The following is a 137,259-nucleotide window of genomic DNA, read 5'->3' as shown; positions in this document are numbered from 1 at the left end:
CCAGGAGCTGCCTCTAGAGGCTTTAGCAGTCCAGGGAAGGATGCTCTGCTAGGAGGAAGGGCAGCAGGAACACCACCAGATTAGTATTCTGTTTTGAAATTAGTTGGTTACAGATACAAAATCTGTGCCCCAAACAAATACTGGCAGCAGAAGAATAAGCTTTTAGCAAAAAGCACTGGGTGGCAAACGTTAGTAGGACTTTGTTGTCCCATGATACTCTGGGGATCATACAGTTAGAGCAAGCAGCTAGATGTGTTCTGTGCCACTGAAAAATGAAGTAAGAATTTTTTCTGACTTGTTGCTTTATGTGGGATACAATTTCTAGTTTGGGGAAATAAACAGAATAGACAGCTCTAGAAACTAAGGATACAGTAGCACATAATAGCTGTTTCTGTGACTACCAGTATAGTAACCTGACCTATTGTAATCTGAGTTTGCAATTACTTCCAGTATTTCAACACCACCTAATTAATGTGATCAAGCTTATATTTTTCTTTATTACAATTATTCTTTTCACTGTGCACCAGTGAAAAGCATTTAGGACTTCATATTTTCTCCATAAAACAAAGTTCCTATTGCACAGGCTGGCTGTGAAAGAGCCTACTCTCACTTTTGCTTTGCTTTCAGAGTCCTTAGGCTACAGGTCCTCTCCTTCCCATAGTTTTGAATACCTGCTAGCCAGCAAGAGTGGAAAAGGTTGGTTCAGCCCAGGGGTGTAAACTCAATCAATCATCCCAAATCTGCTCTGAATTTGCAGTGTGAGGCAAGGTCAAGCAACTTGCCCTATGCTTTTTCATTAGCAGCTTCACCTGGGAAGACATGTTTGTGACTGATTCCTGCTCAGAGCATTAGGAAAGCACACTAAGACAAGAGGTTTGATTTAAGCCACTCTTTTTGAAAACAGCACATAAACAAATGCCAGGCTTAACTGTTTTCTTAGGGAGTAAATGAAAACTGTTACAGTGCCCAAAGAATGGGACTTCAACTACCCTGTTAACTGCTGTCAGGAAAACATAATAATTATAATTAATAATAAAAGTAGATCCACATCTCAGATAAGTGCTAAGTGCTTTAAGTCTCTGCTATAATGGTGGGCATTCCTGAGACAAAGCCAGTGTGTCTACTGAGACAGCCCCTGAGAAGCCTGATGCTTCCATGCAGACAGAACTGGTGAGGCAGGTGTCAGTACAGGTGGTTTCCATGGATACTCCAGATACTTCTGAAAAAAAGGCTGGTACCTGTACAAAGTGTGCACAGGTGGATGACCAGCTGCAGCAGGTGGCTGAATGACAAGAGACAGTGAGTTGGCTGTGCAGTATATAGAGGGGCTGAAGCAGAGATAGGTAGGTGGGTTCAGAGCCACACACCTGCAATGGATACCAGTGAGCCTGAGGCACCCTGCACCCTGGGGACCCACAAAAGCAGGGCTCCAATTCAATCTCCAGCCTTCAACTTGCAGATCAAAAATACAGATCTGATGCATTAAAGGCTTTAGATATCCATGAGCAAGGCCAACAAAGAGAACCTCACCAGCAGTGCATTGTGATTACTGTAAAAATAAAATCAAGTGGTTGTAGTGGGCACTGAGATGTCCATTTGCCAGCCTAAAAGACAGTCACAAGGGGCATCCTGCCCTCCAGGAGCTGGGATCCATGGTGTTGCCAAGAGGGTATCCTGACCTGTCATACGCCACTACGCCCATCACTTTTTCATATGGGTACAAGTGATGCCACAAGCCAAAAAATAGGTGGGATCAAAGAAGACTATAAAGCCCTGGCAAGGCAGGTGGAAAATATCACAAGGCATCCCCGTGCCCAAGTGATCTCCTTATCTGCCCTGCCTGTTAGAGAAAGCAGGACAACCAGAGACAGACACATTGTGCAAATCAGTGTCTGGGTTTGTGGCCAAAAGCATCAAGAAGGTTTTTGCTTCTGTAACAGTGGGTTGTGTTTTTATGATTTTTAGCCTGTTATGGGAGAAGGGGATCCCCCTGGCTAAAATGGGCAAGAGAATCATTGGCAGCACTCTGGCCAGTCTGGTGAGATGGGCTTTAAACTGAAGGACCTGGGAGGCAGGGTGCAAATGGCAACGATTGTGCCATCGCTTCCTCCTGGGAAGCAGGTTATAGCAACCACTGCAGAGTCAGATGTACCTTGGCTGCCCCTGGAGTTGAGGATCAAAGCATAAAATATATCATAGGTGCTTATGGCTATGGTGAATCCTCTCACATCCCTTCTAGGAGACCCCATTCCTTGATTATCCATGAAGTGTCAGTATACAAAAAGATGCAGCTTGAGGAATGAACAAGAACTATATATATATATATATGCATTCACAGGGCCATGATCTCACTGAAGTGCTGAGACCTAGTGGGATAGCTCACATGATTGGAATATTGTCATGGATGGGTATGTCCTTTTTAGAAACAACAGAGACATGTCAGAAAAGCAAGGTGGTGGAGTTTCTATTTACATGAGAGAGGAACTGGAATGTATCAAGCTCTACCCAGGGACAAATTAACAAGCTGAGAGATTGTGGGTGAGAATTTTCCAGTGTGCCCGGGCAGCCAGGAGGATCAATCCTGTCCTGGGGTGCATCAGGCACAGCATCACCAGCCGGGCAAGGGAGACGCTTGCCCTGCTCTGCACTGGGGTCGCCCCACATCAAGCCCCATGTGCAGTTTTGGGTGCCACAGTGTAAGAAAGGCATTAGGCCAATACAGAACATCCAAAGGAAGGAAACTAAGATGGTGAAAGGCCTTGAGGGGAAGTCATATGAGGAGTGACTGAGGTCACCTCAACATGAGGAAGAACTTCTTTTGAGGGTGGCAGAGCACTGGAACAGGACATGGACTCCCCCTCTCTGGAGATACTCAAAAGCCACCTGATCTAAGTGACCCTGCCTTGGGAGAGGCTTGTATTAGATCTCCAGCAGCTCCTTCCATCTCTAACAATTCTGTGATAATCAGTCCAGGAGGCTCATGGAGTGCATCAATGAGAATTTCCTGACCCAATTGATAGCGGAAGCAACTAGGAGAGGTGCTCTGCTGGATCTTGTACTCAAAACCAAAGAGCTTGTTGAGACTGTTGGGATTGTAGGGACTGTCAAGGTCAAAGGCAGCCTCGGCTGCAGTGGCCATGAGATGGTGAAGTTCAGGAGACTGAGAGGAAGAACTAGGATGAAAAGCCAGTTCTCAGCTCTGGACTTTAGAAAAGCAGACTAGTCTCTTCAAAGATCTGCTTAGAAACTCTGCTTAGAGCCTAAGAAGGTTAGTTAATATTCAAGGCTCACCTCCCCCAGGCTTGAGAGCAGTCCATTCCAGTGAACAGCAAGCCAGGCAAAAATGTCCAGGAGGTCTGTGGGGATACACAAGAACTCCTGGTGTCCTGGATTGCCAAGCTAACTGTATTTTATCTGCCATCTGTATGGCAGTGGTCTTCTGTTACGTGGGCAGTTTTCCTCATCTCTTCCACAACCACTCCTCCCTCTGGGGAGCCATCTGCTGATAACAGGCTATTGAATGTCACTGCATGACTGATAAGAACCACAGCATCCCACTGTGAGATGCTCTGCCCAGAGGGAGGAGCCAAGCATTCCTACCCAGATATAATCTTGAGATTCTGCAACACCTGCATGGCTTCTCCACTGCATTACTCCGAGGAAGAGCTGCTTCTTCCACTGAATCTTCAGAGGAAGACTACACCCTTTCTACAGGATCCCTGCTCCAACAGAATCACACCTGATGCTCCAGGACTGCAGCCACAATTTCCATTGGACTGCTACTAAGACCCTGACCAACAGGGTGTCAGGTTGTGTTCTGACTCTGTCGGTGTTGTTTTAGTTTACTTCATTGTTTATTTTCTTCCCTAATAAAGGAACTGTTGTTCCTGCTCCCATATTTTTTGCCTGAGAGGCCCTTAATTTAAAATTCATACCAATTCAGAGGGGCGGGGTTTACATTTTCTATTTCAGGGGAGGCTCCTGCCTTCCTTAGCTAACACCTGGCTTTCCAGCCCAAGACACCTGGCTAAACTAGAACACAAGAAGGAATTATCTGGAGGGTATAACCAAGGCTGGGTATATTGGGGGGAACACAGATCTGATGTGCTACACAGATGTGGCATCCAGAGATGAAGTTATGGAAGCTAAAGCTTAGCTGAATAACAAGGGCCTCTAAAGTACAAAAGTGGGAAAAGGCAGGGGAAATGTGGGGCCATTACAGAATTAGATGGAGCATCTGGTCACACATGACATGAAAAATGTTGAGGTGCTGAGTACCTTCTATGCCTCAGTCTTATTTAGTGACAACATAAGCTCTCAGAATTCCAGAGATCAAGGAGAAAGTCTGGAGCAAGGAGGATGTTCCCTTGATGTAGGGATGATGAGGTCAGAGAAAACTGAACATACACAGAACCATGGGCCCTAGCAGGACGCACCCACACATGCTCTGGGAGCTGGCAGATGTCATTGCAAGGCCCCTCTTGACAGTCTTTGATTGATCATGGTGACTGGGAAAAGTGCTCAAAAACTGGTGGAAAGTAAATGTCACATCTGTCTTTGAGAAGGACAAGATTGGGAGATCCTCAGAAAACAGTCTGTCAACCTCACCTCAATCCCTTGGAAGGTAATGGTGCAGCTCAACAGAAACCATTTGCAGGCACATCAAGAGCAGGAAAACCATCTGAAGGGGCATTTTGTCAAGAAGGATTCACCAAAGGGAAGTCATGATTAACCAACCTGATACATTTTACAGTGGAGTGACTGACCTGGTGCATGACAGGAGTGAAGTGGGTATGATGTCCCTGAACTTCTGTAAGGCACTGTTTTCCATACAATCCACACAGAGAAGGTGCTGAGGTATGGGATGGATGAAAAGTGAAGTAGGTTGAAAACTAGCTGAACACCAGGCCCAGAGGGTGGTGATGAGTGCAACAAAGCCCACAGGGAGGGCAATGTCCCAGGGTCAGTACTGCCTCAGCAAGAAGAGGGAGAAGTAGCTGATAAAATAGAGTCGCCAGGCAGAGGGATGAGCTGGCAATAACATCATGAAATTCAAGGGGAAGTGCAAAGTGCTGCACCTGGGGAAGAGCACCCCAATGGAACAGCACACACTGGGGGCACTGGGCTGGAAAACAGCCAAGAAGGAAGATGAGGGTCCTGGTGGACACCAAGTTCAACTTGAGCCATCTTCTTGTAAAGAAGGCAAATGGTGTCCTGGCTGACAGCAGTGGAGGGAGGCCACCCTTCCCAGCTACTCAGCAAAAGTGAGGACAAGCTTGGAATGCTACATCTGGTTTTGGGTCTTCCCATAAAAAAGGGAGAGAGTTGTACTGGAGAGAGACCAGTCAAGGGTCACAAAGATGCTTAAGCTCTTCTATAAGGGAGGTACTATTAAGGACATTTTGTCAAGATCTTCCCCCTTAACAGAAGCCCAAAAAAAACCAGATATTTCTGTTTTTTCGGTCAGGAAAAATAATCACTTTTTAGTATCTAAAACCTCCCTCTGTTAACCTATCTACAGAAGTAAAAAACAACCTGGGAATTCAGACAGCATAGCTCAACAGAACTGAACACCACATTTGTAGCAAAGGTGCTGTGTGAGAATTCCAGCTGAGCTTTCTCTACATTTCCCCACCCCACTAAAGACACAGACAAAATACTTAAAGTGGAACTAATTTATTAAGTTGAAGACAAGTTATTACTGTCTGAAAGATTACTGCAGTAGGAAAGCATTCTACAAGAGATGAGGACAGAACACAATATAGCAGATTCAAATCCACATGCATTTGATTCATCATTACAGGAAAAAACTCATTTTTCTGCATCCTAGAAAAGACACAGTCAGACTTTAAAAGACTCTGGTGTACATTCAGAACAGTGTACATTAGTCATAATCTCTCAACAAAAAATCATGTGCTTCAAATTGAAGAGCCTGCAAGTATCTTTTTATCATCTTGTGGGACCCCTAAGCATAATCTCAGCTAGGTCCACAGGCATATGAAATTTAAAAAAAAATCTTTTAAATACTTATTTAAAGCATTATCACATCACTAGGAACGCAGCCTATGTAGAAATGCAACTTTTGCATGTTATAAAATATTGATCCCCTGGAGCCTGTTTCAGTTATAGCTGGTCTGAAAACACCTTGCACTTACAGAAAGGGGGCCCCGGTAATAACTCCTTTTAGTCTGGAAGTGAAGTAAAACAAAACAACAAACAAAACAAAACAAAAATCCCCAAACAAAATCAACTGTATCTCACTGCCACATTAGGCAGGTTTACAGTTTATAGTAGGAAGTGCTGGCAGATGGGAAAGGATAGTTTCATCCTGAGGCAGCTGTGTGACACTATTTTCCAATATAATTGGAAAAATGATAGTGTAAATTGAACACAGCAAAGCCCAATGGCATAGAAATAACCCCATCATCAAGCTGATGATGCTGTATCCTCATCTGCATTCCAGGAAACTATTCCTGTTTCAGCAGTGGGGAAGAGACAGCTTTCCATTCCACATTCTACTCAAAAAAAAAAAAAAAAAAAAAAGCATTTTACTGTATTCTAAGAAGTCAGCAATCACTCATAAGCATGTACAGCTGCTGACTCAATGAACTTTTACAAACATTGTAGGAAGGGTACAGACTTCAGGAGGCAGAAAAAGCATTCTCACTGAAGTTGCTTCTACTACTCTAGTAAAAATAAAAGTATATGAAATCAACTGATGCTATATTTATGCATCAATCTACTCTAGGTAGGTAAAAATGTAATTCTCTGGAAACCTGAACTGAAAATTGAGCAAGTGTCACACTGCATATTTAGACCTTGTTAAAGCACAAACACTAGTAACCTGCAACTAACAGGCATGCTTCAGAGCTTGCTGCAAAATCAATCTATGGCTTCCAGAGCTTGAGGAGGCCGTCTTCACTGTAAGTGGCAATCAGGTTCTGATGGGGGTGATGAGCAATGCCAATGACATCTTTTTCATGGACCTAGAGAGTAAGCAGAAAGAGGCATTAAGAGAGTCTTCCTTCAGCAGATTCAAGACAAATATTCTCTTCAAAAAACAAGTGAAGGAAAGCTAGACTGAGGGTGCTTTGTGCACAGAGCAAAGGCAGGGGCACACACATCACCGTTCAACTCCAGTTGCAACAATTTCTGACATGGCAGTTACTTTTTGTTGGGCAAGGGCAGGTTCAGTGAAGGTTTACATCCACTGAAATCCACAACATCAATGTGTTCCCTGTTAAATTTAGACATTCAAGCTGGTATTCCTCTAAGCTCAATCTAAAGCAAATTTAAACCCGGTACCTTTAAATCTGATGGCTTTTTCAGATTCTCCACCAACTAGAGCCCACGTCAAAATATGCCCTCATTCAAGGAAGTCTGAACCAATTGAGTCTTTGCTTGATGGGTAAATACTTCCCTAATTTCTACAATTATATGATTCTAAAAACCCCAGACACATTCTATGGCCAAATTCCTGAAATTTATTTGTTACCAATCATGTTTGCTAGAGATGAAAGACTGCTTGGTCTGAGAATGGACTTCATAATGAATATTTACATCATCCCTGTGTTTAAAACTCTGGAAAAGCTCAGAGCTGAAAACTTACAGTCAGAGTTCTCTCCAGCTTGCCCGTCACTGTGCTGAAGCAGTACAGCACAAAATCTTCACCAACACAGTAGATCCATTCACCACGAGGTGAAAGTGCACAGCAGACAAAGTCACCACCTTCTCTCTTACCAGAGCTAAAACTTCTTACAATCTGTAAAGAAAACAGAAGGATTAATCAGCAGCATATCAATGGCATGTTTAGGGCAAAAATATTTAAGAAGTACTATGTCTGTTCAGAACACAGATCTGTCCATAGCTTCAAGAGCTTTCTGTGTTCTATAAACTTGAGTTCAGAATAGCTTGCCATGCAAGCAAACCAGAGAAATCAGGTTTAACCCTGCTAGGTTATTAACTAGGTCTTCTGCATTCTTGAAATGACAGAGTGACCTGAAGGGATACCAGTAAGACCACATACCTGTCCTTGCATATTCATGATGACGACAGTATTCGATCTGTTGCAAACAACAAAGTGTTCTGGGTTTTTAGGCAGCAGAATGACACTGTTCACAGTAATGTCTGTCCCCGCAGTGCTACCAAGGGACTTGAAGGTGTTGGAGCACTCTGTTGTCTTCACATTCCAAACCTAGTGTAAAAAAACCAAAATAAAACAAATCAGCTTCAAAAATGAAAAAGAAAGAGCTGATATGCAATTATTTCAGATAAGGGAATCCCCACATCATAGGACAAGAGCTGTCAGTTCAGAGTCTAGAACAAAGTAGAACAGGCAGTGAGCACTACACGTGTGTCTCCGTTTCATAAATGCAGAGACACGCTCTGCAAGAGACTGTGATAACAAATCTCATCAGTTCTCAAACAAATCTACAGCAGAGTCACAAGCATACTCATTACTGCAGATAAGACCACCCCCCCCCCCCCCCCCCCCCGCCGAGTCCTTCTGCAGTGACCGCAACAATTGTAACAAAGCAGGGATAAGACAACAAGAGTCCGAAGGTGTCCTTTACAAAGGGTAAATGCCATCTTACCTTCACTGTGCCATCAGAGGATGCACTGATAATATAGTGGCCATCCTGCGTAAAAGTAGCTTCATTGACAAAGGAAGAATGACCACGGAATTCCTTAAGGGTTTTCCCAGATTTTAAACCATGAATCCTGTCAGACAAAAGAGGTGGAAATGAGTAAGCAAATTCCACTCAGTAACCAAATAGGATCAGAATTTTGCACTACACAAACAGTAATCAACATTTTCCAGATGCTAAGAACTGTAGGAAAAGGGGTTTGAGAATCTTTTCCTATTAAGATTAGAGCAGTGTTTGAGTATTTTTCTGAGTATATTTATTCTCACTTCCTCTAACCTATCCTGCAGTAATCCTTAGGGGAAAAAAAAAAAAAAAAAAGAACAAGAAAGAGGAAAAAGAAAATAAAATGAGAGGGGAAAGAGGAAAGGAGAAAGGAAGGCATATCCACCTAAATAATTTTAATATCTTAACACCTAAAAAATTGTAACTATTGGGTTAACATCACTACCCAACACGTCTTTAAAATAAATGGAGTTAGACCCCTCAAAAGGTGCACAGCTGAAGTACAAAAGGCAAGAACTAGAAAAAAAATCCCACCCCACCAAAAACTCCAACCAAACAAAAACCAAACAAACATAATCAAACCAACCCAAAACATCCTTCCCTACACCCAAACAGGAGTTTCCCAAGAGAGGCAGTGGGATCTTGAACCCTGGAGATTTTGAATACAGAGCTGTTCAAGGCCCTGAACAGGCTATGCTAACTGAAAGGCTAGCTGTGCTTTGAGAAGCATAGTGGACTAGAGACCCCTACAGGCACCTTCTGGATTATACAATCTCATAGTTAAACTGCTTAATTAAAAAAAAACTGTTTTCTGTTCTCCCACATTCTCAGTTTATTTACCTGATTGTCTGATCAAAAGAAGCACTAAGAATCTGACTGCTGTCTTTAGAGAAACTGAGGCACGTAACACCTTTACTGTGAGCTCGTTCAAATCTTCTCAGACACTGACCACTCTGAATTTTCCACACCTGAAATGGAAACAGCAAATAAATGATTACTTTGTTATGAGAACACATAAGCTTCAACATCAGAGCCGATACATATGTTAAATACATGTTAAATTTCCTTTGAGTTTATGCAGAATGAGAACATTACTGCTATTGCAAACTGATCTTTTTGGCGACCACCTCTCCCAACATACTGTACAAAAAGATTTGTACCTTGATCTTTCCATCCTGGGCTCCAGTTGCTAGCATTTCTGTATCTCTACTGAAGCACATGCACAGCACTGCATCATCCATCATCATGAAGTTATCTTGTGCCTGGTACTTCAGATCCTAAACAAAAGCAGAAGATTCATGGGTCACTGTAGTGAAATCAATGAAGTCTATTTTAAGGCAAAGTGCAAAAGCATTAACAGTTTTAACTTCAGTTATACTTTATAACTTATTCTAAATCAGACTTCATAGCTTTGTAATACAGGCTACTACCACTGTCACCATTTTAATGGCAACAAAAACAGTGCAGGAAGGCAAAGAAGTTATCACAGAGACAAATCTATGACAAACCAGACAACTACACCCACATAACTATTCCAGACTGATATTTGCATCACCTAAACAGAATCTTCTCAGGTTCACAGGCCCTAAGAAATTAAAACAATTTCAAAGAATAGATCCAGGTGCTCTGGCAAGCCAAAGTCACTCTGGGTGAAATAAGGAGTAACTTACCTTCCTAATCTTTCCAGTAGTGAAGTTCCATACTTCAATGAAGCCATCAACTGAGCCAGTAACCAGGTACTGTCCATCCGGAGAAAACCGAGCACACTCCACATGTGACTTCTGCCCAAACTGTTTAAAAAAGAACATAAAAAAAGCTTAAGAAGCAAATTAAAAGGCTCAACTCATTAAAACAAAACCACAGTGTCATTCTGATGCTAAAAATACAGCACGTTCTAGAGGTATGTGTATGTATATTTAATGCTGAAGTACAAAAAAAAATCTGCCAATACATAGAGAGCTGCATTTAAAAAAATGGTAAAACAAAACCAAAAAACCGTCCTTTTGGTCTGGTAACATCCAATGTTACAACAGAATCTGCATGGTTACATCAGGAGCTGAGTTGGTTCCTTTGTATTTTTGTTTTTGCAGTGAATTCTCTGTTAACAAACACCTTTTAAATCCCTGAAATTTATCGTCGTCAAGACTTCAGAACTTAATAAATTTCTGAAGTTCATTTGGACTAATGTTTCTCCAGCATAATTTTTACAGGGAATGTTTGGTTTTTTTTCACTGTCCAATTTTTTGATTTCTAAATTTTTAAATCCAAGTGGCCGTGACAACAGGAAAAAAAAGCTTCACTAGCCCAAACAAAAATACAAGATTAGCAATGACAAACAAAAAAAATTTCTAATAAAGCGTTTTTAGCAAGTTGTTACTGAACTGATTTCACGAGTTGAAGCTCTTGGCTTCTGAAAAACAGTTTAAGACACAGGTACTTCCTCACACAAATGAAGAAGGGGACTACGCCAATTCCTGCAAAATTATTGGTTCTGAACCGTGAAGTCAAAGATGCCGTTATCTTAATCACAAACACCATAAGCACCTAATCTTGTTAAAAGACCTGATCTCAGACTCCCAGAAAGAAAAGTCTTCTGATAAGATAATAGAGGGAAAAAGGGAGGAAAATACACAGTTGGGGGGTGGGAGGGGGAGGGGAACGACTTACAACAGGGAAAAATAAGCATTCAGAAGATTTCCTCTTATCTCTCAACATCAAACACTAGAAGGAAAGATCAGCAGAAACAAAGCAAGCATTACCTTAATGTGCCTGCTCAGCTGCGTGGGGAACTTTTCTTCTTCTACGTCTTTCACAGCTGCTTTGCCTCGGAACAAGTCAATTGTCATTCCGGGAGGAAGCAGGCCCTGGTGCTGCTGCCATTTCAGCGCCTTTAGGAGATGAAAGCCGCACCAATTAGCTACCAATTAACACAAATCTACCACACAGAAACATCGTCTGCACCGAGTATTCTGACAATCAGAAAAGGCTGAAAACACACCAGAAAATGTGTGTCACAGAATGTTATTCTCAAAGTGCACACTTTGCTGCATATTTACTCTGCTGCAAGAAATCTACTGCTAGAGCGATGACTTCTTCTACAACTACTAAACCCTTCCTAAACGGGAAAACTTTTTTAAACTATACCGCGTTTAAGCTTTTCTTTTATACAGCTAGAGACTCAACTACATCATAACTAGTTTTATACAGCAACAACCTAAAGACACAGCCATTAAAGCATCTTTCAAGACTCACCTGCCCCAAGAGTGCCATCAGACGAGATGGAGGCACCACGCTGACCTCTCCAGCAAGAGCTTGTGCAATAGCAGCTCTCCGCTTCTCCTTGCTACTCCCATCGGGGTATGCCTGCAGAAAAGTTATTTTCATGAGGTTATTGTGATAAGTAATTTTTCTTTTCTAAAAAACCCTCTGTTCTTCTGAAATTAAAACTCCTTTCATATAAATTTTCTGTTAGGAGTTCAAAAGAGGAGCTCCACCCCCCCCTTCTCTTTAATACCCACCTTAAAAGCAAAGAATCAGGGTTGGAAAAGATCTCCAAAATCAGACCCCTAACTAAGTTAGCCACTAACCCAACATGCTCTCACAAAAACTTTCACACTGACGTTAGCAGTCAGAAAACATGCCTAGTTTTTACTGTCATTACACAGCACTCCTTCTGTTCACACAGCCTGCATTTTCTTCTGCATAACACTGAAAGGGCAAGCTGCAGATACCATCTTGTGGACGGACACAGGGCCAGATCCCCAAACTCCCAACAGCAGCACAGGTTTGCTTCCTCGTGATAAAGTGTCATGCACTACTTCCCAAAAACTTCACAGAAGGTGCAAAACTATCAAACGGTGAAACTGCACATTCTCGCTCCCCAAGCCAAGAAAAAAAAAACAAAGCCGTGAGCCATCAGTAGCATGCAATGATGCTGAGGAAAGGTCTGTAAAGAAAGGCTTAACCAACGTACCTCACGGGGATCAAAGTAAGATCTGGCCAAAAGGTTTTCCAAGTGGATGTAGCGCTCCGGCTGAGTTTGTTTCAGCATGATCATGGGATCCGTTTGCCTCAGCAAAGACCGGGCAGCACCGAGTTCTCGGAGCTCGATCAACTCCAGCACAACCTGCACCCAGAGACAAATGTCTGCATCAGCAAATGGTTAGCGGAAAGCACCACACGGAGGTTTCCACACGGACCACAAGAGCCCGCAGGAACCCCGCACTTGCCCACCTGCTCATAGAGATCAATGAGAGTCTTGTCGGGCAGCTTCAGAGACTGTATGGCCTGCAGCACCGTGTCCCAGTGCCCGCTGTTGATGTCCGCCACAAAGCTCTCGATGCTGTCCACGGTATTGAGGGACACGGTGGTTTCCTCCTGCAGGGTGGCGAGCGCCCGGTGGAGGCTGTTTTCCTTCAGGTACTGCATGATGAGCCGGATCACGCTGCGGCCGAGACAACAGTGCACGGTCAGCCGGGGCACCAGACATACGGGCCGCGCTCCCCGGCCGCAACCCTCGGCCCCCTCACGGCTCCGGGGCCGCCGCGTCTCGCCTCCCTTCCCCTGCGCCGCTAGGGCCTGACTCAGGCCCGGGGCCGCCAAACTGCTCCCTCCCCGCTCCCCCAGCCGCAGGGTCCTTCGTCACCGGCATACTTACTCGGAGGATTCGATCTCGATGGACATCTTGAAGCGCCGCTGGTGCTGGAGACGCCGCTAGCGGTAGCAGTAGTAGCAGTGGTGGTGCCGACGTCGCCACCAGGCCTTCCGCCCGTCCTTCCGCCGCCGCTCCGCACGCCACTTCCTCTTCCCGTCCCGTGCCTCTGAATAAATAACACGCGTGCCCGCCCCCGCCCCGCCCCTGGCGCCGTGACGTCACCCGGCCAGGACGGCCCCTCCCGGCAGCAGCGGCGGGGCTGGCGCGCCCCCCGGCGGCGGAACGGCGGCAGCGCAGGGCCGACCGGGCGGGCGGCGTGCCGAGCGCGGGTGTGCCCTGCTTCCCACAGGGGTTCCTGCTTCCCGCAGGTATTCTCTGCTTTCCACAGAGGTTCCTGCTTCCCGCAGATGTGCCCTGCTTCCCACAGGGGTTCCTGCTTCCCGTAAATGTGCCCTGTTTCCACAGGGATTCCTGATTCCCGCAGGGATTCTCTGCTTTCCACAGAGGTTCCTGCTTCCCGCAGATGTGCCCTGCTTCCCGCAGGGATTCCTGCTTCCCACAGGGGTTCCTGCTTCCCGCAGATGTGCCCTGCTTCCCACAGGGGTTCCTGCTTCCCGTAAATGTGCCCTGCTTCCACAGGGATTCCTGATTCCCGCAGGGATTCTCTGCTTTCCACAGAGGTTCCTGCTTCCCGCAGATGTGCCCTGCTTCCCGCAGGGATTCCTGCTTCCCACAGGGGTTCCTGCTTCCCGCAGGTATTCTCTGCTTTCCACAGGGGTTCCTGCTTCCCGCAGGGATTCCTGCTTCCCGCAGAGGTTCCTGCTTCCCGCAGGGATTCCTGCTTCCCGCAGAGGTTCCTGCTTCCCACAGGGTTCCTGCTTCTCGCAGGGGTTTCTGCTTCCCGCAGAGCCGCAGCACCGCTCCAGTCAGCCCGCGGTATCCTGGCGTTTATCAGCAGTAGTGTGACCGGCAGGACCTGGGCTGAGTGTGCCCCTGGTGAGGCCACATGGCGAGTGCTGTGCCAGCTCTGGGCCTCCCACGGCAGGAAGGACACTGAGATGCCAGAAAGCCCTGGAGCTGCTGAAGGGTGTGGAGCACAGGCCCTAGGAGGAGCGGCTGAGAGAGCTGGGACTGTTGGGCCTGGAGAAAAGGAGGCTCAGGAGTGACCTTGTCACTCTGCTTGTCCCTGGAAGGAGGGTACAGCCTGGTGGGGATTGGCCTCTTCTCCCAGGCAGCCAGTGACAGAACAAGAGGACATGGTGCCTCAAGCTACGCCAGGGAACCTTCAGGTCAGACATCAGAAGAATTTCTTCACAGAAAGGGTGATTAGGCATTGGAATGGGCTTCCCAGGGAGGTGGTGGAGTCACTGTCCCTGGAGGTGGTTAAGGAAAGACTGGACATGGCATTTAGTGCTGTGGTCTGGTTGACAAGGTGGTGTTTGGTCATGGGTTGGACTCAAAGATCTCAGAGTTTTTTCGCAACCGAATTGATTCTGTGATTCCACCCACTGTCATTCATAGGGATCTCAGAAGATTCCCTGTGGTGACACAAGCATGGCAGGCTGCAGGTCAGACATTCTGGCAAAGACACACAGCAGTTCCTTGGCCACATGTTTCTTGGCACGCGCAAGTTTGCAGGTGCAAGTCCAGGGTGTTACTTGCAGTTTGCAAGCCTTAAAAAGCCATTGTGAGCTCTGCATCTCAAGAGTGCGGTCATGTATGAAAGAATGACAGTGCACCAAGCAATATGAGTAGGGAAATAATTAGCATGTCTTGGCTGCTCTAATTATGGACCAAGAATTGGAAAAATTATGGTCTACTGGGCAGAGCCCTTCAGTGATGCCTGGATGAGAAGACAACTCACCTTGCAACACACTGAAAGTAGCTCTGGCGGTCCATCTGTCCTGCTTGGACTCTGGACTGAGGTAGCCTTGGTTAGTGCTACAAGATGAGTAAAGCTCCCTGTGACTCTCCTGGCTGCACACAAGCTTTTTTGTCAGGAAGAGAGGCTCTTTGTTCCCTGGGCAGCACCAGGATCATGCAGCTCATGGCTTTCTGGGCACAGCACCTCCCACTTGCACCCAGTGATCCAGTGATACCACTCAGCCTGATACCAGAGCTAGGCTGCCAGTACATGGGGGTGTGGAATCCACAGTATTGGCCCCTTCTTGGATGGACTTTATCTTGCTGTTTTTTCAGGCGTGTGCATTTTGCTAGATGAGCCATGGAAAATACAGCGGTGTGTGAGAAACTTCCTCCCTCTGCCAAGGAAAGCTGTTCTTTGCTGTCTCTGTCTCCAGAGTACTCAAGAAAGTAATCCAATAGCACGAAGTTGAAAAAATGGTGAGCGAAATACATGGCTAACATTCTGCATTCTGTTGTTTCCTCTCTGTGATCCCGACTAATTTTTTTAACTGCTTTTACAGAGGCACAGGGATTACTTCAGGGAAGTGTTGTTTAATCATTCCAGGTTTGTTGGTTTTCAATGACAGGTATATTTATGTTGTTTGAAGGTTGTTTTGAAAACAAGTCTGATCCAGACTCTAACAAAGAAAAGCCATAAAACCTAAAGATGGCAGCTATTTTTGTGCTGCCAGCACATAGGAATCTGGCTCAATTCCTCAATAAATTCAGCTGGTGCACTCTTGCTGTTCTCCCCCCTAGTGTTAACAGCCTCTAGCAGGAAAAACCAACAGGTTTTGGTCGGTTTTTCCTGGTCCTGAGCTGTCCCAGTCCTCAGGATGGCATTTTTCTGAGAGGTGAATTCAGCACAGGAACCTGCTAACAGACTGGACTGCATGCTGGTTTACCTAGCCCTTCTGGCCCTCCTTCCCTGATAGATGCAGAGGGCGGTGGACACCCCAGGTAAACCTTCTTGTGCTCTCCATCTGAGAAAAGGGTCCCAGTGCTCCAAGTGCTATGCAAGCACACAAGAATCAGACTTGGACTTTGAGGCTAGACACAGCTACAGCCAATCTCATCTGGTGCTGGCAGCACTCCAGTGTCTGGAACCATCCAGAGATCCTTCCAACTAACACTCACAGGATGCCAGCTCTGGCAGAGCATTACATAAGGGAAGGAGAGGTTTCTATTATATATTTTGGTTCCACTGGGAAGTGAATGCAAAGGGATATATATGGTCTTGATGCAGTTAGGCAACACAGTTATCTCTAGTACACTGGAGCTGACCCCAGTCTTCATTGGTCCCAGGCCCATTCTTTAAATGGAAGGTGAGCAAGCATCTTGGAATCAAAAATTTTAAGGCAATATGTTTACCTTTCTTTCTGGCAGAAAATTTAATAAAATATTTTTTAATACCTCTTGATTCAAAAGTAGTCAGTTTCCAGCTTTCTGCTCCTTCGTGCATCCTGCTCTTTTGCTTCTCTGGGAGAGCAGCTTGAGTACCAGGAGTGAGGTGTGCCTTTTTCCAGCCAGGCCACCAGCCTGCACGGCTGTGAGGCAGGATCCATGAAGCGGATGGGATGCAGAATCACAGCCCACCCCACATCCACGAGGACATCACATTGCCCACCAGTCAGACGTCTGACTTCATGTGCAGCTGTCTGCTGCCCCACAAGCTACAAGGCTTGTTTTCTATGCACCAGAGCTGTGCTATGACGCCAGGATGCCACATAAGCTTACATTGACAATGATGTCCTTTCCCTGCTCTCTGAATTACTCCGGTGATCTACAGTGAAGTTTGGCTTTTCTCAGCTTTCAGGTCACAAGGCCAGAAATTATTCCTTCTGTCAAAGTGCATTTACTGTAGTCTCAAAATAAGATGCACACCTCTGGGGCCAGCCTCTTGAGAGAGGCTGTACAGGGGAAGCAGCCTGTGGTTTCTGTTTCTCAGTTCTTGAGAATACTTTTTGTGGATCCCTCAAGAAAAACCCCACCCCAGGACCAGTGTGTCTCACAGAGAGAGACCTGGGAACTGAGATTAATTTGTGGTTCCAGAGAGTTGTTAAACCTGTGTGCAAAACCAAGTTTTACTTGTCATTGCTGGTAAGGCAGACCACATGCTGGGCCAAGTGAGAAATTAGGAGACACAGATAAAAGGACATTGTCATCCCTTCTTCTGGGTACCCAGTAGGAAAGGATGTGGAGAAGCTGGAGGGGGACCAGCAAAACATCTGCAAGGCAGGAAAGGGCATGGACCACATGGTCTGCTGGCAGGAGCTGGGCTTGCTTGCCTGGATGAGGAGAGGGAGGTTTAATATCAGCCTATAATTACTGGAAGGGTAATTCCAAATGGCTGAAGGCTCTTTGATAGCCTCAGCTGACACAAGGAGAGGCAGCAGCCACCTAGCTCTGGGGCTGTTATCAGCAGCTCTGGGGCAAGCACCAGGGAGGCAGGGACCTTGGAGACAGGGGGTTTAGGCGTGGAGGCATTCTCTGTCCTGAAGAGAGGATTTTTCTTGTGGCCACAGAAAGCCTGGAGGGGGCTGGGAGGGTCTCGTGTCTGTGGGGCTTGGACTGAAACATTTCCCCCTCCCCCCAAGAGCTCTGGTGATGCTGGAGCCCTGCAAACTGTGGACCACACTCTGGCTTCATCTGGCCCTCAGCAGCACAGCAGGGAAGATTGGTAATTTAGGCCAGTCTCTGAAAGATACCCAGTGAAATGTATCTTGGACTAATTAGGCCTTAGGGCTCAGGAATTCAGTTCCAGTTGCCTGGCCTCTGTTTTGACCCCTCCTTCCTTTGAAGTTCATAGAGGAGAGGGGAAAGGAAATGAGAGGAGAGGCCCTGCTTTTCCTGTAAAATGCCTCATTCCTTATAAAATCGTTTGGCAAAAATCTCTTTCAGCTGGATAAGCTGAATACTTTAATACATGCCTGCAGTCATTTTCCACCCTTGTCTCAATTCCCCTGGCTGCTTCGTCACTGTTCTGCATCAGTAAAACTGTAGATGCACAGACATAAATGCTTCTCAAAGAGGTAACAGAGAAGATCTGCAAAGGCATGCTAGAGGGCTCTGAGTTGCAGCATTGTTATTTCCTGGGCCACCTCGAAGTGCACAGCACTATGGAGTACAGAGGCTCCTGCTCCAGCTCAGCTCTGGGTTTTGAGACCTTTCTTCCAGGACAGCCTGCTGGGACACAGCTTCCAGCCTTTCCCAGGCTGTGAAGAAACCACATTGAAAATCCTCACTTCCATGTTAGTAGGAGGGAAGCAGCCCAGGGATGGTGAGGGAGAGGCACATAGTGTCTCAGATATGTCCTAGGCACCTGGGGTTTTTCAGAGCAGTGGGGAACCCAAAGCTCCAAAGGAAGGCAGCTGTATTCTATCTAATAGGAAATTTCCAGGAGGTTTTGGTAGGAAAGTGTCTCTGGAGGTCTGCAGTTCAACTCCCTAGTCCAAAGCTAGATCACGTTGTGTTTGACCATGTTGAGTTCTGCATACCTCCGAAGACAGAGACCTGGTCTCTGAGTTGTACCACCCTCAGTGGAGGAACTGTTCCATGCCCAGTTGGAATGTCCCATCCTGCAGCATGTTATGTTTCCCCATGTCCCATCCTTGTCTCCTTCTGGAAGAGTCTGTCTCTGCTTTTTCCATGATCACCATTCAGGAAGTGGATGACCCCTGTGAGAACTCCCCAGCTGTCCCTTCTCCAGTCTGGAGAAGCCCAGGTCCCTCAATGTCTCTTCATGCACCCTGTGCTGCAACCTCATAACCACCCCAGTGGTCACTGCTGGATTCTTTCCAGTTTGTCAGTGTTTTCCTTGTAGGCCCAAACTGAAGGATGCAATAGTGAGATAAGCCTTCAGCAGCACAAAGTGGTGAGCAAGAATCACCTCTTCTGTGCAGAAACTGATGACTCTGCTTCTGGCCCATTCCTCCAGCTGCTGAGATCCCATCAGGTGACAAGCCTTCCTCCTGAAATACAGCAACCAGTTGATATTAGTTATGGGCTTTTTCTTATCTCTCCTTGTGATGGGTTGAAATCCACCAGATGCCTGTGCAGTGGGTTGTCACGGGTCCTGATAACTGCCCAGAGTTTCTGTCTCTCTTGGCCAGGGATCCAGAGAGAGCAGTAGGAACTACTGTTTCCCTAGAAAGTAGCCTTGCTGCAAAATGTGACTGGGAGAGAGTGTATTTAGAGCTGGAGTCATTCTTATTTCTCCTTTTGAGAGGTGAAAGGATGGCCCAAGTGTGGTCAGAGATTTCCTAGACCTACATTTAGTGCCCACCTGCAGTCCTCAGGCTGGGAGTTTTCATATCCTGTTTCATACCAAACCTCCTGCACAGCTGCAGGGAGGAGGACTGAATCTGGCCGCAGTGGCAGGGGCTGAGATCTAGTCTGGGTAAACAGCTGGGAACAGAGAAGGAGTCTCTAGCTTGCCTCATGCTCTTCACCTTTGCCTGCATGGGGGTCTGCAGCAGCATGTAAAGGGCCCATGCTCAGAGTGCCCACTGGCTTCATCTGAGTTCATCTGCCCAGCTGATTCCTGCCTTGGGCATCTTGGAGGCACTGCCACCTTCCCCAGGCTGCAAGGGGCAGCTAGCTGACCTGAGGCTGGTTGGGCACTGCTCTGTGTGGGTTGGTTTCCTGCTCTGTGCAGTGAGGGGCCCAGGGAGGCCCAGCACTGCTCACAGATGGTAGGCAGTCACTGGGGTTGCAGAGAGGACAGCTTTCAGGTAGTGTTTCCACATGCAATTAACAGAAAATGTCTCAAAAGCCATGTATACAGCTGTGCACCGGTGCAGGGGCATTGGATGCATTAAACCAATAGGGCCTCAGCCACCCCAGCACAGTTTTCACACAGGTGGCTGCTATGTTTCTAATCTGTGTAGTTTTGAAGTGCTAAACCAGCTTGTGATGCGAGGACAGGCTGGCATAGATTTGGGTACACGCAGAGCACAGAAGGCCTCATGAAAATAAAATGTGGTATGGTGTACTTCGCAGTATTGTCTTGGAGGGGGAGACCATGCTACAGATTTATGTTAGGAGCTGGATTTTCAAACTCATTTGAGTGATGTTATTGGGTAGTCATGTCAAAACTGCTTTAAGGTTAGAAATGAAATTAAAAATTAGGCTGAAAAGCTGTTTTTCACAGGCAAAAACTGATCCAAGACATTTATCTTTCATTTTTATGGACTGTAGACAAGGGAGAACTGTGAGAAGACTAGTTTCTATGTAACTGTATGAGTAACGACACTCCCTAGTGACGTTTAATAGGAGTGAGTATATTTAACTTGCAGGCTGTGTTACACTTCCAAGCTGTAATCTTGGGCAAGGCCCTTGGATGCTTATAAAAATGAGGCAAGAGGCAAAAAAATGAGCAATAAAAATAAGGAAGGGACAGGAAATCATGTTTGTGGCTTGGCAGGCAACAACTGTTCTTCAGGGCTAGCCCCAGCCCCAGTTCTTGCCTTGAGGTCATCAGCACCAGCAAGACACTCAGTCTGCTCTCCAGGAGCAGTGGTCACTGCTCTGTCACCAGTGTAAAATGCTTTTTGCCATGATGGGACTTGGCTTTGAAGAAAACCAAACTGTCTGACAGTACGTTGAGGCCAAATCTGTACCCAGTTTGGAGACTTGGAGGGCTGGGCTTTGATAGCACACACTGGCCACCACTCTGCCCTGTGCACCATGGCAAGAAAGCATCCAGGTAGCTGGAATTTCTTGTTCTTGGAAGAGCTCTCCCTTCAGGCTGTTCCTCCCTGGTACTCCAAACAAAAGCAGTCTCGGTGCCTCAAAATGTCCAAGCAGCTTGCCCTTCATTTGGCCATGTCTCCACCTCTGGTATTTCTTGCGGGGTTCAGTGCAGGAAACTAGCTGCCGTCCCTTAGGACGGACAGTGTCCAGCTGGAGAAGGATACTTTCTCCCAGATTGAGGGAGTCCACAACAACCACTGCACCTCTCACCCATTTGTCTAGAAGCCTGGCAAGGGAAGAAATTTATCAAGTTTTTTTTTCCCAGATGGCAAGAGAGGGATGGGCTGACAGGAGGGACTGGCGCCGGGACAGAGACACTCCAGCAGCCTGTACTGCTGCTTGGCTGTGGAGGCAGCATGGAATCTGGTGTCCTTCTTGTTGCTTTGTGTGTAGCCTGGCCATAACAAACCAGAGTGGACAAGGCACAATTGCTTGATTAGCATAACCCTTCAATTACAAGTGGTTTATTTGGTTTTTAATCAATACCTGTAATATCATCATGTGGCAGGGTGGCTGGATGAGATTCTTGAGTATTCTGTCCCTGTCACTGGAAAGCACACACACACACACACACACACACACACACACACCTCACAAGGGGCTGAAGTCAAAAAGTCAAAACTTTGAGTCTTGGAAATATCTGCTGGCACTCTCCTCTTACTGTTTTCATAGTCAGAACCCCAAGCTGAGTGATGGAAGCCGAGCTCGTCCTGGAAAAAGGAGGAAAGCCAGATATTTGACTGCAGAAAAAACCCCAAAACCCAGTTGCCTGCAGAATCCCTTCTAAGCCAAGGTGGGAAAACACAGCTGCCAGGGTAGGTCAGTTTGCACTCATCTGAGAACAAAGACAAACTTTGCAGGCATTTGCACCTAGGTAGGATTTTCTTTTATCTGTGCAACTTGAGAAGCTGAAGGCAGTACCTAGTCATTTAATCTCAATTGTCTGCCACAGACCGCGTTTTACGCTTCATTGAGTAACTTGGTATAGCACCTTCACCACTGCTTTTCTGACCAATTTGTCTCACCTGACTGATTTCAGACCCCCAGCAGTGCTCATGGTGGTGGAGCCTCTGGAGTTCTCCAGCTCACACCCCTCCATTCAAACCAGAGATGACTAACCTGAAGCAGCTCAGCTCGGAGGTGACCGGGACTGGGAATATCCCTGGGGCAGTAGAGGTGAAGACCCGCGGCAGCCCCTGGTGCACCTCTGTGTGCACACAGCTCCTCCTGCTCTCACCTGCCCAGAATGGCCAGGGGCTGCAGCTGAGCCCAGGGTGACATGTAAGGTCGCATGAGACCCAGCAGCACAAAAAGCCAGCAGGGCCTTCTGAAGGTCTCCTGCTCTGGGATATGACAGGTCTCTTCCCAGAATGATGTCAGGATAGCTGTGGCTTTGTGCGGCCATGTCCAGGAACCACTCCCCAGGGATGAAGACCTTCTCCCTCCCTGGTGCACTCTATCTTTGCCTATCCAAGTTGTGGCAGCTGTAGTGGTGGATTCCTGTGCTTGCAGCAATGGCAATAAGCACACCCACAATGCCTGCCTATGCTGAGGGTGTCTGAGGAGGCACACCATGCAATGGCTGTTGGCTGTGAGTCTGATGTTTGCACTACAAGGAAAGGAGACCTACTGGAGACCTTTGAGACTTCCCAGCTTGGCTGTGCAAGCCTCTTGAAGCTGTCCTTGCTCTGAGTGCAGCTTTGGAGCTGGGCATCTCCAAAGGTTCCCTTCCAACCTAAATTTTCACAGGATTCTGCTGTAATGGCAGGTTTATTTATTTTCCTCTACACAGGAACTTACTGAGAACAAATTAATCATAGCTGGCCTAGTGTTGGGGTGAGAAGGTTGTACAGAGCGTTTTTTTAAATTGCCACCCCAGAAGAGCTTTACCAAAATGGCAAGTTGCCACCCAGTACGAGTCAATTGATCACCTGGGGCTTTTTATGCTTGTTGGCCAAGTCACAGCACTACTCCAGCAGAGACAGACCATGGTTTTGGCAGAGGATCCAGTAAAGGTCCCAAGTGATTACCGGCATCTACAGGTATGAACCTCAATAAAACTTTGCGTGCTGTTTTGTACTCATTTTGTTCCTTGAGTATTTTTACATTTATTACTTTTAGTGGAAGTTTTTCTGTGCCAGGGAACATAAAACTCAGAAGAGCAACAGCACCAGTCTGCAGAAAACAGAAATGTTATATGTCTCTCTCCTACCACACATATATATGCAGATATATACTTACATATTCTTTTTCTGTTTTTTATAGTGCTGGAAATAATCATTATGAGGGAGAGGCTGACATGGTGAAAGACAGAGCCTTGGTCCAGAGGGGTATCTCTAAATGGGAGGACTGGACCACCAGAGTTTTACACAGCTTAGGCAGCAGAAGTGTCAGTGGCACATCTGATACACAGGGGTGAGGGAGGAATAACCCTCAGGATTGGTTCAGACTGAGAAGTGACTGGTGGATAGAACTTGGAGGGACCTCTGAAAAGAGCTTGAATGTGAAAAATGCATGTATTTTATGATTGGCTTTTCACAAATATTAAAATGAATATTATATATGTTGTGTTAGAAAGTAATGCTGTATTAATTCTCTTAAATACTGTGTTAAATATAGTTTTAGGTAATAAAAATTGTTAAAACAGAAACGATAGGATACTCTTTTTAAAAAAAAAGGACTCGCAGCGAGATAGCAGCCACAGGACACCTAAATCTTTCAGAGAAGAAGAATTTATGGCCCTCTTATCAGAAGAAACTGAACTTCTTCCTGCCTTGAAGGCGCTGTTAGGATTTGGAGGAAGAAGTTGATGATGACCAGACAGAATACTGTATTTGAATGGAATGTATGCATCATGTATGAAGTGTATGAATATGCAACAGGCTATTGTTTTTAAGGGTTAATCCTCTGTTAACGGGTGTCCTTTTTCAGGCTCGTGCTGCCCAGAAAAAGGTACCCTGACGTCCGTAACTCTTTGTCTCTATTGTCTCATATTGTCCTAATTCAGTTTGTCCAAATTATTATTACTCTAATTATATTACTATTTTTATAACCATTTTATTACTATTAAACTTTTAAAATTTTGAAAACAAGTGATTGGCGGTTTTAACATTGAACATGGGCCAAAAGTAATTCTCATTGCGTATAATGCAAACTGCTTACTGAGCTGTACAAGGAGGACCACAGCCAGCCCAGTAGAGGGATGTTGGAGACTCCTGTGTAGCTGCGACTCCAGAAAGCTTTTCAAGAGGATTCATTACAGTGAGGAGATATGGATAATGATGCTGGCCAAGTTCAAAATTCTTCCACAGGCCTCTGCAAAGCTGCTGAGGTTACAGGTAGTCAGACCAGTGGAAACCAAAGTGTTTAAGCGGGGAGACTGAAGCATGTAGGCATGCTGGCAGAAGACAGCAGGCAAAATGTCTTGCTGTACATTAGGCACTGGAATGAACAGTACACAGCCTGCTGGCATGGCCTAAATAACTCATTGCCTGGATGGGGCAGCCATGTGAGCTCTGCCAGCATGCAGGGTATCAGCCACACTGTCCTTTTTGCTTCCTCTCAGGGCCATCACTTCCAGTATGCTGGTGAGGTAAAGGTTAGGGTGTCTTGCAACACGGCCTGTTCTCAGTCAAAAAGGCAGTTTTTTGGCACTGTCTACTGTCCCTCAGCTTATTCTCATGTCTGTCTGCTGCTAGGTGGCATTTTTTCTGAAGGCCTGGGGTCCTTGGCTACAATATATTTCCAGTGTTGTTCTTTCTGATACCACTGTGGTTCCTGCTGGGTGGGTTTCTTGCTATCATACCATCTCATATTGCATGAAGCTGAAATGGCTGGAACAGTCTCTGCCCTAAGCTGTTGGTGCAGCAGCAGCCATGGTGTTAAACACGAGCAGAAGTTGCTTATTTCCCCTGAAGGGGGATCTTTATAGCTCTGCCCTGATTTTCTGTTGTAGTCCCAGAAATACTGTAACTCTGACGGCAGGGGTTAGAAATTTGATTTGTTAAGACATTGCAATGGCATTATGTCTTGGGTTTTTTCAGAATTTCCTGGATGTTACTGAAACAGGATAATCACTTACTCATGTGCAACCAATGACCAAATGGAAGCTGCTCACAAAAGAAGCAGCAGTCTCTTTGCTAACAAAGGAACTCCTTACTGCTTTATTTTTCCAACAAAAAATTTCCAAATGTAGTAATTAAATTTATCCGTTTGTTCCATTTTTGTGTTTATTCTCACAAGAGAGCCCAGTGAGGGGATGGAAGACAGGGTTCCTTGGTATTGTAATAAGAGCTCTGGTCTGAAGTTTTTTTTTCTGTTGGTAATTACTCTTAGCTCAAAAATGCCAGAATGGTGAAGATTTTTCTTGTTTGGACTCTTTTGTCTAGTGTGTTCACATTACCATAGATGGAATACTTTGGAGAAGCTATAAGATTTCAGTTTAATCAGGTCCAGGCACAAATTTTGGACCAAGCGCTAATACAGCAGAGCATCAGGAACATCTGTCTCCCCTCTGCACACAGATAGAAGGGGACTCAAGAGCTAACCAGGCATGACAGAAAGATTTGCTTATACAAGAACCATCTTCCCTTTTCTCCTCTTCAGTCTTCCTCTTGTTCTCCCAAATGCAAATCGGTAACGCTGATTATTAACGCTAGGTCTGAAAAACGTTTCTATGTTTAAATGTGAGGACAGATGGGTGTTTGGTTTGAGGGATATTAGCCAACCAGGAATGCATAATCAGCACGGTAATTAACTACAGTCAACACATCCAATGGCTTGCGTATCCCGGGGCGGGATTCCTAGGACTGAGACCTAAGTAGTAGACTGGAGGAGGAGTCAGCTTCCCGAGGGGAATGGGACTCTGGTGAGCTGGGGTAGAGCGGTTTGCCCAGGGGCATGGCTGGAACTAAGGAGATGTGGTAGGAAGAAATACTCGTGGTAGCTAAGCAGGTCAGGAGGACGGCGAGGAGGGGCTGGGTTGGCTCTCTGTCCCCGCGTGTGTCTGGTGCATGAGCTGGACCTATGGTGGGATACAGGGGTGGAGAGTGCTGCCCGGGGATGGCCCAGCTTGGTCACACCAACAGGAGACACCCCAAAGGGAAGGGCCAGACTGCTCTCCTCCGGTCATCATTCTGGAAATGAAGAAGAAAAAAATGCGTTTGGGGCTCCACCCAGAGTGGCCCCTGCGCATCTCCCGTGCTTTGAAGCCAACGGGAAGCGGCGGCAGGTGCGGGATGCGTTCAGTCTTCTCTAAAGGCTGCACCTGAGCTTAATTGTATTTGGGAAGTGCCCAGGTTACTTTTTCACAGCCTCAACCCTTGGAGTGATGTTTATGTTTCCTTTTCTCTCTCCCTGCACCCTCACATTTGCAGATGATTCACCGGCTCCTGTCCAGAGGCAGTTAAGACTAAATCAATCAGGTGTTAATGATCCACCTGCAGGCTGGACTTTCGCAGCCGCTGTGAACTAATTCTCTTTCTTGGCCACATCCCCAAACGGTGACACTTTATGTCATCTGACATCAGCTGTTGTCCCTCGTTTGTCTCTCTGGGGAAGGCACCAGGCTAAATCATGAGATCCTCTCTCCTGGTAAGTTCGCTGTGGCTGGTACCTTCAGCATCCATCAGAGAACAATCACTCTGTAGGACTGTTAACCCTGCATCTTCGTAGTGTTAAAGTAGCATGAGTGATTTATGCTGGGACATCACAGTATCATAGAATGGTTTGAAAGATAAGTCCTGCCATGGCTCTCCCCATCCTGGCCCAACCAAGGCAGGAACATCTCCCTCTAGACCTCACTGGTCAGAGCTCCATGCAGTCTGACACTGAACACTTCCAGAGCTGGGGCATCCAGAGACTCCTCTGAGCAACCTGTTCCAATGCCTCACCACTCTCACAGTAAATAAATTATTCCTGATATAGTCTGAATCTGCCTTCTTTCAGTTTAAAGCCATTTCCCCTTGTCTTATCACTATGTGCTCTTGTAAAAAGAGCAGCTCTCTCCAGCTCTCTTGTAGCCCCTTTAGGTACTGGAAGGCCGCTACAAGGTCACCTCAGAGCCTTCTCCTCTTCAGGCAGAACACCCTAACTTGCTTGGACTGTCCTCATAGCAGAGATTCTCCATCCCTCTGATCATCTTGGTGGTCTGCTCTGGAGTCAGTTCAACAGGTCCATGTCCTCCCTGTGCTGGGACCCCAGAGCTGGATGCAGGGTTCCAGGTGGGCTCTCCCCAGAGCAGAGCAGAGGGGCAGAATCCCCTCCCTCCCCTGCTGCCCACGCTGCTCTGGATGCAGCCCAGGACACGTTTGGCTCTCTGGGCTGGGAGTGCCCATGGCTGGGTCGTGTCCAGCGTCTTGCCAAACAGAACCCCTAAGTCTTTTTCCTTCACTTCAGTCATGACAAAGGGAGGAAGGGTGCTGGGTCTTGTGCAAGTTACAGTTCTGAATTTAGGGAATCTTCCATGGAACATGTCCTCCAGAAACTTAGACAACCAGCCAGCTCATACTAGCAGGCAGTCAGAAGAATAAACCAGAAGGGAGGACTGAAATTCTTTTAATATATCCTCTACTCAAAGCAGGCAAACCACAATGTCAGGTCCAGTTGTTCTGAGTCTTTTCAATTTATGCTTGTGGTATCTCCAAGACCAGAGACCCTACCAGCCCTCTGGTACTAGTCTGCATCTCTTCTGCAGGGAAGCAACTTTTTCTTGCACCCAAACAGCAGTTTCTCTGTGCCAAGTCTTTGCCCAAAGGATGGTAAAGTAAACACGTGCCTTTGCCACACACATGCTCTTCCTTGGGCACACAGGGACAGCAGTGAGAAGCGAGGCCACAAGCACTCTCTGCCCATTGGGAAGGAGTCTTAGGGCAGGGAGGCATCTGTGACTCAGAATGCATGGGGAAGTAGCAAGGAATCCCAGTACGGTAGTCTGTAGTGGGGCTGGAGCTGAAACAGAAAAGGCACTTCCTGAAGTTGAGACCAGCCTCGTTTGCCCTCCTGCTGTGCCTCTCCACACAGGGCTGGTGGGAGAGATGGTGCCAAGGACAGGGCTTTCTCACTGTCTCCCACAGGCAGCAGTGCCACAGTGAGTCTCTCCCTGCAGTTTCAGCTGCTGCCAGTGGGTTGGAGCTGTGCCTTCCAGGCAGGGGTTTGGCCCACAGCTGACTTTTACACTGGGTTTTAAGGGGCTGGTTTGCAGAAGGGAGTGTGATGGCATTTCAGGCATGATGACTATGGTTTCCATAGCAGCCCAAAGGCCTGAGTCAGCATCTCCCTGCTGCTGTGACTGGAAAGATTTGTTCCAGGCGTGGCACATGAAAACACAACACTGGATCAGACAAGGGTAGTGTGTATAAGGTTTGAGCTACCTTGAGGGCAGGAAATACATCAAAGAGAGGACCAAATCAGTTTTTCTCACAGCTAAATGTGGGGATCTCTTTTGAAGAGTGGGGGTTGCTTGTGCCCACCTGAAGGGTGAGTGCTCTCTTTAGCATGAAACCTCTTTCAGCCTCTTCCAAGCATATCTGCCTGTGCTCTTGCCCTGTGCTGGCTGGGGCTGTGCAAGTGTGTGAAGTGCTGTGTCCAGATATGCACTGGCTCAAACTTCTTGGATGGCAGGAGAGCTGAAGCATGGTTCTCTCTTATCCCTCTTATCTCAAACACAGAGATAACTGTGTTTGTCTTTGCAGTTGCAATTTGAGAGCAGGAGTCACCAGTGTGAAGGAATAGCAAGAACCGCTCTGAGCTCTTTGTAGCCCATTGCAACTCAGGACATGCACTGAGCAGGGAGCTGCGAATTATCATTACCACCAGCAGTGCAAAACTCTGCCTTCTGCATCCACGGGAGTCAGAGGGCATAAAACTCTCAGGCAGTTCACAACAAGTCCTGGCCTCTGATCATCTGCTTTTAATGAGAATGTCAAGAGAAAGTCTGTCTGGAAAGGCAAGACTTCATCTGTCATGCACCCATCCATGTTGGGCCCCTGGCCAGGGTATGCACCCTGGTGAATATCCTCCGCACTCACTGTGCAGGGTTTGGGTATAAGAAAAGATTCGGTGGCTCTGCTCAGGATGGCCAAAAGCAAGCCAATTAGAAATAGAGAGATAATTCCCCCTCCCTGGACTGGGAAAATACATAAATAGTCATTTGAGTACTGTCAACCTTTTCTGGCATTCAAGATAAGGTTCAATCTTACATGAGCAGCAAAATATTTTTTCTTCTGATGGGGCATTCTTCTAATGAATATGTGAACAGATTCAAATTACCAGCTCACTGCGTCCCCCTGTACAACAGACCAGTGACAAATGGCACTGTAAGGATGTGGGAAAACCCCCCAGTGTTTCTTTAAGTGCTCTATTTTGAGACCAGTAAGCGCTGAGTAAACACTGGTGTGCTGGGAGCAAGCTGTGCTTGAAACATGAAACTCCTCTGAGAAAGGTCATTTGCTTCCTTTGGGTGCATCACAGGATTGCTAGCAGGAACCAGCTCTAACTAAGCACAATGTGGAAAAACCTGTCCCATGTCTCCATCCCTCAGGGCTCATGTCCATCCCCAACCCCCTGCTGCCCTTTTTGGCTGTGTGTTCCCTGTCCCTCTCCATTGTAAAGAAGTTGGCACCTCCTCCTAATGGACTATTGCCTGGTTTCACACCTCCTGTGTCCAAAGGTGTGTCCGGATTTTGAACTCCTGTAACCTGTGAGCAGTCTCCTTGCCCCATCTGCCACCGAGAATGTCTGTCCAAAGCAGTAACAGAACCTGCCCTTGGGTCCAGAACAGCCCAAGCTCCACTTCTCAATACAGCCACAGCTCCCAGGACTCATCAACTGCCTCACAATGTGTTTGTTAATCTGTGTGTGCAGTGAAGTGAATTAGCATTAGTGAGGCTAATTTATTTCTTGGAGGTTGCCAAAACAAACGTTGCAACTCAGGCTTTCTCTGCCATAGGATTTTGGTGTGCAGGATTGTGTTGGTTCTCTTCTACACATTGACTCACAGAACTAACAATCCTATAATGGGGTTTTGACCTCCAAAACTACCCAGATTTGCCTGGAGCTGTGGCACCTCCGTACCCCAGCAGTCTTATTCTTTGTCCTGTGCTCCAGTGCAAGATGTCTCTGCTGCCTTTTTATATACAAGGACCTTGCAGAGGTGGATGTATGAACAGAGACATACACGGTCCTCATGATGATGTTTTGTCAGGTACAATAGGCCCAGGGTAAGATACACAGAGATGTTGCTCCGTACACAATGTGGACCCACAGCACAATGCAGCGTTTGGGCAGGAGAGAGGGAGTGTGGGTATGGTCAAAGGTTTTCAGCTTCTGATCCAGCTCCGTGCTACCTGGCTTTTTGGGTGCTCTGCAGGCTGTTTCCAATCTCTTTGTACTCACCCATTTGGGTCAGTCTGCAGTACAAAGGACTTGCTCTCTTACTTTAAGGATCTTTCATGTGATTGAAGTGCCTCTTTCTGGCTGAAACAGAAGTCCACTACCAACTGGCAGCAGTAACAGCTTTGTAGCAAGCAGATTTTGGGGGTCCCCATGGCAGTGTCTCCAGGTGGTCTAGCCTGCAGACATCTGCATGGTGTTTGCTGGCATCAGGTGTGCACTCACTGCGTGTGCGTAGTGACAGACATAGCTTTCCCTCCTTCAGCCTGTCCAGGGTCTCACAGGTGGGGATGACTTCTGTGTGTGTGCTGCATCATGGCACTGTCCTGTGCATCAGCACATTCTGTGCCTTCTGCTCCCCAGAAACATGTCAGATAAGCCCCTGATCTGTGGCACTGACCTGCTTTATAGTCAAGAGAGCCATTGCTGGCATCAGGCTCAGGTTAAGAGCACATCTGCTCAGTTCAGTGCCAGCAGCCCTTTCCCCTACTGAGTCCTCTTTGTGTCAGGATGTTCTCTGTATGCTTGGTTTGCAGCTGTCTCTTGAGGGGACAACCAGCCATCCAGGGTTGAAAAGCACCTATGCCACAGTCCCTTTCCCTGCCTTGAATTTTGACTTCTCAGAATGCAGTTTTCAGCCCAAAGAAACTCTTCCTGCCAGCATACTCAAACACAGGCCAGGAGCCCCCACCCAACCACCAGGCCATTCTCTGAAACTCCTATGCTCACAGACTCACCTGTGATTGCATGTCTCCTCTCACCAGTACAGATATGAATGCTTTAGTGGGCAACACATGAAATACCATATGGTGACCACCAGAGAGAGCAAAACATGCCAAAGGGCTTGGCAGCACGACTGCCAGATACCTTCTGCTGAGCTGTAGAATTTTGGCCATAGGAGGTAGTTTTCCTTTGGTTTGCACAGTCCTGAAGCCAAGGCAGAGGTTGGTAGCTGGAGCAGCAGGTTTGGAAGGAATGAGCTGCTTTGCTGTGCAGCAAGGTGCTGAATCAGAGTGCCTGTAAATGATGGGACAACAAAACCAAAAATGACATACTCAGCAGCTGCCAGACTGGGGCATTCCTTCCCCCAGGAACTCCCGTGGGTCAGGCTGGGAGGGCAGCCTGTCACACAGATCCAGGGCAAGTACAACTTCTGACACCAGACCGCTCCTGCATCCTCAAAGATTTCCAGCCTGGAAACTGCCGGGGAGAGGAATTTCCAAAACAAGTATTGCTATTCAAGGAATGCAGCAGGGGGAAGAAATAATCACAACAGAGATAAGGAGAAGTTGGTTGATTTGACAACTGTGCAAGTTCTTCTGTCTTCCGGCTTGTTTAGGATGAAACTTCAGCCCGCCTCCCTGTGCCCCAGGTGACACAGTGCTGCCTTGGCATCAGCTCTGCTGGTGGGGCTGCGGAGGCAGCTCTGAGGAAGTTGCAGGGAAGGTGAAATGCAACTAGAGGGGTCAGGGTAGTAGAGGGGCATCTGTTCCCACTCCACTCTGTAAATGCACCAACATAGCTCCTCTCCTTTGCAGCCATCCACTGGGCTTCCTCTGGCTTTTTGGTCACCAGACTCTTTCAGTAAGAGCACGTGCAAGTTTCAGGCATTTCTGTGGAAAGCCAAGTAGCTGTACTGCACTGTCACAGGGATTTTGGGGCTTATCTGCTTTTCTCCCTGTCCTGGGCTGTGTTGCTCTCAGCTGCCAAGATTCCCTATCTCACCACCAATCCCCTCAGGGTCCAGCTCTGTTTAACATCTATCTGGACATGTGGCACTCCTCTGGCAGACCGCTGAAGGCTTCGTATAAGTGTTCTGCTGGAAAACATCTGGGTCCATGGTCTTGTTCTCTCCTCCCAGGGATAAAGAAAAAGCTGCATTGCTCTTGGCTTGGAGTTTGGGAAGAATATGTTTGCTAAAGCCAGATGTCTGCATGCACATTTGCTGACTCCACACTGGGGCTTTTGCACCTGACTCTTGCAGAGGGGTTGTTCTCCCACTGACAGGCAGCAAGGGATTTGTCAGAGCTGAGATCAATATCCCGCCATTCTAGGGGGCAGATGGGGCAAAGAGACTGTGCACATCTGTAGCTTGGAAAATAAGTGATATGAAAAAATAGGCTCAGTGGCTAGACAACCTGCAGAGGACAGGATGGACAGACAGTGCTTGGGTAGGTGGATGCAAGGCATCCACCTGGCTGTCCCCAACACACCCAAGTGATGGGGCTCATATGTGCACACAGGAACTAAGGAAATGCCCTGAGTATTGAGACAATACTAGGAATTAATAATTTCAGTCCTTTAAGGTGAAATTATCCACCCAAAGGAGTGGCTTTAGATCAGCAGTTCCATCTTGACTCAGAGGTATGCTCAGTTTTGTTTGTCTACCCTGTGCCATTTGAGCGTACTTCTTACACTGATCATTTTAACTCACTGCTTTTCCAAACTTGCTCAGCACTTTTATCTCTTACAAAACACTTGTGAAGATCTAAAATATAAAATGCAGTTGGCATGGAGTCATTCTTCCTGACTCCTGCCGGTGTCCAGCTCTGCAGCCTGAGCCCTGGCTTATAGTCTTGTTGCAGCATAGACACAGAATTTTCCTTTAGAGCTGTCAATGCCTCCTCCCCAGAGATATACCCTGTGTGAAGGAGGAGCACAGCAGAGACTTTACTGACCTGAGGCTAGAGGGTTCTATTACAGCCTTCTCCCTTTTGCTGCACTATACTTCTGAATGGGGCTCAGAGACATTCTTTCCCTCTTGGATGTGGTTAATTTTTGTAGCACTCTTTGCTCATTTCTGCAGTTCTTTGAATATGCATGTGTCCTTCTTCCTCTGGAAATACAGACAGCAGCCAAGTACTTTGCCTACCAGAGCTGTGCACAGAAGCAAAAGCTGCCTGTTTCTAATGCTGTTACCCACTTTCTTACAGCTGGGGGTTGCATTATCCTCATTAACTGCAGCACAAAGAGCTCATGGTGTTACCCACAGATACACTTCAATATCTCTGCAACACTGTTTTACAAGGCAGGTCTCACATCTGACATTATTTGCCTCCAGTTATGTTTCTGTAATTTACTAAAGCTTATTTCACCGAACTGTAATGACTTGGTTAGATCCAGAGCTTCCTGGAACAGAGACATCATTTGACATGCCACCATGTTTCTGCCATCTGCAGACTTCTTAAAGGTTTTGTAACAGCTACTTTTTGAAAGGTTGCCAGACCATTTTTAAACTCTTGTTTCTTTTGTATAAGGCATGGGTCTTACCAAAGCATCATGTGATATTAAGTAAAAAAATGCTTTGAGGAAATCCGATTATATAACAGAAACACCATTCCCCTTATTGGATTGAAGCAGTAATCCTGTACAGCTTGCTTTTTATTCTTTTGTGTTGTTTTTGGGGTTTTTTTTTGCTTTGGTTTGTTTTTTGTTTTAAGGAAGAAAAATAGAAGAAAACAAGTTTATTTGACAGTACTGTGCCTCGTGGGTGACTGTTGTAGCAATCTTCAGCCTCTTTGTTGATCCTGAGTGTCAAACCAACATTTGTATAAGGCGCCAACTGTTCCCTTACCCTTATGTCTTCTGTCTTCATGGAAATCCTGTGCTGGTTGTTATTCTGAAAGGAAAACATTGACTGGATGGAGAGTACCTGGGTGCAGGAGCATCTGCGGGAACAAGTGGCAGGAGCAGCCACAGGGCAGGCAGTCATGGATGGCATCTGCATTAGCTGATGACAGGTTCCAACTGCTTTCCAGACAGCTCCAACCCCTGGGATGGTCTCAAATATTTGATAAGCTAGAGCAGGATATACCGAAGCCATTAAAAAATGTGTTTGGAAGATGAGATGTAAAGCATCCTGATAAAGAGATGAAGAGCAGTGAGTATTTCTTAGTGGTTCCCAGAAGAGGAGCAGAGATGAAGAAAATGGAGAGACAAGAGACCACCTTCAGCTCCTAACTGGTACCAAAATTCAAGACTCAAAAGCAGCACACATTTCCTGAGATAACAACACAGGAACCATCATAAGACCTCAGTAGTGAGTGTCCCTTTAACTCTGCATCAGCATTCAGTGTTCTTGGACAGACTGCTTGCACTTTGGGGCTTCATCCTGGACAGACCACTCAGATGCTCTCAGCTTGAAAATCCTTGTGAGTAAGAGGCAACTGGCTTAGTTTCAAAATAAGTATTCCCTCTTCACATAGGGTCCAACAGTGAGCTTTGCTGTGTTGCTGCAAGATGAGCTTTTGGTCTGAGATTTCTGATTTGGTTTTTTGCCATCTGCTGCTGTCACCTGGGGCTCCACGAGAAGGACATTGCTGCTGCTGGTAACAGTCCTAGCCTTTACACTAAAACAGTGGATGCTCAGCATACCAAGACCCTGTTGTGGCCTGTTATACATGTTGCCAGCTCCTCATGAGTGCCTGGTGTGTGAACTGGCCTGTGGTGCCAGGTGTCACTTGTTATTAATGTGTGAAGTAAGCACGATAGCAGCAGGGGCCTTGAGAGTTTTGGAACAGGCCAGAAGCAGAGGTTCCAGGACTATAAATAACTCACTGGCACTGGGTTAGGTGTGCAGCCTCAAAAGCTGGGCTAAGCCTGTGTTAAGAGTTCCAAAGAAAAGCAGCAGCAGCAGCTGAGCAATGAGAAACACATCTGAGCAACAGGGTCAGGCACCTGCTGCGGTCTGGGAAAGCAACACCTGCCAGTGAGCGCAGGAAAGGGGGTGGAGGACAAGGTCTGGGAACTGCCTAGAGGCTCAGACACCTTGAGGAAGTGCCAGGATGGTGAATGTGGTGTGATTCTGGGGGCTTCTGTGCCACAGCTGTGGGGCTGTGGACAGCTTTGCTCCATACATCTCGGCTCTCCTGGGGACCATGTGCAGCTGAGGTTGGAAGGGAGCTTCTGGTCCAAGCCCTGTGCTCAAGCAAGGCCACACAGAGCCAATCACCCAGGACATGTTCAGATGGCATTTGAACATCTCCAAGGATGGATAGTCTCATCGTCTGCCTGGCTGCAGAAGCCTTTTCAGCTGGCAATAGTGGATGCATGGTGCCATGAATGTGTCTGAGCCTAGCTTTTTGTGCCCATCTAATGCTCCAGTTCTCAATGGGTTTAATACATATGTGTCAATGTGTCTAATCATGATTTTGGGCAGTATTATAATTAGCACCTGTGGGACAGAGCACTCCCTAGCAAAATGCTTCACAGGTGGGCCAGTGGCAGTGGTTAAGGCAAGCTGATTTTCAAAGCAGCTAATTTTGCAGAGAGCAGACTCTCAGGCAGAGAGCCACATCAGCCAATCACAGCCTTGCTGCTTGCAGTAGCCAACACTGACTCTGATATTCAGCAGCCCTTTACATGTCAAAGGCCCTCACCACCACTGCAATCAGATGTCATCTTGTCCATCAGAAATTCTCATTGCAGTGGGATCACAACTTGGAGGACTGCTGAGTAGATCTGAGAAATCCCAGTTTCCATTCCTGTTTCTATATTGTCTGGGCAATCCTTGCTAAGTCAACAAGGTGTGCTGAGACATTGTTTCTCCAGGATTCTTGCTGAGAAGTACCACAATGATCGTGTAAGTTAGAGGTAACCAAAACACAGTCAATTTCTGACTCTGTAATTGTGTTTTCTAAGGGTATGATGGTGGTTTAGAATGATTACAGCAGTGAAAGAACTCTTGAGGGCTCTTGCTCAATTCCTCTATTCAAAGCTAGTGTAAATCTAAATTCATATTTCATCATCACTCAAGGATTTGTCCAGTTGAAGTGAAAGATGTAGTCTTCATCCTTCTATTGCTTCAGAGACATCCAACTTGTCCCCTTAGCTTTGTGCTTCCTTGTAGGACTCCTGCTTAGACCTATGTTTGGAAAACCACCCAGGCCTGGTAAATATGTGAGGCAAATTTCTAGCAGCTGGGTGAGAAAGCAAGTTTTAGAGACACAGGCAGAAAGTTAGTGTTTTCCACCTGAGATGAGCAAGACTTGGCCGTTCTGCAGAACATCAGATGTTATCTACCTGAACTTGTGCAAAGAGTTTGACACGGTCTCACATGACATCTCTCAAAACTGGAGAGACATGGATGCCCTAGTCCTGGAAGTGCTCAGAGTCAGGTTGGATGGGGCTTTGAGCAATCTGCTCTAGGGGAAGGTGTCCCTGCCCATGCCAGGGAAGTTAGAACTAGGTCTTTAAAGGTCCCTTTCAACCCCAGCCATTCTACGCTTCTGTGACATTCTGAGGCTGCCCCTGTGGACTTGTTTGACCAACACACCCCTCACCTGTGCCACTGATGTCCTACACAGCCTTTGCACTTCCTTGTGTCAAGCCCATCCCCAGGAACTGATGATTGATGAGTGGATGCATTAAATTCACAAAAACTCCGTTGCCAGGGCTGACCATACCACTGCCTCCTCTGTAGGAACACATCAGCTCTGGTCATACTACAGTCAGAAAGACAAAGAAATTTGGACCACAAACAGAAGAATGATCTCTTTTCCCTTCAATACAGATTTTTTCCAGTCCTGGTCTCTTCTCTGGTACATCTCACTCTTCCTTGGGTGAATGTATCTGACAGTATTTCTAGAAATGAGGAGAATAGTTATGCTGCAGAGACATCTTCTCCCACATTGCTGGAACACATTCTGCTCTGGAGTGCTATGACCTCAGGCCCCAGATCCCTTCATCAGTGGTGCTCTTCCCTGTGAAGACTTGTCAACACATTTCCCTTAGAGGGGTCACTAAATCCCATGGGAGAGAGATACAGTGGCTATGATTTTTTTTTTTTTTTTCCCATTAAAAAAAAAAAAATTGTTTCTGTTCCAGTTGTATTTTTGGAAAGAAAATTGAGGCATTTGCTAGGTGGGGGTGTTGCTGGAGGGATGACTTTTCAAACTTTTTTTCCATAGAAATTTACCAATGTTTTGCATTTTTTGACTAAGTTGTTTCTCTCCCTCTTGAGAGAAAGTTGGAGGATGTAAAAAAACCCCGTGGTCAGTGAGCTCTTAATGTGACTTTTTGCGTGCCAACAGTCTGCAGCATCTCCACATGCTCCCAGACATGGGCTTAACAGGTTTGCCAGCTCTGGATGAGTTGGACACAACCTTAGAAAGTTTCACAGCTCCTCCCTTTCTCTCCTGCAGCATGGCAGATGGTCAGAGTGTAAACACCTTGCCAAGTTCTGATTAGTAAAATATGGTGTAAAGCAGGTTTGGAAAGCACAGGCAGCTGTGCAACTCCCTGCTCTTTCCTTGGAAGTGCTCTGCAGGCTTGTTGTCATTGTCCATGACCTTAGTGCAGCAGTGTCCCTGCACACAGGGACGGCACTCCTGCTGCTCTGCCGGCTCCGGCTTGGAGCTCCTGAGGGCTGGTTTATTACAGCCCAGGGACCACTGATCAACCCTTGAAACCTCCCAAGGTGTCACCTTGGTATGCTGTCCCAGGATTGCATCAACCTCCTTGGGAAGGGTTTTTTCAAAGTGTTCATCCTTAATAGCCCAAGCCTTCCCTTCTGCAGGAAAATTGGGAATTTCACTGGAAGTCCTGCTTGACTAAAAAGAGCATTTCTTCTAGCAAAATAATAAAAACAAACAAACAAACAACAACAAAAACAACAACAAAGCAGCATGTGAGAATGGGAAATATGATAGCAAAAGAATGTAGTAAACATTGCTTGCTGTGTACTTAGAGGTGTTATTGAGCATGGCCAAGTTCCACCTACAAATCAGACTAGAAAGGACATATAAAGGTAGTACAACAGGACCCTATAGGTATTTTAGAAACTGGGGGAAATGCACAGCCACTGGCAGATGGAGGAAACACTGTGGTACTGGGCAATATGGAAAAAAACACAGTGGGCATTGACTTTTGTACAATCTTCAGAGGCAAAGCCAGGTCCCAGATCTCTGCATTCACCAGCTTGGTTTTGGAAGTAGGTGGGAAAACCAAACGTGAGGCTTAAGGACTGCTTAAAGAATAGAACAGATGACACTAACCCAGATGAGTTATCATTTCTTGTCAATAAAGCTGCTGTCAGCCATGGTGGAATATCATGGCAAGTGGGAAAAGGCTGAATGAAAAACCTAATATGATGCCCACCTTTAGGGAGGGCAAGGAGAAAGATACGTGAAACAGCAGTAGTACCTCCATCCTTGTGTAGTAATTACAAAATGTAATTACAAAATTATTATGAGCAATATATATTTCCATCCTTGGAAAAATCATGGAGCAAGAATTCTTGGAAATAATTTTCATGCATGTGAGAGGCAGGAAGGTAATCAGGAAAAAGTCTACTGGTCCAACCTTTGGATTTAACTCAAACCCCTTGTTTTCCCCACTCAGCTCATCATTGCAAGGTCTAGTGCAGACTCGGGAAGTCAAGTCTCCACTGACTCTACAGAGATTTTTGTGCAGTCATCTTCCTTGCTGGTAGTTATATTTAGAGCAGTGGATGGATAAGGCAAACAGGCTCCAGGAGTGGGGTTGCTGCCTTGGGTTGACAGAAAATATAAGTGTCATATGAGTGCATTGTCCCTGAGTACGTAGACATCCTGCACATTGGATGTAGTCAAATAAGAACAGACCCAGCAATCAGCAGTGCTGTGCTAACACACAAAGCAAGAACAAAGGACAAACCCGCCTACTTCAGACTCCTTCCAAGAGGGTGAAAAGGTTTAGCAAACTCCAGCTTAGAACTTTCCTTCCTTTTAACAACAGCTTCTTTTTTGTCATGGGTTTTTGGCTCTTTTTTCCCCCTGTGGGCTGGAGAACAGTAAAGTGTAGCAGGGTAAACATGTGGGATAAATGTAAGAAACCTTTGCTCCCTCATTCTGGCTCTCAGCAGGCAGGTGGAGCATGAGGTGGAGAAAACTCTGCTAAAGCAGAAAGCAAGCTCTGGAGAAAGCAAGCTCTGGAGAAAGCTCTCTGAGCAAATATGGTCTTACAGCAAGAGTCATGGAATCCTTTACCAGCCACAAGCTGATCTGGTCCAGAGAAGCCTTGGTAACTAGTGGGGAGAAGTGTGAAATCCTGGTGACACTTCTCAGCTGCTGTTTTCAACAAGGGACAAAATTTCCACACATGGTTTCTTCCAGCCACTGAGCCTCACCCACTCAGGGTTTAGAGAGGAAGAATAGCTCAATAGTCTGAAGGCAGAAGAATTCTCCCCACAGAATACTCCTCCCATCTGCAGGAGGAGGTGGAAGGTCGCTCTTAGACTATTTTTCTGCCTGTAGATGCCAAACTTGGAAGCATAAAAAGGTAACTCCCATGATTCCTTGCAACATTTCAGGGTTCGAGAGTCAACAGAAGATGCAACAGGAACCACCAGGCCTGCTGCAGCACCCCAGATTGCTGGCAAATTCCTTGTAGTGATGGTCCTTCATTGTCCCCAAAGCCCTAAGAGGCACTTGTGAAGGGACAAAGCAGACAGAGGCAGGCACTGCTCTCTTCCAGATCCCTCAGTCAATATGGTCTTCAGAGCATGCCTGCAAACAACTGCTGGAGCTTGGGGATGTCCTGCCCCCTGTGCCAGCCTGGGCCCAGAGGCTGGTACTTGGTCTCAGCTGGAAACAAGCCCACCTTTCCCTAGAGAGCACTGGGGACCTCATGCCGAGCCTTAACCACAGTCTAGCCAGAAAGATCTCTTCCACAGAAACTGTTTTTGTGAGAAATTGCCAAGGAACACAGGCAAATGTTTACTTCAGTTTCCCAGGAATTATTCCTCCATTTCCACACTCTAGCCAAACCCACAAGCACTCAGGGAGCAAGCAGTGGCCTGTTTGCCCAAGCAGTCACAGCCTGAGTGAGGGTTTGCATCTTCTGCCTGGTTTCAGGATGGATTGCATGCTGTCCCCCTACCCAGATTTAGGAACCACCTTACAGTTTTCTGGTGTCATCTGGGGACTCTTAGGTCTGTGTCTCTAACGGGCAGAAAATTTGCAGCACAGAGAAATTAATTCAGGAAGTAGCCAGAGGGAGGAAAAGCTGGAGAAAGTTAATGCATGGAGATTAAGGCACAGCCTAGTCCACCCCATGAGCCAGAAACCCACCAAGACAGAGGGGTAACCCAGAGCAATGCTGCCAAACGTTGTAACTGAAAATATTTTTATTTGACATCAATAGTAAAGAAGGCACATTGGATTACATCCCTTGATATATAAATGATAAGAATGCAAAAGCAAAACCATCTACAGGAAACTCAAAGGCAGTCCAGTATACATGTAGCATCCTGGGGGAAAGCAGCATATCAGGAACCTCCCTCATGCTAACAAGCAGTCAGTCATCCCAAAGAATCCAAGCATTAGCGTTTCCTTTGAAGCTGTTTTTCTGGGTTTCAACCATTAGTTACAATCAGTATCACTTTGAGTGTTTTCACCAGTAGGGGAGAGGAAAAAACACCACCCACCATAGGACACAGTCGGAATTGGCTTTGGTGCAACATGAGTGTTTGTAGATGTGGCCCCTGAAAATCCCTGGGAGAGAAATTTCATGGCCAGGTCGAGTCAAGAGCATTTAATGAGTTTGACTGATATAGAGTTTACACAGAGACAATGAGATCTAGAAATCACAGGTCAGCACCAAAGGGCAACATAAGCTACAAAAAGTGGCTTCAGTTCTTTACATGGCTTGTGGCTTTAGCAGTGGAAGAGAAACTATGCAGCAGCTTCTTGCACTACTACAATCTCTCTGCTGAAAAGGGTTTTCAGGTTTCCTGATTTTCCAGTTTCCATTTCTTCTCTCTTTCAAGGCACATGTTGTAGAAACCTTTGATCCCAACAGCCAGAAACAAGCACTCATCCCACCTCCATGACATTGAATAATTTCAGCATACAGGCAAACAATGTGTTGTTGCACTAACTTTTTTCTAACCATCAAAGAATCTCACTGCAAGGAATGCTGCCAGCATCTCCCCCACCCATCTGATAGCAGATAGACAGTACAGCTGAAGGTCCCAACTCCGACTTACAAAAGGCTCAGCACAAAATTGAGGTGCTCTCTGCAAAGACACGGCATTTTCAAGTGAAGCCTTGATAAATTTTTGGTTATCTGCTGCTGCCTGTGGAAGTGCAGCCCTCCTTTCTAAGGCAACTTTGAAAAAAAATTTTAAAAACAATTCTCTCCTGTGTCTCCATTACTGCTACAGACTACACCCATACCAATGTTTTACAGGGAGACTTTTTACCTGATTTCTGTAAAGCACATCTTCTTGTACTCTCTTGCATCTTTAAGACCTGGAGCCTAATCCGCCATAAGGACAATTGTATTTTTGGGTTTTTTTTTTAAATATTCAATGATAAGCACAAGAGATAAGCTCTTAACCACAAGCCTCCTTCCTTGCACTTTGATCCTGCTCCATGCAAGGCCATCTCGCTGTAGCTCCCACCATGACTGGGGCAGCAAGTCTAGCCAGAAAGAGCGTTGAACCAAAGGAGGTGAAGACTTCTCCAAAGTGAGACTGAAAAGGCATCTAGCAATTAAAGCCCCTCTGCATCCTGTGAGCCACTGCTGGCCTAAGAAGAAATGCATGGTTATCTGGCCCCTGCAGGATCCCACCCCTGCAGTGCAAGGGCTCAGCAAAACCTTCAGGTCTCAAAAAATATAACAAAAAAAAACAAACTAAACCAAACAAATGGGAAAAAAAAAAAAGAAAAAAAAAAAGGCAGTGCTGAAGTTGATCCCCAATACAACAAGAAGTGTCCCTGATTTTAACAACCTTCAGCACAGGCCAAGGAAGTGCAAATTGCAGTGGTTAGAGCTGGTGGCAAAGTGCTCACCAGAAGGAATTCAGTTCTGAGTTCTGGCAAGAGCTTAAAATCACTTAAACCAGCTCCCTGGGTGTCAGCGCTTGAGGCTTTCACACACGGTCAAGGGAAGGAGAAGCAGGGTCTGTACAGGTGGTGCCCTGGTGCACTGAGAGAAAATGGTACTGCAGAATGTGCATGCCCCTCAAGCCTGAGACAATCAGAAGGGAGGACACACATTGCAAACAGGCTTTAGGCAAAGAAAAATCATTTGGATGTCGGCCCTGCTGTGAATATCTCAGCACCGCAGGAGATTTAATAGACAAATACACAGAGCAAACAAAATACATGGCTTATACATAATGATGCACATGAAAAGCCTACTCGTCTAAAGATAAAGGAGGCTTTGAATCACATCCTATTACGCTGCACCCTACTTTAATCTGGCATTAAATATACTGCTTATGATACACAAATTGCTTTTAAAAGTTATTAAAATGTTACAACAACAAAAGTAATAAAAGATTTCAAGTTTTATGCACAACCTTGCAAGAGAAAATTTTGGTTTTAGGAAGCTTCAGACAATGCTTAAATAGCGTGGTAACTTCCCAACACTGCTAACAAGTGTTAGCAAATGTTAAGGCCATAATTTATTTGTGCAATGAAATTAATCTTTATTTCATGGAAAAAAAAAAAAAAACCCAAAAGACAAATCAACACTGCAAACACCTCTCTGAACTCCTCCACCCCCCAAAAAAATCCCAGGTGGTGTTGTGCTGAAGCAAATCATCTCTATCATATCCAGAAGTAAGGTTATCTGAAGCCAGCAGATTTTAGAGAGGTCATCTGTATAGCTTCCCACCCTGTGAAGGGAGCTTACCCACAAATTCTGGCAAACTGTGTCAACTCACTCAAAGCCTCCTTTGAAACTAAAACAAATAATGACATTCATTGAATCCAGACTTGATTGTTCAACACCTGCTCTGCACATAGAGGAGATGTTTTGGTCACTCTGAGAAAAAAGTTGTATTTTGCTGTCTCCATTTAAAAAAATCTAATGCAAAGCGTAAACTTGGACAATTTTAGCAGCATTTTACAGTCCTTCATAAAGTAAAACCAGGAATTAATTAAAAAGAATGCCTGCACACACCTCATTCAAAATACCAAATATCATGGGCAGTAACTGTTGATATATCACAGTCATAATCAGAAAATTTTGAGTCCAGCAATTAATTCGACATGGGGAGTACTGCAGCAAATAAATCAGATTCAACATTTTATGGCAAAGTAACTATTTACAACTCGTATGTACAGCTTCTGGACTTACAAAACGACGGAGAGCTAGAAAGTTGTGTAAAGTCAAGTTTGAAATTAAAAAAAAAATTTAAAAAGCACTTGTCCAACCAATTTGGAGACACTTTGGCATGCCAAAAGAGGCCGTTTTTTTTTTTTGGTTCACTGCAACTCTTTTAAAACCAGCACATATAATGCATCAGTGAGGCCAGATATCCTGGGCAATATAGGCAAGTCTCTGTTGTGTCTCTGATGTTAGCTATTGGGGGAGCCAATATCCACTGTGATCTTTGTGTAGAGAGGGTATTTGTCAGTTCTTAACACCTTGTAGGATAGTGTATTTAAGCCATCAGAATTCATTGTCTCCCGTGTGTGAGCAATTCGGTCAAACCTGCAGGAAGGGAAGAAAAAAAAGTGGGGGAGAGGATGGAGACAACAAGGAAAGAAAGGAAAAATGTTTAAACAATCTGATCTTTGCATGCCTCTCAGGCAGCATCGCAGGTGTTTCAAGAAAAACCTGAGTATCAGTGCCATAAACTCCCACATTTGGCCAGCCTGAGCAATGGGCCAATGCATTCCTATGGGGTCAAATTTTAGCTAGGAAGAAGCAGCCAAGCTTTTAAATCACACAGGTCCTTTTCCAGCTCTGAACTAGAGCAGAGGTTTATACCCCAAAGACAAGCTGGAAACAATTGCTCAGAATCTATTTTTCTGCATTTAAGAAATATAAAACCAGGAGAGGCCTTTGTGCCACAGTGCAATGTTGGTGAAAAGGTGTATAAACAGATAATAAACTAGGAAGGGGAAGGTGGCAGCTGACAGAGCAGGAGCAGAGAGCTCAGTCAGCAAGGAGATGGCTGCAGCCTTTCCACACTGGACCTTTGTGCCTGGCAAAGAGAAGGCCAAGCAGTTGGAGCAGCAAGGGCAGGAGGCACCCCTAAACCTGATGTGGGGAAGGGTGAGACACACCTCTCAGGGTTGGGTTCATTCTTCCTGTCCCGGGAATGCCGGATCATTCTGCACTTCCCAATGACCGCATCCGGACGGGATATCCCCATGCCTTTAAACACCAGCCTGCAGAAAGCGAGTACATTAAACACTCAAAGGATGTGGGATGCTCTGCCACACCTTCCACAAACAACCACTGGTTTTACCTACTGTTTTTTGGTTGGTTTTGAGGAGGGATGTTAGTAACGCACTCCCAAGCTTGCCGACACAAGGAAGGAAAGCCAGTCCTTCTCCACACAGACACTATCTATCACACAGAGTAGAGACCTCCCCCTGCCAACACCAAGATAGCTCACCACACCCTCACTTACACCTCCATCTCCTCCAAACAACACCCAACACCCACATTAGCCCTGGTACAGGCTGTAGACTCGAATTTGAGTGGGAGTCATCTAGTTTTTTAACCCATCTGGATGGGAGCCAGAGGAGCACTTATTTCTTGTGATGTTAAAGCTGCAGTGTTGGGGGAAACCAAAGTGAATGGTGGTGACACAGCATAAAGGAGACAGACACATAGTCAGAGTCACAGTGGCACCAGCTGAGACCTACTGGGTGAGGGGCAGCCTGTCTTTGTTTGCATGCTCTCTACAAAGCACCTGCTGAGTTTTTTCATAGATATCAGTGATGAAAAATACTTAATTTCTTGTTTACCTCTCTCTTTTCACTTCTTTGTAGCATCTTCTGTTCCTTAAAACCTGAGCGCCCCCAAAAGAAAGAACTGCCACCTTGATCTGAATGCCCTACTGGAAAGCTGTCCCTTTCTTCTTTTTTTAAACAGAAGTGCAAAACCTCAGGAAGATACAATTTTTTTTTTAAACACACCTTTTCTGAAGCCTAGAAGAGTTCAGAAATCCCAGAGAAAAGATCACAGAGTGGTTTTGATACTGAGAAACATGAAGAAGGCCTCCAAATACAAGCCCCTCATGATGATTTCTCTCAGTGAATGCTGTGGATATGTGAAGCTGAAAGGTAGCACGTTCATCCTTTGCCCTGGTCTTCTCAGTCTGCCCTGTGAGAACACCTTCATCCTCTCCTGCACTTCTGAGCCTTGCTCAGCCTCCTTCCAGTGAAGCTCACATGGCTCACAGCATCATACAGACAGCCCGACAAGTGGAACTCTCCTGGGAACAAAGGGATCTGCTACAAGGCTGCAGACCCAAACAAATCTTGGGTTGCATTGGGCAAGGTTGATCAAAGTCTCATCCACCTTAAGCTGTATGTCCTGAATTCCCTTCTTTGAGCCAGTACTGGGAGACCAGAAGGACACTGCCCCAGCCAGTGCACTGGTGTGGGTGCTACTGGTGAGGGTATAGGGAGAATGAACAATGGCAGGGAGAGGGGTGTGACTTTTCCAACTAGAGCCCCTCCCCACTGCACTCTGGGAGCTGAGAAATGGGGTGCCAGCAGGAACATGCTCTCACTGAGCCAGTAGGTTGCCCACACATCACCTTCACCTTCTGCCTGGAGACACCCCATGTCCTCCCACACCCAGGTGAGACCAGCAGGGCTGTGTTCATCCCCACCCTGAACGCACCCCAGGGTGCCAAGGAGGAAAAATTATTTACCTGTTATAAATGTCATCATCTTCACCACCCCAGCCCCAGTAATTGTTTGGGAACCCATTGATCTTTGTGAATTGCTCTTTGCTCAGGGCAGACACGCCTCCAAAATACTGATTGTAAGGCAACCTGGAAGCAGAGAAAAGAGCACATTAGAGGAGAAGAGGGTGTTAGCCAAGGGGCAGCCTGCCTGCCTGAAAAGGGCTTGCTGCTGCCCTTCACCCAGCCCACATCCACTGCAAGGCACCTTCCTGCCACAGGAAGCAGCCATGTGTTGTGGTACTCTGGACTCAGCTGAGGGAGAGGGAACTGGTGGGCTCAGTCCCAAATATATCTGAGAAGTATTTTGCAACTGGAAGTAGCTGCAGCCTTTTACTAAGCAGTACACTGTCCTCAAGGGACAGGCTGAAATGCATATCACCTCACCGAACGTGACATGAATGCCACAGGAGTGGCAAGAGCTCAGACAGACACTGGATATGCCACAGAGCCTTCTCCTTGTGCAGCTCTACTGCTCACCTTCACACTCCTCAGTGCCCTGAAAGGAAGCTTGCAGCCCAAAACTGAGTTGGCAGTGTGACCTTGCACACAGAAAGCCAACCAGCTCCCACCTGAAATGGGACAATTCACCACGAGACTGGGGACAGATGAAATTCAGACCCAGAGCATAAGGAGAGGGTCCACACGGGGATCACCAGGATGTAGTACAGACTTGTCTTTGCTTTAACAAGCAGAGAAATCCCCAGGGCCATGCATTTCTGTTTTAAGCTTCACCTCCATGCAAGAAAGAGCTGCAGCTGCTGCAGTGACAGTGGCAGTCCTGCTTGAAGCAGGGCTTGGGTCTGGAGTGGAGACATGCACAGACCCTGCCAACACCACCACTGCTATAGCTTTAGCACTACTGGCCACCACAGGGTCACGACCAGTCTTCACTTTATAGATGAGCTTTTAAGCTCCTCCCTGAGGATTTGGGACAGGGGAAAAAAACAAACAACCAAAACTGAAAGGAAAAGCAAGACACGTTTTTGTTCAGAACAGCTTGCTAAACCCAAATATATGCTGCAAGAAGTTTCAGTCTGTGCTGCTCTCATGTACCAGGGCAGGTCTCTCAGTGGCATAAAACCAAACAGCCAAAAAATTTTTGTCTTGCTCTTAAAATAGTGTCTGATGCAGTCTTTTTAAAGCTGCACATAATTCTCAGTGTGTGAGAGTGTCTCACTTTTCAGACTGGGTGGAAACACTAGCTGTCTTCCAGCTCCTAGACTGAAACACAAGAAGGGATATGTGGGCATCTGCAAAATGAAGGCTGCTTAGCTCTTCCTCACCCTTCGTTTCACCTTCCAGAAGCTGTGAATTTTAATAAAGTCCTCAGCTGCATTTCTCTGCCCTCCTCCCCTGCAGCCACCCGCTCCCTGCAGGGCCCTGCAGGTTAAGACAGGCTTTTGGGAGAGATGCTTTCCCATGCTTTCAGTGGTGGGTGGGGATGTGTAACACTGCGCCTGCCCTGCTAGGCTGGCAGTGCTATTAGGAAACAGATGCCACTCCAAAAGGCGTCTCACCGAAATCCAAATTTATCCATGGATACGGAGAGGTGTCGTGGCTGGCTGTAACATTTGTAGGTGTTCCTGTCATCCATTGGGATGAGGTCTACATCACTAAACACAAAGCAATCATAGTCATACTCCTTTAAGGCCTCTGCAAATCCAATATTCAGCAGTTTAGCACGGTTAAATTCTTCTTCTCCATCCTAATTTAAAAACAAATAAAAACAGTTAAGTGACTTAGATTTGACAGTTGACATCAGCAGTTTCTTACCTGTTGCCAGATGCCAGTGTTGCTGCAGAGGGCTGACATGCCCTGATGACAGACTGAGCTCAAGCCCAAGCACTGCTCTTGCAGCACCCACGGCATGTTTGCAGCAGACCCCAAATGCTGCCTGTGGAACAATGACACTTGGGTCAGCTGCAAACCGTGGGGGCAGGAAAAATGGCTGAGGAAAGGCTGGACCCAGCTCAGCTCCCATCTCTTGGTGGGAGCCCCCAGGAGGGCAGGTTTGATCCAATGGTAAGCAGTCCCTATGTCCCACTCCATGCACAGGCATTTAAGGATTGAATTTTCTTACACAGGGTAAGCAGGTGGGGCTTCCTGGAGCAGCAGAGAAAAGCAAAAAGAGGTGAGCTCCTCTGGAAGAAGGGACTCTTGCTGCAGAGAGAAACATGGGCAGTGCTTTAACTTACAGCCATGACAAGGACCATGGACCAAAACCCTGCTGTGGCCAGAATTTCAGCACCCTCCTCCTCAGCTCTGCCACAACATGACTGTGAGACTGCAGCACAGCCACTGCTGAGCAACACACCAGACCTGATTTGCAAAGCACGAGATGGCACCAGGAACCAAGGTCTGATGCTTTGCTGCTCACCTCTGACCCTCTGCCAAGCCCTGAGCAGCCATGAAGGCAGAGGAGCAGGCTGCTCCCTGGGCTCTGGGCAGCAGGTTTGGCACATGGCTGTGACACAGCCTTGTTTACTGCATGGCAGGCCAGCATGAGCTGCTTCCCAAAAGGGCTGCAGCTGGAGAGGTGGATGCTGCCACTGCTGCAGTGGCACATCCCCCTCTCTGGAGCTCTTCACCACTGTTCATCTCTCCTGGGGGCCTTGACAGATGGGGGGAAATGCAATCAGGAAGGTTCTTGCCATGATGGGAAGGACTTGAAAAGAGTTGACACTACAGCAGGGCATATTTATCTCAGGGCAAGCACAGCTAATGAAGGGACGGGCAAAAAACAGGGCAGGAAAATCTCTACTTTCCTCCCCAGATAATGAAGCACCTGAGGAGAACCTATCTGGCCCTTTTCAGGAAAAAACATTTCAAAAGCACATGTGGATTTGAGCACAAGTACAGGCTCACAAAATACTGAGTACTTTAGCTTTTTAGCTAAAAGATCATACAAAAAACCCAATAATACTGGTGGTTTGAGAGTAAGGATTTCCAATTGAAGACCCCACTCTGCAGCAGCTTCAAACCCAAACCCTGTACAAGGCAACAGAGCAGGTAGAAAGAAACTCACAGGGCATCACTCAAAGAGATTGAAGGGTTTTGCCAACCTTGAAACCAAGACTGCCAAATCCATTCTGTTTTTAGTCCTCCACACTCTCTGAGCAGTGTTAAGACAAAGGACTCCCCCACTGTGCAAGCTGTCCCCCTACCCTGCACTACCCACACCCAACATGGGATGCAAATCAAGGATGGATAAAATACTGTGCCCAAGGAGCAGCAGCTTGAAACACCACACTCATTGTAACAGCTTTATCTGGTTAATAAGCAATCATTTTGGTAACCATTTAATCCAGACTAATTAACAGATTTGCTGCTGAAGAGCCAATGCAGGTTCTTGAAACAGCCCCAAGTATATTCCAAATGAAGGTTTTAAAATACAAGTGTCAAACCAGTTTTCAAAAGCATTACTCCCTTGCCTTGGGCATAAATGACTTCACAGGGAGGAGTAAGCTTTCATGGAAGAGGATCTGAGCAAATTCTTAGCATCCTCACCCAAAACAAAAGGGTTCACACAACAATAAGGTGGTGGGTGGACAATCATCATCATGCATAAAGCAAGAGCAGTGAAAACTCAAGTACAGAAAATGAAGGCAAGTGGAACAAAGAGGCTGGGGAAAGGAAGCAACTGAGGTCATAAGATTGGAGGATTTTCTTTCCCCAGCAAAGGCTGCTGCCAGCCCAAGCTGCCCAGCACTCCTCAGGTCCCACAACACCAAACCCAGACTTGGCTCCAAGGTTCTGAGGGGGACTCGACCTGGTGCTGGTGCAAAGTGCAGTGTGCTCACACCTCAAAGCAACTGCTGGGGCCTCATTTCATACCCTTTGGCTGCTCTTTTCCTAATGAAATTCAAGGCAAAGGGCACCAATTTTGTTACCAGCAGAGGCTTAGCTGTAATTAACCAGTGCCTTCAGGCAGCCTCTAACTCCTCTGGATGACACATGGGGATAACAGCGCTACAAGGAGCAGTGTTTTTAAACCTCTCCCCAAAAAATCTCAAAGCACAGAGAGTTTTGTACCGAGAGCATGCAGGACCCTTCCTGCCACCCCACCCATGGGACCCTGGCAGAGCTCACACTGGAGCCCACACTGTGCACGGAGAGGGACAGGACACAGGGCAAACACTTCATGTGGGCATTGACACTCTCCTCCCAAATGGCCCCGCAGCTTCACAGTCTGGCATCCAAAAGACTAGCAAGAAGGGAATCACAGCCTATACAGTAAACAAAGAACTCTCTCCAAGCCATTTTTTACTAACTTTAGGGTGAGCATGTAGCTCATGCAGCAAACTTTGCAAGACCATTACCAACTGTGACTGCTTTGAGGCAGGAGGTTGCTTTTCTGTCCCAGAAGGTATGTGGGGATTTAACACAGTATATTGGAACAAAAAAAGACAAGAGGTTTTGCTTTTTGCAGAAGCTCTGTTTCTTTACCTAAGGCAATGTGGAAGCACTGGCGTGCTTGCAGTATCTGAGATTCAAATATCTCTCAAAACTCACATGCACGCTTCAATCTTTGACTGATCTGTGGCATTTTGGAAAAACAACCAAACAACAAACCAGAGCTGTGAAAACTTCCTTCCAGGTCAGCACAGAGCACAGTACCTGCCGGTGAGCCTTGAGAAAGCAGGTAAAGCACTGCTGAAAAAACCTCCATCCCTCGCTTCTGCCTAGTGGCTTGTCATCCCATGAATGCTGCTATTTGTCACAAAGAAATGGATTAGCTTGGACTTGCTTGGACAGAGGAGCATTATCCTGAAGAGCGAGGCAGCACACAGAGGACTGCTAGTTAGACAATGCAGTCAAGCTCTAGACATAGCCTCCATGCTCTCCTAGGCTTTCAGACAGAAAATATGTAATCCAAGCACATTTTTGCTATTTTCTTTTCCTGACAATTTTGTCCCAATGTTCTCTTGTCCTGAAATTTAACCCACGTCTGAGTTCAGTGCTGGTGCCCAGCACCTGCTTCTGGCTCATGAATTAACTCTCTCTGTCACTCCCAGAACAAATTGCTGCCTCAGTCCTGCAAGGTCTAACACTGACTCCTTCTTGCACCAGGAGGTGAATGATCAGCCTGAGCAGAAGAACATCCAGGTTTTTTTACTTCCCATCCCTTACCTCAGCTGAATCTGGCTTGTTCACCCAGATCTGCCAAAGGAGGCAGGGTTCCTTTTTTTTCAGTGCTTAAACAGAAAAAAATTGAGGTTTTTGGAATCGTTACTCAAACTAAAGAAGTTACAAACCAGCAAGAAGCCACATGTCCTGACTTTGCTCTGCCTCCTACATCTATGCAGGAGGCAGCTTTGTGATTCCTCTTGCAGACAGCACAGATGAAATGTGGCTGCATCTCTGTCACCTGAATCCTACGCTCATCAGATCTCATGGAGGTAATGGTGAGGATGTATGTTGTATGTTTCTGGCCAACGAGGAGAACCATCACCCCCAGTGGGAGCTTGCTAGCTAATACACTGAGATAGCCTGAACCACACTCGCCATATCCATGGGGAAGTGCTTCCTCCAGTGGACTTGACCAGGTAGAAACAAATTTCCAGAGCCATATCAGGAGATACTTTGGTGTTTCTCTGTCACAGGGTGTTTTGAGGCCTCAGCACTATTACACTGGGCAGTGGGAGAGAGCAGCCACAGTTGAAACCTGCCTCCCCTGCCACTGCAAGGGTAAGCAGCAGCTGAGCACAATTCCTTCCTTTGCCCACAAACCTGATACCCCCTGCAAAGTAACACAAGTAAGAGTGATGCCCCAACCACTTCACACACACATGCGCACACACCTCTCTGGAAAACTGCTACCAAGACACTGCAAATGGCACCAGGGGCCAGTGGAAAATGGTTGAACAACTGCCCAGTTTCAGGGAATTGGCTAAGTCTTCCCTTTCTCAAACTTTTGTCTGGCTGCATGGGCATTTGCATGGGCTGAAATGCAGTGAGAAGATTAATTTCTAGAGCTGAGCATCCGCCTGGCAGTGGCCGCAGGTGTGGGAGGACACACAGATAAGGGTGGGAGTAAGCAAGGCTCAGGGAGACACTGCAAATTTGTCACTTGTGGGGTATTGATGGGCCCTGGGCAGAGCGTGCCCAGCCATGTGTCCTCTTCAGATTTACCTGAAAAATCCTCCAATGCACAGGGTTTGGATTTTTCTAGGGGTAGAGTGTGCGAGGTGAAACACAATACATTATTTTCCACTGGCTCCCGTTACATACCAGACATTTTACAAACATCATCCCCCTGACTTCAGCCAAGTCCTACTCAGAGGCATTCAGGCACGCAAGAACAGCACGGAGGAGACACAATGGACTCGTGACAGAAACACATTGCGCTGAAAGGAAGAAGTTTGACATTACCAGTGCAGCAGTAGCAGGGCTCAGCGCTCCTCTTTCTTTCTATGAGATGCGGAGCACAGAAGAGCATGTAGGCAGCGTGTAAGAACCAGATCACACAGTAATTCTCCTTGCTTCAGTGATTGCTTTGATATAGACAGGATTAACAAGTAAAGGTAATATTTCCCCACTAGAAGGAAAAATAAAATAAAAAAAAAAGGAGGGCAGATGCAAAGGGAAGGACAGACAAGAAAAAGAGAAAAGCAATTGTCAAGACAGCAGAGAAATAAGACTGTTTTCCTACTGTACTTCTGGAAGAATTAATACATTTTCTGTATCTCTCTCTATTCAGTGTTCCCACTCACCCTTGGAAGATGCATCCAGTGGTTTTACTACCACTGGCCACTCCACTTCTAGACACAGCTTATTAGAGGCATGCAGAAAGAGAATGTTTACTTTACAAATCAAGTAGTCTTACTTGCTAACCTATATCTACTGGATGTGGCCAGGGCATATATACCCTGTGCACTGCATTTCACTCTCACTCAAACTATGCCCACCCAAGAAAAAGCATTTGCTTCAGAAACTTCTGTGAGAGTTAACTGTAAAGCACACAGCCCTAGTGCTGGAGAACAGGACCACAGAAGAGGAGTAGCCAGCAACACAGGGCAATGCAAGCCAGCATGCACCATCACAGCAGCAGCAGGGACTCCAACCAGGCTTCAGACACTGCCTGCCTTTAGGGGCACCAGCCCTGCTTTCCTCACGCTGGAACACCACCCCCAGCTGCACACAATGGGGGTGGTTGCTCTCTCACAAGCGATGCCCCAGACCACGTGCAGGCAGCTCTCACAGCTGGTGCTGACTTCACCTGCCTGGGAAAGCAGCAGCCCCCACCGCAGGGCCACTGCTGGGTGCCACACTACCCTCCTGCTTCCGAGCCGTGCTCAGAGCAGGGAGGCACCACCTGCACCCCTGGCCAGCAGGGTCTGTGGCTCAGCCAGCCCCGTGGCACCAGCAACTCACACGGGCAAGGAAACGCAGCCCGAAGCACAGAGGGCTGCGGCTGGCCCTGTGCTGCTGCACCACAGCAGCACCAGCTCTCCTTGCTTTCCACAGGATGGGTTTCCTTACAGGGCTCAATTCTAGGGCACAGCACGCCTGTCTGCATGCTGCAGAGATGCCTTGTGTCCTCAGCAGTGTGGCTGCCAGGCCACAAGCGCAGTCAGATGCAGACACTGAACCCTCTTGGCCGTTGTGCTGCAGAAGTACTGCTAATTCCCCAGAAATCCCTTTTGTCCTGACCTCTGGCACCCTGGAAATGAGCAAAGCAAGAGAAATTGTAGTAATGGAGTATCAGTTTTCTCTCTTGGGATAAGTCTCCCCCTACTTTCAAGTCTGTGATGAAATTCATCACCTGGGTGACCATTTTAAATATTCATGGTGTTTGATATGCCCAAACACACCAGCTGATCCAAGCAGAAATTTAAGGAGTTAACACTTAAAGAAGCATGTTATTTCATCTCAGTTCTTACTGAGCTGAGAAAACAGAATAAAAATACATATCCAAGAGAGAAACTGCAGTGGAATTGTCCAGAAGGTGGTCTCTGCTGAGGCTCTCAGAATTGCATCTGCCCTTTCACCCTGCAGCCTGTACAAACGCCTGCACATTTTAAGCCTTTCTAAGGGTGAACAACACTCACTTATCTAAACACCATTATGCTATAAAGTAAGACAGCTTGTCTTGAGTGAAATGTGCATTTTTATGCCTTTCTTTTTTTGAAAGGCAGATTGAAGGCCACCAGATAGCAAGAAGAAAAAGCCCCAAAACCAAAAACTCCAATAACTTCTCCATGATTGCTTGTTTCTTTTCTATTTCCCTGAAGGCAGCCACTTACCTGCCCCACTGCCACAGCTTTGTTTTCTCCATCTGACTTTGGGCACTAACATGAACAGAAGGTGTTCGATAAAGTGAAATCCTGCACACTTATGGCACATCTACTACCAAACTAGGCATTAATACCAACTTGTCACCTTAAAATCTCTGCATGCCATTCCTGCAGCAGTTGGGAAAAAAGAACATATGGAAAGAGGTAATTAATTGGGTTATACTATTAGGAATTCTTTCCTCCTCACCAAGTGGTTTCTTTAAGCAGAAACTCTTAGGAATGAATTGCACCTGAGCAGAAGTGGGGACCTCGGGTTTTCCACCAAAGGCATTGAAGCAAAATTTTTCTTCCTTTTCTTTTTCTTTTTTTAAGCAACCTTATTCCTGCCTGCCAGCCTACTGCTTTTCAAAGAAAAGCAGCCATTCCTTTATTTTAAGGGGCACAGGCACTGTTGTGACAGCTGTGTGAAAGCTTGTCTCTAGCATCTTACCTGGTTGATAACATATACTCCATAATCTAGTTGCTGCCTCTGGAGAATTGGGTGCAGGTAATAGAGCCAGTACTTGAGGTGCTCCTCTCGGTTCCTGAACGGTATGATTATCGCTACCTTCTGAAGTGCTACACAGTCCTTCGGAGCAAAACGACCTCCTGCTCTGACCTGTGGGTTTATTCTTGCCACTTCTTCCAGGTTTACAGGCTGGGAGAACTCCACACGCAGTGCACCAACTGGAAGAGAGTCATAGCACAAAGCAAATTAACACACACAATCTATTTCTCTGAACATGCATCCTTTACACATATTAGGGTTTTGGTTGGGTTTGGTTTCTAAGAAACAGAGCTTTTGGTCCAAACACAATCCCATCAGTGCTTGGAGGTATTGAAGCTTGAACCATCCATACCCAAAGCAACCTCACACCACCAAGTCAGAGCAAACCCACAAACAATGTGTGCTCTTGGCATCAGAACCCAGTCACTGACACTGAGATGTGCAAGTCCTACAGTCTGTGTGGCCAACCAGGAGCTGTGTTCCCACTGGCACACGCACCACAAAACCAGCCTGAAGTACTGCCCCCTGGGCTCCCACCTACCTCAGGCAGCCCAAGAGTCAAGTGCTTCAAAAATAGTTCTGCTCTCCTACTGACAAAATCACCTATGGATGGTTACATGCAAAGTGAATAAAACCCCCTTCCTGCTTTTTTTTTTCTTAGAGATATTTTTGGTGTTCTGTAGACATGCCACTTATTAATTAGAAGTTCTGTAATAGCAATGATAAAAAATCCCCATATCCAGATTTGCATACAGGTTGGCAATTCCTGTAGATGGTTTCAAAAGTGGCAACTTTTGAAACCATTGAAACAATGTGTCAAAACCAGGTTAAAAGTGAGAAGTCCAGGTGGCACCAGAGAAACCCTTTCAGAACAGCCAGGCTGGCCATTCTATTTGCTTCCAGCTGCTCCAGCACTAATGGAATGACTCACCAAGGAAGCCCAAGAAAAGGCCTCTCCTGCTGCCACGTCCTGCTTCCAGCACCAGCCAGTCAACAAACTGCACTTGGCACAAACTCTGCAGTGGGGACGTTGCTGAGGGCCCCCTGCATAAGGCATAAAGCATCAGCCCATAAATACCAGTCTGAGGATCACCCCTTAATGATTTGGCTGCTGTGCCCTCCCCTTCTCCTCCATTTGGGTGTGTTTGAGTGTCCTACCTCACCAGTGCTACTGCCTCACATTTGCTGCAGAGACCCCCAGGTCCCCAAAGCGGGGCACTCTGCCCTGGGGGAGCCCCTTGGGAAGGAGCACAAGTGACTTATGGAAGTCAAAAAGGCACCACAATCAACCTTGTGCATTCCAAAACATGTGACTAGTAAAAAAAGCAGAAATGATTCTCCAGACTCATGGCTCATTCCCTAGTTATTTAGAAGAAGCAACTTGGTTGTGCTGCTTCACTAACCTGTGCTCACTCACACTGGAGAGGACAAGGAAGAGACTGGCCAAGCTGGCAGAGGTGCTCAGTGCACCTCCAGGGGCAGCAGGGAAGCTTTGCTGCATAGCACCTACACAGTGGCAGGATGCAAAGGGATCTCCTGATCTCTGCATTTTGCACTGGTTAAACAGGCAAGTTTCCCTCTCACACAAGGAGAAGGCAGTGATCTCTCAGACTCCAGGGGCACTGGGATCAGTCTGCCCACACTCCCAGCAATTCTCAGCTGCACAGCTGACCCCTGTGCCCAGTTCTGCATCCTCTCTGCCCCGTGGTACAAGCTGGGCCCTGTGGATGCTGCCCTGCAGCTGCAGGGCCAGGGCTGAAGCCTCTCTGCTCTGAAGTCTAAATGTGGCTTACAGGGAGAGCTCAGAAGGTGCTCTGCAGCAGGAGGAAGAGGCAAAAATTGGAAGAACTGGGGCAGGAAAGAACATGCAGTGGAATGACTGGGACTGGGGCTCAGTGGCGACAGGATCAGGAGCCAGGCACAGCCATCCTCGTGCCTGTGGGACAGGCATCATATCAATGAGGCCAGAGGTGGCAGGCGGGGGAGACAGTACATTTCGTACTTCTGCTGAATTTGGGGGCTGCTTCCACACCACGGTGGGGAGCATTTTTCCAAAACAGCCTCTGGCCCCAACCCACTTCCCCCTGCCGTCCCTGTGCCCACGAGTGTCACCTCCATTAGGAGACTAGCACTCAGAGCTAGGATGCTAGTGCTAATGCTACACTTTTGTGATTTTTAAACAGCAGAGGGCATTGCATGGTTCACCTAACTTCTGACGGCCAGCAAATGGGATTTTGTTGGGCATCTGTGCCCAGGAACTTTATTTTCTCATCCTTCTTGCCCCTGGTTGCCAGCAGCAGGACCCGCTGGGATGCTGCAGGAAGCAGAGGGGCAGAAGCAGCACACCCCCTCACAGGGCCCTGCCAGCCTAGTCTACTGCCAGGCACTGGGTGTGGCTGCTGTCCCATCAAACAAGCCTGTTCCTGTTGGGACAAGCTGGGCTCTGTGTTCACAGTTACTGGACTCTTCTCCCAGTTGCTGCTCCCAAGAAGCAACTGTGAGCCCCATCAGACTGGAGAATGCTTTCTGGTTTAACAAACAAAGGTTCTTTTAATGTCTTGGACCGACTCAGAGTAAGGCAGGAGGAAATGAAAGTCTGCCATTTAGGTGAACTTACAGAGGAAATCTCCCACTGGTGACTTGTGAGCTCCAACTGGGCAAGGACAGCCACAAGCATTTGGAACTGCAAACAGCATTTCACTGGCTGGCATCCAGCAGCCCCCCAAGGCAAAACATAGACCACTCATCCTGCCAGCACTCACTCTTGCTTGCCTTACAGAGACTGGAACATTGGCAAGGAAAAGATGGGAGCAGAAAGCATATTCATTGTAAAAAACGGCTGCAGAAGGCAGAGATTTAACAGTTTCATAGTCTTGAAAGGCATTGGTGAGATCTCTACTGCTCCAACCTCCCGCTTAATTAATCAGTTTTAAGGGCAGCACACCTTCTCACAAATCCTGCCCTAAGGGATGCAGCCAACACCTAGGTCAGTGAGAAGTCCCCAGGCACCAGTGCCATCCATGTGTGGCAAGGCAGGCGCCTCTGAGACAGGCTGGACACAAATCACTCAGTTAATACATTCACCAAATACAAAACCAGAAAAAAAGCTGAATAGGCTGTTTTGAAATACAGAATGACTAAAACAAACTCGACTTCATAAAGTCATGTGGCTGACACAAAGCAGCAGCAACATACCACCCACTGCAAACTGACACTTCCATTTCACTTCCCAAGCAGGACAAGGCCAAAACCAAATCCACAAATGCACAGGCTTTCCAACTGGTTAATAGAGTTACAGTTCCAACTACTAATTTTAAATCATTTTCACTGAAATCTGACTACCTGGATAGCAGGCAGCCCTCGGGCTGTTGTTTCCCAGGGATGCTGACTCAGGATGTAATCTGCAATGCCAAGAAAACATGCAAAGTCTGCTGCAAGTGCTGTCCCACCTGTCAAAATGGTGTCCCTATCTATGTTTACTGGGTAAACTTTCCAGCTCGATTCACTCCATCTGAATCTTTTCTGATTCTGTTCAAGCTGACTGCCTGACACAGGAGTCAGTGTATATAGAGTCCCTTCTAAGAACAGACAGGCGTGACAGCGCTGTGTGGACTCACAACTCTGGTCACCCATGCAGCTCAGCATCTGTAGGGAAATTCTGTTGGGTTCAGCATCACAAAGCTTCAACAGAGCAGCTTCATGAGCCTCCACTGCATATTTTTAGCAAAAGAAAATCTCAAAAACATAAATAAGCAACTGCAGGAAGCTTGCAAAAGAACACGAAAGCACAGCATCACATCAAAACATTTCAGAGTTTGTAAAAGGAGGCTTTAGCTGGCAGTGGCAGGGTAAGAGAAAGATACACCAAAAAAAAAGCCAACCCACTTCTGCCCCTCACCTCTGACCCTCAGAAGCATTTCTGCTCACACGGAAGGTGCACAGGAAAAGCCAGGGACCATCACAAACTGGAAGCAGCTTCTCACACAAAGCACAAAGTGAGGCTTTCAAAAAGCAGAGGCAGCTCAGTGCTGGAGCTCCAAGAGCCTGTCCCACAGTGCCAGTGACTGCCCCATCCCGACTTCCCAATGGCCATGCCTGCCACAACACCTAAACCTCCTGCCATCTGAGGCTGCTAGCACACAGCCCTCGTAGTGCTCATCCTGCTGAGCCAAAATGAGAGGACCCTCACACAAGTAGCCCAGAATCCACTCAGCCTGATATTATAATAAATCTAGAGACTGCTCTAGCCTCCCTAGACCAAAGGGAGTGATGTAGGGAGGCCTCAAGGAACACTTCCCCAATACTAGAAGTGTTGGGAAAACTCAGGAAGCAATGCCTTGCAGGGCCAGAAGTGTACTTGTGCATCCCCCACAGGGGCTGCAAACGGGATGACACCACACTCCATCCAAGAAGGTGGGAACAGGGATACAAAACAGGGCTGCTGCCACAAAGGGCAGCCCTGGGGGACTCAGGCAGGACAGACTGGGGGAACTCTATTCTTCAGGAAGGCAGTGTGGCCCTGGGAGAAGGAAATAGGAAGGAGGTAAACTAGTCTCTTGGACAGGCCTGAAGAGTGATCCAGCCATCCAGAATCACCCTCCAGAGAGCTTCGCTGGGAAACCAAGCAAAATCCACCTGTATGCTTTAAGCCAGGCATCAACCTCAGACATTTAGTTTAGTGAAAATGAAAGCAAAAACAGATAGCAGTTGGAAAAAGGCTCTCCCCGAACAGAGCCAAAAAGAACATTTCTATCACCCTGGCTGAGAGCTGGGCATTGCTTTCCATCCACTGAGCCATGAGCATGCCCGCACTGCCACACTCAGACAATCCTCATGCAAAAGAAATGCTGGAAAAGAGAAGCAGAGCTCAAAGAGAGGAAAAAAAAACAAACAACCCTCTCTTTTCAGGGCCCCAACAGAAAAGGGAAGGAAGGGCCCATCAGCCACACCAAGCTCGCCTTGGCGGGGAAAAACAATATCAGCTCCACCCCAGACAATGTGAGAGCAAGTTCCCCCACCCCAGGCTGTGAAGCAGGGCTAGACCCCAGCCTCACACGGCAGCTCCAGGGCAGGCAGGCAGCTGCATCCCGCAGCTCGGCAAAGCAGTCATTTCCTCTTAAGGTAATTAAAATCATTTCCCATCAGCTAAGCTTCAGAGCTGTGCCAGCAGCTTTTCAGATGGCACCAGACAGACTCAAGTCATGGCTCAGGCCCATAATGGGGGACTGGGCAGCCCCCATGTCCCTTGCCCACCTGGGTCTCCCAAGCAGCCATGTCCTGGCATGCAACTCACTGGTCAAAGTGGTCCCTGCCTCTTGCTGCCTCCAGCCATTGCTCCCCTAGGAGAGTTTAAAGAAAAAAAACTCCTTGGGTCTTTCTAGAAATATCCTAGTCACAAAAACCCCAAAAACCTGCCCTCCCAAAGGCTGATATACATTTCATTTGGCTGATCTACACTTGTGAAGTTGCATATCCCCACAGATGTTAAGTATGCCACGGCAAGGGAAGCCTGCTACATGGGCTCATCTCCTGTCCTGGGCAGGCTTGCACATGGTCTGGCATCTGCAACTATGGACCCCAAAGGAAAACAGGCTGAAAAAAATGAGGATGCATCACATGTGCTGGCAACATTGGGTCCGCCTGATTAACACAGCAACTACAGTCAGAGAAAAAAATTTGTTAACCCAATCCCCAGCACTGACACTAGCATGTGGCATCTTTAGAACAAAATATAAAAAAAGGGAGACAGTCTTGTTGATGGAGGGTACTTCTGGGAGAGAAGCAAAGTCCTCCTTGGTGGCTCAAATCCAGTGCACGCTCACTGTGGCGGCTTTGAACTGTCTGCCTTTGAGCCAGGCAATCTGCATGTCATTAGCTCTTCCCACCCACCACAAAATTAAATTCCAGGCTCTCTTAACAGCAAACTACGAACAAACAAACAAACATGGATCAGAAAAAGGCTGAGCAGCCATCAGCCACAAACCCCCCACTATGCAGCAGGATGGGATGTGTGGACAGGAGCCCTCTCAGGTCGAGTGGCATCTCGGGGACATCTCTGCCAGGGCCAGCCCCAAATCATCAGGCAATCTCTGCAGCCCCTCTCCCTTGCCCCATCCCATCCTGCCTGTGGCATGTGCACCTGGATTCCAGCACTGCCTCAGGGCTGGGGTGCACTCCTCAGATAGGTGGAGGAGCACCGGGTGCCAGGTGGGGTGGAGGTCTGTCTGTCTGAAACTCTGCCAGTGCTTGTGCACCCCAAAAGCATGGGTTGCTGCTGGCGAGGACAGCAGGAGGGCATTGCATGCCTGGAGAGATGGCTGCTGCTTCGTTCGCTCCCCTGGAGCACAAAGGTTTGTGGGAACCCATCCCATAAAGGCCTTTACAGGGCCACTTCCAGATTCAGCAGGACAGGTTTGCAGGCAAATTGTCTCTTTGCCCTCAAAGCAAATCCAATGACACCCCAGGTGGGAGAGGTGACAAAAGCAAATCTCCTTCAAACATGTGCAAAAGCTTGGGGACTGCCCCGAGTTCCGGGCAGTTCAGCAGCAGCTGGAAGCCTGCTGGAAGGGCTGTGTCTGGTCATGCCCCTTGTCATGGCCACTCCTCAGTGAAATTAGCACCTGCACTGTAAATGCAATCCACGCCTGGCTCACCAGGCACCTGTCCTTGCAGGCAGGGGCTGCACAAAAGAAAATACTGATCCAGTGGGGACAGGCTGTGCAACAAGACCTTCTCCAACTCAGAGAAACTCAGGAGAAACAGGAGCAAGCTGAACATTGACACTGCTCCATCCACATGCCCCAACACCCCAAATCTTTGGCCCCCTCACTGCAGTATTGCTATGGACTGGCTGGGTTTGTCCCCAAAACCAAATCCCCCTTCTGCCCTGCAGAGAAGGGTGTGCAGGAGGGAGCAGAGCAGAGGCTGGCTGGAGAGCAGTGTCCACTGGTGAGGAAAGGAGGTGAGCTGTGCAGCCCAGCACCTCCTGCTTGTGTGTGAGGCCATCAGACCTAGAGCACCTCCCTGCTGGGGACTGTGCACCTCCAGCACCCCGCCCTTCGGGGTGGGGATGGCCCTCAAGACAGGGACAATGCTCCCTATCTGCTGAATGAAGTCAGACTAGGATGCTCCACACCAGAAGAGGAAAGTGAAACAGCTTAACTGAATTCTGCGTCCAAGGGCAGTTTTGGAAGCTGCAAGTTATCTGTCTCTTTCCAAACACAAACTTGGCCCAATCTCCAAAGAAACTAGCTATTGCTTCAGATCAATGCTGGCAGAGAGACAAGCATGTTATAAAACACTACATGCATGAGACAGAAAACTTTCCTTTTCTCCTCTGTCTGTTGTGCTTTGTCCCTGAAACAGCTGCTCTCGAGCACAGCACAATACCTTTCCAAGCTACTTTGTGAGCCTAATTAACACTCCTTGACCTCCACTTTGATCAGATAAGAGGATGCTAGTGGTATTTTCCTCACAGAAGCTGCTCCCTGCCTGCCAAGGAAGCCTGTGCTTCAGAGATATGATGTGCTCCCTGCCACACAGATCTGTGAGCTGTCGGTGGTGTTGCCAGGATCACACATCTGCTCCCTGCCAAACATCTTAAGCATATTCTTGGGAGACATTTAACAGTTTCTCAAACTCTCTTTTGAAGCCAAGAAAGCTTAAATTTGAGCAAACTGATTCATGCGTTATCTCCCCCTCCCCCTGCCCTCTCCATGATCTTCTCTGAGTTTCTGTTTTATTTTTTCAAAAGAAGGCAGTAGAGGGACACAACACAACCCCAGCTTGTGTCTGTGAGCAATGCAATGCCTCCAGCACCCAGGTAGGCAGGAAGGAACAGAGACCGGCTATATAAAAGAGGTTTAAAAAACGCAGGTCCAGATGAGAGAGGAAAGGGAGATGCTACATGTAAAGCAAATGTTATCTCCACTGCCTGGTATTGCAAGTGACCCCGCAGATTCAGAGGCTTCCAGTTCCTGGGGCAGAAACTCCCCATGGCAAGATGATGGCCTACAACTGCAGGTGGGCAATGTGACAGGATGACCAGACCCCAGGCATGCCACACCTACCAAATCCCTTCAGCACTGTCAGCACTAGGAGTCATCCTAAAAAATGGTGGGTTTAGTATCTCTTAGGTTTTCACCCTCTTGCCCCAATTTTGTCCTGCTAGGATTCTGCCAGCAGTAAAACACCTTCTACCTCTGCCCACAAAATGTCCACATATACAGGGCCTCAAACGGTATTATTTATTAATTCCATCTCAGGCAGCACATAACCTCTAAACGCTTCTGTAATACAGACCATAAGCATCACTGCTGATTTTACAGGCTCAAAGCATCAGAAAGCCCTCATCACTTATCTTCAGCACCAAGAGTTTAGAGCACCTGCTTGTACTGACTACACAGGCAACAGAAGCAGTGCATTGAAGAAACAGCCTCTGTAACAGGTCCTCTCCTCCCTGAATGACAGCTGTCCAAAGGAGTTTTTTCTTTCGATCCTTGTTTTTTTTTAAACATGCCTCACTAACATGGAAGTGGGAAACACCAGTTTATATCCAGAACTCTTTGACATCTTGGAGAAAGAGTTCTTTTCCTTGTAAGCCCAAGATCCCCAAGCAGAAGGTCTCAGGAGTGCTGTCTGACAAGAAGCTGGACATGACCCAGCCATGGGCACTCCCAGCCCAGAGAGCCAAACGTGTCCTGGGCTGCATCCAGAGCAGCGTGGGCAGCAGGGGAGGGAGGGGATTCTGCCCCTCTGCTCTGCTCTGGGGAGAGCCCACCTGGAGCCCTGCATCCAGCTCTGGGGCCCCAGCACAGGGAGGACATGGACCTGTTGGAGTGAGTCCAGATGATTAGAGGAGTGGAATACTTTCCCTATGAAGACAGGCTGAGAGAGTTGGGACTGTTCAGCTTGGAGAGGACAAGGCTCTAGGGAGAAAACAAAGCTGGAGAGGGACTTTTGACAAGATAGTGACAGGACAAGGGGCAATGGCTTTTAAGTGCAGCAGGTTTAGATTAAATGTTAGGAAAAAATTCTTTACTGTGAGAGTGGTGAGGTACTGGAATGGGTTGCCCAGGGAAGTTTTGAATGCCCCATTTCTGGAAGCGTTTGTTCAAGGCCACGTTGGAAGGATCTCTGAATGACCTGGTCTAGGTAAAGGTGTGCATGCCCACACCAGGGAGTCAGGATTAAATGATCTTTAAGGTCCCTTCCAATCCAATCCAATCCAATCCTATCCAATCCAATCCAATCCAATCCATGGTATCCCAGGAAAAAGCCATTTTTAAACCTTAGTGAAAATGAGTACATCTCTAGTGGTTTGTCCTTTGGACAATTCACTGGTTCATACATTAACTTATACTTTTGTTTTGTGAATATCCATTTATTACTAGTGTACAGAGTTATCAATTTTCTGATTTTATATCTGGGCATGAAAAGCTATTAAGACAGACATATGACTGCAATATTTACCACACTTGGGTGAACTTTCCCAGAAGATGCTCATGGCAAAATGGCAAGAGCATATCTTTTATGTTTGCCATGCCAGCCACATCTGGTGTCTAAATGGGGTTAGAATTGGCTAAGGAGACAGCTGTACTCTAAAATAACCTCCATAAATACTTGCACTCACCTGGGCAGGACTTGAAAATTACGTCCCTGAAATATAGGTAAGCCTGCCTATGATATTCAGCTTTGCAGACTTTTACTGCATTAAAAAGAGCTCTTTTGGAAAGGGATCTTTCAGCTGAAGAATTTGACCCCTTGTGCATACCCTCCTTAAACCAGCAGGCATGTAACTACCCCAATACCAAAATACCAAAAAGCCACATGGAAATGGTAGAAGAAACACATTTGACTGGTTTGAAAGTGCTTAGGCCAACACTACTTCTAGAGAGCAAATTTTTATTTAAAAAAACCCAACCAAAACCACTACCACAATACTGTCTGCATCTCCTAAAGAATGTAACAATTTGGGGAATGGACACGTGCAGGAAATACCTGGATTTAGTAGCTTTTGGGCTTCTCAGAGAAACCAGAATTTCTCGGAATTCTTGAGATTTTACTGCAGCAAGCACGTTCTGCTTCCTGATACCCCATTTAAGATACTCATTAGCATGCAGCTCTAAACTGAAGCATAAATCCAAAATGCTTATATTACCTTGTATTAGAGAATTGCATAGCCTTTAAGGACTTTCAGCTTGAAGCTGAATTATAGTATTACCCCAGTCCTGATTTGTTCTTTTCAATTATAAATAACAGCAAGTGAACCATAAAAGCACATTTAAAATTTGGCAGCTTCTGGTAAGAGATTAAACCTCATTCAGCTAATGCATTTGTTGCAGAGCCAGACAGCAGGGATTGTAAACTACTCTCTAAAGACTGCTAGGAAGAAATCTGTGGGCCTCTGAAATGAGTACCTGGCTATTTTACCATTCAAAAAGACTGAGCAGTTCAGTCACACATATCCTGTGTGAGTCATCACATGCTTCCCAACAACGATGGGGGAGGGGCAGGCAGGAAATTAAAAAACCCAGAATCATGTATGTTACAATAATTGTTGGTTTGTTGGGGAAATGGAGTTTTTGGAGCTACCTGTTCCCATCAGAGCACTTCCCCATGCTTATGGGAGTACAGGAATCACAGGTTGATTCCTGCTTTTTATGTTCATATTGATAAGTGAGTTTTGAGCTCAAAAAGGAGTATTTCTGAGTTCTACGTGGGGAAATTATATATCAGAAGTGTCAACAAAGTGCACACCCTCTATTCTTCACGGTGGCCTTAGAGACACATGAGATGCTGATCAGGGCAGACTCAGCTCTGACCAACGTGAGAGGCATGATACAATTGTTTAACAAATGCTCTTTGCTACCAAAACCTGAAAAGAACAGAGGGAAAAAAAAAAAAAAAAGAACAAACAGTTTCTCACCTACATGCTGGCTATAAATCTTGATGCCTTGACAGTGCCAGACTGCATGTGACTGCATCACCCCACAAATACTGAAGTAACACAGGTAGAAAACATTTGCCTACTCTATCGTAAAGAGCTGCTTCTTCCATGGCCCTGTTGCTCTGTTGACCATCTGTAACCACTGCCAGCAGCCACATATGATCTTTGGCAGATTCAGTGAATGGCACTGAAGATGCTACAAAGATGATTTAAAACATCTTAAATGATCCTTCAGCAACTAACTCCAATAAAACTTTGAATCTTGGGGTCACTAAGAGCATTTCTCTAAACTCCAGGCATTTCCAAAGCACATGACTCACTCCTGACAGGATCAGACTAAGTGGAGACCATTCAAAGTAAAGCCATATTCATAAAGGGTTCCCACATCCACTCTCTGAGGACAGGCTTGCACAGCCACTTTCAGCATAAGTGATGTAGGGGAAAAAAGCGAAAGATACGAATCAAAAACAAGAACACAAAACACAGGACAGTTTCTTTCAGTGACCTCAAAACCACCTTCCTAAAATAACAAAACAGTTGTTTGTAATTCAGATGCATTGATCCATAAAGAGCTGACCAGCAAGCACCAAAAGAAACTATGAATTTTTCTGTCGGTTCCGTAAACGGAAAACCACAGGTAGCTTCTCTGAAGTCTCTTTCCCCAGTGTGATGTCTGGTAACAGAGGTACCTACGCTGAAATGGCCCATTGGTGGATGAGGGAGATTACCCCCAGGCTCAAGGGCCCAAGGAGTGGCCAGGCTACTGTCAACCTGGGATGCCAGCAGGCCATGGTAACAGCCCTGCCTACAGCACAGGAGTGTCTGTTCGAGGAGCAGCAGTTACAAGCAACAAGTTGGGTGGGAGAGCCTTTTAAAGGTATCAAAAAAATCTGAAATTCCCCTTGTCCCTAGCTCTGCCTTGTGACAAAGCCAGCAGATCAAAATAGATCCAGGTCATCACATAGTAAAAATGAGACCACCAGCAGGCTGCAAAACCCGCCGAGATCCTGCCAGCATGCCAGCACCCAAGCGGTCGTGGAAAAAGCCTATGGGGAGCACAGCTCCAGTGCAGATAAAACACACGCCAGGCTGCCACGTATCACGGTACTGCATCACAGGACCAAATATGTTCAGTGGAAAGCGCCGCTGGGATACATAACAACTGTACTCATGACCCTGCCTCGGAGCTCATTTTAAACCCGTTCCGCTCATTCAGCAGGTCCGCCGACAGAGAAAGGCTGCGAAAAGCCTGCATAGCGCAAAAAGCCCTCCTGAGCTTGCATTGCGCAAGAGCAGCACTTTGGGTAGAGTTCCGAGAGGAAATTACCCAACCCCCAGGACAACCAGAAAGAAACCTAGCCGGGCGGGGTGGGAGCGCTTCCCGAGCGCTCAGGGGCTCCGCTCGCCGCCGCCGTGCCTGGGCAGCATCGGCGCCGCGCTCCCCTGCGCACCGGCTCCCCGGGGATTCTCCCACAATCCCCCTCCGCCGCCGGCACACTCGGGAGCGGCCGCGCCGCTGTCACACCGCGCCCGCTCCCGGGGCGAGGCACCCACGGCGCACCGGGACCCGCCGGCTGCCGCCCGCGCCTCCTCCCCGCGCCCCGGGCGGCGTCGGGCACCCCCGGGCGGCGGGGCCCCCGCCCGTCCCCCCGAAACCCCGCCGGGACGGCACTCACCGAGCAGCGGGGAGGGCTCGGGGCAGGGGCCCGGCGGCGGCTGGGCGGGCGGGGATCGGGCCCGGGCGGCGGGCGGCGACGGGCGGGAGAGCGGCAGCGAGAGGTTGGCGGGCGGCGGGCGGCGCGGCGGCGGCTCGGGGCTGCCCGGCGGCCCCAGGGCGCTGCCCGCCAGGTAGTATAGCAGCGTGGCCGAGAGGTGGAGGGCACAGAAGGCGACGAGGAGGCGGCAGGCCCGCTGCAGCGAGGTGCCGGGCAGCGACGGCTCCTTCATGCCGCTGCTCTGGCGGGGAGCGCCGCCCGCCCCGCGCCGCACCGCCGACGGGGGACGGGGATGGGGCGGGGGCGGCGACGGCTCCGCCCGCCGGGGGCGGCCCTGAGCCCCGCGCCCCGCCCGCCGCCGCCGGGAGCGCCGGCGGGACCCCCGGGGACGCTCGGCTTGGCCATCCCCGCCCGTCCCCGGCCTCCCGCCCGGGTCCCCCGGGCCCCCTCCGGCCGGCCCTTGTGAGCGCAGCTCGCCGTGGCCGGCTCTCCTACACGGTGCCCGCTGGCAGCGTGCTGGAACGGTCGCTGTAGTAGCCCCCAGAAGCGCTCGCCTGTGACAGAGGGTGTAAGCGGCAGCAGCGACCTGCTGCGGGGCAGCAGGGCTATGTTTGTATTCGTTCCCTTTGGAGGGCTCCACACTGTCTTCGCTTTTATCTGCATAAACTGTAGCTTTTCTGTCAGCTCGGTGGAGCTTGTTTCAGCTAATTTCCTGCATTTAAATAATGACTAGCTTTTTGTTAAATATATCACAACATCCTAGCAGTGCCAGTGGCAGGGTCTTCTGGAGGTCTCCAGTCAAACATCCTGCTTGGAGCATGACTATTGCCAGCAACATGTGAAGTCAGCTATAGTTTCGTCCCACTGAGTCTTGAAAGCTGCCCAGCATGGCAATCTACACCTCTCTGGTACCGTGTCCCAGAATTGATCCACTTTTCTGAGGAAAGATTTTCCTCACGTCTATCATCAAGCCAGTAGTAGTGCCTGTTGAAGCAGGTCTGGGCACCTTCCAACATCCCTCAAAGTTAGTTACATGTGTTTCTTATAACTAGCGAGTCCTTGAGCCGGGAAAGAAACTGCCTTGGCTCTACAAGAAGAACCCTATCCTGTCTCGGCCAGCAGAGATGATGGGGGAGGTCTTATAGTATTGTCTTACTGCAGGAGCAGGGGACACAGGGAGACAGTACTAACCTTGCTGTTCCCCTGGGCACTGCAGGCATTTCACTTGCAGCTGACTGGAAAGCAATCAGTGGGACATTGGTGACTCACAGGGTGAGACTGACAGCTGGCCAGGCAAAATCCTGTTCGTGGTCTGGCAGACTTGCATGTATCTGGGCTTCAGGGTGCTTCACGTACATCGTGCGACACTCAAGTGGTTTTAAAGTGCAATAAATAACTCCTGCTAGTAGCCCTTAATGCTGCCACTCATTTGCTCTCACGAAAGCAGAGTAACTGCAGGAAGAAAGTGAATGTCATTCTTCTCCTGGGTAAAAACTACTTTGTAACACACACACACACACACACACACACACACACACACACACACACAGCCCCATGCGCGCCTGCGCTGCTCCTGCTGTCCTTAGCTCTAGTGGATCTGCTGATTTCAGCGGCCTCTGGTGCTGCCTGGTGGGATGCCAGAGTGACGGGAATGAGCTATCCTGCTGCCAAAGTGCATGACCAAAGACATCTGCTTCCTCTTTTCTGTTCACTTAGATGTTTCTCAGTTCTTCCTGAGACATTCTGCAAGTTAGTCCAGTAGTCCCTTTGTGCTTTGTTTAAACCTGATGTTGTGAGCAACATGATGGCAATGCCAGTGTCCATGATGCTATAATGACACCATCACTGATGGCACTGACATTCTCAGTCAACACTCAAACAAGCATCAGCTAATAATTGCCTTCTTCAATGAGTAAACCTATCTTTCAAAACCTTCAGGCTCTTCAGACATCTTTTATGGATCAATTGGTAAAAGGCAACCCACAATGTGAGCCAGCAGAAAATCCATTTTGCAGGACTAGCAGGTCAGTCCAGAGTTTCCATGTTTCTCTACAGTCAGAAAATACCTGGACTTGTTCTAGTGAAATTTGTCTTTCCCTTCTTTCAGTTTTGAACTGAGCACTTGTAGGGAAAGTGGTGCATTGTGAACCAGACCTCAATTGTGACTCAAGGCAGAGTCAGTTTGATCTCCCATGACACTATCATATATGCCATCTTTCAAATTTGTCCAGCAATAGCAAAAGAAGTGACAGCACAGTGTTCAGTAAAAACATCAGAGTTGGGAAATGTCTAACACAATTTTCCATGGGTCCACTGTAGCTCCCCACCATGAATGCCTGCTATGTTTTATGTGAATCCTATGAAAATATTGCCATTTTTTCCATGGGACCACTGTCTTGCTTGGTCTCAACACAACTCTGGAGCAAGGCTTTGTGATTAAAGAAGGCCCTGTTGCTGGAAGGGATCATTCACAGTCTGCACCACTCAAGTGTACGATGATATGTGAATGGTAAATACAGACTTACAGATCCAAGCAGGTAACTGCACACCTAGTTTTTACATAGAGGTAAGGTGTCCTAATGAGCCCATGAATGAGGAAAAAGAAATACAGGCCTTACAGGAGAAGTAAAAATGAGCATGTGTTTGTGCAAGGTCTGGCTGCTCACACTGCATGCCCGCCCTCTCCAGTTTTCACCATTGCAGTCTATACTCCAGCCCAACCTGTAAGGAGTCCTTGGAGATCTCACTTTTCCAGTCACACCACAGTCCACTCCAACCTCATCATATTGTGATGTTCTTTTTTGGCAAAGTTAATTTTCAGTCTTTTTCTCCCTACAAAAAATTACTGCTTGACGATAATACTTTGCTACACATGAATACATCTGTCCATCCATCATGCCTAATGACTTGTAAGTCTGATTCTAATCAAACTTGGCAGTTGGAAGAGATTGTAAACATCTAGAATACCTGCTGAAACAAGCCATCAGGGTGCAACAGAGTGAAAGTTCACTGAAAATGTGGTAGTTAGGTAGTTAGGCATTTGTAGTTAGGCATCAAAATATGAGGAAGAAGAAGGAAGTTATAAGCCCCATATTCCTGGAAGAAAATTAAAATTCTCAAGGACCACGGCAGAATCCAGGAAAGGATGTGAATATTAATCAGATGGGAGGTTCTCCGTCAGCCAGCTCATCTGCTGGGGTGAGTACTTCGCCAGAGCAGTAGCACCATGTATTTCCACTGGGCAAGCGCTCCTCAGCTGAAGAGCAGTGTGTGGTCACCACCAGCCCTGCAGGGACGTGTCCCCATGAAAATGCAGTGCCCCACAGCAAAACATGGCCCATCTGCATGCGTGCTCCTGTGGAGTTGCAGGTGGCTGGGACAGTGGAGGTGCAGTAGCTGTTCTAGCCCTTCTGAGTCAAACCTCACAGGGCCCTTTCTGGCCAGGGAGGGCATAGCCCCCAGCAGCCCTCCTGTCTGCTTATTCCAAGCTCAGCATGCATCACATCAGCTCCTCCAGGAAGAGTGGGAGATGGGGCTTGTGACTCTGTTCTTCAGTGTGGCTGTGGCAGCCCTGAGCATCTATGGGACAAGAGCAGGCCCCACATGTGTGAGCAGACTTGAATTGTGTTAGACTAAAGCCCACAGCCCAGGGTCACTCACAAGAACAAAAAATATGCAGAGCACATCCCCAGGGCATGAAAGTGGTACCTGGGATGAGCACGGCTTGGGCAAAAAGGAGGCAAGAGGAGAGGTCAGAAGATATTGTCAGGATTTGGGGCCCAGCTAGATGGAGAGGTGTTTTGTAATGTCATGGGTGGCAGTAGAGCTGTGGGTATGTGGGAGTCTGTGCCAGGGTACCCTGGGTTGAAGGTGCCCTCTGCTGGCACCATGCTCCCGGGCACTGGCAGGGAGCGCAGGCACTGTGCAGCTCCCCAGAAAATCCAGCCCAGCTCTCTCCATAGAAATGCTGCTTCCAGGGATGCCAGCAGGACAGAAACATGCTCCCTCTCCAGTGGTGTGGGCTGGGGGACACACACCCTCGTTGACATCTTTGTTTCTCAGATTTACAGGACCTATTAAAGTGATCTGATAGCTTTCCATAAGGTATAGCTTTCCTTAGTATAAAACTGCAGTAACCCAGATTAATGATATTGGTAATTTGTTCTGTCTTTATTTATTTCAGAGTGTGCTTGCAGCCCAGAAAGCCAATTGTATCCTGGGCTGCATAAAAAGAATTGTGGCCAACAGGTTGAGGGAGGTGGTTCTGCTCTGCTCTGCTGAGGCCTCACCTGGAGTGCTGTGTCCAGCTCTGGGGTCCCCAGAAGAAAGATGTGGACCTGTGTAGAGTGTAGTCCCGAGGAGGCCATGGAGAAGATCAGAGTGCTGGAACACCTCTCTTATGAAGACAGGCTAGAGTGTTGGGGTTGTTCAGCCTGGAGAAGAGAAGGCTCCAGGGACCAGCCTTTCGATAGTTATAGGGGGCTTTACAAGAGAGATAAGGGCAGATTTTTTTTTTTAATCAGAGCCTATAATAACAGGAAACGGGACAAGACTATCAAATTGAGTATAGATTTAGACTCCTCATGAGGACATAACTTTTTTTTCAGTGAGGGTGGTGAGACATTGTAACAGGCTGCTCAGAGAAGTTGTGGATGCCATATTTGTGAAAGTGCTCAGCTTGTATGGCACTTAGAGCAACCTGGTCAAGTGAAAGTTCTTCCTCTTCATGCCAGGGGGTTGGACTAGATAATATTTTATAGGTCCCTTTCAGCCCAAATCATTCTATGTTTTTTCTTCTGTTGCTCTCTTCGAGGCCTGCAGAAGCCCAGGGCTGTCCCCAGTGCCTTTCCCTCTCCCACTGACTCCGGGTCAGTGATGTGTGGATGCTGTGTGATGGGCGGGCAGCATCCCTGCCCGGCACCCGACAGGCACATTCCTCTGCTCTTTCCTAGCGCTGCCGTGGCAGCAGGGCAGAGCAGTGTACTTTCACAGGGCAGGGCCCCGAGGCAGGGCATGGCTCCGGGCTGTCTGCAGGTCACCCTGCTGCGGGGACATGAGGCTGAGTGTCACAGCACAGCTCCTGCTCCCAGGATCCCGCTGCTTGCTCCTGTGTGAGCTGAGGAGCTCTTCTGCCCGGGCACTGGCTTAGAGGGAGGATTGGGAAGGGCTGACTTCATCTGGAGGGACAGGTAGCAGCAAAGAAACAAGCTAAGAGAGGCAGAAAGCTCTGGAGATGCAATTGCAACATCCAGCTGCCTTTTGCTGGGAGCTCAGAGGTCAAATCAGGAGCAGCACTGTCTCTATGGGAAAAAGTTTAATGAGAAACCAGGCCACGAGCTTTGTCTACAATTTGCAATGATCATTACTTGAAATAAAGACTTGAGCACTTGAACAAAGAAACTTGAATCATCTTACAAACCTGGAAGCCCTTTTGCACAGTTTTGCTGCCAGCATTGAACTGTCTTTGTGGGGTGGTTTTGCACAGTGGAAAGGGTCCCAGGCAACCCTGATACAGTGAATGTGGACACAGACCTGCTCCTAATCCTAATCTCCTTGCCTCCTGAAAGGCGCTGGCTGGTCCTGTCTTGAGCTGAGGGTGTCCCACAGTTGTGACAGGAAAGACACATGAGCTTGTACCTCCTTACCCAGCCCTACCAGGCTAATTCCCTCTTTCCTCTCAGTTGTATCTGCTCCTGTTAAGGTCTGCATCTTTTTAACCACATGGTGCTAAGCTGTGTCCTGTGTCTCAGGCCCTATTTTGTGTGCTTGCCTCAGAAGTAAAGTGATGGTAATCTTCTGAACGAGGTAGAGTCAGTCCTGCCAGAGCAAAAGAAGGTGTCTGCAAAGCTTTGGTTTTGTGTAGGTTGAGGAGAACAAGGGACAAAAAATAGCTTCCTTTGCAGAGAAGCTCATCACCAGGCAAGAAGTTCTGTACATGCAGCTGCATTCATCCTAGTGAAGAAAAACTTACACCATTTCTCAGTTACAGTCTTCCATAGCTTTTAATTTGAAAGTTTTCTTTATCTGTTTTGGGGATTTTGTTGTCATACACAACTTTTTCTAATCACTAGAATAAAGTTAAAGGTTAATGGGCCTTGCCAAAACCTGGCTCCAAAGCCAGCTCACATTTGGTTACTGCTGCGCTTTCCCAGTTCCTTGCTCATCTTCTGTTGGTTTGGGTGGTTCCTGCTGAAGTGCCTAACATACAGCCTGATTATTTGTCACAGCAATTTAATAAACAAATCACACAAATCCACTTGTTACAAGGGTACTCAGCCCTTATGCCTATCAGCAGTGCATTTCTTTTCTACGTACTGCTTTGTCTCCCTGGACAGACAGCAGCAAGAATAACATCTGTCCAGAGGTGCCAGGAGCTGGCTGGACCCTTGGGCAGTGTATTTTCTGGAGGAGAATCTGGGATGGCAGTTATGCTCGGAGGTAGGGTTTTTCCCACTGTTGACCTGATTTTACCTGACAGTTCCCAAAGGAAAAGCTTTGCATTAGCATCTGGCTACTTAAGAGTAAGCTGCTTTCAGTACTTCTAGTTCTGCTCTGATCTGCCAGTACACATCTAGATAATCACAGTGTTGGAGTAAAAAACAGAGCTTCCATGAGTTAACAGAGGATATTGCTGTCTCAATGCAAATGAGATATCTCAGAGACTACCAAGTTCTGTCTACAGCTTTTAAGAGAAATGAAAGCAAATGTTGCAGGAATGTATTCCAAGAAACAGGATGGGTTTCACCAAGGGTGACAGGTGCCCTTCTGTTCAGTGGTATTTGTTGTGGCTCCCTCCTGGTGTTAATTCATACATACCCAAGTAGTGAATAGGTCATTTGGGAAAAAATTACACCTGCACAGTAGGTGGGCTCTGAAGTCAGAAGTAGCAGGCAACATCAAGGACACATTTCTGCTCTTAATGTCGATTTGTAAACCTGCATCTTCCTTCTCTGGCAACTTAACTAATGGGGAAGTGCTGAGCAGTTTGTGTGCCTGCACATTCACTGGATTAGAGAGGATTTTATTCCCTGTTTTTTCTTCAGAAGGATGCTGTGCCTGCAGATGTGTAGGAGAGAGTGGAGACATAGGCACATTCACTGGATTAGAGAGGATTTTATTCCCTGTTTTTTCTTCAGAAGGATGCTGTGCCTGCAGATGTGTAGGAGAGAGTGGAGACATAGGAATGTCAACCAGTGGCAATGTGGAAATGTGGCCAGGCATGGCTGGGTGACCCTGCTGTTGAAGATCTATGCAAATGCAGCATCACAGAACAGTATCCCTTTGAAATGCAAGGAGAAAAAGAAAGACTTCCCCAATTCTCTTACACTACTGCATCCTTGTTGTGTCCCTTATTACATCCATTCTCTCTGAGATATCTTCAGGGACTTCAGCAACTGGCAGACTAGGAAGACCAGGCCTCTCTCACAGAAGTCAAGGGGCCACCTCCACAAAAATTCACCAAGGGCAGCTGTCACTTTGAAGGGGGGAGCTGGAATATGTACTACCCCTTTTTCTCCAGCATGGTGCTAAATGTAGGCTGATGACAACATTCAGTCCCACACAAAATGGAATTAGCAACACTGTTCTTAGAAGGTATAAAAAACTGGGGCCCAGTACGGATTTATTCATTCAGAAACAAACTCTGGGGAAAGAGAGACTGAGAATTTTTTTTTTTTTTCTAAATTACAGTGGGTGTGAATTCCCAGATTAACAAGACTGAACATCAGTATGGTGCAGACAGCACACCTACTGATGCTGCCAGCACCCAGGTTATCTGTGTCAGCTCAGAGCAGGAGGGGCAGTACTGCAGCAGCAAGGTAGTAAGGGAGCTCTGCCTAGCCTGCCCAGTCACACAGCCTCATCCCATCCCTGACACCAGCACTGGGGCTTGCCGGGCCTTGGGCCAAGCATTTACTGGGCAAGAAGTAAATCTGTGGCTTTCTGCTGTTTTATCTGCTGCACTTGGAATTTGGTCACTCAGCCCTCAAGTGCAAGCATGTGGAAAAATGCAGGTCAAGGCCATCCTTAAGCTGCCAAGGAGCTGCAGAGCATTTGCAGACTGTGGGTGCATTCAGAGCATGTCTTGCAGAACGGAGATCTGAACAGGCGGTGGTCAACACAAGGGAGAAGAGAAGCGGGTGCCCATGGATCAGGGCAAGTTGCAGCAACTTCTGCCCAGCTACAGCTGTAAGCTGCAGCAGGGGAAAAAAGTGTGCAATGGATACTCCCTTAGGCTGTTGCACTTCTGAGGTCTACTCTAACAGCCTTGCCTGGCAGGAAGCTCTAGTCTTCTCCAGATTGACACCAGATTTATTGTTCAAACTGCATCTGGTGAGGGTGCCAGCAGTCAGGATTGGTCTGTGTACTCACAATCTTGTGTTCTCCCAGCTGAGAGTGTCACAGGGTAATTCTTCTTTCATAAAATAAATAATGAACACTACTGACGTACCTGCCTGACATACCACAGTATTTACTCACAGTAATAAAAAGGAAGAAGGTGCCCAAAGGTGTATTCTGGATCCTGAAAGTCTGGCAAAATTGCTGGGAAGTGATGATGGCTGGTCCCTTCCCCAGCTACAGAGTGAGATTTAAGGTGTCGAGTTTTGGATCCACAGTATATCCAAGGGCAAACCTCTGGTGGTCACTTGCATCTCTGGTGTTAATTGTGGGTTTGGGTTTTGGTTTTGATTTGGTTTGTTTGGGTTTTGTTTGTTTGGTTGGTTTGTTTGGTGGAGTTTTTTGGTTTGGTTTTTTTTTTGTTTGTTTGTTTGGTTGGTTGGTTTTTTTTCATACAAAAGAGAACAAATTGCTCCTCCTCTCTCCTACTTGTCTGGAGGCCTCAGAGTGGTCAGAGGAATAGAACAGAGACTGTTATTCTCTCTATAAAAGCCCATCTAAATGCAGGGAGTGAGCTAAAGATGAAAATGAGCGTGGCACTTGCCCTCCTCTTTTTGCCTTGGCCCACTGTGCAGCAGGAGGGTGGATGGTGGGCTCTGGTTTGGGCTGCACAAGCAAGGCAGCACTCTTGTCTTGGGGCACTGCAGTTCTTGTGGGACCCCAGTGTCCGCCCGTACACCAGAGCCCTGGGAGGAGCAGCAGAGCAGAGTTAAATTATCAGTATGCGTGCAGAATGTGGGAAGGCGGAGAACAGCCATAAAATCCAGGAAAGACAACAGATAACAGCAAGGAAACGACAGGTGCTGGGGGGAGCGGTGACGACACCAAGGCCACGCGGCGACAAGGCCGCAGGCAGACGTGGGGCAAGAGCGCTGTGACGCAATGCGGCCTGGCCGGCTGCCGTCTGTCCCCACTCGGGGGGGAGGCCTGCAAACAGAGCTGCAGCCCTCGGAGGGCGCAGGTGTGATAAGGGTTTATGGGGTGATGAGCAATCAGGGATGAGCGCATGTATGTGGGTACCACTTGTAGGGCACAAGCACAGCACCAGGGGCAGTGCTGCAAGGGAGCAGGCCTAAGATTGGTTTCAGAATCAGAGGTCTCCTTGCTTGTTGCCACTGTCTCCAGCAGAGTTTGTGTGTCTTGCTGGTGGTGACACTAGGTCTCCAGCTCCTCAGGCAAACCCAAAGCCTTCACATCTCCCTGTCCTATGTCTTGAAGCCTTCCACATCACCATCTTGCTGGTGTAAATACACGGAGAAAATGCAGAGCCAGCTGGAGCTCCACAGCCAATTCCAATGTGAAGGAAGCAGCCACCAGAAAACCTCCTGTCCCACCTGAGGAAGAATTTCCCCACCTCTTCTTTAAGGTGTACAGTAGGCAGGGACTTTCATTAGGAGTTGCAAGCTTGTGCTTGGCAGAAAAGCTTGAAAGGACAAAAACAGTTTGCAAGAGGTCATTTACCCTTTGTCATCTCTTAGCATATCATTTTAATCTGCTTTCTGAAGGCACTGGAATTTGAATACCACTGAGGAATGAGGTGGAGGAAGATCAAGCCTTGTATCAGCCAACTGACCTTGGTGCCTCCAGCACAGAGGGGAAGCAGACATTTCCTGTCATCATCTATCCAAGAGGAGAGATCTGGAGCACACAATGTGTCCCAGCAGCAGAGCCCCAGCCTGCTGCTCCTGCGCTGCTGCTGGCATGACCAGAGAACCAAGCCATGCTTGGAATCATAGGCAGCGGAGGTGGCACCAGAGGCATTACAATCAGCATTTGGATGTTTTTCTTGGTAGTAAAAACTTTGGAGAAGACTTTAAAGGCCCAAGATAGCCCTCATCTGGAGCTGTGAACCTGTGTTGGTGGGTGAGCAGTTTGCAGGAGGGGGCTCTGTGTTGCTCACATTGTTGAGTGTTGGCTAGAACCAGACTTGCCAGATGTGAATCTAAGGACATACATTCATGTGTGCTGGAGACTGACAGCTGCTTGTCCCATGGACCCAACCTGCTGGTGGCAGGGTCCTTCAGGGCTCACCCAACAAACCTTGTGCACAGTGAGGCTTGGTCAGGTACCTGTTCTGCTGAGATGGAGATGTCCCACCTCTCTGCTGGTTTGGGTTGTACCGCCTTTGGGGTAAGGCTTCTTTCCTGACTCCTGACCTGATCATCTCAAGGCTGCAGTTTGTGAAAATTGCTTTTTATTCTATCATCTGGCACCACCAAAAAGAGATTGGCTACATCAGCTTCCCTTCCAGCAGTTGTAGGCAGCTATCAGATCCCCCTTGGCCTCCCTTGTACTAGACTAAACAAGACTAACAGGACCCCATGTGCCTTGGGAACAACTGCTAATGCAGTTAAATATTTACTTTAGTTGAGGGATTTCCAAAGTGGAATAATAATGAAAGACAAAGGTTATTGAACTGTGTAAACTCTGTGAAGAGGGAATATAAAACATGTGTGCAGCTGCCTTGGCAGAGTGGAGGAATGACTGTGCAAGGGGAACCCTGAGCTGGTGATGTTGCTACTTCCCAAGTCCTGTTCACAGCCCTGCTGAGTCGCATGAATAGATCTCCAGTAGAAAGATGCCAGCAGCTTCTGGCAAGGCCCATAGCTCTCTGGCCACAAGGGATATTCAAGCTGTCCCCTTTTGACTCAGACAGAGAGGGCCAGTGTGCATCTTCCTCTGGGGAAAAAACATCCTAAGCACAGTCATAGTCAGATCCTCAGTGAGTGCAAATGTGTGTGCTCCATGCACCTGGAGCTCTCCCAGGCTGCTGGTGTTTTCTGTAGGGCACCTGCCCCCTGCTCACCCCTTGCACACATGATACATCCCATCTGCTCCCATGGGGAAGGTGACTCTCTGTCCCTTCTGGTCCAGACCTCATTTCAGCAAATCTGAGCTGAAGGAGTTTTTAGTCAACATTGGTCTTGCACTGACTTTATGACCAGTGGTCCTCTTTTCCATCCTTCACCCTTCACAAACTGATTTTTTTTTCACCTAAGGAAACTGGGGACAGATGTAGAAAATAAAGCTTCTGCAAAAGAGCAGATAAGAATGCTCACCCTGACATAAAGCATCCAGTCTTGCAGGCAAAGCAGCTGGGATATTCTGGGGTCATGATTCTTGTTGAAAAGACAGTGTTTCTTGCCACTGCAGATCATGTCCAGCCTCCCTGTCCTCTCCCTGCTCTGTATGCCACCTCTGTGTATTTAATCTGGGTATCCATGCACACTGTCCCCTTTCAACACACCGAATCTTATGATAAAGATAATTTTGCTCTGGCAATCTCGGCTGCAGCCAAGGTGGTGAGTGGAGTAAGGTTAGATTAAACCACCTCTGATTATGTGGCTCCTGAGCATAGGCAGTGACTGCACCTGCAGCTTCCTGCCCCCAGGGAGCTGAATTTTTTACCCTCCAGACCCTCTGCACCCCCAGCCTGTCCCATCCCATCCCATTCCATCCCATCCCATCCCATCCCATCCCATCCCATCCCATCCCATCCCATCCCATCCCATCCCATCCCATCCCATCCCATCCCATCCCACCCAGTGACTGTGTGAGCTTGCTACAGCACAGTGACAGGCCTCCCGTTGTGTTTGGGATCCTGACCAGTGCATCAGGCAGCTGAGTATCCACCTGGGTGGGTCTCATGGGACAATGCCACAGTGCCACCACTCTAATCAGCCTGAATTTCCTGGCTTTTCTATGTCTAGTCTCACAACTCAAGTGCAGATACCTGTCACGTACGAAGAAGAGCAGCTGCAAGGCTGAAGGGATGCTTTAGATGAGATGCAATCAGAAGTAGCTGGCTGGGATAAGCAGAGAAGAGCAGCATTGCCCAACCCTGATGTGTTGGTTTTGTACAGCCTGGTTTTTGATAATGGGGGACCACAGAGGTGTCTTCAGTGAGAAGGGGCTGGAAAACTTCCATCATGTCCAGCAGAGCCAATCCCTGATGGCTCTGACAATGGACATGCCACTGGACATTGGCCAAGGCTGGGCCATCTAGAGAGGTTGGTAATGCCTCTGTGATTGCAGATTTAATAAGATAATCAAAACAAAGTGGGGCATGCAGTGTTAATTCCAGCCAGAGAAGAAGGGGAGGTGAGAACCTGTGAGGGAAGCAACATGGAGACACCAGGGTCAGTGGAGAAGGAGGGGCAGGAGCTGTTCCAGGCACTGGCGCCGAGATTCCCCTGCAGGCCGTGGTGAAGCAGCTGTGCCCCTGCAGCCCATGGGGATCCATGGGGGATGCAGAGATCCACCTGCACCCCATGGAGGTGCCCATGCAGGAGCAGGTGGGTGCCTGAAGGAGGCTGTGATCCAGTGGGAGACCTGTGGAGAGAGGGGCCCTGGCCCCAGGCTGGAGCAGCCTGTCCTTGATGGACTGCACCCCATGGAAGAGTGACCAACATTGCAGTAGTTTTGGGAGCACTGTTTGTCTGTGGGAGGGACTCACATTGCAGCAGTTTTGGTTGAACTGCTGCTTGTGAGATTGGATCCATGCTGGAGAAGTTCACAGATAATTGTCTCCCATGGGAAGGGACCCCACAGTCTCACAGGGAATGGGCTCCTCTCCCTGTGCAACAGAAGACCTCAGGTGATGAACTGACCAAAACCCCTGTGCCCTGTCTCCCTCACTGTCAGTGGGAAGGAGGGAAGGGTTGTGGAGAAAGAAAGGTGTTTTTAAGGGCTTATTTTACTTCTCTTTTCCTCCTGATTTTGTTAGTAATAAATTCACTTTGTACCTCTAAGGCGAGCCTCTTTTGCCCTTGGAGTGTTTTCTGCCATCCTTATTTCAACTCATGAAGCCTTCATGAAATTTTTCTCTCCTCTGGCTGCAGCAGGGGAGGGTGAGTGAGTGATTTCTGTGGCTGCCTGGCATTGGGCCAGTGTCAAACCACAGCACCTGACTACAGTGCAAAGGGATTGTAAAGCAGCCTCTGATGCTGCCACGTGAAGCTGACAAGTAGGAAGTTTCAGGGGAAAGCTTATCTTATGTGTGAGAGTGCCTAAGTGATCCCTTAGGGTGTACAGTCCAGCTGCTCCCAGCAGGAAAAAAACAGTGCTTTTCCCAGTGTTCCTGAGATAAGGCTATGCCCTCCTCTATAAAGGCAGCCACGAGCAGAGCGAGGTGTGTGAGCAGGTCTGCCTGAACTGACCATGTCTGGGAGAGAGCTGCTGCTGCTGCTGCTGCTGGTGGCAGCAATGGCGACTCTGGTCACTGCCGGAGGTAAATTTGCTCTGCTGCTGGAGGCTGGCTCATCGGCAGTGGGGTGGGAATGACAGATGGATAATGGGATGGAGGGGAATGCATGATAGGGCAGAAAGACCCAGAAATTCTGGTTTGGAGAGGAGGTGAGGTTAGGGCAAACAAACAGTGGCAGCATGGTGAGGAAGAGGGATTGGAGCAAATACACCGTGCCTTTCTTTTTAGCAGTTTGTGGCAAGGGTTACAGGCTGGTTCATCAAATGTATTGCACTTGGGAGCAATCTGGGAGAGTCCAAAGCTGCTGCAGTTCCTGCCTCCATGCAAACTGGCAAGGCTCTGCAAGAACAGTATGTGCTCAGCATATTTACGAGGGAAGCACCTGTTTATAGGCACTGGGAAGCCATTGCTACCTACGTGCAGGTAGTGCTGGTGCTGCAGCTGCCTGTGTGTGAGCCTTCATGCTCCCAGGACATTTGTGCACTGCACAGGTGGGCTGTGAACTGTTGCTACTGCTCTGTTTGCCTGACAAAAAGGAACCCACCAAATGCTGCTCTCCCCAGAGGCAGCAGTTGTCCAGCTGTGCAATATCACCAAGCCTCATCTCTCTGAGGATACCCCATGCCACATGCTGCATTGCATGGTTTCCCATTTCCTGAGCTGTGTTGGATGCTCCTTGGAGCTTCTGACCCAGAAACTGGGAGAGAGGGCTGTTGGGAGAGGGTTTAGGGGGTGGGAGCAGCCATTCACAGCTTTGTCCCAGCCAGCTCAGCTGTGGATGGAAGCAGTGTACTGTGCTGCTGTCAGGGACGGGTGGGAGTGGCATACAGCAGCCAAGTGATCCCCCCCTCATGAAACCCACAGAGCTGATTCAGTCCTGAATGGGCTCTGCCCAACACTGCCTTCCCTTTGGTTTGGATGTGATCCTCTGTCCATCTCTCGTGCTTCTGCCATCAGGCATGGGTAATGCCACGCTCATGGGTCTCTGCTCTCTTTCAGGGGCAGAGCTGAATGAAGGGGCTGGCCTGAGAAGGGTAAGAGGCTTCTGGTTTTCTTTGTTCATGGCTTGAGCTGGGCATGCGTGCTGTGCCTGGGAGAAAGACTGTTCCCAGAAATCATCCCCAGCTTCAGGGCAACTGGTGTTCCAGCACCAAACCCACACCAAAGCCCAGGCCACGAGTCCCACTGAGGGATTCAGCAGCCCCTGCTCCTCTGTGGGCACACACTACTCTGATAGAGGGAACCAGTTTGCCAGTGGCACTTGCTCCTGCCTGAATGTTCTGGGGGGAAGAAATGGGTGCTGCTGGCACTGAAATGTGCGCTGTGGTTTCTCCTTTCCAGCCGGTGTGTGAAGACCTGGCTCACCTGCAGGCCTGCCCCCTCCTGTACTTGCCCATCTGTGGGACCGATGGCAATACCTATGCCAATGAATGCCAGCTCTGTGTGGAAAAAATGTAAGCTCATGCCCTTGGCAGGGGCCTCCAGGGTCTAATTTTGGCTGCCTAGGTGCTTGTGAAGTACAGTCATTCAGGCTCCCCAGAGCCTGGGAAAAGCCATGGCAGGCTGCACTTGCATGGCAAATAACAAACCGTGTGCTGGGCTGCAGGAGGGGAGGGATGGCCAGCTCATCAAGTGAAGGTGCAAGGAAGTGCAGAGGAGCTGTACCCAGCCAGGCTGAGGAAGGGGATGCCTGGGGGTATCCAGCAGCAGTCTACAGTCGCAGATGGGATGGAGCCTCAGTTGTCTTGGTGCAGGCAATACAACAGGGGGCAACAGCAACAAACCCCCAAGAGGGTGAAAATTTGACACAGGCACCAGGTCCAATTGGTGGTGCACTACAGGGGTGTGGGGGGAGTCTCCATTCTTGGGGATGGTGGTTGGTGCTCAGATAGAGCCATGGCCACGAAAACCTTGTGCTAGGGACAGCCCTGCTGTGAGCAGGTCAAGCTGTAGATGCACCACCAGTACCACAGGCCCTGGGAGGGCACATCCATGAGCCAGGATGTTGCAATCACCTCAGCTCTTTAGACAGGAAAATGAGCAGGTCAGTTTTATAACAGTCAGCTCCATTCCATTTGATGGAATGCAGCCAAAGTATGACTCATGGAATGGTGGTTTATTTTGATCTCTCACTCTTTTTTCCTATATTACTCTAGGAAAACCAGGCAAGACATCCGGATTTTGAAAGATGGGGAGTGTCAAGATACCTGAGCTTTCTAATAACTTTTCTGAGCCTAAAAACAGGTGATTAATTGATCCTGTGTGCTCTGTGCGAATTGCACACTTAAGATAGCTATGGTGAATAATAAAATGAAATGCACAATCTTATTTCAACAGCACTTTTTTTATGCATGGCTGGAGGAAAACAGCATAAGCCAGTTCCCACCAAGGGCTACTAAAAGTGCACAGTCAGAACAATAATTTCAAATCCACATAACAAACCGGGATGCTCTGCACAGAGTATTATCTCACCCACGCTCCTGCAAGAAAGGCCATGGGGGAGTAGCAAGAAACGCACCCGTCCTGATGAAGAAGATGCTGAACAAGCACAGTCTTTTCTCTGTAGGAGTCAATTTAGTGAAGGGAAAATAAAGTTTCTCTGGCATGGGAGAAGATGACTCCATGGCTCCCTAGTAAACTGTTTCACTGTTTGGCTCCCTAGTAAACTGTTCCAGAGCTGATATAAATTGAAAATAGTAACATCTGCACTTCTCATATTAGATGTTATTCTGCTTTTTATCTAAGGCCTTTCATAGAGCATTCAGTTCAGATAACACATGGGAGCATGGAAAGAGACTGAACAGAGATGGTGAACACCAGGGATCCCAGATGTCTGCTCCAGCACTTGAGGAAAACCTCAAACTGAAGAATTTTCAGTTGTAGGCGGCTCCTGGTGTCAGAGCTATCATCTTTGAGATTGTGGCAGGGCTCAGTCCCACCAAGGTAATAGTGTCAGTGTGAATCAGCAGGCCTTGGGGCTTCCTCTGCTCTTTCATCTCCCACTTCTAGCACATGGGCACACAAAACACCTGCAACAAGGCCATACAACTTGGGCAGGCAAGGGCCCCCTTTGCTCACAGTGGCAGAGATCAGGGGGCTGATGCAGGGCTTGCCTCCTGAGGTCATTTCAGTCCCGCATGAGATGTTGTATTTGTACAGAATTACCATCTGAGATTTTTGACCAGCTTTGAAGAGTGCTTCAGAGTGAGTTGAAACCTTCCAAGGACAGGTCTGTGCTCACCCACAGTAGGTCTTGTTGCTCTGACTTGCTGCTATACTAGTATCCCATACAGCTCTCATTTGCAGGCATCTGACAGGAGTCTGGGGTCTACCATGTGGTCAGGTGAGCTCCCCAAAGTCAGTGGCTGTCCTTGGAGTCTGGGAGATGTGCCAGTTTCTACTATGACTATTGTGCTTGGTCAGCTGGAATTCACCCTCTCACCCAGTTCTGCACCTTGCTGGAGCCACCAGGTGGGACACCCAAAGCACCACAATGCGCAACAAAGCCATTGCTGACAGATTTAATGCTGCAGCTGGAAATAGTATTGAGGACCATAAACCAGCTGTGCTCAGTCAGATGGATTGTATCCACTATTTTCAGAGGCAGCTGCTGTCATCAAAATTTTTATTCTCTTTAGAAAGTTCTCTCGCAGGCTGAAAAGTCCTCGCCTCATTAATTGTTCAGGGTTATCCAGAGCTTTGATTTTCCCTGTTTTCCTTTCCTGAATCCTTTCTACTTCTGCAGAGGAGGGGACACCTGTCCATGGCTGCTGCTATTACCTGTTCATTTGTCCCAAGGCTCCGCAAGGCTGTTTGTCCCCTTCCAGTCCCTACATAGCATGGAAGAGGTGGTCTGGCTGTGTGCTCCTCTCTGTGTTGCCAGTTCTTCTCTGCAGACCTTGCTGTCTGTCTCCTCTGTACCCTAGGGAAAGGCTTTGGTAGGGCCAAAACTCATCCACAGTGAGCAGCACAAATCTATTGCTCACTTGTGTCCTGAGGTTTTCTGCTCCTGCTGCTGCCAACTCAGCCACAGGCAGGATTTATTTGGGCAGCTCTATCCCAGTTTTCTGCCAGGGCTGAGGGAAGGTTATGCCCAGCTTAGCATAACTGGGGCTCATTCTCCCCTGGGGTGGGTAAGTGTCACCAGGATCTCAGCTCCATGCCGTGGCTTGAGCTGCACCAACAGAGTGGCTGCAGCCCAAGAGCGTGTGTGCTGTGTATGCCCTGAGAACCACGACTATTTATGTGCAGAGGCTAGGAAAAAACAACATCGACCATCCAGAAGCTCTTCTGAAGAGGGAAACCACATGCCTCCAGCAGAAAGTGGAGTGTTTATTCAGAAATTGCAGAACTAAAGTACAGACTAATAGGCCAGACCTGCAAGGTCAGAGCACGGGCAGCCACAGGACGGGGTCAGTGTTGACTCTACACACAGAAAATTCAGAGATACTTGTCCTCCCCAGGGGCTTGTGGATTTGGCTGTTTATTTCACATGGCTCAAAAGCAAGTGGCAGACCAAGGGAAAGGTGAAGGCAGTGATTGAACACTGCCACAGACCTCAGGGCCTGTGTAAAACCAGCCTGGTGCAGAGAGCCTGACTCTAAAGCCCAACAGATCTTTGCCTGCCAAGGTCAGGTGAGACTCAGGAGGCAGCTGGTGGACAGCAAACTGCCAGCAATGCCCTGAGCTGTGCCAGAGACTATGCATATGAATTTGCACTTTTGCATACGCTTTTCCCGTTCAATTTGTCTGTCTGTTTCTCATCTTTTCATGCTTCAGTCAAGGCAGGGAAAGAAAGGGATTATCTGCTTTCACAGGCACCATAGTTTGTCACACAGAGCAATGACAGTGCTCCCAGAGCAATGTGTTGCAACCAGGCAAGTTTCCTCGAGTCAGGGAGTGAAGGACAAGCCTGCAAGTTGCTTCTCTGTCATTGTCCTGTGAGACAAAACTGGAAGAAGTGCCCTGACACCCTGTAAGAGTGGCAGCAGCACAGCTCCCCCGGCTGCCCATGTTGATCAGGGCTGCATCCATGACTGCAGGGAGGGATATGTAGGTCTCTGGACTATCCTTTGCAGTAGCCTTGCCAGATAGGGGGAACAGATACCCTTGAGGCTCACGAAGACCTTTGACTTACACACAGATCCAAAGTCTGGTGTGGTGTCTACAGTGAAAGCAGTCCAGCCAATGGCAGGATCCAGCCCTAGGAGTCCCTTTGACAAAACTTTCCCAGGATATTTGTGCGTTGAAAGCTGTGTGGCGGCATGGTGAGATGTACCCAAGGTTGGTGATGTTCCCCTACCGAGCAGCTCCAATGGCATTTGAGGAGTCTGTGACACTGAGATGCTCAGGTTGCTGAACACTCAGTTGATGTCTACCAGGGCCTCAGGAACTGAGGAAGCTGGACACATCAGTGAAATAGGCCGAGGGCTAGCTGAACTGAAATGTGGAGAGAAAGGGGAGGGAAGCAGCACTTGGCACACTGTAAAGTGTCTAGCTGCAACAGTTCATGTAGCCAAGACTGGCCATAAAATTTAACCCACTTGCACAAATTTCTCTGCAGCAAAGGGGGTGCAGCTTTGGCCACATCTCAGTCCCTCTACTTCAGAGCACAGACAACTTGAAAGTAGGTGATGGGGCCTGTAATTTCCTCATTGCTAACCATTACCAAAGTTTTCTGTGGGGTACTGAAATTGCTTCCTTGGCATTTAAAGCAATTTATACTCGAGGGACAAGTGTCTTCTAGAGATTTCCCTCCTGAGAGATGCAAGTGCCAGCTCTGTAAGATTTTGAAGTCCATCTATTCCATTAAACACCTCTGAAGAACCTGGGGGCAGAGTGACTCTTTCTTTCACAAATGCTCCCTTCAAAAAATGGAGAGACAAAATGGAGGAACAGTCACAGTACTGGCTCTGCAGTGCCTTACAGTAAAGTTTTGCTGAGTCAAGAGTCACTTATCAGCCCTCACCAGGCTTTGGGGTGACCACGTAGATGGTTGGTATGAGAAGCTGAGTTAGCCACAGCCTGAGCATGCGCCCGGTTCCTGTGGAGCACTGAAACACACAGCGATTTCCACCCTTCCTTCCATGCTTCACACCACCTGCAGGCAGCCCAGAATATAGAGTCATAGAATCATTTAAGACCATGGAATTTGACCATTAACTGCCATGTCCTGCAGGAAACTATGTCCCTAAGCACCATACCCACACATCTTTTAAATACCTCCAGGAACAGTGACTCCACCACTGCCCTGGGCAGCCTGACATCCAACCTAAACCTATCCCAAAGCAATTTGAGGTCATTTCCTCTTGTCCTATTGTTTGTTACGTGGGAGAAGAGATGGACCCTTACCATCTACAATCTCCTATCAGGAAGCTACAGAGAACAATAAAGTGTCCCCTTAGGTTCCTTTTCTTCAAGCTCAACACCCTCACTCCCCCAGTCATTCCTCAGAGGGCTTGATTTCTAGACTCTTTGCCAGCTTCTTTGCTCTTCTTTGAACATGCTCCAAGCACTTCAGTTTCTCCACCTGGGATGGAGCAGCCCTGGATATGTGTATAGACTGGGGAATGAGAGGCTAGAGAGCACCTCTGCGGAAAAGGACCTGGTCAGTGGCAAGTTGAACGTGAGTCAGCAGTGCCCTGGCAGCCAGGAGGGCCACCCGTGCCCTGGGGTGCATCAGGCACAGCATCACAGCCAGGCAAGGGAGGGGATTGTCCTGCTCTGCTCTGCTCTGGGCAGCCTCACCTCAAGTGCTGGGGGCAGTTCTTGGTGCAGTTTTGGGTATAAGAAAGAAAATTTCAAAGGAAGGCAACAAAGGTGGTGAAGGGCATTGAGGTGAAGCCATATGAGGAGCATCTGAAGTCACTCGGTCTGTTCAGCCTGGAGGAGACTGAGGGGAGACCCCACTGCAGTAACAACTTCCTTGTGAGGGGAAGAGGAGCAGCAGACACTGATCTCTTCATTCTTGGGGCCAGGACCTGATGGAATTGCCTGAAGCTGAGTCAGGGGAGGTTTAGGCTGGCTATCAGGAAAAGGTTCTTCACCCTGAGGGTGTTTGGGCACTGAAAGAGGCTCCCCAAGGAAGTGGTCACAGCACCAAGTGTGTCAGAGTTCAAGAAGCATTTGGACAATGCTCTCAGGCACATGGTGTGATTTTGTGGTGTTCTGAGCAGGAACAAGAGTTGTACTCAATGATCCTGCTGTGTCCTTTCCAGCTTAGCATATTGTGTCGTTCTGTTGTAACGTGTTTTTTGTAATGAGGGACACAAAAACAGAAACAGTGTTCAAGATCTGATACATTTGCCCCTCCAAAAGCAATGCCTTTGCACAGTGAAGTATCCTGCCAGGGAACAGTTCCCAGATGTCTGCATGACCAGGGTGTCTCTAGTGCTTTGCATCTTTAGACAGTGCTGGAACATGGACGCCCTCACCAACTTGGCACACCTTGTCTTCATTTGTGACTGAGCTACAAGAAACTATTCTGTGAATGACTTGGTAGCCTCACATCTCCTTATGCCATCCATGCTCCTGGCCCACCCTCCCATATCAGAGCCTTCCCATATCTCCTCTGCTGCCACCACCCTGTTGCTTCTTTTGGGGCTGTTAGACCTACCCCACCTCTCTGGAGGTACCATGTAATCTGCAGTGGACACAGGGCAGGAGCCCTAGGGTAAAGTGGTAACTCAGGGGATAAGAAGAATGGTAGCAGAGATGACCACAGACCTCCAAGGTTACATCTTAAGAAATCTATATGCATGAAGTTTCAAGCTCTGGAGCTTCCAGGGACCTAGAGAAAGATCCTGCTGAGAGTACAGGATGTAGGCTAAAAATAAAAAAGGCTGGCAAAGATTGGAGGCAGCCAGATCTGCTCATCCCTGAGGAGCTGCTTTACTCAGGGCAAGTCCTCAGACTGCTTGAGGAGGTAGGATCATCCCTGCCATGAAAGCCGGGTCCCAGAGGACCTGGGGGTAGACATGTTATCGAGTCCTTCTACCAACCTTTGAACCACTTCTGAATTCATGGTGGGCAGGGAGGGAAGGGATTAGGGGCACTAGCACCTAACCAGTGTGTAAGTGGTTGAGTGTCTCATGGACAAAAGTGCTGATAGCAGCTGAGTGCACTAGAAAATGGCTAAAGAGGTATCTCTGGTCCATCAGAGTTGTTACACACAATATAAGCTTGAGCTTTTCTGTGCTATCCTGGCATAAGAAACTATGAAGGCAGTTTTCAGGAGAGGCCAAGATAACCCCCTCATCTCACATGCACTGATCTAGGGGCCTGGCCATTCCCACAGAGCAAGGAACAGGTTCTCAGCATTGAAGCCATTGTACCAGGCAGCAGCTTCCCCTTTGCAGCGATGCTGGCCCTGCAGATGTCCCTGCAGCAGCCTGCAGGCCAGGCAGGGCTGGGGCTGCAAGGGGCTACCAGCAGCTAGGAACAGCCACTTAAGGAAATCATCCTATGGCGGCAAGGGAACAGCTGGGTCTTCCCACTGGTTTTACTGGGACTGCCTATTGCCATCCTGCTTCATCAGTGAAGTGCTTTGTTCATAGTCCTGATCCATCAGGGACTGGACCAAACAATCATTAGGAAGTCCTCAACATGCACAGCCAGGCTGGCATGGATTTATTATTCTGTCTGGATCCCAGGAAGCTGGTGCAGCTTTTGGACAGGTAACATGACTATGACAGTCTCCATCCTTAGGGGTTTCCAAAGAATATGGCAACACAGCCATCCTGACCTTGTGAAGCAGCCAGTCCTGCTGTGAGGGGAGCTGGAGGATGTGCCTTCCTACCAACACTGCAAGCATCCTATGCAAACACCTTCAGACAGCATGCATCCCATTTCTCAAGGAGTCCTTAGGGACTAACAACACATCCCTGCATCTCACTCTGGAAAGCAGCAGTGAGGCAGTGCCACATCCTGCCCTGCCATGTCCACTGCAAAGGAGAGCTTTTGAGTCACAGTTTAGCAGCAGTGAGTGTAAATTTCCTATCTGAAGTGGAATAATTTGCAGTATAAAAGCACTAACATATTTTGCAATCCACACAGTAGATCCTGGACAGAGACTCACACACCTTTGCACTCTGATAAGGAGAATATTATTACCCTCCTAGTGGCCTGGCCAGATAAGAGGTTTGGGGCGGGCAGTCTGCATTTTTTTCAAGCTCTCATTATGCTGCACCAGTATCTCCAGATGCTGTTTCCAGGGAACTAAGCTGCTTTCTAATTAAAACTGCAAAGAGCAATGGAGAGTTTAGGCAAAGACCATGCTTCTTCGGACTCTTCCCTGCCACCCTCTGCAGCCTGTGAGGAGTATGCTGTGCCAGGTAATGATGACAACATTATTAACTTGAGTTTTTGGAGAGAGGAGAGCATGATTTTTGTTACCAAGGGTTTCTCAGAAAGGAACTAATAATTATTATTCTATGCTTGGGAGTAGAGGGTGCACATTTAACTGCAAATGCATGTCTTTTTACATGTTATGCCCCAGATCCCAAAGCACATATAAAGGCTTTTCAACTAAAGTCCTTCAGAGAGCATCAGTAGATTGTCTCTTTGCAGACTGGCAGTACTGCCTCATTGTTTTTATAGCTTGATTTTCTTTTCTCTTTTCATTTAATTTCTGTTTCTTTGTGCCCTCTAGTAAATATTTTTTCATCAGGATGCATATGTTTTACTGTGGTCTTCCCTGCTTAGTGCTGGCAGGTGACAGCTTTGGAGCTGTTATGGGAGTGCTTTCTTGGACCAGTTAGAAGTGAATTAGGGGTGTTTTCTTAGAATGGACTGGGAAGGAGACTGACTGCAAGCAGCTAAAATTGCTCTTACAGCTCACAAGACATTTTGAAAGGAAAATAAAATTACCTTGGCTGCAGATGGGATGTGCAAGGGATTATGTACTTCAGTAGCTGAACCGAGGCCCTGTGCAGATCCTGCTACTGCAACTTGTAACCTCATCTTCCCTGGGAGTTTACTGCCTTTTTCTAAGTGGATGGCAGAGTCATCTCCTGCTGGCTGAGCCCTACTGTCTCTGTTACTGCTTCATATCAGGGAACAACTCCCACTTGTCTTGGAGCTATTCTCAGCTTCCCTGGACAGTGTTCTGGGCAGTCAGATGTAATTTTAAAGCTGACTCTGCTTTGGTGAGGACATTGAAGCATAGACCAACATAAATACTCTCCAAGATAAATTTCTGTAAGATTATTATTAATTATCAGATGTGTCTTGTGTAAAAACTTACTTTGGGCAGAGACTGGCTCCTGCTGTCAGTTTTGCATTGTCCTGTCCTGGACTACAGTTTTTCTGGCATTTAATAAAAGACCTGTAATCCTAGCTCAGCCTCAGAAGTCTTTCTCACCTTGACAATTTTACCATCTGATCAAGAGAATGACAAAATGACAATTTTTCACTGATTTCACTACTTGAGTGTGAGCCAAGGCTTTTTGTGAAAGAACCTGGATCTGATTACACCTAGAAGGAGCAGGTCATAGTCTTGCTTTTCCACTTGTGTGGGTTTTGTTGAAACTATGAAAATAATTTCTTTTGTGATCTCTTCAGTGTACCTTTGGGAAGAATTCCCTCTCCCTCAAGGCCTCAGGGCAGTAGTGTTGCTCCCTGTGTCTCCTGGAATTGGGTAGCATGCTGCTTGATTGGAGACAAGTTTTTACTACCACAGCTTAGAGTCTACACTAGAAATCATCAGGGATTGCTGTCTTTTAGGACAAAAAGCCATGGAGAAGTGAAGTTCAGACCATTTTTTAGGCTGGTCTTTGCCTCAGGAAGCCATTTGGAGCCCTTTGCAACCAGTGAAATGGACACTGCTTACCTTGGCCAAGGAAGGTGTGGTGACTGGGATCTGGGGAGTGCTCCTCTCTGCTACTGGCTGTATGCAACCTGCACATCCTGCCCAAATGATAAAGCCAGCATTGGAGCTTTCTCAAATCAGCTAGTCTTTCTTAGGCCCTGCCGTGGTCTTCCTCACAGCTGCAGACCAGCTTGGGGCTGTTTGTGTGGTGTTTGGGACCAATTTTCTCAACCCCAGCAGTGTGTACTAGCCCTGTCTTGGTCTCTGGTTGCATCACCATATCCCCACGAGGTCTCAGCCCAATGCATGTGAGCATCTGTGTGGGTAAGGCTGTGCCCTCTGGCTCATCCTTGCCCCCACAGAGCTGCTCCTGTTTTGAAGGACTGTCTGTTCTATGGGTCAAGGCTTTCTCCTAGGTTTTTAGATAAACATCTTAATTTTTGTGGTGGCCAGTTCCAGTTGTCTGGGAAAAAGTGTGACAAAGGAGAAAACATGAAGAATTATCTTGCAGTCTGAACTGATGCCTGATCAAAGGCACCACACCCCAGGTCCCCACAGTAGGGGAGTAGATTGAACATGGGTCACCCCAAGGAATTGTAACTGGAAATCTAGAGTAACTGTCAGGCTAGGAGCCTGGGAGTTATGTGCGCTTTGTCATCAAATCCTCCCCACTGAGGCTGTGCTGGAAGTACAGTGCTCAAGGAGTTTCATATTAAGATGCCTTTGGGACAAAAAAAAAAAAGCCATGGCCTCTTGCATCAGTGCTCTAGTGCCAGGCAGGGAGGGATCAGAATGCCACATTGGCACTCACTTTATCCTTGTAGATGTCATCATAACCCGTCGCTTGAGAGACCGGGAGTTGCTCAGGAAAAGAAAAGCAGAAGCCCTGGAGAAAGATTCAGCTCAGTGGGTTATGAGGTAAATCTTGCTTTTTCCGTCATAGTGCTTTTGTGGTGTACTTAATCTGAGCCCAGGCATGGCCCAGCCCCTCCATCTTCACCCAAGGACGGAGCTACCAGTCTTCAGTGAGCAAAGGTGACCTGCAGCCAGTAGCTGCTCAAGGTCTGCACAGGCACTGGGGGGAGAGATGGGTGAGGGGTAGCAAGCAAACCTCAATCATAATGTGAGGCTGAGGAAGAATTTGTTGCCCAAGCTCCTGCCCACTGGTGCAGCTGCAGAAGGCTGCTGTGCAGGGCTCAGGAGGGGGGATGAAGAATTGCAGCTTCTGCAGGATGAACTGGGTCACAATCACAACAGGGGACCCAGCAAACTGCCTTAGGGCAGAAGGGAAAGTCCTTTGCCCTATTCATCCCTGTGAAATCCCCTGGCAGAGACTATAAGAGCGAACAGCAAAGGAGAGCCAGAAGAGCCAAAAGAGGACGGGGCCGTCAGACAGTGGTCAAGGCTGTCCTGGAGTCAGAGCCAGCAGTGGAGCCCCAGCCTGACCCAGACGAGAAGGCTGAGCCAGTGCCCTTGGAGCCAGTGCCCACGGAGCCAGCACTGCCTGAAGCAGGCTTTCAACAGCAGCCACCTATGCTGACCATCCAGAACATGGTCAGCGGGATGCCAGCAGTGGCAGAGGAAGGGGAGCTGGCAGACAGGAGCTTGGACCCTGCTGGTGAGTTGTCGCAGAGCTGCTGGCCCCGTGCTGGCCTGGGGGCAGTGCAGCGCTGCCTCTTGAGGATTGTCAGCCAAGGGCGCCCGCCTTATCAACAACAACCCTGCAGCATCTCCAGGGCATGGGTCCCTACCCCACAAAACTTGGGTAGCTGAGAAAGGGTGGGGGACTGGTGGGACTGCAGGGACAGACAGCTCTCTTCAAGTCCAGGGGAGTGATAACAAGTTAGTCCGTCATTGGGATAGGGTTGTGGACCTGGTTCTTTCTAACTCCTTGTCCTAAGAACACTTCTGTGGCTCTGCCAAGAGCCATATTAGCACAGGGGGATATATTTCTGTGAACATCTCTTCTCTGAGAGAGGATGAGGGTTTTTGTGGTCAGAGCTGGTTGGGGGAGCCAAAGTCAAGACATGCTCTGTCCACAGTCCATCCAGTTTCAGGGATGACACTGGGATGGTGGGAGAGCAAAGTGGGCACTGGGACAAGGAGTGGGAGTCTGCAGGCAACTACACCTTTGAAACCTGCCAGGACTGAGGCATGGAGGGCACTAAGCTGGTCAGAATGGCAGGCTGGTGTCTGGGCTCAGAAAATCCATTTACAGCTGCTGCAGCAGGATCTGCTCCCAGATCTGTCATGGGAAGAGTAGAGTACATTCACTTTAGCAGTCATTGGGTCAAGCATGCAGGTTTGCTTCAAAACCAGGAAAACTAAGGATCTGCTTCAGAGGAGGTGACAATCCTCTGGCCCTCAACTATGGTATTTCCAGCAATGTCTGTGCAGGGGGGAAGAAAAGGCCTGTTGATACAAGGCATGTGGTGCCATCATGCCATGGAAAACAGCTATTCTGCATCCTGGGCTCTGGGGTGGGTGTCCAGCCTCCAGCCCTGAGGTCTTGAAATAGGCAACCATCAGGGTTGTGGTTATTGCCTCTGGCTTTAAACCCACCAGCGCCTTACCTTCTCCAACTCCCTTCCACAACTGGGACTGCCCTTGGAAAGCAGGCAATCCACCTAACGCCTTCTCCAGGCAATTGCAGGAGACTGGCCAGGGAGGCTTTAACATGGGACAGAGGGGTAACAGGGGAGCCCCCAGTATGACATGATCTGTCTCTTACATGCCTTACAGGTGAAGAGGATGTGCTGAAACCAGCAGAAGCAGCTACACTAGAAGAGTTGAATACTCCTCTGGAAAATGACCACCAGGATAACGAATACATTCCGCATATTCTGTATTAACTTTCTGATTGTTTGGGGATATTTTTTATTTTTACTCTCACGTCACAAACTTGATAAGTATGGCACAGTGATTTTGAGCAGCTGCTTTCTTGGGAGCCATAAAGCCCATACTCTCCTTGTCACTCTGCTTTCTATGCTTCTTCCAGGCTAGAGGGCAGCCCCTAGGGAGCTGCCTGTGGCTTATGAGCCTCCTGCTCTCTCTGCAAACAGGCTGCTTTGCTTGGGCCCATGGAAGGCTTCACAGTGCTCTGCCACACTACACTTCAGTTGTACAGTCCAGCATCCACCTGTGTTTCTGAAAGTAATTTCTTATTTGCATAAATCTGAGTGGCATTGCAAAGCTAACACTCACTGTGATTTTAGCTGGCTGGAGAAGCCCAGCTTGGGCTTTTTACTGCACCCCACAAACACCACCACCCTTCGCACTATTATTTTTAGTCTGAAAGTTTTTCTCATAGCCTGTTTTCATCTGCAATAAACATCTTGCTTTCCTAAAGCTGGAAATATTTTTTGTTTTTAATTTCTGGGCAGCTTCACTCTGACCTTGTAAGACAAACAAAAGAGGTTGAAAACAACTGGGCTGGAACTTGGCTGAATTATACACTTTTGTCAGGAAGATGCCATTTGGGGCAAAGACAGGAGACACTCTGCACAGTCATTGTCTCCCTGTCTCCTCAGTCTTCACACAGGATTTCTCCTGAAGCCAGGAGGTAATGGGGCACCCTGTGTCTCTCCCCTTGTTTTGGGTCTTGTGATCCTTGTTCCTGAGCACAGCAAGGCTAGAGGCTCTCTTACATTCCTGTAATATCCTGACACAAGGGATCCTTGTCCTCTTGAGGAGGAGTGGAGGTCGTATTGCCATTGTCTGACTTCCCAAGGGCCTGTCTCCCAGAGCACAAGGCTGGCCAGACCCTGCAGGCACCCCTGATTTGGGGGATTTTATTATGGCTCTGGACACGTTGCTGCTGCTGTCTCAGAGCCCTGAGGCTCTGTGTCACAGCTTGTGTAACATCTAACTGGTGACACCAGTAAGAGTCTCTCCTGTGACACAATGGACACCCTTGACATCCCATCCCTGCTTTGGTGCCAGGGATATCACATGAGGAGCAAGTGCCTGCCAGCTCTTCCACAGCCTCCCTGTGCTGAAGTTCTGATCCCATAGTTACACTGTCAGAAGCTCTAAAGCACCTGGTGGGTGTCAAAGCAGAAAGCATTCAGCAGCACCATCCCAAAGCAAATCCAGCTCCTTTCCCCCCTCCAGGGCAGCTCCTGGAGGGATGGGTTTCTCTTGTCAGGCATCCTGACACTGTTTTGTTCTCCATAGGCATACCAGCTAACTCGACGTTTTGCTCTCCCCTTGAGCCACTGATACCAGTGGCAGCTGAACAAGATCTCTCAGCTTCTGCCGTGAACCACTCAAACCTCACCCATAAGCCCAAATATCTAAGGTACAACAAGAGGGCCTTGTGGAAGCCCTGCAGCATGGGAGGAACTTCTGTCTGTGAGATTTGTTCTTAAACCAAGGCACTAGGGGAAGGCAGCTGAGGCTGCACTGGCCTGAAGGAGCCAGAGGCTGGAGATCATGTTGTGGATGAGCAACATCACAACACTTGTGCTGGGGCCCTCCTGCAAGTGTGGTGCCCACACCGTGCTGCAGAAAGGCTGGGAAGTGGCTGCTGCCAGGCAGGCCAGGAGACCCTTCCACCTGCTGGAGCCCCACATGTGCCATGGCAGAGACCCTGTGGCCCTTCCCTGCTCTCCAGTGCCCTTCCCTGCTCTCCAATCCTCTGCAGTGCTGACAGGGAGGGGGAATCAGCCATGCTGCCCACTCCACATCTGCAGACATTTAGACTTTCCTGGCTTCCAAAGCCCTTTAGATTTTGGGGAGAAGAAACTTCTAGGGGGTTTTAGACTCATCTTACAGCTTACATCAATCAAGGAGAGCACAGCACAACCACATTCCACCTTCTCCATTGTGAAGTGGAGCTGTAGGAGGTGGTGAAGACCTGGCAGAGTGAGGTGTGCATGAACATGGGACAACACTCACTTTTGAAACACACATGGGCAGCAGCGCTTACCCTTGCACTGGGAGGGCTGGGAGAGCTCCCTGAGGGCAGAGATGCGCAGGAACCAGAGCAAGCACCTCTGTCCATCCCTGTGGAGATGCCTTTGGTGACTAGGAAGTCCTGGAGTCATCCCATGTACTACACACTCTCTCTTAGAGCTGCTCTTACTTTGTCTTCTTTGGCAGACAGTAAGAAAGGTGTAGCCTATGCAAACAACAAAAATCTTATCACAAACTGAACAAGAGAAAGATAAAGCCCTCCTAATCAACACTTTAACTGGCCATGCATTGGTTCTTTCTCTGTTGAGAGGACAGATAACAGAGCTCTTGCTTATACAGATGGGGTCAGGCGTGAGGCTCTTTACCTTGGCAGAGAGTCCAATAAAGTAAATTTTCATGCTCTGGGTGAAAACTGGATGACAGCTATGGTCTGGGTCTGACATGAAGGGGAAGTCTGGGGGAGGCCACAGACCCTTAACTGGCTGCAGCCTCCTTACTGGCAAAGAGAAGGATATGGGTGCAGGGAAATAGCTTCTGAGCTATGGGGCCAGCACAGGGAGCCAGGTAAGTGCCTGACATAGTGATCCTTGCTGTGCTGTAACCTGGCAGGGCTGCCTGAGGCTCCTCCAGTATGCTCTGACCTGCTCCTTGTGGCACACAGATGAAGGTGTGTTGTGGTACACAGTGGACACGAACACTGTAGCTTCTCCTTGCTAGTGAGATTCAGCAGGATATTGGTTAAAGTCAACTGGGCTGGACTGAACACGTTCCTGTGAGCTTTTCTCAAGGCTGCAGGTCCTGACCCCCGTCCTGCAGAGCACGGGAAGCCATCCTGAGTCCTGACAGCCATGACACAAATGCTAAGGAGAGGAAACCTAACATCATATCCTGGAGAACCAGACTCTCCTCTGTATATGCTGATTCAGTATCCTTTCAGTATCCTTTCAGGAAATATGCTTCCAGCTCTATGGGACAAGGGAAGTTTGGTTTGTGCATCCTGGCTTTCCACTTCTCAAATTACTCTTCATATATGGAGGCCCCCACATTTGCTGAAAGTCAGGGGTGATCTGTGGCAGGCTGTTGCTCATGGGTGATGTTTTGAACCAGAAAGATCTTCCTGTCCTTAGGAGAAGTGAAGTTGTAGCTAAGCCTCAGCAGAAAGAAGTTGGCAAGCAACTTAGAGCCAGAAGCCACCACAAGTCAGTGAAAGCCACTTCACCCCGTAAGTGCCTGGTCTTGCATGATAAGAAAAATTTGCTAATTAATTCACTAATATTGACTTTAAGCAGTAAATCCTGGAAACAGCAAATACCCACTCCCTCTCTGGCCACCACTTCCTGCTCAGGGCTTGTTAGCTCTCCTCCTTCCCAGCCTGTGTTCACTATTTAAATAAATACTTTTATAATGCTGCCAGGGCCACCACAGACCGGAGCTGTTTGTCCAGCTAGGCTCATCGGTGCTCCACCACCTGGCCTGACTCTCCTGTTCTGCCAGGAAATCATGTAACTGTAGAAAAAGTTAAGTGAGGAAAGACACCTGGAGATCTTTAATCCATCTTTAATCTTTAATCCTACTCAGAGCATGGCTAAGTCTGACCAGACTGAGTTGGGCTTTCTCTAGTCAAGTGCTGACCTTCTCCAAGACATGAGATGATCCCCCTCTTGTCCTCATTCCAGGGCTGCCCCACTTTCAAGGAAAGAATGTTTTTCCTTTATGTCCCACCAGGCTTTCTCTCAGCACAGCTTTAGCTCCTTGCCTCTTTCTCTATCTTGGTGCCCTTCAGAGAAGATCCCAGCTCCATCTTCTCTGTAACCCTCTTTCAGACTGCAAGTTAGACCCCATGCTCACCTGCTCTCCCTGAGAACAACCCTGATTCCTTCAGCCTATCTCCTGTGTCCTGCTCCCTGCCTTGATGTCCTCAGCTGAGCTCCAGTAAAAGAATGACTTGCACTGGGTTACCCTAACTGGACCCAGTATTCCTGCTGTAGGCTCACATAAGGCAGGGGGAATGGCCACTTGTCTAAGCCTGAAATTCAGTGCATCCAGAGGGACTTGGCGTACTGAGCATGAGCTGTGCCTGTCTCCCTCAGACAGCTTGAGGTTTTCACTGACAGGACACAAAAAATGAAGAAACCAGGATATAGCTTGCGTGGAAAACAGTGCGATCTGTGCTTTGCAGCCCTTATAATGATGCTTTTATCAGCTCTCTCCGCTACGGACCTCTCCCTGGGAACTCACGAAAGCGCTAAAACGGAGCTTGGGTGCAGTATTAACCACGCCCCTGGGCGCGCTTGCTCAGACTCGGACGGCGGGCTGAAGGGGCAATTCTCATGTGTGCCTTTGGAGCTGGGCACCGCTCTCTGTGCAGGACGAGCCCCCCTCCGCCCGCAGGGCCCGGCCCGGCCGATCCGCGTTTCCAGCGATCCGCGTTCCCAGCGCCGCCCCGCTCCATGCGCCCGGCGCGGCCGGCAGTGCGCTCTAGCGGCAGCACCGCATAGCTGGCGTCGGAAAAGACCTTAAAGGTCAACTCTTCTCCCCCCTGATTGTTCACAGACCCATCCAGCCTGGCTTTGAACACGTCCAGGGATGGAGCATCCATAGCTTCTCTGGGCAACCTGTGCCTGTGCCTCACCACCCTCACAGGAATTTCTTCCAAACACCTGATCTAAATCCACTTAGATCAGGTATTTTCTTCACATTACTCATTGTCCTTTGTCCCAGCACATGGCTCTTGTCAAAAGTCCCTCTCCAGTTTTCCTGTAGGCCTCCTTTGGATAGTGGAAGGTGCTATGAGGTCTCCCCAAGGTCTTCCTGGATTTAAGTTCAGATCCTGTTGTGGCAGAGAGGTACTATATCTAATATCCACTTAAGTGGGAAGGCATGAAACCATTTTCCCTGGCTGCTTCAAGAGAATTTTTCTTTTGCCTTTTTTCGAGAAGGGAATGGTGGAGAAAACCTCCATGGAAACAAAATGCAAAAGAAATTACCCGAGAAGGAAAACATTTTTTTTAAACAAATGTTTCCTGCATAAAGGTCGAAACTCTGAATCATCCTCTGCTTCCTCCATGAAAAAGCCACCAACATCAACAATAATACCCAGGCATGGCCTCTCGCACCATGACAGAGTGGCACTTCTCACTTAGGCATTTATTCTGTGTGGCCTGATCTGTCTGTAACTCCAGGGCAACACCAGGATCCAAGTCTGTTGCAGTGGTCAGTTACTCATTGCTGCAGAAATGCAAGCACGTGTTATTCAAGTAAAGGCAATTTTTGAGAAAACAAGAAGTACAAAAAAAAACAAACCAAAAAAACCCCAAACCACCAAAACAATTTGAGAACTACTGAAAAAGAATACATGTAATAAACTCATACACTAATAAACTCAAGTGTACCCAAAGATGAAGAAGGAAGAAATCATCACCATCAGTATGCACCTCCTGATGAAGAGAAGGAAACCTTCTCTGAGAACATCACAGTCTGCCCATTGCAGACATCACCATGCTGATATTCTGTAAGTCTTGCTCCCCCTCTATTCTTGCAGCCACAAACCTGAGAACACAGGAACAGTGGCTAGGGAGTCACTGTTTAATTGGCCAGTTCTAGGGCCAGCACTCCAGTGAGCCTGAAGACAGGCTAAGTGTAAAAACATATGGCTGCAGAAGTGATACGAGGCCTCAGACATTTGTTAACCCCAGAAGCTGACAACCTGGATTCATGAGCACCTTTTCCCAAGCGGAAACATGAGATGCAGATGGTGTCCTATAAGAGCCAGCTACAGGGATAATTGACTCAGAGTGGTTCATGGACCAAGCAAGCTGTGTCTCAGTGATTGGACCGAGAGCTCTGGCATTGACGCTGATCAAAAAAGGTGAAAAGCTGTTCCTTAATCAATTAGGATCTCTTTGCATAGCTCACATCCAGACAACAGCTTTCCAAATTCTTCAATGGCTGATGAATCTTAGCTTGCTGGCATTGGAGAAGGGATAGCAGTGAACTCATTAAGCTCTTCTGCGCAGCCCACAGTCAATATTCCTGCCTCCTCTCCACAACCATTTTCAGCCAGAGCGTACAGCAGCCCTGTTGACTTCCTGCCATCAGAGGAGGCTAGGATACAGCCTCTTTTCCTCTTAGCCCAAGCAGTGTGGCCAGAGTACTTCATTGGCCAGCTGCACACTGTGCAGAAGAGGTGAGAGTTCAGTCTGGCAGCCCCAGGCTGGGCTTCCCTGCCCCTAAGTTTGCCCATACAATGAGGGGTTGGATGACTGCACCACATCCAAAAGTAACTCCCAAAAATAACACCAACTTCCAGGTATAGCACATGCCACCATCTCCCACCTTGACTTCTTGACCTTGGACAGGAGAAGACATACATTTCAACTGGACTGAGTTAAGAAACCAGCTCTGCTGTCTAGAGAGGGCTTCCAACAAATCAGGGCTTCAGGATTACACCAAAACAAGGTTGTAAAGTTGTTCTTTGTGCCAACATGGGCCCCTGTATTCTTGTACACCAGACTCTGTAAAGTCAGACCCCCATCAGCCTTCCTGTGCTCACATTAGTTCACTTCCAGGGCCCACATGAGTGGGATGCCCTCTCTGGTCACTGACATAGCAGCTGTAGGTAATGGATACAGCTAAAGTCCAACTCCACCTACACAGACTGCTCTCCAGTTACAACTCACAGAACTCTGGACTCCCTCCAAGGTACTCCCTGCTGGCAACATGGCAGGGGCCTCCCCTGCCTACTCTTTTGTCACTTTCAAAGGCAGATAAATCATACTTGGGAGTCCCAAAGCTCTTGAAGAAGACTTTCCTATCTGCTCTTTGGTAACTTGGCAGATTAAACTACCTGTTCCTATCTCATTCATTGCCCTCCAAGCAGCCTGGGCTGTTGGCAGGGCAACAGCTGCAGAATTCACTATCCCCAAACACCCTCAGGAATCCAGTCACCATCCTCTCAGCAGGAGAAGGGGCAACATCTGCCATCATCTTGGCCATGTGCAAGCCAGTTCATCATCCTGGGGTGTGGAGTTGCCCCTGCAGGCCTGCAGCTCATCATCCTGGGGTGTGGAGTTGCCCCTGCAGGCCAGCACTCCCATTAGCCATGGTTGCTGCTGGATGAATCGCTCCCACAGATGTTGCTGTTGCACAAGGTGAGCACAGTGTCAGCCCGCGGCTGCGGGAGCTCCATCTCTGCAGCCAAAAACCTAACTGGCCTGGGGTGCAGGAGGCAAGACCAAGCATTTCTGGTGCTGCTGCCACAGGACAGGCAACATAATGTTTCCAGCAGTAACATCTCCTCCTCTAGCTGGCCCAGCTCCATGCTGGAGCATCAGAGAGTAATTAATGCCAGCCACAACACCCGTGCCCATCTCTGAGCTCCTGTTCCTCTCAAGGTAGCAGCCTTCCCTGCCTGACCCTTTTTCTAGCAGAGACACATGGCTGGGATGGAGCTTCATGCATTGATATATTGGGCATGCTTATGGCCTGACCAGACACCCTCAAAGCAGACTGGTGGCTCAAGGGGTTGTGGAGGTTTGGTACACCACCTGTGGCCTGTCCCTGCCGACCCATCCCTCCTCCTTTCTCTGATGTCTTCAGCAGCCCAGCAGACCAAAAAAAGCCAAGGTAAAACAGGGTAAAAAGCAATGAGCAGCACATATCACACATGTCTCTGTATGTCTCCCAGTCTCAGGAGAACAGGGAAGGCTTGAAAGAGTAAACTCTGAGACACTTCATTGCAAACAATGCAAAGATTTATTTCCATTTCAAGTGAAGTAGAAGAGTAAATACAAAAAAAAAAAAAAAAAAACAACAACAACAAAAAAAAAACCAAAACAAAAAATCTCAAATACAGAATATAATGTTCTGCTAGGCTGTACAGTCGTACAGTCCACTTCTTTCTCAATGTCTGCTCTGGGTCTGACTACACCAGAACTTGGGAGAAGAGGAATTGAGAGGCTCTGTCCTTTGAGGAATGAACATTTTCAAGGCCCCTCTCTCTTCTATCAGTGCTCACACTTAAGAGTTTCCTACAGGTTTACAATCCAGATTTATTGGACTCTTCTGACAGAAATCAACAGAGTAGTTTGAAACTTAGACTAACTTTGCTAACAGGAAGGCTCTTAGATATTCACAATAAATCAAAATTTTTACAGAAATCAAATTTTTTTCTTATTCTTGGTGGTGCCTGAGAAATGCAAGCAACGTCCCAGACAAAAACACATTGAGATCCACATGTTTAACATATCCCCATGGCACAAGCATACACTGAGATCCAGTTGTCTAACATATCCCCTTGGCATATCCCCATATCCTCACAGAGAGACCCAACCCCATGGCTCCCCAAGGACACGACGGGCGCATCTTCCTCTGTCAGTGGCCAGGCAGTCCCATGTCACATGTGGGCACAGGGGCAGCACATGTCAGTGCCACAAGGCACAGCCTGGACAGACCCACACCCTTGGCACCTGAGCCTACACGACAGCTCAGGGAGGTTGGAATAGCCACAAAACAACAGCAGTGCTGGTGGGAAGGGATTGCTGGAGTCTCCAGGCAAGAGGCTGGAGCACTGCCAGCAGTAGCAAAGGCTGGTTTTGCCTAAAAAAGCTCAAAGCACAGACCGCACACAGGTATAGAGTCCCCTGAATGGTCCCAGTAGATCTTCACAGTTCTGACCAGGGTTTCTAGCTGTTTGTGACCAAAGTTTAAGCAGTTTTTGACCATGATTCAGGTTCTTAAGGCAGCAAGCTCATCGCTGTACCTGCTGCAAAAAAAATTACCATCTAGACATGCCCAGTTTCCCTAGTTTGTAGTTATAAAAGATCTGGAGAGAAACAAGAACAAGCATCTAGACCTTCTCTGCAAACAACACACAGCTGAACCTACCCAGTCTGTGCTTTCTAAGTCACCAGGAGCTGTCAGGCTTGTCCTTCAGACATTGAGTTTTGCTCCCTGAACTGCCTACAGATGCTATCTGAGTTCAGAAGCATCTTCCTCAACACCTGTATCATCATCATTGGTGACCTTTTTTTTAGACTGAACTCTAAACTGGCATGAGGGTTGAAGCAGAGAACAAAATGAGAGGAACAAGGGCCAGAAGAGATCAAAGCTCTTCACTCTCGTACCAATGACAAGATTCATGGCGGCACGGAGGGAGGTTTAGCTTGGATATCACCCCAGATGGTGGCTGAGCACTGGAACAGGCTCGCCAGGGAGCAAGCACCAAGCCTGACAGAGATCAAGAAGCATTTGGACAATACTCTCAGGTACATCATGTGGTTCTTGGGGTGTCCTGCACCAGTACAGGGGCTGGGCTTGATGATCCTGATGAGTCCCTTCCAACCCAGCACTGCTGTGGTTCTATGAAAATTATCTGGTCCACATTGATAACTGCTTCTACAGGAAGGAAAGAAAGGCATTAAAAGGCAGGACAGCTCTTCTCCCAGCTACCCTAAAATGAGCAAGGAGTTGGCATGGCTTGCTGTCAAAGTGACACAGTCTAGTCTTTTCAGGCAATGAAAGCAGAGCCAGCAGCTATCAAAAATACTAGGAGCTAGCACAGCTAGGTGTACAGATCCTCTTCCAGATGGTGAAAAGAGACTATGGAAAGGTGTTAGCACAGCGGATGGGGAGACCTGCCCCTGGCTGGGACAGCTCTCTCCAGGATGGTAGCAGCTTCTGGATGTGCCAGGATCAGGAAGAACAAGATAAAATGTACCTCTTCAGAAAGGCAGGAAAGGAAAAATCTGACTGAGCTCAGCACACCAAAGAGTTGAGTGGTGCTTACACTTGCTGTCTGTGCTTGCCCCCCACTGGCTCCGTACATGGAGCAGCCTCCCCAGGTCTGTGTACGGACAACAGCTTCCTGCACTGCCACAGACAGGTCTACACGGACACAGGGCAGTGCTCTCAGGTCACTCTCAGCCTCCCAGCCCAGACGCTGCGTCACCACGTGCCATTCCTGGCACTCTGAACCCTTGAATCCAAAACTCATCTCCTACCTCACAGCCCCACAGAGGGCAGATGTACAGCTTCTCCTGCCCACCTACAGAAGAAGGCTTTACTCTTCTCCACACCAAGCTGTGCTGTGAGGACACCCAACCACCTTCCTGCTCTCCTCCATTTCCTCTCTCATGTCCCACCTGGATATGTGGACCGCAGCACCCATGGAAAGCAAGAAAGCTGCCTCTACACAGAGGACCTCATCTGAAACATGCCGAGCAGAGGATACAGGTGTCTTCATGGGATCAAAACCTCTTTGCAGCAAAGCACAGCAGTAGGACAAGAGATAGTAAAGATGAGATGGGACGAGAGAAGTGCTCAATGGAGGGTACAAGGAGAAACTTCTCCCCCACTAGGACAGCCATGTTGCCCAAAGAGACTGTGCTGTCTCCATCCTTGGAGGTGATGGAGACTGAACAACATAGGGCTGAGCTTACTGTCTGAGCCATAGCTGACCCTGATTTGGGTAGCAGATTGGAACAGAAATTTCCCAACATCTTTTCCAACCTGAGTTAGACTATGTAGTTCTATACCCTTCTCTGGTAAGGGAGACTCTGGTGTATGTGCACCCTGTCTATTCTTCCAAAACTCCTGCTGAGGTTCTGGCTGCACTTTCTTGTTTCCTCTCCCCATACAAGGCCCCACCACACTGCAGGATCTTCTCACCAGACTCCTCCTGGCCCTGGATACATAAGTTCCCCACTCCATGGGAAAAAGAAGCTGTATAAGAAGACCAGGGAGCAGGGCTGTGTCGGCTCCCTCTATACCCACAGCCTCAAGCAGAACCCTGGCTACACACTCCTGCTCCAGACCCCTTTCCAGGGTGGTGGGATCTGTTGGGAGGGGTATGCCTGAGTTTCCCCACAGATCTAGTTTCAAGCTTTTGTCTCACAGACATTCCTATTAGTTGTTCCCTCTCCGTATCTTTCTCCAGACTCTTTTCTATCCCCGGAAAGTTTGAAAGTGGAGCAACTGAAGATGAAAAGGCACTGTATCCTGCCTCTTGTGTTCCAGAAACAGAAGTTTTCTCCTATATTTGCCAATTTCTCTAGGCTACAGACAGAGCTGGGCTGATCTTGGGATCAAAGTAATTTAGGCTGTAAGTACCTCTGCAGACCTCAGGACCAGGTCTCCACTCAAAACAAGTCTGGATTCAATGTTGGCTATGACTTCAGAGGCAGATCAGGCTCCGTCCAATCAAGTTGGAAAGGCCTCCAAGGGCAGAGGTCCTACAACCTCCCTATGTCCCTCTTCCAGGGGCTGGGCATGCTCATGGTAAAATTTTTGTAGTTCCAATCCCACCACTGTTCCCACCCCTGCAGCACAGAGCACAACACCTCGAAGGATGTGACTTGATGTGTTTTTCTGCAGCCCTGGCATCCAAACCTTCTCCTGCCTTGGCCACACCACTGGTGCAAAGCCTGGGGCTAAAGCAATAGCCATCAGGGACATGCCACCCCATCAGTGCCATGCCACCCCATCAGTGCCATGCATTCTGCTTTTACAGCTTTGCCTGCACGAGGCCAGGGAATGATTCCTCCTGCCTCCCTCCTTCACCTCACCAACAGACATTTAATTCTCTTTTAAAAAAATCATCAACAGCAGAGAGACTTTTAAATGCGAAATCTTCCTGGGTAGACCAGAAGGGGCCCGGTTGGGTGCGCCGGGAGGGTGGGAGCCTGGCAGGAAGCTTTGAGCACCTGCTCCAGGAAAGGCTGTAGAAGAAGAGACTGCTTGCCCCATCCAAGCACTTGTCAGTGCCTAGGACTTTTCTGCCCAGAGCGGAAAGGGCTGGACAGGACACCCCAAGTCCCCAGGGCTGACTGCGACACTCCTCGCCAGGAAGCCTGGGCAGATGGCAGAACGCGTAGGTGCAGCCCAAAGTTCTTCAGCATCTTCCCGGGCAGCGCCGGGAGCAGCCGTGCCGGCTCACCCCCGCACTCCGCCGTCTCCCGGGCTCCGGTCCGCTCTGTCGGGCCTCTCTGGGACAGGTCAGAGCGCCGGGACGAACCTGTCGGGGCCTCCAGGGTAGGTGCCGTGCCGCGGTGCGGGCTCGGCGGCACTCAGCTGCCCTGCGGCGCCGTAGGCGGGGGGCAGCGCCGGGTATGGCGCGGGGGAGCGGCGGCCGTAGAGCGGGGCCGGGCCGGGCGGAGAGGCGGGCAGCACGATGCGCCCTGACGGCGCGTACAGCGGCCCGGGGCCCGCGGGCGCGTAGGGCCCGGGAGCGGCGGATAGCGGGCCGTAGGCGTGGGGCAGGGCAGCGGAGGCGCAGCCCTGCGCGGGGAAGGCGGCGGCGAAGGCGCAGGAGGCGGCGGCGGGTGCCGGGGGCAGGTCGGCGGGGGGCGGCGGGGCGGGCAGCGGGAGGAGGCGGCACGGAGCGGCGGGGCGCTCGGCGAGGAAGGCCGGGTAGGTGGAGAGGTCGCTGCGCTTGAAACGCTTTCTGCGGCGGAGGAAGGATCCGCTCTCGAACATGTCGCGGGCGTGAGGGTCCAGCGTCCAGTAGTTGCCCTTGCCAGGGCGGCCGGGCTCCCGGGGCACCTTGACAAAGCAGTCATTGAGGGTGAGGTTGTGGCGGATGCTGTTCTGCCATTTGCGGGGGCTGTCGCGGTAGAAGGGGAAGCGCTCGGTGATGAAGCGGTAGATGCCGCCGAGCGTCAGTCGCCGTTCGGGCGCCTGCCCGATGGCCATGGCGATGAGGGCGATGTAGCTGTAGGGCGGCTTGCCCCGCTCCGCCGGACGCTTGCGGCGGCGCCGTCCGCCCCGCGCCCCCGCCGCCGCCGCCGCCGCCTCCTCTCCCGGCGGTACCGCGTCCGCCTTCAGCGGCGGGGGCGGCGGCGGGGGGCCCGGCGGCAGCCGGCTCTCGGCTGTCATGTGGCCGTCGGAGCGGCTCCGCCCCGGACCGAGCCGAGCCGAGCCGAGCCGAGGAAGCGCAGCGCGGCACGACCGCGGCTTTTATGCGGCGGTGTCCGGCGGCTCCGCGCCCGGGCGGCCGGCACTCCCCCTGCTACGCCCCGCCGCCCGGGAGGCGCGGGCAGGGCCGGGCGTGCCGCCGCTGCCGCCGCGGGTCGGAGCAGCGCCCTGCCCGGCACCCCCCTCCCGCCCCTCTCCGCTGCTCCGGGTCCCCAGCGCCGTCGGGGCGCCGCGGAGCCGCCGCTGTCGGGAGCGCACACCTCCGGAGGACTGACGGGCACCGGGCGAAGCTGGGTGTCTCCGAGATCCCGGTGCGGGTGTCCGGGTACGGGCATTTAACGCACCTCCCTGCAGGGCTCGCCGCCGTCGGGGCTGGCGGGCGGGGAGAGGTGGCAGCGATGAGCGGCCGCCGCGGCCGGGAGGGAATGCTGCCGGTCCGCGCCGGACAGCCGGCCCCGGGGAACTTTGCCCAGGGAACCCAACGCTTCTTTGTGGAAATCAAGCTGTCGAAACAAATTAGGCTGGAAAAAAACCACCCGGTGACAGATCTGCTTGGGGAGAGATAGTAAGTGCAGGCTTAGGCTACGCGGACTGCTTGCCGAGTGCTAAATAGAATGAGCTGAGGTTAGAGCCCTCCTATCTGGTACCCAGCAGCGATTTGGCACAGGGCTAGGCTCCCGTGCCCCTGAGCTGACCTGCTTGTCCCTGATGCTTATGCCACAGGACCCCACAGGTCCACGATCCAACCAAGAAGGATGCCAGGCTCTCCACAAGCTAATGCTGGGACATACCTGCCAGCTCCCTCATGTTTGCTTAGATACTTGGGGCTGAGGGTCAAAGCCCAGCCGAGTGTGCTACCTGGTGAGGAATGTTTGCCCAGGACTTGAACCCCTGTGACACATGCCCACAGGCCTGGGGACAGCACAGCCTCCTCACCTGCTGGCATGATGTTCCTTGCAAGCCAGAATATAAAGGAGATGGCAGGACGTCCTAAAGGTGAGATGGAAAGTGTGTGCAGGTGTGCAGGTACCTGTGTGCATGGCAGGGTGCATGTGCACGGGTACATGGGTGTGCAAGGGCTTTGGTGTGGGGGTGAGGATGTGAGTGAGAGCTTCTGGGTGTGCCACTAGTCAAGTTTGTGTCAAGTTTGGGTCAAGTTTGTGACAAGTTTGTGACAGGCGAGTGTGTGTACAAAAAATGCCAGCACACGCAGGTTTGTGGTTGGACCGAGGCTTGCATGTGGGCATGTAGGCAAGAAGCAGATATAGGCAGATGTGTGTGCAGAGAGGTGGATGTGCACAGGTGTGCAGGTACTGTTCATGGCTGTACACCTGATCCTGGTCATGTCTTGGTGCCTCCTGCCAGTTCTTCCAGAACTTGAGTGCACTGCTGAACCTATCTTTGTAGGAGAAGCTTTACCAAAGCCCTCTTGGGCATTACACAAATTATTTTTTTTTTAAGAGAGAAAGGGGAGCTAAGAGCTGTTTATCCTAGTGAAACACAGCTTGCTTGGAGGTGTCCAACAGAGTTGTTGAGCTGTTTATCTGCTTGGAGAAAAATCTGGTGTGTGGTCTCTGTGTGTGTATGTGTGTGTGTGTGTGTGTGTGAGAGAGAGAGAGAGAGAATATCCGTTTCCATGCAGCAAACAAACCCCAGCCCTACTTTCCAGCTAAATAAGGGGCCCAGGAGTTACCGGCCACCTGCTTATCTCTGCAGCTTCCCAGCAATCTGGGAGATAGCAAAAAGTCCTATGCAGCTAGCAGAATAAACCATGCAGTGGCACTTGCTGTGGACCCACATGTGCGTGTAGTATGTCCAGTAGCTGGATTCAGACACTGGGCAGAATTTCAAATCACATGCTGCAGAGTTTGTGTCAAGAGAAAAAAAAACAACCATCCCGTACCAACACCCGAGTTCTTGAATTGCACAGCAGACGAGGGTAATATTACCCTGTACAAACCAAAACCCATCTCCTTTGGTATGAAGCTGCCTTATCAGTAATGCTCTGCCTTCTGGCTTGTGGGAAGCTGCAGCTGGGAATAGATTTTCCTATCAGATGTTCCAAAAGGCAGTGCTGTAGTTCAGTCACCTCTGGGACTGTGTCTCTCTGTGCCATGCCAATTCCATGCCTCCAGAGGGCAAAGTCAGATCGTGCTTCGCTTTGCACTTGCAGAGGATGGGGAATGAAAGAGGTGTGTGCTGAGGACGGATGGTGTGCTGAACAGCTGCTTTTGCCCTCCCTGCTCGTGTTGAAAATCCTTTCCCAAGTAAGCACTTTCCTTGGCAGAGCCCAAAGTAGACTGAAATGGATACCCAAACAGCATGTGCTGGCTCTTGTCCCTTCTCCTTTCCACATCACACAGCTTAAACTGTGGTGCCAATATTTGGGAGTGAAGTATTAGTTGTATAACATAGTGCCCTGGAGACTACTCTCAGTCTGACATTATCATAAACCTGTTTAAAAACACTTACAAGCCTCTACCTCGGGAGCAGGAGTATGTCTTGTGTTGACCATTGGTGTCTCTTTTGAGTGCCAGTTCCCATGGGGAGGGAGCTATGGAGAACATGAAACTCCAACTAACCCTCTTGGGTCTGAGACTGCAAATTTCCTCCATCTGTAAGTCAAGTGGTGCCTGTTGCTGAAGCAGAACAGTTGGTGTTTGTGTTTTTGAAGCATTGTTTTCTCTTTTGATTCCATCATGCTGCAGGAGGAACAAGAGTAAGTAAGATAGAAAACACCATAATGAAGTTCATAATACAATCAACAATGTATGATATCTACATAATATTACCCATATAAAATCTATCACTTGAACTTTCTTTTTATCTCTGCAACAAAGTTTAGAGTTATCATTTTTTCAGTCTAAAGTTTTCAGCTCAGATCCTGCTGACACTAAGGTCTGCAGCCTTCAGCTCCAGTCATTGATTGTGAGCCCACGGCATTGCAGAGTTGTATCCTGCACAAGGGCCCTGTGCCTTTGCCTCTCAAGAGTGGAGTTTCTGCTGCTAGAGAGATTACCCCAACCAAAATCCCACCTGCTTACATCTCCAAGAGCAATTTCCACCCATGGAAAAAAATCCAGTTCATTCCTCATGCGGTTGCCCTGTTACAAACCACACCTCTGAGCTCCCTCAGGGGTAGCCTACAGGGACACCGTGCTCTTCCTTAGTCCTATGCTCCTTCCAATTCAACCAAACAAGGGAAGTGCACGCTAAATGTGTGGACAGCCCTTTCATGCAGATTGATAGTTTTGTTTCTATGTCAGAATTCCTCTCTGAGGTGAGGAAAAGTTTTGCCTCTGTGTCCCAGGAACTACAGGGCTGTATTTAATGTGCTCCAAGTTAAGACTCTGGCAAAATCAAAATCCCAGATCATATTGGCTGAATGCCAATGAAGTGAGACCACATACCCATGGCACAGCCACCACCCCAAGCTCAGCTGTATCTGTCATGGAATGGTAAGTTTGGGGTTTTTATTGGCTATGTGTTTGGTGCCAGCACCTTGCAGTTGGAAGTGTGGAGAGCATCACAGCCAGGCACCTCATGACACTTTGTGACAAGGTGCTTAGCCCTGCCTGCAGTTTGTGGTTAAGATTTGAGAGGGGACAGACCATAAAACTGAGCCTTTTGGAATAAGACAGTATTCATGCACTTTCAGAGCACATTCCACAAAGAAGTATCCAGAGTGACTGAGCTTAAGATACTTTGCACCTAACTGGAGTTCATGGGAGACAAGAGCAAGGAGGTGATTGCATGGATTTTGGAAACATGTTGTGGCTAGATTGTGGTGTGGGAACCAAGGTGAAACCTCTGAGGGAGAACTGATGTGCAGCTAGACATGGAGTATGACCACGTGGCAGAAGAGAGGCTGGAAAACAACATTCTACAAGTGTAGGATTGACAGGGGTAGCACAGTCGGGACAGACGGAGATGAGAGATCTCTGCAGCCAGGTCATGGAACTTGCGGTTTATTGCCAAGGGCGTGGGTGCAGGGCCCTGCTGGGAGCCACCAGCCGCAGCTCGGAGCAGGCCCAAGAGAAGACAGGGGTAGAGAGGATGAGAGGGTAAGAGCGTAATAGCATAAGAGAGTAAAAAGAGTAAGAGCGTAAAAGGCAACAGCGAAGAGACGAGGTAAGAGAGCGAAGTTCCCGTTACAACACAATAAATCATCTTCTGTGTTGGATATTCTGATTCTCACTAACCAATCTAGTACAATATACAAATCCTCTAGCATTTCCATACTGCCTATAAGAATCAATACATTACCATACTGTGTTACATTTTAAACCCTAAAAACTACTCTTTGGACCCATTCTGCCAAGCTGGCAGGGTCTCCTCTGACCCTTGGACCTGCCTGCAAGCAGAGGGTCTTGTTTCATCAAAAGGGGATTACCTTCAGTCAGCCACACCATTGTTTTCCAGTTGTTCAGTAACTAAGGGATCTCAAAGCTTGCTTTCATTTCAATCTCACTTATAGTTTCTATATTGTCAAAATCTTTTGCCAGACAATCATATTTGTAAGGCTTTCCTGTTTCATCTTCCCCAACATACAAGGATACTGCATATTTTCACCACCTTTTCACTTGCCTTGTCTAGTTTCACTCTCCATCAGTGGCCTGGTTGTTTAGTATCTGTGCTGTTTTTCCAAATTACTGCAGCTTCTCATCCCTTTGTTGAGTTTTCAATGGGAACTTGTGGCTGCAGGGAGGAAAGAATTTCTTGCTGAGAGAATCAAGGGATATAGCCAGTGTCGTGTGGGAGACTTGAGTTAGCTGTTGAGGTCATTCTTCTGTAGAAAAAAACAAAATATCATGGTGGCTTTAAAATAGGCCATGTCTCAGGCCAGAAACTGGGTTAAGAGCCATGGGCAGCCAGACCCTCCATCCAGCATGGTTCCACTGAGGCACGGCAGCCAGCATGCTTGCCTGACAGCCCAGCAGCTCCCCTGCCTCTTGGGGGGAGACAGGACCTGCAGCAGGTGAGCTGCAACAGGGCAGGTGCAGGTGGGCAGGGCAGGCTCTCTCAGAGCAGAACACCACTTCTGAGCATTCCCTCAGGACGCTGCCCCACTCGGGAATTCGGTGTGAGCAGCATGATGGCAGAAGGGTTGGCCATAGAGCGTGGGAGATGTGCAGAATTGGTGCTCGGTGGTGCTGAACTAGAGGGAGTGGCTGACAGAGGAAGAGGCAAGGCCCCAGCCTAGAGGGACTTAGGGACCCCAACCTGAGAGGCAAGGCCCCTCACCACAAATGGGAGCACGAATGGAAAGCTTGGGAAGCTCAGCAAAGGAGAGATGCGAGTGCTGCACTGGGGCGGCAGTGTCCTGTGTGCTGGTCCCAGACTCCAGGGAAGGCTGTGCATGGGGCTGGACACTGGCCAGGAGTGACTCTCGCAGCAAGTGAGGTGCACTCCCATACTGGGTTTCCTGAGGAGCACAGCCTGCCAGGCAAATAGAGGTCTGTGCCAGCACTCCTGAACAGTTAAACATGGAAACTTGCTGTGCACACTGGCAGTGAGAGCCTCATTCAGCTAAAAGACATGGAGCCACAAAATGAAGGGATAGAAAACACCACATGTGATGTGGGCAGCAAGGAATGGTGAGGATGCAGCCTGAGCTGGATGGGCCGTGACACATTAATTTGTTCTCCTGATGAAGGAGAATTTAGAGTTGGTTTCCAAGAGAATAAGCTGCCCATTCTTGCCTTTGCATCCCCCAGATATCACTGGGAGTAGTGCAGATCTGTCAGATGCTTCAAAAAGGAGGAGCTGGCTTTTTTTGGAAACATGCAAAGCAGAGTCAGGCTCTTCTATAAGCTGAAAATCAGCTATGCTATGCTTTTTGGGTGGTTGTGGGTTTTTTTGGTGGGTTTTTTTTTTTGGTTTTTGTTTGGGTTTTTTTTGGTGTGCAGATGTTTGGAAGTTTGCATGGCTCTTGCTCCCCTGAAGCCTGTGAATTTCAGCACCTCATGAAAATCATCCGGATGGGTATCTTTGAATAGCCGTCAGACACCTCTGGCATGGAAATAAGCTCTATTTTGCCTATCAAATGCCCTATTTGGGCAGTCATTCAACAGTTTTGAGAGGCTGAATCTCTGGCAGGGTGAACATCTCCTACTCAGTATTTCCCAGGTACCGTGCTGGGACCAGTCTGCTCTGCTGGATCCCAACAGGTGTCACTGGCATCTGACAGAAAAAAGCTCCTGCTGAGGGCCCACAGGGTCAGAAAGACCCTGAGGCTTGTGCACAGGAAGTGTTACCTGATGACAAATGTTTTTAAGACAAATTACTATTTGCCAGAGTAGTAATTCAGTCCTCTTTACAACTACTAGTGAAACCTGATGCTTGATAGAAAATTATAGAATACAGCAGTTTAGAGGAAATTATTAGTTGCTTGCTTTGGGAGCTGGGAATTAATTATTTAAATATAATTATTTAATTAATTGCCATGTTGTGAACAAAATCTATAGCAAATATCCTGCTTTACTTCAATATGCCATGTGGAAAGAAGTAATATTTCTTTTTTTTTTTTCTTTGTTGCAGACAGAGCCACATTGTCCTGGAAAATGGCTTTTTCTAACTTACACATGGGATGGAGAGGGGACAGGTAATTTTGGCCAAACTGTAGTTAAGAGGTAAATTTCCCAGTGCAGGTGAGAGAAATTTCTTAGTGCTCTTTGTTGGCAGTGTTCTTCATGTTGTTTCACCCAAACATGGGTATTTAAAACGCTAACAAATTGCAGAGTCAATGCCCTGTAATTTACTAACCAATTCCTCATCCCAAAACATGCTCTGCACTGTGGTTCTTGCAGAGCACTCGCTCGTGGTCACAGACCGTGCATCAGCCAAGGAGGAAGATAAAGGGCAGCAAAGGCGCTGGTAGATGGGAGCAGTGGGTTAAGACTGGGAGCACATGAAGGAGGGGAAAGAGAAGTACCGTGGAAATGCAAGGAATGTGGAGAGGAAGGGTTGGGGGTGGAGCTGGAAGGATATGAAGAGCCTTTGACGGAACACTAGTTGGGAGGTTTGTTTTGTGGAGACAATCTTGTACGGGTAGATGGAAAAAAGCTCACCTAAGTTTTGTCTTCTCTGGATCTTGGGCTGGAATCAAATGCTCTCAGTATCATCACTTTAGTGCAAGCAAAAAAACATGAAAAGTAATGTCACAGCTTTCTAGGACTGGTCTACACAGACAACGAAAAGGAGCTTTTTGTTCCTTACTTTTTTCTTTAAACTAAGGTAAATCGGTAAATCACTGAATAACCTGTATTACTGAGCATTATTAAACAAACACTTGTTGCCCTTCCCTGGAAACGGCAGCTTTTAGCACGCTTTGCGTGACTCTACTTGATAACAGAAATAAGCTGTTTCAGTAGGTGGGTTCAGGCCTTCACCCAGCCCTTTTGGAGATACTGTGCCAAGTTTGTGACTCATCTTCGGGGCTTTCTGGGGAAGCCCTTAGCGACAAAACAGGTCAGAGGCAGAGCTGGGCTGCAAAGACTTCGGGTCAGAGCCTGCAGCAGGGATTGCAGGCAGAGACAAAGGCACAGCCACGGCGTGGCCCTGCGGCTGGAGGCAAAGCCCCCAGCTTGGAAATAGCTCCCAGTTAAAGCTGAGGAGCCTCTCTGGGCTCTTTCCTGCACTTGGGCGCAGCCAGGGGAATGCCTAGGCTGGAGAGTGTGTGTGTCAAGCACTGATCGAGGAAAGAAAAATTGTACTTAAAAAGGCCAAAGAAATGCAGCATTGTGTGCATGCATGTGCCCGAGCCGTGCGGAGTGCACCGCTGGATGTTAAACTACGCCTGGCAGCGGGGCGAGCTGTGAGCGCCGCTGCGGCCACAGATGCATTCACCTCGCGGGGGCTGATGCTGGGGATGGGGGATCGGTAGGACTCAGTGCTACATGGCCGTAATTCCATGCCTGAGGGATGTAAATAGTCTTTATTTAGAAAACAAAGTGTAAAGTGGGGATAGTTCGAGCTTATTGGCGCTGGCAGACAAAATCTGAATACTTTTACAAAGAGCCCCTGTTTTTTCCCCCTAGGCCCCTTTGTTCTCATTGCCACTCTCTGACCCTTCAGCAATCACCATGGTAATTACCAAGTAATGCCCTATTTACAAATACCTTCCGAAATCTGCTGGAGTTTTGCTTGAGCCTGTAACAAAAATGTCTCTCCCCAGATAAGAAAATGGATTCTTTCTCAAATTCAAGTTTTGGTTGTTGGTTTTTTTTTTGTTTGGTTTTTTTTTTTTGGTTTTTTTTTTTTTTGAACAAGATTGAAAAAGCAGTGAATAGCTGGCATCCTGCTGAAGTTAACAGATCTGTGGGGATTTACACTAGATAAGCGTCTGCCCAGCGTTTGCCTGCGGCAATACCTCTAACCAAAAGTGCGTAGGTCGTGGTAATCTGGAGAGAAAGAAGTGGTTTTAAGTTTTGTGCTGCTAATAAAAATAGGCAGGGCACTGCATGTATTTCCGGGGACAGCAAAAAGTTTCAGAAATCTCTTTCTGACTTTGGACAGTCTGGTCTTGCTTGTTCTGTGACCGGTCCGTATTTCTCTCGTGAAGCCTGTGCCACGGGACAGGTTTCCCAAAGAGATGGTGGGATCTCTGTCTGTCGGACTTTTAAAAATTTTACTTAGTCATGGCCCTGAACAAGCTGATCTAACTTGGGGTATAACCATACTTGAAATTTTTGTTGGAGAAGAAGCTTTGTCATTTCTGCAGTTCTCTCTGTTCACGTGGTAAAAACACGATTTCCAGGGGTTTCTGTCAAATCATCTCAAATCTTATCAATGATACAGAAAAGTGCTTTGAGAACACAAGCGAAGGACTACTCAGAATGCCAGGTGCTCAGGTTTTCTTTCTTCCGGCTGGCTCTGACAATTTTCCTTAGGCAGTTTGGGTATTCATATGCAAATCACAGATTTGCCGACCGTGCGGTCCCATTATCAGAAAACGGATCTTCCAGGTGATTTAATAATCACTTCCAGGATCACTTAATGTTTCGGACCTGGAAAGGGAAGCAGAGTGGCAGCATTTTGAGACTTTTGAGATTCCCTTCCCTTCACTCTGCTGTGAGACAATGAAATATTTGCTCTGTGAGAGTGGCGTGGTTTTGGCTGGGATCGAGTTAATTTCTTCAATGGTGGCTAGTATGGGGCTATGTTTTGGATTTGTGCTGAAATAAGTGTTGGTAACACAGTAATGTTTTTGTTGCTGCTGAGCAGGGCCTACACAGAGTCCAGGCCTTTGCTGCTTCTCAGTCACCGGACCAGAGCGGGGGCTGGCGGTGCACACGGGGTTGGGAGGGGATGTAGCCTGGATATCTGATCCCAGCTGACCCAAGGGATATCCCGCAGCATATGGTGTCATGCTCAGTGTAAAAAGCTGGGGGAAGAAGGAGGAGGTGGGGGAGGTTCGGAGCAATGGCGTTTGTCTGCCCAAGGCCCTGTGAAGCGCGATGGGGCCCTGCTGTCCTGGAGATGGCAACACCTGCCTGCCCGTGGGAAACCGGGAATGAATTCCTTGCTTTGCTTTGCCTGTGTGTGTGGCTTTTGCTTTACCTATTAAACAGTCTCTATCTCAGTTTTCTTGGTTTTGCTCTTCCAGTTCTTCCCCCTATCCCACCGGGGGGAGTGAGTGAGCAGCTGCGGGGGACTCAGTTGCAGGCTGGGGTTAAACCACAACAGAGAGTGTCTTTATTACTTTAAAAAACAGAGAACAAGGGAGAGATGGAAATTTAAACGTGAAAATAATTTTTAAAAATACCGTTTCTTCCTGTAAAAAGTGTTTATTTAGATGTGAACACAAGAAAAGGTCTGAGGGCAGGGATGGGCTAAGATCTGCTTGCAGTAAGCGAGCAGAAGATTCTCTGGTCTGGGCAAGGTGCTAAACACAGAGGTGCAGCCCTGACCTCTGCAGACAGCAGAAAGAGGGGGCCTCCGCAAGGTACCTCCCCTCTTAAGGCAGGAGATCACAGCTGGGCTCAGTGCAGCCTCCCTGAGCCCAGAGAGAAAACCAGGGCAGTGCATCCCATGGGCAGCACATGGTGCCCCCATTCCTTCCTGGGGGCCCTCGCAGGTCATTCAGGGGACACCCCCTCTGGGGAGTGGAGCAAACCAACATCCCTGCATGGACCACAGCAGCGAGGGGGAATAACTCAAAGGAAGGAGGATTGGTGCGTCCCCTTGGCTGGAGCTGCCAGCCCAGTGCTGTCAGTGACGCTGTGCCATGCTGAGGGCTCGGCTGTGCTGGAGGGATGGGGTGGCTCTTGCTGGTTCAGTGCAAATAGCTGAACACTGAAGGTAATTTCTTTCATTTGCTTCTTACACATCCTGAATGGGGCGTGTCAGTTTTTTCTCCTCAGAACTAGTCTGGGCAACACTGAGAGAGGAGTTGAAAAATTGGAGCTAATCCTGCAGGAATGACTCATTCTGGCATAGGATTTGCAGAGCAAGATGAGAAGTTCAGGTAATACAAAGGGAAATGGAGGCTGTAGTAAAACTCTGTGGTTTGGAGCACGACAGTTAAACTGCTACAAAGTCAAAGTTGGAAACCCCCTCCCATCAAATTGCTGAACTCAAAACCTTGGCAATGTCTAGAGCAAGACGATATTCAAGCACACCACTAGTTGCAGAAACTGAGACTCTTTCCCATGGGACCTGTAAGTTGGATTGCTAATTACCACGGGTCTGGAAAACAATTACTATTATTTCATCATTATTTTTAATTAAACACAAATAAAGCAATGGCCATCCTTTTAAAGTTGGACTTTGAAATATTTTCTGCACTTTTTAGCACGGATTACCCTGGCCAAGTCCAAACAGAGAAACACTGGAATTTTGACAAAGGTTTAAGGTAATTTTCAACCAGATTTCTCTGGCAAGGACAGTAAAGTAGTTGGGGTGAAAGCACAAGCCTAGCCTAAATATCTGGGCCCAGGAAAGGAAGGCTGGATTTCTACAAGGTATAATAGACATAGGAATATTTTTCCCCTGTGTCCTTTCACAAGTCTTTTAACTACTTTAGCTTGCTTTCTTCACCTGGTATCTTTGCAGACACATCCACCAGATTGCAGACCAGTAGCTGAAGAGAGCACACCTCCAGAGCACAGATTAGAGAAAGTAATTTTTCCATTATTATTTAAAACATTTCACCTTGTAAAATAAAAACGTTGGTGTGGTTACAGCAAAAAGCTAAAGCATCAGGGAGCCACAGAGGACACTTTTCCATCCCAGCTGTGAGAATCCATCTAGAACACAGCTTCTCCCACTCATTAGTAGAGATATGACACTTGCAGGAGAGGTGCACTTAGATGAAGACTAAGTTTTAAAGGAAGATATTTCTGAAATGCCCAGAACATTGGCAGAAGTGTGGCAGCCTTTCAGTAGACGGAGGTCCTGATCTACAAGCCCGGGTGGGAGAAAACCAGCTGACCTTCATGGGCAGACCAGCTGAGACCCGCTGGACCTCTGGGTGCTTATGCCTGGCAGCCAGTGATATGCTGGAGTCCCTGTGGCACAGCTTTGGCAGCAACAGCTTGTGTCTTGCTGCTCTTTAGACTTCGCTGTGGGCAGGTGTGAGCTGCAGAGTGGTCTCTGAAAGCAGCACACGGGACCTCTGGAAGCAGCAAACAGGATCTCAAGGCTTGCTGGAGCTGTCAGCCCACCCAGGGCCCGGTAGGGCTGGGCCAGGGCAGGCTCAGCTGTGCCTCCTCGGCGGGGCTGGTGCAGCTTGGGGCTGCTGTGCATGCTGGCGCATTCTCCCTAGGATTAGCCCCGCAAGGAATGTGGGGCCGGAGGAATGTCCTCCTGGTGCAACCTGAAAACCTCGGTCTGATACAGCCTGAAAAACAGGGTGGGTTGTGGCAGCTCGGCAGCGCCATGACCCCTTGGCTCCGTGGCTGGGGGCCATGAGAAATGATTTCAGGTGTTAGAACCCAGACTGGAGCAGTGGCCTCGCATGCTGCATGGCTGAGGTGCAAGCAGCATCCTCCACGAGCAAAGGACCTCAGGTGAGGGCACTGTTGGCAGGCTTGGACTCGTCTCCCAGTACATTCTGCCACTTTCTGTGACACCAAGGTCCTATGCCCCTACAGAGCAAGCTGGGCAGTGGTTATGGGGAAATGGGTTTTTCTTCAACACTCTGGGGCTTGAGGGTTCTTTCCTCTCTCTCTTACACCCAGCTGCTTAGCATAGCTGTCAGTGTAGATGCTGACCCAGCTCTGTAGCCACCAGTGCTTTTATCAGTGTGGCATCAGGAGGTGTGTGCTGCTGTGTGCCCTTTCCTAGAACACCCCTTGGGCAAAGAGGGTGTAACTGGCCAGGAAAGCCATGCTAGATGGACATCTGGCAAATTCAAAATAAAACTCAGTCCACATATGATGCTCATCCGAATTGATTCCTTCATAGACCTCAGCCTCTCCCCGCATTGCTTGCTTCAGAGACAGACCACAGTTGTTTTTCTGGTCCCAAGCCTTCCTGTAGTACCAGGTGTTACACAGCTTGCACAGCAGAGGTGCTGCCTCACCTCTCTGCCAAGTGAGGGGTGTTTCAGCACTGCACGAGTCTCCAGGGCCAGGGCTGGGTGTGGATATCTCATATCTCGTGCGGCTGCTGTGCACAAAGCTGTTTTCCAATGAGCTCATGGCAGGGTCAGCGCCAGAACCGGGGCAAACAGAGCGTAAAGAGGGTTTGCACCCACATGCTGGCCCCATGCAACCTGTATTTGGAAACTGGGACTTAGCTCCTGATCAAATTCCTGCCAGTTTATTGCTCAACCTCCTTGTCGAGGCAGGAGCTGTGTGCGCTACGTGAAGGCATTTGGCCTCATGCAGCTACACAGCAATATCTTTCCTGGCAGCTGCTGCTTTGGGGCTTTTTCCCCTCTCCTTATCTGGAGGGGCTGCCAGACACCTATGCGAGAGACTTAGGAACTAGTTCAGCATTAAATATGCTGGGACACTGAAATTCAGAGCTTCCTTGTACTCCTGTTTGATGTAGCCATAGGAGATCTCTCAGCTGCCCAGCTCCTGTCTGGGAAGCTAAACCAAGGCAAAAGCCCAGCTAATAGTTTAGAGACCCTCGAGATAGAAAGTTGCACTGTTGGCTCATGATTTGTGTAAGCCCACCTGCAGTCCTTTTGCACTATGAAGACCTAGGGACAGGTAAACCTGCAGAAGGAGGTAGGAAGGGAAAGAAGGAAGGAAGCTCTGAGGGCACCACAGAAAATCCACAGCAGACTCAGGGAGTGCCAGTAGATAGAAGTGTGGATCGCCCTTCCTTGAAATACAGACAAAAGCTGTTGCACATGGCCATGTGCTCAGGGATGACCCTGCCCCTTGAGCAGTGAGGCTGGACCATGTGACCCACTGTGACTTCCAATCTGACTCTGTGACTATGGAGTACCAACCAGCACAGGTGGCCCTGGGACCTGCTGGTGACAGAAGCAGCTGGGCTGAGCTGTCCCCTTACACCCATGGCCCCAGGCACCCTGAGCACTGCCAAAGAGAAGCAGAGGCTGACTCATAGTGAGCCACAGAGAGGCTGAAGCAATAGAACAGGATGGCCCCCAAAGGCCTCAGACAAGTCTTCCAGGGCAGATCATTGTTCTTTTCCTCTACCCTCATTTCTTTACTATTAAGAAAATGTTCTGCATCAAGAGCAAGGCATCACCTTCCCTTTTCACCCTATCTTCCCTCTCCTGCAAACCAACAGAGCAGCAATGGCTGTGGGGTTGCGATGAACAGTTTTCCAACTCCCGCATCTTATGTCCCAAAGAGCCTGAAACCTACACGTTGTCACCCAAACCCCTCAGCCAGTTCCTGGCATTATCCTGAGCACATGTTCCATCTGTTCAGCTCCTGTTTCCTTTCTGTGAACCAGTGATAATGGCTTCCCTTGTCTTTCCCCTGGAAGGTCTGGCACATTGGGCAGGTACTAGGTAGGAAACATCTGCATCCAAACCTCACCACTGACTCATTACCACTCAGGCCCTTAAAATGTTCCTGCACCACAGACTTTTCTCCCAGAACCTTTCCCAGCCTTCTAGGCATTAAGCCTAAGATGGCACAGTGCCGGAGGAAGACACAGTACTTTCCTAAATGGTGCCTGAGGTTCTTCTCTGTTTTTTTGGTGTTCATCATATTCCATTTCTTTGATTTTTTTTTTCCCTTCGTTTGTTTTGGAAGCCTAGAGGGCTTTCAGGAGAGGTCACTTAGGGAAAGAGGCTACAGAAAGGCAGACATTTCTCTCTGGTTTTCTTCTGAGTCAGAGTAGGAGGTTCAGTGCAGAAGTTTATGGAAGGACTTGGGATATATGTCTACTGCTCAAATAACTGTCTTGGTCCAATGATGGAAGCACAGGAAGCTTCTCCCAGGCAGCTATACCCTGTATTATGGTGCAGGACAGCTCCTGGGCAGATGGAAATCACATTACCACTGTGTGAAATCCTGGGGCTGAGGTGGGAAAGAGCACCTGCCCCCAGTGCTCAGAGCAAGTTCACTGGGGTGCCCAGCCCCTGCAGCCCACAGGCGTCTCCCCCAACACCTGCAGGAGCAAGGACGGGAGGACACTTGAGCTGCCAGGGCTTCTGGCCTTGTGAGTGGCTGGGACCCCACCATGGGCTGCACTGTGTGCTGCTCTGGGCCTGGAGGAGCTCCTGCCTGTTTCTGGCAGGACTTTCAGTCACAGCCAGAATAGCACAGGGCTCTGGGGGGGTCTCCTGGCAGCCACAGCTGCCCCTGCCAGAAGAGATCCATTGTGCCTGGCTTGCTCAAAGCACTTCTGGAGTTCTGTAAATGAAACCACCAGTGCATGAAATATGTAAATACTCCTCTGAGTAGTGATGCTGACCCTTGGTCCCTCTTTCTGGCCCACTGATCTTTTAATAGCTTAGCCTTAATGGAAGGGTCTGACACTACCTCCTTATGCCCTCCCACTAAGAGGGCAACATGTAGCCTGGAGGAGCAAGAATTGCTCTGTAAAAGGGGGGGAAGGTGGGAAAGGGTTGTCCATGGGCAAAGAAGGAGTTGGCATGGGGGGCCCAGTGCATGGAGTTTGGGAGTGCTGGGTTTGGGAGGGAGAGTGCTCTCCCTTTGGGAGGCAGAGCAACAGTACCCTGGGGAGGGAGTTGGTGTCCGTGAAATTTCCACTGCAGACACGTTCCTGGAGTTCTCCATTGCCCAGCAGAAGCTGGGTCCACGTGTCTGCTCACACCAAGAGCCCCTCAGGCACCATGTGCCCCAGCAGCTGCAGGGGAAAATGCCTGGTTTGGGGCTGGGCTGGGCTTTGACAGGGGAATGTATGCACAGATCAGTGCCTGAGCTTCATTCCCTGTGCTCAGGCTACATTACCAGCAAGCTGCTGAGTAACTTCTGGGTAGCATGAAACAATATTTCCCAAACCAGCCCTGCCCATGATTCATCAGAAGAACTCTTATCTTCATCATTCAAAAGCTTTTGTCATTTAAATGAAGGAACAACTTCCTGCCGGCTGGATGGGCGATTACCCAACACAAACTGCAGATATTCAAAGGAAGGGCCTGTGATCCATTAGTTGGCTAAGGGCTATTCTTCAGCCCAAGAGCCAGGATAATCCTAGGTGGGAACATCCACAAAGGGGTCAGCTGTTAAAGGAATTTAAGTGCCTTTACATTGGCATCTAGAGCCCTGCTGGGAAGCTGAACCCTATGGAAGACCTCCCGTGACCTTTTTCACAAGTCTTGGGGGAAGGCTTCTAAATCACTGAGGCACGTCTGAAGGCTTCGCTCTCTGTTTTCTCCATCACTGGGCTTTCAAACAATTGCATCCTTGTCACACATTTGTCAAAGAAAAAGGGGGAGATGAAGAAAGAAATTTCAATAGTCTCAGGGCTTTGCTTACGGCTGTGTTAATGCTGAATAGCACGCGGAGGTGGAAGGGATATCCTGAACAATGTCTGGTCTCCAGGCAGAATCCGTTTCCCATGACAGTGCCTTTCTGAAGCAGGAATGCCAGCATGAAGCAAAACTAGTTAAAGTAGTAAAGAAGAGATCTCTATTGTGTCCTGTGTGACAGAATAATCCTCCCTCAAGAGCAGACTGCTGTCTCTTTCCCTCCCATCTGTGAATTTTGGCTTCAATCAACTTCGTGATTTTTGCAAGGTATAAAATTAAAGTCCTACCCCTTAAAAGCAAACCAGCCAACCTTGCAGGATCTTCCCACAGACATGCCCACAACTGTGACTGTAGTTTTCCTGTACTGATTCTTAAAATGTCTGACTGCATTTACCTGAAATAAGGTTTCCTGTTAGGAGTTGCATTTGATAGGAAGAAACAAACATTTTCAAGATCTCCATCCATTCCACTGGTTAAACATAATTTCCCTTTCTCAATGCTTTATTTGCAGGTTATCACTGTGTTTCTCAATTTTCTCCTTTAAATTTCTCCCAAATTTTCTCTAAAGCTTTCCTTTCTGAAGTACCTGTGAAAAACAGCAGACAATTATTTAGACTTACCAAAGCTATCTTGCTCCTGTCTTTCCACCTCCCTGTGCTCTGTGCTTGCCCCCCATTTATGTTCTATGTTTGTACCCTGGATAGTGTGTCTTATCTCACAGCTCAGCCTCTTAAGGGTTGTATTAATAATTAATCACAAGTGTCATCAGTATTGTCAATATATATATACAGGAGTTGAATATACCAAATTAAAAGTGAAACGAGGCCTTAGTAGGGAAAGTGGGTTCTTCCTTCCCCTGCTGTATTTCAAAAAGCTACTGATTGTCATGTCCTTTCCACTTATCCTCTTTTTAAATTCCAGCAATACTCATTGTTGTTGTTGGAGGTTGTTCATAGTATGTCTGTGGTTCGGCCATCAAAGGAAAATAGTTTTGGGTTGTTTTTTTTTTTTTTTTTTGTTGTTGTTGTTGTTTTGGGGTTTTTTTGGGTTTGGTTTTTTGGGTTTTTTTTGTTTTTTTTTTTTTTTTTTTGTTTTTTTTTTTTGCGCTGAGAATGGAGAAAATCCTAGCAGTGAGTCTGGTATTTGTATTAAACAGTCTTCAGTGGAAAGGAGCATATTTCCAGGTCCGTGACCACAAGGGAAACGATGCACATAGGGGATGCCCAGCTATTGGAATCCATACTCACAGCTCAACAGACTTCATAAAGGATCCTGGAGACAGGGGTTTTTAATTTCATGTGCCCAAGGTGAGCACAAGCGCTGGACACCAACCAACACAAAAATGGGTGTCAGAGACAGCCCTGGGACCTGGCTGGGCTCCTGTGCAGTCCCTGCCCAGGAACGACTGGGCAGGCCTGGAGCATGCTTCTGGTGTCCTCACATTCCTGTCTTGTGAGATGGTTGAGAGATCTGTAGCCTGGAATATTTGGAGGGAAATTCCCATGTCAAACAAATGGCAGTGTTGGTGGGACCTTCTGTTTGCTGGTAAGTGGTACCCAGATTTGGGTCTGGTACTTGAGGCTTAAGTGACTTGTTACAGCCTTTGCACACAAGCAAAACAATTCCTCCTAAATTTCAAAGTTACACATTTCCAAATATAACAGCTCCTCACTGTTTATTTAGGAATTTCTTACATTTTTGAAACAGAAGTCCGTCAGCAAGCACTCAGATTATGGATCTCAGTTCATCAGTAATTTAATTATGTAGCCTTAAGATTCAGACTGCCTCTTTTTAAGAGGTATGCTCTAGCTGAAGCAGGTGGGTTTGGTAATCCTGTACCACAGCTGAAACTGGTCCATTTAGCTCTACATATAGTGATACTCAAAACCAGCCCCCTCACTGCACACAGGAGCACTATCATGACAGACAAGCAGGGTCCATACCACTGCTGGAGTTTCTAGATGCACACTTCAGACTATAAAGGTATGCTTTGGTGGCAAACTAAATTATTTCTTGAATTTGATCCAAACTGACAAACGGTTTTAATTGAAAAGAGAGGAGTAAAAGTTCCTGAAAGTGGAAACAACACATTTTTACATTTTCCAAAGGAATTCCTTTGCTTTCTTGTTTCACGAGAAGCTTTCAGTTTGAAACTGACCCTGAGCTGTTTTTATTTTCTTCTTCTTTTTTTAATTAGTGAAAAAACCCACTACCCTCTGAAAGGAAGAGGAAGGTTTCCTTTTGGTCCAAGTGAAGTGAAATAAGTAGCCTGGCTCACTTGCTGCCATGCACAGTCAGAAACTTGCCCTCTCTAGACATTTGCATGCTGAAAATCAGTGTTCACAGGAAGAAGAGAGTTCAGGAGAAGCAGGGTGAGATGGGTGCACCATTTCTCAGGTGGACCATTCTAAAAATTGTTTTTTAAAAACTTTTTAATTGCCAGTTCCTTCAAGTGTGGAGGGATGCAGTTTCTGATCATAATCCCACCACCATTGTATTGTTGTAACGAGTGGGCTGGTCTATCTGTAATGAAGAGCCCATCCATGGCAATTTAGAGCTGCTCAGAGAGGAACGCTCACTCCCATGGCTCACCTGTGGGCTGAAGTGGTTTAACTGAATCCTTCTTATGCATTTCAGTGAGTCCCCACTCTCCAAAAATTGCTGACAGTAGTGCATCCTCCATGTGTGGGAAGTGTGGCACAATACAGTGTGTTTGCGTAGGTACCAGTCCACTTGTGCTTCCATCAGCTGTAAAGTTCACCAGAAACAGCATCTTCCCCTACCTAGATCTTTGGCTACTTTACTTCAGAGTAATGCACCAACAAGAACAGATGTCTGCTGGATCTGTGTCAGGAATAGTGGGAAAAAGAACTTTCCACAGAGTTATTTTTTTATCCATTGCTTGCTTTTTAATCCATGTGACAAGTAGATCACAGATATTCAAGGGATACTTATTAGGCACCTAAAATGAGATTAAGTGGACTCGCAAAGCCATTTGGCTGCTATAATTATCTTCCTCCTGTTTACATTGCGCCTTTAGCTGAAGTTTGGGCAGGACTGATGAGAAACCAGGATCACTCATGGGTGTAAGTTAGTATTAGTCATATTTCCCTGATTTCTGCATGGCTGCTACAGATTTCAGATGGAAGCCAAGTGGAAAGGAGATTAAACTTAGTGTTGCTTCCTCCAGCCCAAGGTCTCTTACACAGTCAAGATGTTTCAGCACTTTTGGGGCGGTCCATATGTCATTGGGGTTGTTGTAGGTCTTCATATGTGATCTCCTGGCCATCTTCACTGCACTGTCTGTGGTTCCTGCAGTTTCTTGTCAAAGGATGGGGAACCCATGCCCCTCTGAGGAGTATGCTGTGGGGGATAAGCTCAGAGGGCAGTTGCTTGGCTCAGTTTATGTGAGTAAAATGCCATGCATTGTGATGGAAGAGATATCAAATAGAATCTTAACAGAGTTATCCCACTTTTACAATAATGTCAGGGGATGAGATGAAAAGTGCGGTACTGATACATAGATATAGCTTACAGTTTCTTTAATGCTAAGACAGTTTTGTTTGAAAGGAGATTGGGTTGCAGTGCATGGACACAGTCCCCATGCTGCTGTCCTAAGGGTGAACAGTAATGGGAGTTCTGTTTGAGAGGGAGGTCCTAAAATCAAGTGGGCTTATGGCACTTAGGAGAACGGCACAAGACTGGTGCCAAACTCCACTTTGTTAGCCCTGGATTTAATAGATAGGCACAAGAGTCCTCAAAATTTGTCCAGAAAAGTATATTTGGAAACAGAGGCCTTGACTGGAAAAACTGAGACGTCTGACAGAGAGTATATCAGCAAGCAGAAGGGATGACTGCACATGCATGGGGGTGTGTGCATAAATTTTCCATTTACATAAGGATGGTTGGCAAAGGCTCTCTGAGCTCTAGAAAGAGAGAGGCCCAAAAGCTCAGATGACATTTGCTGGAGAGAAGAGAAAGGAGCTTGTGGGCAGACCTCAAACACATGCAGTGTATTTAGCTTGTCATGATAATTTCTGATGCATTTTGGTTGTGAGGGGAGAAATCCTGGGGAGCGGAAGGCAGCTTGTGCTTGTGATACCAGACAAAAGTGAAAGACAGCTAATGTACTGTAGGTGGGTCACCACCCCTAAATATGCCGTGGGTGCAAACTCCCTAAATTTAAAAATCTGAAAAAGTGAAACCATCTGTTTGATACGCATTCTGTAGCAGCAAGGATTACTCTGTGTGTGTGTGCCACTGTGCCGGGAGAGCTGACAAAAAGAAACTGGCAGCAAATCTGCAGTGACCAGCCAGAGCAGCAGCCTGGGATAAGACAGCATCCAGCCCCCAGGACTCTGGGGAAACAGGTGAGGAGAGCTTGGAGTTATTACACTTCAGGAGAGGACTTGTTACTCATTGTGTCCTGTCTCTCCGTTGTCCACTTCCTTTGTCTCTTGTGGGACATGGCGCCGTAAAGACTTTTGAGTTTAATATCCCTGAGACTGAAGCCAGCATAACATCAACAGTCCTAAAATTTTATTTTTGTTGGTGTTGTTGCAAGCAAGAGATGCCAGCTGCTGGGTGCTCCAGACTCCCTCTCAAGGCACTGGGCTAGGACAGACTCTGCTGCAAGAGAGCATGTTGTGAGCCTCCCTGGGAAGTTCTTCAGATGCCCGTTCTCCTCCAGTGTTGTATCACCTATGTCTGCTGCCTCCAAGAAACCACAAAATGATCCTCAAACTCCTTCCCTACAGTTTCTGTCTCATGGGGCTGAGATTAGAACATGTTTCAACTTAACATCTTGCAACTTTGCTGGCTTCCCTCCCAAGGAAAAGGTGTGGAACAGACATTTAGAGAGGTCTAGGAAACGCTCAGGCAGAGGGGAGCAATCCATCACTTTGTTGAGAGAGAAGTTCCTCTCAAAAATGGCAAATCCTTTGTTAAAAGGTGATAAACTTAAGGTATGGGGGTTTTTTGTTAAAACTAGTTGAGAAGTTTGTGCAGAATTTGTTAAAAACCATTTACAGTTGTAAAACAAATGTTTAAAGACTAACTAAAATAAAAAAGAGGTATTCCAGTGAAGCTCAAACTCAGCCTTCCACACTCATGGAGAGCCACTTCCCAGTGGACTGAGCTAGCTGCAACTAGGTACTGCCAGATGATACCCCAATGGTGCTGTGCTCTGCAGTTTCACTAGGAAACTGGCTCACACACAATTCTGCGTGGGGGGATCCTTGCCTGAGCTGTTCCTCCAGCTTGCTGGTGACTCACAGGCATGAAACACAAAATTGAGAAATATGCTGCCAGTGACAGCCCTCTTTATCTCCAGACCATGTCTGTAAGGCTCCAGAGCCTACCTTGATTATCCCAGCCATGCCTGATCTCTCACTTGTCTGTTCACCTCCATCCTTCTAGAGGCATACAGCAATGCCATCACTGGCCAAAGCCTTATCTTTTTCCCATCTGGGTTTCTCTTCCAGGAAAAAGGATTGTACCCAGTTCCTTCTTGAGGAGGCAAGGAAAGCCAGGCCCCTCTGCTAGTGTCTCTCACACCACATAGGCCCAGGAGGGTGCCATCTCTGCTCTGAAGCAGTCTCTGAGCTCCAGGCCTTATTAAATAGTAGAGGAAGAGAAGCACATGCCTACCACAAGGTTTCATATTCAGCCAGTTAGCTTTGCCAACAGCTTCTACCTGTGCTCTCTGCAGCAGAGAAAACTGCCTAGGTTTCCTGATTTTCATTCCACATGCAGCCTGTAGTGCAGCATTCTGCTGCAAGCTCAGTGTATCATTTCCAAGTCAATGGAAACTTCCAGCTGAGCCGTGCACGGCAACTTCACTGCTGCCTTTCCTGCTCTGCAGAAGCCCTTGTTTCTCTGTGCTCTTCATGCCTCTTCTCACCTGCACAGAACATGGAGAAATCACCAGCAGCTGAGATCTGAGGCTGTTTTGGCTGCTGCATCATGACTGTTCCTCCAAAGATCAGTGGTGTGACAGGCTTTGCTATATAGAAATCAAACACCACTAGCATGCGTGACATAATTTTTTAACATTTTTAACATGAAGCACCTGTGGTGAAAGGTTTAGCTTTGCTTTCTGAGGTCTTTGTATCAGTCATCAGGGGGGTGACGGGAAGGACAGCAAAGGAGGAGTATGTGGCACTTCCCTTCTCAGCAGGAGGCATGTGCAGACCTACATCCCTACATCTCCCCAAGCCTCTTACAGGATCCTGTGCCACATATTGTTGTTGCTTGTAGGATGGAGAGATGAGCTTCAGAAGGATCGCTATGGAATTCATTGAAGAATTGCAGAAAAGTTTACATCTGGTGGTCTTAAGCCCAACTACCAGATCAAAGCAGTGCTGACAAAAGCTAGGTCATGCTGCCCAGGGCCTTACCCTGTCTGTCTGGGGAATCTCTGAGGACAGACATCTCACCACCTCTCTGGTGCCTATCCTAGACCTGCACCAGTCTCATAAAAAGAGGTTTTTTTCCATATGTCCAACAAGAATTTTCCCTGTTGCAGCCTGTGCCTATCATCTCTTGTCTTTTCCCCGTGGACCTTATCAATAGTCCGTGTCTCTCTCTCCCATGTAACCCTGTGGGACAGTGGACTGGGTGACAGCAGCTTAGTACCCTCTTGACCTTCTCCTCTCCAGGCTGAACAAGCCCAGCACCCTTCTCTTCCATCATGGGTCACTCAAGTGCAAAAAGGATAGCTTCTGACCACTTTCAACAAGAAAGTGAACCACCCCGAAGAAGCAGCCCAGACACCCAGCCAACATCCCACCCAGCCAACCCACCCACCACCATCAAGATCAATGGAAATGTGCTGCAGAGAAGTGGTAATCCCCTGAAAAAGCCCACTTAAACTCCCTGTAGATTTTTTTGGTCTCTTATTTCTGTCCTTCTCATACTCCTCTTTCTGGTGCTTAGCTCTGAAGAGACACACTGCTCTCTGTGTGAGCAGAACAGGCTGCATTACCATCCTAAGAACACTCTGTCTCCAGCAGATCCTCTCTCCAGTCTCCACTTGCATGAGCTGTTGAGTGGTTAAGTGTGGATTCAAGCCTCCTTGTCATAGCTGGCTAGGCAGGCATTTCCCTGGCGACACCGTGTGTATCCTGCCGGAGAGGTGAAGGCCCTTGAGTTGGCTGGAGTGGGGGACCATGCAGACCTCCGGGACTTCTGTTTCCCACTGTGCTTGACTACAAAATGTGCTGTGGCCCTAATCACACACAGCTTTTGTCTGTGACACAGTAGATATAATGTAAGACACAGCCTTTCCTGAACCAGAGAAGGACTGTTAAGACTGTTTTTCTGCAGCTACTTCTCCAGGATGAGCCATGAAGCATACCCTAGTGAGTGAATAGAAGGATTTAGCTGGTTTCAGTGCTTGGGAGTAACTAGTTTCTGCTGAAATCACTGGAAACTCTCACTGCCACATAGATCAGGGCTCCAAAGGCCATGGTTCTTCACACTAAGGTGCTATAACAAACTATCCTGATGCATCCTAGCAGGCTAGATACCAGACCGCTAAAGACTGCATGCCAGAAAATTCCAGGTAGTTGATGATGCCAGTCTCATTTCCAAAAGCTGCCAGACAAATCAGTGGGAAAACCTGAGAAAGACATTTTCATGTAAAAATCTTGCCTCTCTCATAACTTTTTTATGCAGGCCACATTTTGTGTTGCTTGATTGTCCAAGGAAGGAAAAGCACAGAGCATTCAGTGAGTATATCTAATGTGAAAAATGGTATTTGGGGAGTGCTCAAATAAAATTGAATAGGGAGGCAGACATTCTCTGCAGCATGTTGTGGATGTCAGAGACAGTTGCTGCAGGTTTCTTGCGCATGCTGCAGAGAAGGTAATGCAGGACTACAATGCATTACAGAGGGACAAAGCTCTTCTGGCTTCTCTGGTTCCTAGGCTCCATCGTCTTTTTTGTGATTTTTTTCATTTTGTAACTGCAGGAAAAAAAACTTCCTTTGAGAAGGTATTGAAAACAGAAATATGGATCTTTCTAAACTTTCCAGTTAAATATTTACTGTCCCAGACAGAAAATGCTTCATTCATCGTCCGAATGCCCCCACCTGGAAAAGAGTTACAGAGCCTCAGAGATCTTTCAGCAAACAAATTCCTTCTCATTACTGGCTCTGTGGGCATGACTGCTCTCAGAAAACTTGAAAGTCAAGCTGCTCCGGAGTGCTGCCCATACATGTTTACCTTGTATTCCAGCTTCCCTCTTCAGACTAAATCAGGTACTTTTTGTCTGGTTTGCCTAAACAAGTACAGCCGAGGAACAAATGCTGGAGCATTCCTGGGGGTTCAGCCAGGCCAGTCCTGGGTTTCTGACATTCATTTCTGTATGATTCCTGTAAACTCCAGGTTAATCAGCAATACCTGCATGCTCCTCAGCACCACACAGAGATATCAGAAATGCTTGTATATTTTTTATGTGCACTTGACCTTACTCCTACACCTTGCTTCAGGCTTGTTCTCTCACATGAAGTACAGCTGACATCTGCAAAAAACTACTTTTTAACCCAAGGTCAGACTGTGGGCTGCCCTGCCCAGGGAAGCAGGCATTTTAGGTCTTGAACTTGAGCTGCCAGTCTCTGAGAGGCCATGGGGCTAAGCTGGAAGTTGCAAAGGTGGCCATGAAGGGCAAGCCATTTCCACTGCAGCCTGGACTGCTCCTGTCAGAGCTTCACAGGAAGGAGCACAACCCCACAGTGTTCCACAGAAGTCTGGTCATCATCCCCCAGGCAGAAAGACGCTGCGTTCGGCAGGAATAAATAACTTTGCATTGTGCTGGGTGGAGAACATGACTGCAGTGTGATGAGAATATTTAAAATACTGAATGCACCTGAAATCAGTGCAATAGGCTAAAACCATCCACACCACAACTAGTGAACTTGTGAGCAGTGAGTGTGCTGTGTTACCAGTTTCAGTGAAATTTCAAAAACTGAAATCCAATTCTTCTTCTCTCTCAGCAATTCAGAGTATTTAATTCCTCAGATATTAAGTTATACTGACATATTTCAGAGCATCACAGAGAGAGCCCATGTATACTTCTTCTCGAATGATAATGTGAATTCATACCTGATATGATTACTGTACTGTTGGCTGGCTGGAGTAGTCCTTGGGAAAGATCTGGCCTACAGATTTTGCAGCATTGTGCAACAGATTTTGCAGCATTGCTCTACAGTTAACGTCTGCAGCTTGTACCTATATTGGAAAGCAAATGGCAACACTGCTAGCAAATAGTCATTTGCCTAAGCCAAACAGGTTTCTGTGCAGCTGGTCAGTACTTAGAGCCACAGCGTCATGACTTCCATGGTCAATGCCTATTGAAGAAATCCATGCAATCCTGAGCATTTTGTCAGTAAAAAGAAAATAAAGGATGGGGGTGGAGAGAGATGAAGCCAAACTAATAAAGGAGAGAGTGGGACCTGTAACAGAGAAGTAGCATGCTTTATTTACACATTTGTTCAGTGCTGACGGGGAGGGGGGTCAGACAGCTGTGCTGCCAAAGTGCCAGGAGGAAATCCTACCTCTAAGTATCATTCTCTAACCTGTCCAGAGTCCAGACGTCCATCACTAGTGTCCACCACAAGGTCTGGACTGCCCACACTCCTGCTGCTTAATGCCTTGCATGGCAAACAGCACCTCCTTCCCGTGTGGGCCCCTGCTGTTCCCTCTTTCACACGAGAGAGGACATGAGCCATCATTGCAGGCACCAATTCTAGTCTGTATGAACAGACCAGTGCATACAGCCATAGAAGCATTAGAGTATCTTCAGAAAAACCTTTGGTTCTCAGGGTGGCCACAATTCCTGTGTACACATCAGGGGTGGGAGCAGGCATCATTTGTTGGCAGACTGAAGAGAGATCAGTGCAAGGCCACAGATATGGTGGGTAGGTCTGGTGGAGAGGAGGGATGGAAGGAATCAGGCTTTGTTGGCATGGAGAAGGGATGTCTCAGGGAAGCCGTAATTGCAGATGTCCAGTGACTTACAGACAGCTACCAACCTTCTCTCGGAAGTTCACAGGGATGTCTTGTTTTAAAAAGTCTTGTTTTCACCTTTGTCATAAAGGACAAAGAGGGACACATTGCAGCATAGGAAATTCTGTTTGCACATAAGGAGTGAAACAACAGTGGTGCAGCCCTGGGACAGGGCCAAAAGAGGTGGTGGGACGTCCACAGCTGGACATATTCAAAATTTAGCTGGTCAAGGTGCTGACCAAGCTGACTTTGTTTTGAAGGCATTTGAGCTTAGAAAGGGGAATGGGAATAAAGACCTTCAGATGTGCCCCCCACCTGAATGTTTCCATGATTCTATGTGCACAGCCTGCAGCTCCCAGTCATGTGTTAATCATGCCTTAAAAAATAATTTCTGAGTAATCCTGAGGATTATTTACGTGACCCTGGGGCTCACTTATGTGAGTACCAAGTGTAGGACTGGCTCTTAATTGAAGAGCTAAATATACATCAGCAGCCCAATGGGATTACTCAGTCTGCAGCAGTGTCTGTCAAATTGGCATGTGTGCTTTCCATTCATTCCTTTCAGAAGTTGCTCTGATACAGCATTTTCTGCAACATAATGCGTAGCTACCTAGAAGAATTTTCCATGTGTTCCTGGTAGGAAGGAAGGTCAGGTCTACTTTCCATGTGTGTTTCAGGTTTGTTTCATGTCAGGTTAGAGAACTGCTACAAATCAGGTTTTACATCATTGACTCACTGTTGATCTCTGTTATCAAAATGTTTGTATGCACACACAGGAATCCCTAGGTCACCTTTATTGGTGCTTAGTGATTTCTTGTGACTGGGTCTCCTCAGCACATCTGCAACCAGTTTATCTGCCTCAGCTTTTATGGACCAGGAAAGCCACTTTAATTTTAAGCAAGCTAGTTTTCTCATTCTTATGCACTCACAGATTTTCCCTTACCCACTCTCACACAGGTGTTCACAGGCACGGAGAGCTCTATGCCCAAGCAATCTGTCCAGGATCACTGGGGATGGCACAGTAGATGAGGGACACCAGGTATGAAGTTTTTCATTAGTCTCCTGCAGCCCCCTATTGGAGGCACCTCTTGGTAAGTTGATTTTTGGGCAGGTCTTGTGTACTCTCTAGGATGCAGGTGTTGCTACAGAGGGACAGTCTTGCCTCAGCACTCTGTTTTCTTTCAACATCATTTCTCCTGGGTTTGGGTTTTGTGAAGTATCAGAAAGAGGCAAGACAGAAGTGTGTTCTGGGCCCTAGTTGCCACCCTCCTGTTGTGAGAGCTCTTGTTTGTAAGTCACCACCTCATCTCAGCACAGGCCTCCTGGGCATGGCACAAGAAACTGCATTCAGTCAAAAGAAAGTCTCCATTTCAACTTTAGGCCTGCTAAAGAGTCCTGTGAAACACAATTAAAGGAGCTCAGAAAAGTTCAGATTGGAAGCCATCTTTGGAGGTCCCTGTTCTAACAATCTGCTCTAAGCATGGCTGGCCACAAAGCTAGATCAGGTTATCTCCAGTGATGGAGATCCCACCATCTCTCTGGACGATGCCCAAGAACTGGATGATGATGCGTGATGATTTCATCTCTGTTTCCTCAGAAACTCTCTTGGATTGAATCTAATTGGGGATGCTGCCTGATCAGAGCAATCAAGCAGTGGATGGCTCCACTGGCTTCCAAGGGCCACCCAGGCCCTGCTCAGCCCAAGTTCACTGCTGACATGCCTTGCTCTCCACCAGGACTGCAGCCCTTCTGTCCGGACTGAGGGCCTCATTCACTGCTGGGCTTCTCAGAGCCATGGGCAGGACACCTCCTTTGCTCACGTTGTGCTTCAAGAGCTTCCTGGCACCCCATTTCTGCAGCCTGTTGGGGCCCCTCTGAAGGGCTGTGTTCCTCTCCAGCTGCTCCCCAGTGTGAAACAATCCCCAGTGCCCTCCATCCCCTCTTCTATGTCGTTCCTCAAGATGTTAAAAATATTGGCCTCGTATTAAACCCTGAGAAACTGTACATGTAGCTGTCTCCCAGCTACTCTTACTGATGGACCCCTGTCCTTAAACCTGACAGCCCATCCAGCTTTTCACTCATTTAACAGTTCACCTATGAAATCCATAATTTCATCTTTTCAACTTCAAAAGTAGTGATCAAAAATTCCAAAATAACTTTTGCCAGAAGATTTCCATTCCTAAAACATCATCGTGTGCAGACAGGAACTTTGTTTTTGTCAGTTTGATCCTTTGGTGCTGGCCCAGCCTAGGGCCAGCCTAGGGATCAGCACATTGGTTTTGTGTCCACCATCTGAACACCCTATTATTGTGATAAACTACACCCACTCATCATTTAATACCGGCACCAGCAAAAGGAGTTTTTCATATGTGAAAATTAACAGGGAAATCCGTCTTTTGTAAACTCCTAGAGTTAGAAAGTTCATGTATTATTGATCAGACAATAAAATAGGTATCATGAAGAAAAGAGACTGACAGTCCCCTGTAAACATAGTTTTACTAATTAGGAAAAAAAGCAGCATTGATGCTTTTATTATCTTGGGATAAAAAGTGAGCTACTGGAAGGAGTTACAGGCAACAAAGAAACATGGCTTTATCTGCAGGTTCGGTGTGCTTTAATCTGACATCCTGACAATGCTGTATGGTGAGTAATACCTAGAGTATGTCTGCCAAAGCTCTAGTGCCAAAGCACAGAGTCTACCTGTCACTCAGAAAAGGCCCAAATGAATAGCAGGACGCTAATCCCTCGGGCACCACATTGCCTGGTGCATCTGTTTGCTACAGCAGGGAGGAGATGATGCTTCCTTTCAGATTACCACAGGTGTGGAGCTCCCACACACAGCGAAAAATGCACCACTGCTAAAGTTTTCTGGTAATGGAAAGTAACATGCTTAAACTCCCAGAACACTTGCAATTCACTGTTTCAGAACTAAAACTTACTCATTTTTCTCAGGATGACTCCATACCTCCATGCATTTCGAAGTTTGCTTTGCTATGATGAAGTATTATGTGAGAAGCTTAGACATTGTTTCTTTGCATGCTTCCCTAAAACCTTACCTGTTTTTGTAGAAAAAAAAAAAAGCATGTAACTGACAAAGCCTATGAATACTGTGAATAGCTCATAAGACTAGTGAACACCGTTCTGAACTGATCTGAACCAATAAACCCCTTTTACAAACTATATATATGAAAATTTTTATTTTTACTTTCCAGGAAACATATCTGGAATTGTTTTTACACCCCAATAAAAGTTGAATAAAAGAGAAGATGATACCTCTGTATTTGGTCTTTTCTGTAAATCATTATTGTGTTCATTCTGGTGCTTACTGAGCAGGAAGCAATACTTACCCTCTCAATCAGTATTTCAAAGAATCCTTTACAGAAGTTTCTGAAAACACCCATCATTACCTTCCCCCTGAAAGGGGTGGTTCAGCTAGGCTTTTTCTATCAGTTTCTCACTTCAATCACCTTTATTTCCTTAACTAGCCGTGAGCACTGTGTGATCTGCCTGAATAGCTTCGAATCTCTGCTAGTAAATAAAGGCTGTGGGTTTCACCTATTAAAAAAAGACAAACACATTTAATTGTATCTAGAATTACTCCATTGCAAACTAAACAACAAAAACAAACACTTGTCTTTGAGAACTTTCTTAGTTATGTCACCTTAGACACAGTATTGTCCTATCAATTTTGCAGCTGAG

At 48.1% G+C, this 137,259-nt stretch overlaps 5 protein-coding genes and 1 long non-coding RNA gene across 6 annotated transcripts; 3 read left to right on the top strand and 3 right to left on the bottom strand.

The window, feature by feature from the left end:
* Positions 1-5,660: 5,660 nt before the first annotated feature.
* Positions 5,661-13,438, bottom strand: SMU1 (SMU1 DNA replication regulator and spliceosomal factor). Its single transcript, XM_036403641.1, has 12 exons — positions 13,309-13,438; positions 12,885-13,095; positions 12,625-12,777; positions 11,904-12,014; positions 11,411-11,539; positions 10,322-10,441; positions 9,812-9,928; positions 9,492-9,619; positions 8,595-8,721; positions 8,027-8,194; positions 7,610-7,762; positions 5,661-6,986 (listed from the first exon to the last, which is right to left on the bottom strand). Exons 1-12 carry the CDS (start codon positions 13,332-13,334, stop codon positions 6,888-6,890), a joined length of 1,542 nt encoding a protein of 513 aa, XP_036259534.1. The 5' UTR covers positions 13,335-13,438; the 3' UTR covers positions 5,661-6,887.
* Positions 13,439-40,441: 27,003 nt separating this feature from the next.
* Positions 40,442-67,676, bottom strand: B4GALT1 (beta-1,4-galactosyltransferase 1). Its single transcript, XM_036403782.1, has 6 exons — positions 67,406-67,676; positions 54,725-54,960; positions 47,515-47,702; positions 45,962-46,084; positions 44,358-44,462; positions 40,442-43,779 (listed from the first exon to the last, which is right to left on the bottom strand). Exons 1-6 carry the CDS (start codon positions 67,674-67,676, stop codon positions 43,644-43,646), a joined length of 1,059 nt encoding a protein of 352 aa, XP_036259675.1. The 3' UTR covers positions 40,442-43,643.
* A 13,325-nt stretch (positions 67,677-81,001) lies between these two features.
* Positions 81,002-83,258, top strand: SPINK4 (serine peptidase inhibitor Kazal type 4). The gene is made up of 4 exons (XM_036402554.1): positions 81,002-81,071; positions 82,047-82,081; positions 82,389-82,501; positions 83,204-83,258. The coding sequence occupies exons 1-4, from the start codon at positions 81,002-81,004 to the stop codon at positions 83,256-83,258; spliced, it is 273 nt and encodes a 90-aa protein (XP_036258447.1).
* Positions 83,259-90,264: 7,006 nt separating this feature from the next.
* On the top strand, positions 90,265-95,172 carry HEMGN (hemogen). The gene is made up of 4 exons (XM_036403463.2): positions 90,265-90,379; positions 92,679-92,772; positions 93,186-93,472; positions 94,597-95,172. The coding sequence occupies exons 1-4, from the start codon at positions 90,298-90,300 to the stop codon at positions 94,704-94,706; spliced, it is 573 nt and encodes a 190-aa protein (XP_036259356.1). The 5' UTR covers positions 90,265-90,297; the 3' UTR covers positions 94,707-95,172.
* Positions 95,173-102,639: 7,467 nt separating this feature from the next.
* Positions 102,640-107,643, bottom strand: FOXE1 (forkhead box E1). The gene has a single exon (XM_036403979.2). It carries the CDS (start codon positions 107,641-107,643, stop codon positions 106,765-106,767), a length of 879 nt encoding a protein of 292 aa, XP_036259872.1. The 3' UTR covers positions 102,640-106,764.
* A 6,578-nt stretch (positions 107,644-114,221) lies between these two features.
* On the top strand, positions 114,222-136,825 carry LOC118699796 (uncharacterized). Its single transcript, XR_004982121.1, has 3 exons — positions 114,222-114,286; positions 134,518-134,599; positions 135,158-136,825. It is a non-coding gene; the product is annotated as an uncharacterized LOC118699796 (long non-coding RNA).
* Positions 136,826-137,259: the final 434 nt, after the last annotated feature.

Source organism: Molothrus ater, chromosome Z (genome assembly GCF_012460135.2).
Source record: "Molothrus ater isolate BHLD 08-10-18 breed brown headed cowbird chromosome Z, BPBGC_Mater_1.1, whole genome shotgun sequence".
Lineage (NCBI taxonomy): Eukaryota > Metazoa > Chordata > Aves > Passeriformes > Icteridae > Molothrus > Molothrus ater.
The sequence above is the reverse complement of the archived record's forward strand: the minus strand, read 5'-3'. Positions and strand labels throughout refer to the sequence as shown.

Coding starts and splice junctions, on each gene's coding strand:
- FOXE1 (XM_036403979.2), bottom strand. CDS start 107,643: ATGACAGCCGAGAGCCGGCTGCCGCCGGGCCCCCCGCCGCCGCCCCCG.
- SPINK4 (XM_036402554.1), top strand. CDS start 81,002: ATGTCTGGGAGAGAGCTGCTGCTGCTGCTGCTGCTGGTGGCAGCAATG. Junction 81,072..82,046: donor GACTCTGGTCACTGCCGGAG/GTAAATTTGCTC, acceptor GCTCTCTTTCAG/GGGCAGAGCTGAATGAAGGG. Junction 82,082..82,388: donor AAGGGGCTGGCCTGAGAAGG/GTAAGAGGCTTC, acceptor TCTCCTTTCCAG/CCGGTGTGTGAAGACCTGGC.
- SMU1 (XM_036403641.1), bottom strand. CDS start 13,334: ATGTCCATCGAGATCGAATCCTCCGA. Junction 13,096..13,308: donor ATCGAGATCGAATCCTCCGA/GTAAGTATGCCG, acceptor TCTCGGCCGCAG/CGTGATCCGGCTCATCATGC. Junction 8,195..8,594: donor CCTCTGATGGCACAGTGAAG/GTAAGATGGCAT, acceptor TTTTTACACTAG/GTTTGGAATGTGAAGACAAC.
- HEMGN (XM_036403463.2), top strand. CDS start 90,298: ATGGAGAGTTTAGGCAAAGACCATGCTTCTTCGGACTCTTCCCTGCCA. Junction 90,380..92,678: donor TGAGGAGTATGCTGTGCCAG/GTAATGATGACA, acceptor TTATCCTTGTAG/ATGTCATCATAACCCGTCGC. Junction 92,773..93,185: donor TCAGCTCAGTGGGTTATGAG/GTAAATCTTGCT, acceptor ATCCCCTGGCAG/AGACTATAAGAGCGAACAGC.
- B4GALT1 (XM_036403782.1), bottom strand. CDS start 67,676: ATGAAGGAGCCGTCGCTGCCCGGCACCTCGCTGCAGCGGGCCTGCCGC. Junction 47,703..54,724: donor GAGTATATGTTATCAACCAG/GTAAGATGCTAG, acceptor TTTTTAAATTAG/GATGGAGAAGAAGAATTTAA. Junction 43,780..44,357: donor AATGAACCCAACCCTGAGAG/GTGTGTCTCACC, acceptor CCCTTCCTGCAG/GTTTGACCGAATTGCTCACA.